General features: G+C 43.7%; 5 protein-coding genes across 10 annotated transcripts in view; 3 read left to right on the plus strand and 2 right to left on the minus strand.

Annotated features, from left to right (window-relative positions):
* The window catches only part of Slc26a8 (solute carrier family 26 member 8), a 54,154-nt gene extending 9,933 nt beyond the window's left edge, over positions 1-44,221 (plus strand). For 2 of the 5 annotated variants that reach the window (XM_090355800.1, XM_090355803.1), the window contains exons 3-20: positions 4,193-4,332; positions 7,287-7,403; positions 8,327-8,508; positions 12,438-12,602; positions 15,207-15,356; positions 18,457-18,539; positions 20,400-20,547; positions 22,841-22,954; positions 26,922-26,999; positions 33,138-33,233; positions 34,972-35,078; positions 35,168-35,237; positions 36,110-36,202; positions 36,319-36,450; positions 37,766-38,140; positions 39,942-39,996; positions 40,084-40,265; positions 43,360-44,221. In XM_090355800.1, coding sequence (XP_090211926.1) covers positions 4,193-4,332; positions 7,287-7,403; positions 8,327-8,508; positions 12,438-12,602; positions 15,207-15,356; positions 18,457-18,539; positions 20,400-20,547; positions 22,841-22,954; positions 26,922-26,999; positions 33,138-33,233; positions 34,972-35,078; positions 35,168-35,237; positions 36,110-36,202; positions 36,319-36,450; positions 37,766-38,140; positions 39,942-39,996; positions 40,084-40,265; positions 43,360-43,827 — 2,755 coding nt within the window. In that variant the 3' untranslated portion in view covers positions 43,828-44,221. Of the gene's footprint in view, positions 1-4,192; positions 4,333-7,286; positions 7,404-8,326; positions 8,509-12,437; positions 12,603-15,206; positions 15,357-18,456; positions 18,540-20,399; positions 20,548-22,840; positions 22,955-26,921; positions 27,000-33,137; positions 33,234-34,971; positions 35,079-35,167; positions 35,238-36,109; positions 36,203-36,318; positions 36,451-37,765; positions 38,141-39,335; positions 39,510-39,941; positions 39,997-40,083; positions 40,266-43,359 lie in introns of those variants that run through there. The other 3 variants (XM_090355801.1, XM_090355802.1, XM_090355805.1) reach the window with 3 other exon arrangements.
* A 10,378-nt stretch (positions 44,222-54,599) lies between these two features.
* Positions 54,600-93,306, plus strand: Srpk1 (SRSF protein kinase 1). 2 transcript variants are annotated; one of them, XM_090355807.1, is made up of 17 exons: positions 54,600-54,683; positions 55,191-55,251; positions 69,564-69,682; positions 70,812-70,920; positions 71,513-71,600; positions 72,471-72,558; positions 76,539-76,645; positions 78,137-78,302; positions 81,440-81,465; positions 82,124-82,337; positions 82,692-83,114; positions 84,058-84,158; positions 87,357-87,464; positions 89,494-89,563; positions 91,289-91,381; positions 92,781-92,961; positions 93,157-93,306. In XM_090355807.1, the coding sequence occupies exons 1-17, from the start codon at positions 54,671-54,673 to the stop codon at positions 93,170-93,172; spliced, it is 1,983 nt and encodes a 660-aa protein (XP_090211933.1). In that variant the 5' UTR covers positions 54,600-54,670; the 3' UTR covers positions 93,173-93,306. The 2 variants fall into 2 exon arrangements, with proteins under 2 accessions (XP_090211933.1, XP_090211932.1); XM_090355806.1 differs by having other exon boundaries at positions 54,671-55,251; positions 92,781-93,306.
* On the minus strand, positions 93,098-108,130 carry Lhfpl5 (LHFPL tetraspan subfamily member 5). Its single transcript, XM_090355808.1, has 4 exons — positions 107,551-108,130; positions 102,484-102,720; positions 99,836-99,866; positions 93,098-97,162 (listed from the first exon to the last, which is right to left on the minus strand). The coding sequence occupies exons 1-3, from the start codon at positions 107,960-107,962 to the stop codon at positions 99,856-99,858; spliced, it is 660 nt and encodes a 219-aa protein (XP_090211934.1). The 5' UTR covers positions 107,963-108,130; the 3' UTR covers positions 93,098-97,162; positions 99,836-99,855.
* Positions 108,131-111,619: 3,489 nt separating this feature from the next.
* On the plus strand, positions 111,620-115,615 carry Clps (colipase). The gene is made up of 5 exons (XM_090355320.1): positions 111,620-111,678; positions 113,173-113,326; positions 113,909-114,003; positions 114,881-115,003; positions 115,362-115,615. Exons 3-5 carry the CDS (start codon positions 113,920-113,922, stop codon positions 115,491-115,493), a joined length of 339 nt encoding a protein of 112 aa, XP_090211446.1. The 5' UTR covers positions 111,620-111,678; positions 113,173-113,326; positions 113,909-113,919; the 3' UTR covers positions 115,494-115,615.
* A 1,659-nt stretch (positions 115,616-117,274) lies between these two features.
* Positions 117,275-119,157, minus strand: Clpsl2 (colipase like 2). The gene is made up of 3 exons (XM_090355223.1): positions 119,031-119,157; positions 118,388-118,608; positions 117,275-117,370 (listed from the first exon to the last, which is right to left on the minus strand). Exons 1-3 carry the CDS (start codon positions 119,155-119,157, stop codon positions 117,275-117,277), a joined length of 444 nt encoding a protein of 147 aa, XP_090211349.1.
* Positions 119,158-121,654: the final 2,497 nt, after the last annotated feature.

Genomic DNA, 121,654 nt, shown 5'->3' on the forward strand with positions numbered 1-121,654 from the left:
ACCCTTTGTGATCTCTATCATGGCTCTCACCCTAATTTCTCAAGTTGTCCTCACTCACTCTGGATTCATCTCTCCCTTTGGTTTGTTACCCACAATTGGCAGATGTGTGGGTGGCAGTGGGAAAGAATGCTGTGCAGCTCTGTTCAGATAGTCCCCCTTTTGGGGGCACTCTCTGTTTATACCCTACAACCTCCAGCTTTGTCCAGATCTCTGATTTCCTCTGCGGAGAAAGGAAATACATGTCTAAGAGGCTATTTATCTACCTTGGTTTTATCTCTGCAAAATAAACTTCCCCTTCATAAGCAAATGTTACAAAAGATACTACAATATAATATTCCTCCACCTGCCTGACCATCTGGACACTTAGTTCTGAATCATTTTGCCTCCTGTGGGCTTCTACATCTGTCTTGGTCCCTACCAGGTTGTACAACACAGACGTGAAGAACATGATTCTGAATCAGGACTGTTGCATTCTTTTTTTTTTTTTTCACCAGTCCTAGGGCTTGAACTCAGGGCCTGAGCACTGTCCTTGGGCTTTTTCCTCAAGGCTAGCGCTCTGCCACTTGAACCACAGCACCACTTCTGGCTTTTCTATGTATGTGGTACCAAGGAATTGAACCCTGGTCTTCATGCATGCTAGGAAAGCACTCTACCACTAGGCCAAACTCCTGAGCCCAGGACTGCTGCATTCTAAAACCTATCACACCCCTCACAGTTGTGGAGCCTTGGGTTTTTCATCTGTAAAATGGGCATAATAATAGCACCAACTTCAGAAAGTAACTGAAGACTTAATAATGAGTATAAAGTATTAGGGTAAGGGGGGAAACAATAGATAAGCAAGCTTTGGGGCTTCCTTTTTCAGTAAAAAAATCTTTTAACTTTATCTCTTCCTTTCTGCAGACAAATGTTCTTATCTCTTTCCTTATTCTTCCTCAGACTTAGTGACTACAAATACAACCTTTCTTATCTAAAGATCCTCTGGTGCTTTCCCTTCACCTCATACATTCTTCATTCTTCAGATGCCTTCACCAAAATAAAATCTAAATGCTTATCCTTGCCAAGTGTTCATGCATGTCCTCCTAGCTAACTCAGGAGACTGAAATCTGAGGATCACAGTTCCAAACAGCCCAGGGAAGGAATGTCACGAGACCCTTATCTCCCATTAACCAGCCAAGAGCTAAAGGGAGCTGTGGTTCTAGTGGTGGAGTACCAACCATTAGCAAAATAGCTCAGTGACAGAGCCCAGATCCCGAGTTCAAGACCCTGTACACACACACACACACACACACACACCCCAAATAAATACTTATCCTTCCCCCTACTGCCCACTTTAAATTTCAAATTTATTGCTTTAACTTCCTCCTTCAGTCTTAGATGCTCATCACTTCATGTTCATTTTGTTTCTCACCATGCCAAAGAGCTTCAGTAACTCTGCACAGATCATCAGGTCTCTGGCCAAGTGGCACATGGTGAGGACGGGAGGCTGGACCAGGCAGAGGAACCAATTGTTCTGGTGCCAATCTCTCAGCTTAAGGCAGGTGCATAAAGATTTGGTCTCCAATTATGCCTCTCCATGCACCTGCTTCAAGCCAAAGTGACTCTCATAAGAATAGCAATGTGCTATTCCTTCTAAACCAATGGCTTTGCTCCTGGCTCCTGCAGAATTTCACAGCTGTCAGTAGGAAGTGTGGGGGTGGTAGAGAGGGTAGAACACTGAACCAAGAATCAGAAGACCTGGCTTCTCGCCTCAGCTCTACCCACACTGACTACTGGGACCTTGGCAAAATAATTTAGACTTATTTGGCCATACATACCTTTGAATTGCAAGAGTGAGCTTTGTATGAAATGACTTCTTTTCTGAACACACACTGAAATTATCTTTGTTGTGTAGTCAAATCCTAAGTATACAATTCATCACACAACTGAAAACATATTCTTTGCTTGCAAGCCAGGCTAACATATAAATAGCAAAAGTAATTTAAAACCAAGCAGAGCAGAGTACTGAAGGCCCATGCCTGTAAATCCTAGCCACTCAGGAAGCTGAGACTTAAAGGATCCTGGTTCAAAGCCAGCTCAGGCAGAAAAGTCCCCAAGGCTCCATCTCTAATTTACCAACAGAAAACAAAGTTGGCTGTCTGGTTCACATGGTAGGTTGCCAAATTAACAAGCACAACAAAGTATTGTCAAACAAATGAACAAACAAAAACTGGTTCTATTTTGATTGATTCATTTGTGGGGTCCTATTTTAGATATCTAAAAAGTTGAAGAAGTTTAGTACAATCTCAACAATATTAACATTTTGTTTTTAAGATGGGGGTCTCACTATGTTGTCCACACCAGTCTCAAACTCAAGGGCTGAAGTAATCTTCCTGCCTAAGCCTCCTAAGTCGCTGGGACTACAAATGCCCAACTTCCAACACTGATATTTTGGACAAGAAAGTTCTTTCTTGTGGAGAGATGTCTTTTAGAATATTTAGCAGTAGAATATTTAGCAGAATATTTAGTAGATTTGTTCCTTTCTCAGCATACAATACAAACTCAGAAGCCTTATAGGCACTACTGGCTTATGTCTGTAATTCTAGCTACTCAGGAGGCTGCATGGCCAATCTAGGCAAGAATGTCCATGACACTTTTTTTTTCTAATTATTGGACTTGAACTCAGGGCCTGGGTACTGTCCCTAAGTGTCTTTTGCTCAGGGCTAGGACTCTATCACTTGAGCCACAGCACCACTTACAGCTTTTTCTGTATATGTGGTACTGAAGAATCAAACCCAGTGCTTCATGCATGCTAGGCAAGCACTCTACCACTAGGCCACATTCCCAGGTAATCCACGAAACTCTAATTAACCACTTTTATCTCCAAAGCAAGAAGCGGAACTGTGGCTCAAGTGGTAATGCTAGACTTTAGCAAAAAAGCTCAGAGATAGTACCCATGCACACACACACACATACACACACACACACACATGCTCATAAACATGTAAAATCACAGAAACAGTGCATATTAGACACAGTAGTTTTAAGTCTTGTATGTAACACTGGTGATTTTATTCTGTACAAGGTACTTGTTTGTGTCTGGAGACCCTTCTGGTTGTCACAACTAGGGAGAGAAGGGACTACTGACATCTATTGGGTCAGCAGGATCCTGATAAATGTCCACAAAGCACAGGGCAGATCCACAACCCAAAATTATCTGGTTTAGCCAGGTACCGTAGCTCCCACGTATAATCCCAGCTACTCAGGAGACTGAGAAATGAAAATCATGGTTGGACATTAGCCCAGGCAAGAAAGTCTATAAAATTCTTATTTTCAATTAACCAGCAAAAATCTGGAAATGAGACTGGCTCAAGTGGCAGAGCACCAGCCTTAAGCAAAAAAAGTCAAGTGAGAGTACAAGGTCCTGAGTTTGAACACCAGTACCAGCACAAAATTATTTGCTTCAGCTAGGAGCGTGGGCTAATGATAGAGTGCTTGCCTAACATGCATGAAACCCTGGGTTTGATTCCTTGGTACCAGATATACAGAAAGTCTGGAAGTGGTTCTGTGGCTCAAGTGATAGAGTGTTAGCCTTGAGAAAGCCCAAGAACAGGGCCCAGGTCCTTAGTTAAAGCCCCAGGTCTGGCAAAAATAAAATTATTTACTTTAATTTGTCAAAATGTGAATAGTGGGCTGGGAAGGTGGCTTTGTGGTAGAGTGCTTGCCTCGTCGCGTGCATGAAGCCCTAGGTATAATTCCTCAATACCACATAAACAGAAAAAGCTGGAAGTAGCACTGTGGCTCAAGTGGTAGAGTACTAGCCTTGAGCAGAAAGAAGCTCAGGGACAGTGCCCAGACCCTAAGTTCAAGCCCCAGGATTGGCAAAAAAAAAAAATTAAATAGCACTAATGTGAATTTTTTTTTTTGCCAGTCCTGGGACTTGAACTCAGGGTCGGAGTATTGTCCTGAGCGTTCTCAAGGCTAGAACTCTACCACTTAAGCCACAGCACCATTTCTGGCTTTTTTGTGTGTGTATGTGGTTCTGAGGAATCAAGCCCAGGGCTTCATGCATGCTAAGCAAGCACTCTACCAGTAGGCCACACTCCCAGCCCAACTGATGTGAAATTTTGCTTAGTGGGAAGAAGAATGGCGACTGGGCTCAGCTATGTTGACATTTTCTTTGGAGAACCTAATCGACTGCTTTTCTTTCTCGAAGCTGCTCATGGCACAAGTTCCTAAGATGCATGCTTACAATCTTTCCCTTCCTGGAATGGATGTGTTTGTATCGAATCAAGGACTGGCTTCTTGGAGACTTACTTGCTGGTATAAGCGTTGGCCTTGTGCAAGTTCCCCAAGGTAAGGAAGACATGAAACCATTTCACACCAACACAACCAGTGAGACTTTATGCACAGGCAGAGTAAACATTTTTCATGTTAGATGAGCAGGAAAGAATGTGAACTGAATTCATACCATTATTTATTCCTTTCATTACCAGATTACTACCTCCTCCAGGATGGTTCCAAAAGACTTACTTTAATTTATGATTATTTTGTATATATGTATACACACCAGTATTGGTACTTGAACTCAGGCCCTCACATTCTTGGGTGGCTTTTTTCCACTTATACTCTACCACATCTACACTTTTGGCTTTTTGCTGGCTAATTGAAGATAAGACTGTCATGGACTTTCCTGCCTGAGCTGGCTTTGAACCTAGATCCTCAGGCCTCAGCCTCCTGTGTAGTTAGGATTGCAGACATTAGCTCCCAACACACAGATAAGTTCAGTTTAGATTCCTGAACACTTTGCAGAAAATGTACAGTGCCTATTCTTGGTCGTCATTTTTTTATTTGTCACACTAGTCCTCTCAGATTGGTTGACTATAATAGATCTTCAGGTAGACTTCGCCCCCACACCTCTTGGTTGTGAGGCTTGAACTCTGGGCCTGGGCGCTGTCCTGAGCATTTCAGCTCAAGACTACTGTTCTACCGCTTGACCCACAGCCCCACTTCCTGTTTTCTAGTGGTTAATTGGATACTTGAGTCCCATGGACTTCAGTGCCAGGGCGGCTTTGAATCTCTATCCTCAGATCTCAGCCTGCTGAGTAGCTAGGATTACAGGCTTGAGCCACCACACCTGGCCCAGGTAGAATTTGTTTTACGCATAAAGATGAGGGTTAGCAAACATGGCAGTGTAGTGTCTCCAGCAGATGTCCCCTCAGATGTAAGATAAAGCCACACAGATAGGATTGGAAACTATCTGGGTTTCAGAAACCTTATTTTCAAATAGGAACCAACAGCCCTGAATATGGCTTCCAGGGACAAGCCAGGCTTAACGCTAGGGTTCCCCCTAGATACGTACCCTTTATTCACAATCCTTTCTGTCCGGATGGAGGGTTCTAATTGGACTCATTTTTACCATAAGCAATGCACATACAATTGACGTTCTGCTGTTTCCAGGTCTCCTGGGAAACTGATAGAAAGCTAACCGGAGACTAAATTTGTCCACAGAGAATAGAATGGATTGAATGTTTTTTTTGTTTGTTTTTTGTTTTTTGTTTGTTTTTTTGGTTTTTTTTGCCAGTCGTGGGCCTGAGCTCAGGGCCTGAGCACTGTCCTGGGACTTTCTCAAGGCTAGAACTCTACCACTTGAGCCTCAGCACCAGTTCCGACTTTTTCTATATAGGTGGTACCAAGGAATTGAACCCAGGTCTTCGTGCATGCTAGGCAAGCACTTTAACCACTAGGCCAAACTCCCGGCCGGGTTGAATGGGTTTTATTGCTTTTTTATTCACAGGAACTTACAGTTCCCCATTTTGCTTTTTGTTTCTCTTTTCTTTTCCTCCTCCTCTTCCTCCTCCTCCTCCTCCTCATGTGTGCGTGTGTGTGTGTGTGTGTGTGTGTGTGTGTGTGTGTGTGGTTGTTGGTACTGGGGCTTGAACTCAGGGCCACCAAGTCTTGCTTAGCTTTTTCACTCAAAACCGGTGCTCTACCATTTGAACCACAGCTTCACTTCCATCCTGAGAAAGAAGAAAAGAAAGAAAGCGAGCGAGCTTGGAAACAGTGTCAGACCCTGAGTTCAAGCCCCAGGACTACCACACACACACACACACACACACACACACACAATCTCATGGACTTTTTTTGCCCAGACAAGCTTCAAACCACAATCCATAGATTTCAGCCCCCCAAGTAGCTAAGATTACAGATGTGAGCAACTAGTACCCAGCATTTCATATTCAGGTATCTTTGTTGTTTCATTTTGTTGTTTCTGTCAGTTCTGGGGCTTGAACTCAGTGCCTGGGCATTGTCCCTGAGCTTCTTTTGCTCAAAGCTAGATGTATCACTCAAGCCACAGCACCAATTCTGGCTTTTCTGTTTATGTGACATTGAAAAATTGAACCCAGAATTTCATGTATGCTAGGCAAGCTCTCTGACACTAAACCACATTCCCAGCCCACATTTAGTTACTTAATATACCAGGAATTGATTTTTGTGTGTAGAACAAGATAAGGTCTAGATAGGAATGAGGACAGAATGCTTCTGATATACTGGAATCAGAAATCTTAATGTTTTATGTTTGCTTTTCATGCTAGGGATACCACTTTTCAATGAAAGCCTTTGGTATAGAACCAGGGTTTTTTTTTGTTTTTTGTCAGTTGTGGGACTTGAACTTGGGGCCTGAGCACTGTTCCTGATCTCTTTTGCTCAAAGCTTTACCACTTTGAGCCACAGTGTAACTTCTGGTTCTCTAGTGGTTAGTTGAAAACAAGTCTCATGGACTTCACTGCCTCAAATGACTTGGAACCATGATCCTCAGATCAGCCTCTTGAGTAGCTACGATTACAGGTACGACCCACCAGCACCCTGCAAGAACCAAGATTTTTTAAAGCATAGGAAGAGCATGATTATTGCACATCTGTAATTCCAGCTTCTTGGGAGGTAAAAGCAGCCCAGAAAATTAGCAAGACTGTCTCAAAAACAAAATACAAAATAAAGTGGGGGTGGGACTGATGTCATTGTGTTCAATCCTCTCAGCATCCACAAAAAAGGAGGGAATAGGAAGTAAAGTACACGATAAATGGTATTAATGTATTAATTAATGACTGTGTGTCCAGGGACACAGTTACCACACTTAGTCAGCTACATAGATCATTTTTATTCTAAATATTCTTTACAGTTTTTTTTGAAGCTCTCTCGGTGCTGACACTTTCATTTTTTAAAAAATTTTATTGTTGGGGGTAATGTTAGTTAAAGTGGTTTTTACATGCCAAGCTACCTTACCTTACTTACCTTACCTTTCTTTTCAGGCCTGACACTTAGCTTGCTGACAAGGCAACTGATTCCTTCTCTCAATATCGCTTATGCAGCCTTTTGTAGTTCGGTAATTTATGTAATTTTTGGATCATGTCATCAAATGTCCATTGGTGAGTTCAGTTACTGAAGCCATAAGAAGTCAATGAAATTTCTACCTCGATCATTTACTGATTACTAAGGGACCTTGGTTAGTTAACAAAGCACCCAAAAAGATCAAATTAATAAAGGAAAATTTTTATTCTAGCACATGGTTTCAGAGGATTCAATCCATGGTTATTTGGTTCCCTTGTTTCTAGGCCTATAGTCAGATAGAGCCTGGTGAGAAACAAGCAAGGAAGAAGGCTGCTCACCTCCTAGCAGCCAGTGAGCAGAGAGGAGAGAGAAACATCTTTACACATATCCAAGAAGTATTGAGTATTCTTTTTTCCCCCCCTCTTATTGTTGTGGCTTTGTTTTATGATCCTTTCATCTTGCCTTTAACTTCTTCTTAGTGCAGGCACAATGGCTGAGCCTGATATCTATTTCCCATCTATTTTTCTTTGAATCCCACCTCATAGGCCCATGATGACAAAAAAAAAAAAAAAGTAAACACCTGGACCACAAGCATCTAAGTTCTGTGAGTTTGGTCATGATATTTGACTATAGGATTCTTTTCCCTGTTTTCTCGTTTGTTTTGTTTTTTCTTTTGGTGTAGGTACTGAGGCTTCAACTCAGAGGCTGGGCACTGACACTTGGCATCTTTGCTCAAGGCTGGCACTCTACCACTTGATCTACAGTTGTACTGCAGGCTTTTTGCTTGATAAGTGTCTTAGACTTTGCTGCTCAGGCTGGCTTTGAACCTTGATTCTCAGATTTCAGTTTTCTGAATAGCTAGGATAACAGGCATGAGCCATTAACCCCTGACTTCCCCTTCTCATCAACTACTTTTTGATAAGAAAGTCCTTCAGACCAAAGATGATACAAAACCAGATTATACCTTGCTCTTGCCAATATCAGCTTATGTAGACTTGAACCCTTACTTTGTGCCTAACAGGTCCCTTTTTCCTTGTGAGTGCTCTGATGATTGACACACTGAATGAGGGACCATTCAATGAAGGTCACCTGATCTTGGGAACATTCATCAAGGATGACTTTTCTTCCCCCTCCTACTATATCAACTATAACAGATCCCTAAGTGTCGTCGGAACCACCACCTTTCTGACTGGGATTATTCAGGTAGGATATGAGTCTCTACACCCCTGAAAAACAAAACCCGAATAAAGACACTAACATTTCACCCATTTTAATGCTTCTGCAATTCACTGTGATATATCGGCACTTGTATGGTTTAGTGAACTTGTCCATATCTATACCACCAGTAAGTGGCAGCAACAGGACTGAAATGGGGAAGGGGTGTTACCACGTTGTTCACCTCTTAAAAGGGAAGACTTAGGGCTGGGAATGTGGCTTAGTGGTAGAGGGCTTGCCTAGCATACATGAAATCCTGGGTTCAATTCCTCAGTACCACATAAATAGGAAAAGCCAAAATTGGTGCTGTGGCTCAAGTAGTAGAGTACAAGCCTTGAGCACAGAGATGCTCTGGGACAGTTCCCAGGCCCTGAGTTCAAACACACACACACACACACACACACACACACACACACACACATACACACACACGGGGGAGGGGGGGCGAGATTTAGTAGGATTGTGGGATGCTGGATACAGGCCCATAGAGATGGCAAAAGAATGGGGCTGTGTACATTAGCACAGAAATGGCTGCCAGCCAACCACCCAAACAATAGGAGGCAGATGGATCTGACTCAATTGCACACAAGAACATATTGAGCAATACAAGATTAAGGGAGACACAGCACAGCTGAATCAAAGCTCAGAAACAAAAGGCCCTTACAATGAAAGGATTTGTTGTTCTGTTTGTTTTCTGAGAGTTTCTGCAGCAGGATAGGGTGAAGTGGTGATAGCATTAGGCTGTAAGACTTCCGTTTTATTCTCTTTTTTTCCCCTTCCTCCGAATAAACTACTCTTCCTGAATAGTCTTGGTCAACCTATGCCAGTTTTTTTTTTCTTTCTTTCTTTTTTTTTCTTGTAGGTCATTGGGCTTGAACTTGGCCTGGGCGCTATCCCTGAGCTCTTCAGCTCAAGGCTACCACCCTACCCTTGAGATAAGCCCCTTTCCCATTTTCTAGAGGTTAATTGGAGAGTCTCAGGTCCTTTGTGCCCAGGCTGGCTTTGAACCTTGATTTTCAGATCTCAGCCTCCTGAGTAGCTAGGACTACAGTCATGAGCCACCACACCAGCTCTGTGCCAGTTTTTTTATCTTGTTTTCTTGTTCGCTTGTGGGTGGGTGAATGGGTTGGAGGATTGATTCTTTGAGATAGGGTTTTATTTTGTGGCCCTAGCTAGACTCAACTTCTTCAACCTCTGGGTGAAGTCTGAGATTATAGATGTCTACTACCATGCTCCTTGTCTCTTATGAGGAATAGTTCTCTCCATGAATTTTCTAACTGTATTTTTTTTTAATTATAAAAGATGGTATGTACAAAAATCTAAAGAATGAAGAAGTTGGGGCTGAGAGTTTGGCCTAGTGATAGAGTGCTTGTCTAGCAAGCACAAAGACCCCGATTCGATTCCTCAGTACCACATACATAGAAAAAAGCTGGAAGTGGTTCTGTGGCTCAAGTGGTAGAGTGCTATCCTTGAGCAAAAGTGTCCAAGGATGGTGCTCAGACCCTGAGTTCAAGCCCCAAGACTGGCAAAAACAAAAACAAAACAAAACAAAAAAAAGAATGAGGAAGTGTATAGATTACAAAAGGTCCCCATTGTTTAATTCCTTCTCCAAAGGTTAAAAGTTTGGTTTCTACCTTTTCAGATATTTTATTATATCTAATTGACTTTTGTTTGTTTGTTTTTGTCCAGTCCTGGGGCTTGAACTCAGGGCTTGGGCACTGTCCCAGAGCTTCTTTGTGCTCAAGGGTAGCATTCTAGGGGAGGGAAATGGGAACAAAAACATGAGAGTGTCAATGTGTGAGAAGTGATGTACCCTCTGTCTGGCGAATGTAACTGTGACCCCTCTATACATTACAATAAAAAAAAGAAAGAAAAGAAAAAGGAAGAAAAAAAAGAGTAGCACTCTACCACTTAAGCCAGAGAGCCACTTTCACTTTTTTCTGAGTAGTTTATTAGAGATGAGATTCTCACAGACTTTCCTGCCCAGGCTGGCTTTGAACTGTGATCCTCAAATCTCAGCCTGAGCCTAAGTAGTTAAGATTACAGGCATGAGCTACCTGCCCTCAGCTTATTTTATCTAATTTTATTACATATTATGTAACATACTTAAATCTTACATATTCACATATGCATTTAAAGTACAGATTGAGCAACCTTCATCTGAAATGATGGAGATCAGAAGTGATTTAGATTCTAGATTTTTTATATAGAATATATGCATATTCTATATAATTAGCTATCTTGGGCTGGGACCTAAGTCTAAACACAAAATTCATTTATGTTTGTATAATAGCAAATATTTTATATACAATCTTTAGCATATTTATTTATTTATTTATTTTTGCCAGTCTGGGGGCTTGAACGCAGGGCCTTGCCACTATCCTTCAGTTTTCTTCAAAGCTAGCATTCTACCACTTGAGCCACAGCACCAGTTTGGGCTTTTTCTGTGTATGTGGTATTGAGGAATCAAACCTAGGGCTTTGTGTATACTAGGCAGGCACTCTACCACTAGGCCACCCTCCCAGCCCACCCTTAGCATATTTATAATCCATCAAATGAGATCAGGTGTGAAAGTTTCTTGTGCTATCATGCTGATGGTCCAAAATTTTGTTTTGGCTGGGAAATGGTGGCTAGTGCCTGTAATCCTAGCTACTTGAGATGCTAAGATCTGAAGATGGAAGTTGGAAGCCAACCTGGGCAAAGTCCATGAAACCCTTATCTCTAGTTAACTAGGAAAAAAAAAAAAAAAGCCAGGGGTAGAGAATGTGGCTCAACTGTTAAAGCACCAGCTTTGAACAAAGTCAAGTTAGACAGGGGTGAGTCATCAGCACACCAGCTTATTATTCTCAAACATAAAGATGTGATCTAGACTTACCCAAACTCAAGGACAATAGGTGAATTTCAGAACTTCTGGTTTGCCAAACATGCCCTCCAGTTTTCTGTCTCTATTCCTGCAAAGGGTTTATAGCTTCCTCACAAAGGAGAAGCAAGTACAAATTGCCCCATCTGTCTCCTGTTCTTGGATTTAACTTGCAAAAGCAGCAGGTGATGGGAAAAGAGCTTGCTCCCTCCCTTTTTCTTCCCAGTGTTTTTTTGTTTCTGCTTTTATTTGCTAAGTCTGACTGTGTGTGTGTGTGTGTGTGTGTGTGTGTGTGTGTGTGTGTGTGTGTGTGTGTGTGTGTGTGTGTGTGTGTTGGTGTAGGGTTTGAACTCAGAGCCTAATTGCTGTTCCTTGGCTTGAGCCACAGTTCCACTTCTGGCTTTTTAGTGGTTAATTGGAGATAAGCGTCTCACAGATTTAACTGCCTGGGCTGGCTTTGAACTCTCTGATCTCATCCTCTTGATTAGCTAAGGTTAAAGATATGAACCATCTGTGCTTGGCTGAATCTGGGTTTTGTTTTTCATTTTATTAGAATTTGATTGTTTTAATTATTTTATTATTTACTTATTTATTTTGTCTATCATGGGGCTTAAACTCAGGGCCTGAGCACTGCCTGAGCTTTTTCACTCAAGGCCAACACTCTACCGCTTTGAGCTACAGTGCCAGTTCGGTTTTCTGGTTAATTAGAGATTATAGAGCCTGAGATACTTTCCTGCCCAGTCTTGCTTTGAACCACCATCTTCAGATCTCAGCCTCTTGATTAGCTAGGATTATAGGGTTGAGCCACTGGTGCCCCGCTAATTTTAGCTATTCATTTTTTGCTTATGTGTTAACCAAGGAATGGAACCCAGGGCTTCATGTGTGCTAGGCAGGCACTCTACCACTAAGCCACATTCCTGGCCTGAGTCTGACTCTTTTAACATTATTTTTAGCTTCCTTGTCACCTCCTCCATCTATCCTGCTTCAGTGCCCTTGCTGATGTGATGACATTCTGCCCCTTTGGCTTTCCTTTCCACCTGACCCCCTCGCCCTACAGCTGTGTATGGGCTTGCTAGGCATGGGCTTCATGGCTACGTACCTTCCGGAGGCCACCATCAATGCTTACCTGGCTGCTGTGGCGCTGCACATCATGCTGTCCCAGCTCACCTTCGTCTTCGGGATTATGATTAGTTTCCATGCTGGTCCCATCGCCTTTTTCTACGTGAGTAATTTAACCTTCCCCTAGAACAACAGTGGCTGTCCCCTGGGCTTCAAAGAGAAGGAGACCCAAATGGAGAGATTCCTGCTCTCCCAGAGGTACAGCTCGAATGCATCTCTGTCAAGGGGGACCTAGAAATAACTGCATTTCTTGTAGATTTAGGGTCTTACTGAGTGGCAGAGACCAATTTTACAATGTTCTTAGTTGCCAAAATCATTTCAGCCTGGCCTTTTTAGCTAATATAATTTACATTCTAATTTGATCTGGGCATTTCTATATGTGTGTCTTCATTCTCCTCATCACATGCCTCACAATAGCTAGGTGAGGCAACAGCTTAAAATATGTAAAATATAAAATAAATAAATAATACAGTACTCCTAAACCAAGCGCTAATGGCTTACTCATATAATCCTAGCTACTCACAAGGCTGAGATCTGAAGATCAGAGTTTGAAGCCAGCCCAAGCAGAAAACTCCATAAGACTCATTTATTTGTATGTATGTTTGTTTGTCCTGTGGCTTGAACTCAGGGCTTGGGCATTGTCCTTGAACTTTCTCAAGGCTAGCACTCTACTGCTTGAGCCATAGCACCACGTTCGTCTTTTTCTGTGTATGTGGTATCAAGGAATCGAACCTGGGTCTTCATGCATGCTAGGCAAGCACTGTACCTTTAGGCCACACTCATAGCTTTTATGAGACTCTTATCTCCAATTAATCACCAAAAAGCTGTGATAGTATGTCTCAATGTGGTAGAACATCTACTTTCTATGAAAAAGTCGTGAGAGCTCATGCTCTGAGTTCAAGTCCCAGTACTATCTTCCCTCAGAGTCTTAGATTTACCTAGATTAGTTGTTTTTTTTTAAAGTCCTTGGACAGAGTTGTTGCTGGCTTTGAACAATGATCTTCAGATCTCAGCCTCCTACATAGCTAGGATTACAGGCATGAGCACCAGCACCCAGCAGTTTTCAATATTTCTAGATCTGAGAAGGCAAGCATGGGATTGGGGACTAGACAATTTTGTTTTAAAATTGGTATATATCAGTTATACAAAGGAAGGGGATTTCTTTGTTCCATCTCTATATATGTTAATACTATATTAATGTGTATTTCCTGGGGCTTGAACTCAGGGCCTGGGCACTGTCCCTAAGCTCTTTTTTTTTTTTTTTTTTTTTTTTTTTTGCCAGTCTTGGGCTTGAGCTCAGGGCCTGACCACTGTCCTTGGACTTTCTCAAGGTTAGAGCTCTACCACTTGAGCCTCAGCACCACTTTCGGCTTTTTTCTATGTATGTGGTACCGAGGAATTGAACCCGGGTCTTCGTGCATGCTAGGCAAGCACTTTAACCACTAGGCCAAACTCCCGGCCGTGCCCTAAGCTCTTTTGTACAAAGCTAGCTCTCATACCAGTTTGAGCCACAGCGCCACTTTTGGTTTTCTAGTGGTTAATTGTATATAACAGTCTCATAGACTTTCCTGCTTGGGCTGGCATTAAATTGTAATCCTTAGATCTCTGCCTCCTGAGTAGCTAGGAGCCACCAGTGCCTGGCTTTTATTTTTTTGGAGGGGTGGGGGCTGGGTGAGGACATCTTTTTTGGTACTGAGGATCAAACCCAGGATATTGTACTTGCTAGGCAAGTACTTTGCCATAGAGCTATGTCCCAGCCCTATAATGTATATTTTTTAAGCTGACAAGAAATATTAAGAGTAATGTCCAATGAGAAGAAAACATGTATTTCTATGTAACAGAGAGGACCTAGGAAATTAACCTACTCATGATTAATTTGTTCAGATCTTATATGTCCTTTAGTGAGATTCTCTTTTATTTTTATATCGAGGAGTTAATATTTTATATTCTTTATATTCGTGTGTGTGTGTGTGTGTGTGTGAGTGAGTGTGGGTGTCAGTCTGTCAGCACTGGTTCTTGAACTCAAGGCCTGAGCACTATCTCTTAGCCTTTTTGCTCAAGGCTGGCAATCTACCATTTGAGTTATATTTCATTTCCAGCCTTGTGCTGCTTAATGGGAGATTAAAGACTTTTTTTTTTGGTCAGTCCTGGGCTTGAGCTCAGGGCCTGGGCACTGTCCTTGGACTTTCTCAAGGCTAGAGCTCGACCCACTTGAGCCTCTGCACCGCTTCTGGCTTTTTTCTATGTACTTGGTACCGAGGAATCGAACCAGGGTCTTCATGCAAGCAAGGGAAGCACTCTACCACTAACTCCCAGCCTCTCATTTTAATTTTATTGTCAGGGTGATATATAGTTACATAGGGAAATGAGTACATTTCTTCTCAAACATTGTTACCACTCCCATGTTTTTCTCCTACTTTCCCTCCCCTCAACCCCCTTCCCCAAGATTAAAGACTTAAGGGCTTTTCTGCTGGGGCTGGCTTCAAGCTGTGACCCTCAGACTCCTAAATAGCTAGGATTGTAGCAGGAGCCAGTGATATCTACTGGCTCAAAACTTTTCCTTTTTTTTTTTTTAACAAGCTTACATTGCTTATACAGAAGATTTTGTTGCTACATTTCCACACATTTAAGACTTTTTTTATATGAATCTTTAGATTTAGGCAATTATTATATCCCTTCTAAAGCTCTATATATTTTTTTCTTCCAGAACATAATTAACTACTGTATAGGTCTCCCCAAAGCAAATTCTACCAGCATCCTGTTGTTCCTAACTGCTGTTGTTGCTCTGAGAATCAACAAGTGTATCAGAATTACTTTCAACCGGTATCCCATGGAGTTTCCTATGGAATTATTTCTGGTACGTGTTTCTGATACTCTGATTTCATGGTTCAAATGTCTACTTAAAAATAAATAAATAAGTAAGTAAGTAAAGGGCCAGGAGAGTGGCCTAGTGGAAGAGTGCTTGCCTAGTATGTACCAAGCCCTGGGTTTAATTCCTCAGTACCACACAAACAGAAAAAGCCAGAAGTGGTGTTGTGGCTCAAGTGGTACAGTGCTAGCTTAGAGAAAGCCTAAGGATAGTACCCAGGCCCTGAGTACAAGCCTCAGGACTGGAAAAAAAAAAAAGGAAAATAATCCCAAGAACAAAGTAACTAGAAGATTGTAAAAGCTAAGCATTTTTTAAATTTTATTTTTATTGTTATAATAAAGGTGATATACAGTTGCAAGTAATGAGTACATCTCTTATTCTTGTAGTCATGTGGCTTGAATTAGGTAGGCCTGGGCGCTGTCCCTAAGCTCTTCAGCTCAAGGCTATCACCCTACCCTTGAGCCAAGCCCCACTTCCCATTTTCTAGAGGTTAACTGGAGATAAGAGTCTCAGGGGCCGGGAGTTTGGCCTAGTGGTTAAAGTGCTTGCCTAGCATGCATGAAGACTCGGGTTTGATTCCTCGGTACCACATACATAGAAAAAAGCCGGAAGTGGTGCTGAGGCTCAAGTGGTAGAGCTCTAGCCTTGAGAAAGTCCAAGGACAATGCTCAGGCCCTGAGCTCAAGCCCAGGACTGATGACAAAAAAAAAAAAAAAGAGTCTCAGGTCCTTTTGTGCCCGGGCTGGCATTGAACCTTGATCCTCAGATCTCAGCCTCCTAAGTAGTTAGGATTACAGGCGTGAGTCACCATGCCCAGCTTCATCTCTTTTTTAGATGTCACTCACTCTTTCCTAGTTAAAACTAAGAATATTTTAAAAATAAACATTATATTGTATGAAAGCTGACTATGTACTTAATCTAAATGTATACTTTGATTTATAAAACAGTTTGCTTAAAAAAGAAGTTTTGTTGGATGCCAGTGACGAATAACTATAATTCTAGCTGAGATTTAAGGATTGAGGTATGAAGCCAGCCCAGATAAGAAAGTTTGTAAGACTTTTATCTCCAATTAACCAGGAAAGACTGAGGTAGAACTCAAGTGGTAGAGTCTAGCTTTGAGCAAAAAAGCTCAGGGGACAGCACCCATGTTTTGAGTTAAAGCCCAAAGTATAAGATTGATTGAAATGCAGTGTAAACATTGAAAGACAGTGTAAACATATGTGGAAGTATAGCAAGAAAATTATAATATAATAATGTATACATAATGTAAACTCAGCCAGGCGTGGTGGCTTACACCTGTAATCCTAGCTATGCAGGAAGCTGAGCTCTGAGGATCAAGGTTTAAAGCCAGCCCGGGCACTAAAGGATGAGAGATTCTTATCTCCAATTAACCTCCAGAAAATGGGAAGTGGGGCTGTGGCTCCAGGGATAGGGCAGTAGCCTTGAGCTGAAGAGCTCAGGGACAGCACCCAGGCACATAGTTCGAGTCCCATGACCCACAAAAATATATAAATAAATATAAATAATGTAAACTCATAAAAAATAGTTTCATTCAAGCCGGGTGTAGTGGCTCATACCTGTAATTCTAGCTACTCAAGAGGCTGAGATCTGAGGATTGTGGTTCAAAGCCAGCCTGGCCACTAAAGTCTGTAAGACTTATCTCTAATTAGCCACCAGAAAACTGGAAGTGGTGCTGTGACTCAAGGGGTAGGGCAGTAGCCTTGAGGTGAAAAGCATAGGGATGGCACCCAGGCCCAGCGTTCAAGTCCCATGACTCACACACACACACACACAGTTTCATGCAGGTATAGGTGACAAAATTGTATATATTTACTGTGTATAATGTCATATTTTGATATATAAATTCATTTAAAAATGTATTGAGCTCATTAACATCATATATTAATGTTGTGGTTGTTGTTTGAGGCAGGGTCTTCCTGTGTACCTCAGGCTGGCTTCAAACTTCTTTCTTTCTTTTTTTCTTTCTTTCATCAGTTGAGAGACTTGAACTCAGGGCCTAGGCACTGTCCTTGAGCTCTTTTGCTTGGGACTGTTATTGCTCTACCACTTTGAGCCACAGCTTTACTTCTGGTTTTCTGGTGGTTAATTGGAGATGAGAGTATCCTGGACTTTCTTGCCTGGGCTGGCTTTGAACCATGATCCTCAGATCCCAGCCTCCTGAGTAGCTAGGATTACAAGTGTGATCCACCAGCCCCCAGCTGTCCCCAAAGTCTTACTCCTCGCACTGCAAACTTTTGAGTGCTGGGATTATGGATGTGTACCATCATGCTAACTTACCTTTTTTTATTTTGAGAATATTTAAGATCTATTGTCTTGGCTATCTTTAGAATATATAGTTCTCTGTATGTACAAGTACTAGGGCTTGAACTCAGGGCACTGAGCTCTCATCTGGCTTTTTCGCTCAAGTCTGACACTCTACTTCTTGAATTACACATGTCCCTACTTCTGGCTTATTTGGGGATGGAGTCCTATAGACTTTTCTGCCCAGGTTGATTTCAAACCATTATCCTCTGGATCTCAGTCTCCTGAGTAGTTAGGATTACAGGTGTTAGCCACTAGCTCCTGGCTTAGATTTAGATTCTAGTTGCTTGTAGCTGTTAAAAACTGAGAAATTATGGAGGCATCCACTGTGTCAGACACCTCAGCTGCACTTGTTTGGGCCTCCTTATCCATACAAGCTTAAGTGAATTAAAAAAAAAATTAGGGGCTGGAAGTTTGACCTAGTGGTAGTGTGTTTGCCCAGCATGCATGAAGACCTGGGTTTGATTCCTCGGTACCACTTACATAGAAAAAGCTGGAAGTGGTGCTGTGGCTCAAGTGGTAGAGCTCTAACTTTGAGAAAGCCCAAGGACAGTGCTTGGGCCCTGAGTTCAAGCCCCAGGACTGGCAAAAAAAAATTTTTTTAGAGGGTATCTCTGCTTTTCCTGTACCACAGAACTCTCTCAAGTTTTATGCATAGGGATGGATAGCTACAAGTCAATTCCCATCCTGCCAAAGATTTCTGGAAGCAATGCACAATATTTAAATAATCTTATGTTTGCTTGTTGGTTGGTTTAATTGCCTCTAGATTATTGGCTTCACTGTTCTTTCAAACAAGATAACCATGGCCACAGAATCCAGCAGGCACCTTATTGAGATGATCCCTTTCAGGTCAGTAAGCTTCCCTTTTATGGTACCTTCTCTTAGCCTCTCACCACACAACTCAGCTGGAGCCAAACTCATTTGTTTTTTGTTTTTTATTTTTGGCAGCACTAGGGTTTGAGCTCAAAGGGTCTTGAGCTTGCTAAGCAAATGTTCTAGCCCTTGAACTATGCCCACATACACCCTTTTTGCTTTAACTATTTTTTGGAAATAGTTTCATACTTTCAGCTTAGGGCTGGCTTCAGACAATGATCTTTCTCCTTATGCCTTCCACATAGCTGGGATTCCAGAGCTGAGCCACCACACTTGGCTTACTTTTGCAGAGATGGTAGCTCATTAACTTTTTGTCCATGATGTCCTCTAACCATAGTCCTCCTGATCTCTGCCTCCTGAGTAGCTTGGATTATAGAGCTACCTCTACTGGTCAGACCAGCTAGACAAATCCCAAAAGACTCTTTTCTCCAGGTAATCAGCAAAAATCAGAAGTTGAACTGTGGTTCAAGTGGTAGAGTGGCCAGCCCTGAGCAAAAGAGTGAGGCCCTAAATTCAAACCCCAATACCAGCACAAAACCAAAGAAACCAGTGCCTAATGTAAGACCTTAGAAGATTTGTTTCTATGCTTTCATCTGAGACTTCTGGCTTGAACTTTTACATGAACATGTTTGATCCTTTTGAATTGTCATCTCTGTATGTGGCAAGGCTCTAACTTCATTCTTATGTGTGTGAATAGTCTTGCCCTCCCAATACCATTTGGTGAAGAGATCATTTTTTTCCAGGTTGATTTTTTTTAAGTCACTTCAGGTTTATTTCTGAGCTTGAAATCCTATTCATTGATCTATGCCTGTCCTCACTACAGCAAGCCTTGCTTACTCTAGATCTGAGGCAGATTTTGAAGTCAGGAGATATGAGAACTCCTACTTTGTCCTTTTGATGATTGGTTTGGTTTTTAGGATCCCTTGCCATTCCATATGAATTTTAGGATTGTTTCTCCATTTCTGCAAAGCAGGCCAATGGGAAATTAATAGGATTGCATTGAATCAGAAGATTGCTTTGAGGCTCTTGCTGACCTAATACATCATGTATGTTTATATTTATGAATATATAAAGGTTATAAAACACCATTCTTTTTTTCACCATTAGAAATTGCTAGGGAACCAACTCATGCTTTAAAAATGAGGGCCAGGAGTTTGGCCTAGTGGTAGAGTGCTTGCCTAGCATGCATGAAGACCCGGGTTCGATTCCTCGGTACCATATATATAGAAAAAAGCCAGAAGTGGTGCTGAGGCTCAAGTGGTAGGGCTCTATCCTTGAGAAAAGTCAAAGGATTGTGCTCAGGCCCTGAGCTCAAGCCTAGGACTGGCAAAAAAAAAATTAAATCAGGTGTTTTATCATGCTTTTCCTATAAGAATTGCTCATTTTGAGATGTAAAAGCACATTTTGTGTTGCAGAAGTATTCCAGCTGACACTATGAGAAAGGATCTAGAGAAGAATGTGAGCTATTGCTCTAACACTTGAGTAACTTTAGGCTGGGAGTGTAGCTCCGTGGTAGAGCACTTGACTAGCATGCATGAAGCCCTGGGTTGAATTCCTCAGTACCCCATAAACAGTATATGCCAGAAGTGGCCCTGTGGCTCAAATGATAGAGTGATAGCTTTGAGCATAGGAAGCTTATGGACAGTGCCCAGGCCCTGAGTTCAAGCCCCAGAACTGGCAAAACAAAAACAGGAAAAAAAAAAAAAAAAGGAAGAAAGAAAGAAAAAGAAAAGCAGGAGGGGGAGGGGTGCCATGAGCATTATGAGGAGGGATGGTAGGGAGAAGCCAGCAAAGAACTCCTATTACCCAGGAATAATTCTATTATTTTTTTTCTAGCTTTATCTCTCCTATAACACCAGATTTCAGCCTTCTTTCCAAAATTATCTTCCAAGCCATATCCTTATCTTTGGTGAGCTCCTTTCTGATCATATTTACGGGCAAGAAGATTGCCAGCCTGCATAACTACAAGGTCAATTCCAACCAGGTGAGGGGAACTAATACTTCCTGACACAGAAGTTCTCTAATGTTCTGTCCACATAAAGGCAGGGGTCCCATCTGGACCATAACTGGAAGAGTAATCACAAAAATCTTTGAGAAATGAAAAGAACCTTAATATTGAAGCTACTTGCGTTGAAGAGTATTATCTCTCCTAGAAAAGATGCAGTTTAGAAAGGCAAGAAGATAATAATGTTCATGTATTGTTGAGCTAGAAGAGTTCCTCTCCTCCTAATTTTAATCTTTTTTTCCACCACATCCTAAGATAATATAATAGTGTTGGGCATTGATGGCTCACACCTGTAATTATAGCTAATGAGGAGGCTGAGATCTAAAAATGTCAGTTTGAAGCCAGCCCAGCACATACATACAAAGGTATGGAGCCAAGTGCAAGGAGCTCACATCTATAATCTTTCCTTCTCAGGAGACTGAAATAGGGGGATCAACGTTTGAAGCTGGCCTGGGTAGGAAAGTCTGCCTGCCTCTCTCTCTCTGTCTCTCTCTGTCTCTCTCTGTCTGTCTCTGTCTGTCTCTCTCTGTCTCTGTCTCTGTCTCTGTCTCTCTCTCTCTCTCTCTCTTTCTCTCTCTGTCTCTCTCTCTGTCTCTCTCTCTCTGTCTCTCTCTCTCTGTCTCTCTCTCTCTGTCTCTCTCTCTCTCTCTCTCTCTCTCTCTCTCTTGCCAGTCCTGGGCTTGGCCTTAGGACCTGAGCACTGTCCTTGGGCTTTCTCAAGGCCAGAGCTCTACCACTTGAGCCACAGCACCACTTTTGGCTTTTTTCTATGTATGTGGTACCAGGGAGTCAAACCTGGGTCTTCCTGCATGCTAGGCAAGCGTTCTACCACTAGGCCAAACTCCCGGTCCCAAGTCTCTTATCTCCAATTAACCCACACAGATGAAAGTGGTGTGGATCAAGTAATAGAGTACTAGTCTTGGGCAAAAGAGCTCAGGGACAGTGCATAGGCCCTGAATTCAAGTCCCACTGACTACTAAACAAACAAATAGCTATGGTATATCATAGACAACACCATGTTTCTAATTTATGTAATCAAGTTGGCTTCTTGGACTTTGCTTTTTTTCATTCTTCCTTTCTTTGTTGTGCCAGTAAGGGAGCTTGAACAAAAAACTTTACACTCTCACTTTGCCTTTTTGCTGAAGGCTGCCACTCTCCTGCTTGAGCCACAGCTCTACTTCTAGCTTTTTGCTGGTTAATTCAAGGTAAGAGTCTCACAGACTTTTCTGCCCAAGTTGGCTTTTAATCAGGTTCCTCAGATTTCAGTCTCCTGAGTAGCTAGGATTATAGTCATGACTCACTTTGCACTGGCTTTGCTTTTAGTTGTTTGTTTATTATTTATGTTAGTCCTTGAACACAAGAGGGGAATACGGAGGAAAAGAATGTTCTCGTTGGATCTTAGACTAGTATAGAAGGGAGAAGAACACACTGTGATTCTTCCTGTTAGTCTGAATCCAAGTGCTTGTGAAATAGAGGGGTGTAAGGCAAGAGTCTTTTCTTTTTCTTTTTTTCCTGGTTGTGGGGCTTGAACTCTGGGCCTGGATACTGTCCCTGAATTCTTCAGCTCAAGGCTAACACTCTACCACATTGAGCCACTGCACCACTTCTGGTTTTGGTGGTTAATTGGAGATAAAAGTCTCATTGACTTTCCTACCCTGACTGAATTTGAACCCTGATCCTCAGATCTCAGCCTCCTGAGTAGCTAAAATTACAGGTGGGAGCCACTGGTATGCAGCAAGAATCTTATTTTATTACCTTGAAAAAAAAAATGCTTCCTTATGACTGATAGCTAAAACAAAGATGTGACTTAATCTAGAAAATCAGACTTTCCATTTTTATATTCTTTCTAAAATTCTCTAAATCTGTCATTGAAAATGATATAAATAAAATTAACTCACACTCACAAAAAATAAACTGCATACCTTTAGTTCCAAATTCAAGTAGCTTTCTATAACAAAAAAAGAAAGAAAGAAAGTAAAGAAATGTGAGCTGGGTGGGTTGGCTCACGCCCTATAATCCTAGCTACTGAGGAGGCTGAGATATGAGAATTTTGATTCAAAGCCAGCCTGCGCTCTAAAGAATGTGAGACTCTTATCTCCAATTAACAACTAGAAAACAGGAAGTGGGGCTGTGGCTCAGGATGGTAGCCTTGAGCTGAAGAGCTCAAGGATAGCACCCAGGCCCAGAGTTTAAGACCCATGACCAGAAAAAAAAAAAGAAAAAAGAAAAAAAAAAGTGGGCTTAAAGGGTCTGCTTTTTTTTTTTTTTACAGGATTTGATAGCCATTGGCATTTGCAATGTAATGAGTTCCTTTTTCAAATCTTGTGTATTTACTGGTGCTCTTGCCAGGACTATTATCCAAGACAAGTCTGGAGGAAGACAACAGGTATGTTGAAAAAGAATTTCATCTCTAACATGTATATAGAAGCAGAGATTTGTGTTGATTTAGGTGTATGTTCACAGAAGTGAATAAATGGATTTAATTCTAACTTTAATGTTATGCTTTATGGGGAAGATCTTTATTTGGAAGAACTAGATTCTATACTTACTTTAATTTTTGCCTAGATTTCTGTCTTAAAAATTATTGGTCCCAAAGCATAAAAGTTCATGCCTATAATCTCAGTGCCTTGGGAAGCAGAAGTAGGAGGATCTTGGTCTGATGCACAAAAACATGAGACCTTAGAAGGGGTTGAGCATTTGTCTAGGAGAACCTGAGAAATTTAGGACCATTTCACCTTTGCTTAAAAAATGACTTACATAACATCCTTCAAGTATTCTGAATGAATAAATGTTTAGTAAATGGAATGAAAGAGTCCAGAGAGGAGAGTGATAGAAAAGATTCTAAAGGTAACCTAATTGCAGGCTTTCTAAGTGCAATGTTTGAGTTTTGAAGTGATTAGACAAAAATCATAACAGGTTACTCCAAGAGCATGGTATCTTGGCTGTGTTGCAATGAAATGTCAGAGTTATCAAGATTGAAACTCTGGCAGGCCCCAGGAATGAGTCAGGGTAGATTCAGATGGCAGAGAAATAGTGGTCAAGGTCAAAGGCAAACTCATGCCTCAGAAGCATGAGAGGGCATAGCACAGTCAGAGGCTGTGTCAAGAGAATGACCACTAGGTTTTAATGAAAGAAAGACAAAGTATCACAGTCCACAGACAAATATAAAGTGAAAGATAATGGAAGTCAGAAAGATTAGGCAGGGTGAGAACAAGGGCCTAGGTGAGACTACAGCCTGCAGTCTGAGTTATGCTGTTATGGAGTGTCTCCCAGGCTCACTGGCCCTGTCCTCTCCAGCCTGACAGGAAAGAGTAGTGCAGGCTATGGTGAAAGGAAGGATTTTCTGTGTAGGCATGAAAGCTTTTAGAAGCAGAACAAAAGGTTTTTATATAAAATGAAATGGAAATGGCAATTCTAGAAATTAGTTCCATTAACTTTTTTTATTAAAGAATTTATTAACATTGATTTTTACATCATATTTCAAATGATATGTTTAACAAACAAGTATTCAAGAAGGGAATCTCTATAAGTTCCATTAACTTTTAATGGCATGCTTTGTTGACTCAAGTATATAAGTGCAATACCAATTTGGGGAGACAAGATACACACATTGGAAAAGGTTAAATCACAGTGCAAGAAAAAATGAGTGCAAAATGGACACAGCAAGCATAAAGAGCCATAAGGTCTTATAAACAGGAGAATGATGGAGAAAGTGTCCCAAGATGGGGCTAGGATATGGTGCTGGTACTGGGGCTTGAACTCAGGGCCTTGTGTTCTCTCTTGGCTTTTTCCATTCAAGGTTAGCTTTCCTACCAGTGGAGACACACTTCCACTTCTGGTGGTCAGGATATGTAAGGGAGATATGTCAGCTGGGAGAGAGAAACAGGGGCTTCAGGTCATCAGCAGAGGGCCGAGATGTAGCTCAGTGGCAAAGCGCTTGCCTAGCAAGTGCAACGCCCTGGGTTCCATCCCCAGTGCCAAAAAAAAAAAAAAAAAGACATCATCAGCAGAGTTATTGTAGAAGCAGGATGCCATCCTATTTGTGGTGGTCTTGAGGAAGAATAACTTTGCTGGCCCTACTAGCTGATTTAGGGAATAGAAAGGCCAAGCTTTGGAAATACCCCAGCATATAATGGCATGTCTAAGCTCTGAACCAGCCTGTTCCTACCATTTTAGCCTTTGGACAAAAGGCCTGACCCAAAGGCAGCCTATGACCTGCTTTCTGCTTTTCTGCTGCTGCAGCACATTCTTAGCAATGACACCTGTCACTTCAGCCCAGTAGCCCTTAGTGTGGAGGCACTAGAGATGCCAGGACACTGATAGGCAATGCAAATTGTGAGCTCAAGCAGGAATGATGCTGGTTCTGGCCCCACACAGAGAGCTGTCCAAACCCACTCTTACTTTCTAACCTGCATCAGAAAAGATCTTCCAGACTTACTCAGCCTTCTTCAACCCACAACAAAGGGTGTATCCTCTCCAGCACCCTCTCTCTGTTTTTTTAAATCCACTGTGTATGAGAACAGATCCCTCTTTTTCAAAGATTCTTAGGACTCCAGGAAAGAGAAGTAGAGGGCTGGCTCTGAATCTCTCCCAAATGACCTGCCACAAAGGGTCATTTTATTTTTACTTCTTAGCTGGCCTAAATTCAAACAGAGAATATGTGTCCTGATTCCATTTTGTTATTTCTCCATCTAGGAAAAAAAACTACACCATTTCCTTCTATTGGTAATAGCAAATAACAAAACCTAACAAAAACATGGCCCTTCTAGCCTTGGCCTGGCCTGGGGTTTGACATGTCCGACCATGGCACAGAAGAGGAAAGGAGCTCAAGGCCAATGGCCAGTGCCCAGTTCTAATGTCCCCACTCCATTGCTCAGCTCCTCCAACACCTAAGCATTCCATTTTTCTGTTTCCTGCCTCCTCAGGATTGGATTTCTTACCTTGTCTTTCCTTCCTAGAACTGCTTTTTAAAATAAGTTATAAGCTGGGTGCTGGTAGCTCATGCCTGTAATCCTAGCCACTCAGGAAGCTGAAATCTGAGGATCGTGGTTTGAAGCCAGCCTAGGCAGAACAGTCCTCAGGAGACTTTTATCTCCAATTAACCACTTTAAAAAGAACCACTTAAAAACTAAGTGGAGGGGCCGGGAGTTTGGCCTAGTGGTTAAAGTGCTTGCCTAGCATGCATGAAGACCCGGGTTCGATTCCTCGGTACCACATATATAGAAAAAAGCCGGAAGTGGTGCTGAGGCTCAAGTGGTAGAGCTCTAGCCTTGAGAAAGTCCAAGGACAGTGCTCAGGCCCTGAGCTCAAGCCCAGGACTGGCAAAAAAAAAAAAAAACTAAGTGGAGCTGTGGCTCAAAGTGAGAGTGCTAGCCTTGAGGAAAAGAGCTCAGGGACAGAGCCCAGGCCCTGAGTTCAAGCCCCACAACCACACACACACACACACACACACACATACACACGCACACATTATTATGAAAGAGAGAAAAATAGGTTCAAACCCCAATACTGCCAAAATGAAATGCTTGGTGGGGATGGAATAGTGAGTAGAGAAACGTTGCTAAATGGCTGATTGGATAGATGGGAGGGACTCCCTCAGTTCTGGCCACTGTTTTGATTTGTGGTGACAGTTTAACCTTCATCACAGTGGGAAACAACATTGCTTTATATCATTTTTAACTACTGGAGGCTTTAAAAGGTAGACATTTATCAATAGAGGAGCTAATGAGCTCCAGACCATGTCCATAGAACCTTGGGATTCTAAAGTGAACTGTTTGCCTTATTTGCCAAGTGCTAATCCCTGAATACTGAGTGACACTGGCCCAGTGGTGAGCAGCTGGGCTTGAATCCAGGGTTGCTGTCTGTGTTACGCCTCAACTGAGGCAGGAAAGTGGGAAATAATCATCTTGTATTTTTAAGGATGAAACACTCGTGAAGCTATTAGATGGGTTAGAAGTTACACAAGCTCCCGGCAGAAGAGTTCCAGGAGCAGAATGCTTAGTCATATTTACTTCAGTAGAAAGGTTAGACTTTTAAGGCCATTAATAAGGAGTCAACTTAGGGATACTCTAAAAATGGTCAAGGAGAGCACAAAGCTCTAGCAATAAGGATTCAAATACTCAGGGAAGCTTGGAACTTTTCAGATCATATTTATTCAACAGATACCCTACTATGTGTTTAGCCCTTTGATAAGACCCTACAAATGTCAGTTTTTATTTTAAAAACATTCTCACATTGAACCTAGCTCCTTTTAAGAAACAGTGACATGCTTCTCACCAAGCAGAAGGCCTCAGGTACAGACAGGAACCAATACGTTCCTGATGGTTTCTCTCCAACCGGCTCTGTCTCCTCAGTTTGCATCTCTGGTAGGCGCAGGTGTGATGCTGCTTCTCATGGTGAAGGTGGGACACTTTTTCTACGAACTGCCTAATGTAAGTAGAATGCATCAAGTAACTAAAGAAAGATCCAATGTCTGTATGGCATCTTGGTGGGGAATCACATTCATTTTGTGCCCAGTGATTGCCCCAGCCCATCTCTGGTTCTCTTCCTTTAAAATGACAGATGCAGCTGGGGATTGGTTACTCCCACCTGTAGTCCTAGTTACATAGGAGGCAGAGATCTAAGGATCATGGTTCAAGGACAACCTGGGCATAAAAATCTATGAGACTCGGGCCGGGAGTTTGGCCTAGTGGTTAAAGTGCTTGCCTAGCATGCATGAAGACCCGGGTTCAATTCCTCGGTACCACATATAGATTAAAAAAAAGCCGGAAGTGGTGCTGAGGCTCAAGTGGTAGAGCTCTAGCCTTGAGAAAGTCCAAGGACAGTGGTCAGGCCCTGAGCTCAAGCCCAGGACTGGCAAAAAAAAAAATCTATGAGACTCTTATCTTCCATTACCCAGCAAAAAGCCAGATGTGGAGGTGTGGTCCAGTGGTTGAGCGACAGCCTTGGGCAAGAAAGCCAAGGGAGAACATGAGGTCCTGAGTTCAAGCCTCATTACTGGTACAAAAATAAACTACAATAAAAATCATAAAATGCTTATCATAGGGAGTTAGATAAGATGATATGTGATAATCCATGTTTATGTATAATATATGTATGAGTTGGGCTAGTAACTGCTCAAGAAACACTACTGTTATTCTCAATCTTCATTGCTTAAGCTATAGAGAAAGATTTCTAAGTAAAAACGGAGTAAGAAATGACTCCATAGATTTCAATTGCCAGACCCCCATTCCCAGCACAAGCTTGGAAACCCACTGTGCAGTCAGGCCATCTGTTTTCCCACACTGTTTCTGGAAGGTCTGATTCTGCCTTCTGTTTGAACTCAATCTCTACCTCCTACTGCTGCCACACTGCCCCTGGGTTAGTTAGCAACACTGAGTGCAGGTGTCTGTGCATTGGATTTTAACTCAGTATTAAGCTAGTCTGTCTCTCTATATAAGTGTGCCATTTCTTTCCTCTGGATGAGATATCGCCTGACACCCGATGATGTCACATGTGCTCATTACTGACCATGAACAATTTGTTCTCAGTTACAGTACAGAACCAGGACCATCACCTCCTTTTCAGCTTTCTTGATGTTGGCTATAGCTCTTTCTGTTTTGTTTTGTGCCAGTCCTGGGGTTTGAACTCAGGGCACTGTCCCTTAGGTTTTTTTTTTCCTTGAGGCTTGTGCTCCAGCACTTCAGCCATAGCTCTACTTCTGGCTTTTTGGTGTTTAATTGGAAATAAGAGTCTCACAGACTTTCTTGCCTGGGCTAGCTTTGAACCATGATCCTCAGATCTCAGCCTCCTGAGTAGCTAGGATTGTAGCCATTTTTTTTTTTTTTTGGCCAGTCCTGGGTTTAGACTCAGGGCCTGAGCACTGTCCTTGGGCTTTCTTAAGGCTAATACTCTACCACTTGAGCCACAGCACCACTTCTGGCTTTTTTTTTCCCATGTATGTGATACCAAGAAATCGAACCTAGGTCTTTATTCATACTAGGCAAGCATTCTATCACTAGGCCAAACTCCTGGTCCATGTAGTCATTTTTTAAAATGAAATATTTAGGGAGGTGAGACTGTTTCTTGTCTGATGTAATGGTTTAGTTACATGCTGAATTTGTTGTCTCTGAAGTTTTCCCAAACTCCCCTTTCACCATCAGTAGAGTTGAACTGCCGCAAAGTTGAACTGCAGGCATTTGTGATAAACACCTTGCAGAGAGAGTAGTCCTTGCTTTGAGGACTATCATGACACATTATGTCTATAGCATCTAGTCAGCCCATTTCTCATTGATAGAATGGTTATTGCAACAAGAAAGCTGACTGAGTTTTACACCACCGATAACTTCTTCCTTCCTTGAAAGACAACAGATTGCTAATGTTGCAAAATTTTTCTGTAGTCACACCTAGAACATCCTGCCAAGATTTTAACTAGTTAGCAGAACACTAACACAAATTGATATGCAAGATACAAAACAGCACACTCATTGTTAATGCCAGCTTTTTTTTTTTCTTCAGTACTGGAATTGAACTCAGGGCCCTGTGCTCGTCAGGAAGGCCCTTTACTACTGAGCCATACCTACAGCCTGTTATTCTAATTTTGGATGGGGTGGGGGAAGAATGTATAGAGCATCAGAACAGCTGGGTATGGTGGCTCAAGCCTGTAATAGTCAAGGCAGAGGGCAGGTGATTGCAATTTGAAGTGAGCCTGAATATAAAAATTGTTTTTGTTTGTTTGTTTGTTTGCCAGTTCTAGGACTTGAACTCATGGCCTAGGCATTATCTTGAGCACTTTTGCTCAAGGCTAGCACTCTGACATTTGAGGCACAGCACCACTTCCGGCTTTTTCTGTGTATGTGACACTGAGGATTGAACCTGGGGCTTCCTGCATGCTAGGCAAGCACTCTACCACTAGGCCACACTCCTGACACATTAATATAAAAATTCTTGAGGCTCCATTTCAATTAATGTCTGGATATGGTGGCATATGCCTGTCATCTCAAGCCATGGGGGAAGTACAATAATGACTGGGTACATTGGCACATGCCTGTCATTCCAGTGTAAAAATAGAAGGATGACAGTCCAGGCAGGCCAAGTCATAAAGTGGGATCCTACCTGGAAAGTAGCCAAGACAAAGAGAGATTGGCAAGCTGGACACTGGTGGCTCACGCCAAAAATCCTAGCTGCTCTGGAGGCTGAGATCTGAGGATTGCAATTTAAAGCCAGCCCATGCACTGAAGTCCATGAGACTCTTATCTCCAATTAATCACCAGAAAACCAGAAGTAGCACTCTGGCTCAAGAGTAGGGTGGTAGCCTTGAGCTGAAGAGCTTAGGGACAAGACCCAGGCCCACAGTTCAAGTCCCACAACCTTCCCCCCCCCCCAAAAAAAAAAGATTGACAGAGTGACTCAAGTGGTAGAATACTTGCCTAGCAAATGTGAGGCCCTGAGTTCAAACCACAATACCACCAGTAAAACAAATCCATATAGACTATCCCAGAGAGTTAACAATTGTTGTCTCTTTGAAGATAGAAATTTTATCAGTACAATATTTATTTATTTTGTATACAGTGAGCACACTTTGACCTTAACATTCAGAAAGGTAAAAAAAATTGTATATAGTTTTATTAAAAATTTTGCTTCCTGGGGCTAGGAGTTTGGTCTAGTGGTAGAGTGCTTGCTTAGGAAGAAGCCCACGGACCAGTGCTCAGGCCCTGAATTCAAGCCCCAGGACTGGCAAAAGCAAAAATAAAACAACAAAAAAACTTTCTCTCCATACTCCCTGAATCAAGTAAAAAAAAAAAAATCCCACAGAAACCCTGTGAAGTTGAATTTCTTTTCCTTTTTTTTGGGGGGGGAGAGGGTGGTCATGGGGCTTGAACTCTGGCCTAGGCACTGTCCCTGAGCTCTTTACCTCAAGACTACTTGCCCTACCCTTGAGCCACAGATTCACTTCTCATTTTCCAGTGATTAATTGGAGATAAGAGTCTCTAGGCTTTGTATAGCCCAGGCTGGCTTTGAACCAAGATCCTCATCTCAGTCTCCTGAGTAGCTAGGATTATAGGCATGAGCCACCACGCCCAGCTTCTTTTCCTTCTTGCCATACATATCTGTAAATTGTTAAAAGTTTGGAGATTCCTGGCTGGAAAGGTGATGGTGTAGTGGGGAAGGAGACATTTCCTCTAGTGACCCACTGAATTCCCTTCACCCTTGGGCATGTTCCAGAAAAGCCAGAGCTTTTTTGTGGGTGCTTGGAGCTCGCACTGGTAATCCTAGCTACTCAGGAGGCTGAGATCTGAAGATCACAGTTGAAAGTCATTCCTAAGATGGGTGTGGGTGGCTCATGCTTGTAATCCTAGCTACTCAGGAGGCTGAGATCTTAGGATCAAGATTCAAAGCTAGCCCTGGCACAAAAGGACTTGAGGGACTCTCTTATGTCCAATTAACCTCTAGAAAACAGGAAGTGGGGCTTGATCCAAGGGTAGGGTGGTAGCCTGGGGCTGAAGAGCTCAGGGACAATACCCAGGCCGAGTTCAGGCCCCATGACTCCCCCCCCCCCAAAAAAAAGGTAGAGCTCTAGGAATGACTTTCTTTCTTTTTCTTTCTTTCTTTCTTTCTCTCTCTCTCTCTCTCTCTCTCTCTCTCTCTCTCTCTCTCTCTCTCTCTCTCTCTTTCTTTCTTTCTTTCTTTTTTTGTGGGCTACCTCCCTACCCTTGAGCCAAGCCCCACGTCCTGTTTTCTGGAGGTTAATTGAAGATAAGAGTCTCAGCTTCTTTTGTGCCCTGGCTGGCATTGAACCTTGATCCTCAGATCTCAGCCTCTTGAGTAGCTAGGATTACAGGCGTAAGCCACCACACCCTGCTGAGCTCTACCATTTGAGCCACAGCACCACTTCCAGCTTTTTTTTCTTTTTTTTTTTTTGCCAGTCCTGGGCTTGAGCTCAGGGCCTGAGCACTGTCCTTGGACTTTCTCAAGGCTAGAGCTCTACCACTTGAGCCTCAGTACCACTTCCGGCTTTTTGCTATGTATGTGGTACCGAGGAATTGAACCCGGGTCTTCGTGCATGCTAGGCAAGCACTCTACCACTAGGCCAAACTCCTGGCCCCACTTCCAGCTTTTTCTATGTATTTGGTACTGAGGAATGGAACCTGGGTCTTCATGCATGCTAGGCAAGCAATCTACCTCTAGGCCATGCTCCCAGTCTTAAAAATGTTTCTTCAAGTAGGATAGATCTTAAGGCAAGCACAGTAGTATATGCTTGTTAACCCAGCATGCAGAAAACTGAAGCAGGAGAGTCTCAAGTTCTAGGACAGTCTGCTCTATCTTGTTTATTTGTTTGTTTTTGGTCATTGTGAGGCTTGAACTCAGGGCCTGAGTGCTGTTACTAAGCTCTTTTGCTTAAGGCTAGTGCTGTACCACTTTGAGCCACAGCTTCACTTCCAGGTTTTTAGTAGTTAATTGAGGTTAAAGAGTCTCATGAGGACTTTTCTGCCTATGCTGGCTTCGAACTGTGATCCTCAGATCTTAGCTTCCTGATACCTAGGATTATAGGTATGAGCCACCAGTACCCAGATGGTCTACATTAAAAAAAAAAAAAATGAAAACAGAAAGAAAAAGAGGTTACATTTGAATTTGAGTCCCTGAAGAGTGTTCTACTAATCTTTTATTAAGTATAGATTTTATTTCCTGAACTTAGAAAAGTAGACAGATTCATTTTTTAAACTTCAGAAAATTCATAATTGCAAATAAACCACCACTATTCATTTGAGCATATTGTCTAAACATTATTTTCTATGAATGGATATCACTTTGAATAGTTGTAACTTAACTGTACAAAGCATTAGTCTGTAATATGAGACACCAATATTTCTATGTGAAAGCATGGCAGTATTTCCTGATATGTGGCCAAATGATTTTCCAAAAGAGCAGCACCAGCTTGTACTCAAGAATCATGTATATGATGCTTTTAATTTGCTTAATTTGATGGATTAAAAATGATATCTCATTAGTAAAATAATTACAGCTCTATATCATGACTGAACTTGATTAAAAGCCCAATTGAGATAATTTTAGAGTTTTCTTTGAGCAGAATCTCTCTTACTTTATCAGCCCATCTTCGAATAGGCAATACAAATAATACATTTGCCAAACAGATTCAATAAGGTCAGGTAGCCAGAGGTGCCAGTTCCCCAAGGATCATGTCCTACACACCCCAGTAACAGCACTGAAACAGAATGGGCCTAAGACGGCTGGGCTATTTGGTCACTATCTGTGTGAATGATAAAGTGGATCTACAAGGGTCTGCTTGAATAATACGTTGCAGTATGAGTGGATGAATCAATCAGGCCTTGGCCTTGACCTTAGCTTTAGCCTTGGTCTCATGTATTTAACAGAGTTAAAGAAAAAGAGTAAAGAAAACATGTGGAGAATTATTTGATTGAACCATGAATCTGAGCTTGGCCATGGTTTTTAAGTGAAAACAGCAACACAAAGGGACAAGGCTGACTAACTTTTTGTGATTCCTTTGTGGGGATTTGGAAGTTTTGCCTCCCTGGAAAGGAAAATGAAGCAGGGCTTACCTTTTCCCACAGGCTGTGCTGGCTGGTATTATCCTGAGCAACGTCTTGCCCTACCTTGAAACCATTTACAACCTACCCAGTCTGTGGAGGCAGGACCAGTATGACTGTGTGAGTGCAGAAGCCCGGGTGAGGAAGGGAAGGACAGAGTGGGAAGGCCACAGAGAGAAAGAGAACAGACAAGAGAGATCTGCCATGGATGTGAAGAACACTAGCAACTCTTCAAAGCCCTGTACTCTTGTGCTTTAAAAGTGTAGGTGGGACCTGGAGCAGTGGCTCACGTCTGTAATCCTAGCTACTCAGAAGGCTGAGATCTGAGGATCTTGGTTCAAAGCCAGCCCGGGCACTAAAGTCCATGAGACTCTTATCTCCAATTAACCACTAGAAAACCAGAAGTGGCGCGGTGGCTCCAGGGGTAGGGTGGTAGCCTTGAGCTGAAGAGCTCAGGGACAGAGCCCAGGCCCAGAGTTCAGGCCCCACAACTGAACAACAACAAAAAAGTGTAGGTAGGTAGGGGCTGGGAGGTGGCTCAGTGGCAAAGTACTTGCCTAGAAAGTGCAATGTCCAATACCAGAAAAGATCATAAATAAATGTGTAGGTGAGGAAGTGTTAAGGTTGTTGAACAGGAATGGAGCCCTCATTCCAATTGTGCAAAGTATAACAAAAAAACACTGGGAGAACTGATGGCTCATGCCTGTGATCCTAGCTATTCAGGAGGCTGAGATCTGAGGACCAAAGTTCTAAGTCAGACAGCAGGAAAGTCAGTGTAATTCTTACCTCCAATTAACCACCAGAAAACTGATAGTGGACCATGGCTCAAGTGGTAGAGTGCTGGCCTTGAGCTGAAAAGCTCACAGAGACAGCACCCAAGCCCGAGTTTGAGCTCAAGCTCCACAACCAAGATTTAAAAAAAAAGAATAAGAAAAAAGAAAGTCATTCAGTGCATATACGAGGGAGTTTTAATCTTTTAATCTAATAAAGTAACTAGCTTCTGGGATAAGGGACACCAATCTTGATAATACGAGGCAGAATCTGGGCTGGAATGTCCTGCTTCTCTGAGAGGCACAAATGCAAGAATACAGAATAGAAAAAGGGCAAGAAATAAAAGATGGGGGGGATCTAATAAGATGAGAGAAGGACCCACTAGAGGCAGAGAATTATGAAAAGGAGTATGAAGGACTTAGAGGCCCCATGATCCAGTGCCCAGAAAGTTTCTAGTCCAGGAGTAAAATGGCTCAGGCCTACTGGACTGCAGAGAATAAGCGAATATTATGTTTAGATAGTGAGAAGTGGCAGTGGGGAGAGAAAGTAAATATGTAAGAGAGTTTCATCCTGTTTTGTTTTGTTTTTCTGCTGTAAACATTCTGGTTCAGATCACCTGTTGATAGTAATAACTACAATAGGCTTTAAAATAAATACTACCCTTTGTTGAGTGTCTTAGGTTGCTTTATAAGTGGGATTTATACAAAGTTTTGTGTGTGTGTGTGTGTGTGTGTGTGTGTGTGTGAGTGTGTGTGTGAAGCAGTAGAGTGCCATTCCTCCAAATGAGCTTTCTACTACTAACACAGCCTTTACACCAGCTAACATTATCTCTTGCATATAAAGAAACCAAAGCTTCCAGAGAGGGGTGGTAGTGGTGGTGGTGATGGTGAGAATTCTATGAAAGAATCGCTAGGCAGCTTGGCTTGAAGATCTAACTAATGATTGCTATAGAATGTTTTCTGTAAAGGCCAGCTGTACAGGGGGGAAAGGTGGGGGTAAATTCAGAGCTAGGCCTGATGTGTTCTCTATTTTGCTGAATTGTTGATTTCCCGGTCTTCCTCTTTCTCCACAATGCCTTTTTCACAAGGTTATTTGGATGGTGACATTCTCGTGTGTGATTTTTCTGGGACTGGATGTTGGACTCCTTGTTTCCCTAATATTCACCTTCTTCATCATCACGGTTCGTTCACACAGGTACTTTGTCTCCAGTAATAGGAGGTTAACCATGGCAAGGGAAGGCCTGGCTTCCCTAAAGTCTTACAGTTAAGTGTGTTTCCTTCCAGAACTAAGATTCTGCTCCTGGGTCAGATTCCTAACACCAACATTTACAGAAGCATCAATGACTATCGGGAGGTAAGGAGCCAAATCAGAGCCACACCTTGGTCCATGGGATGGGGTTGGACAAAGCCCATGGCTTAGTTTCATGTTTTAGGCCACACTGAAGTTCCACTCACAAAGACCAGGAGGGGATGCTGGAGGAAGGGGGCCAGTTCTTAAGAGGCTCAGTCTGGATAGTTCTGCAGTCTGCTGAGGAGCCTCTATAAGTGGACTTCCAAAAGAGGAAGGCTAAGAATAAAGAGAAGAGTGTGAAATGGGGTAGAAAAGAGAAAGAGCAGAGAATAAAAAAAAAAAGAGAGAGAGGAAAAAACCAGTGCTGTAGATCATGCCTGTAACCTTTACTATTCAGAAGGAAGAGATGGGAGGGTAGTGGGAGACTGAGTGGACCCTGTGTGCAAGCCCAAGGACCATGGCATAAATAAATTAATTAATTAAATAAGGAAAATGTTTCTGGCTTTTGTAACAGGGAAGGGGTGGAGGGAGGATGGATTCTGTAATAGGCTTGAAAGTTTCCTCCCTAAAAGAATGTAGATAGTTGGAGTGATCCTAATACAGGAAGGCTGAAGCAGGAAGATTACAAGTTTGAGGACAGCCTGAGTTAGCAAAATACTTTCTCAAAACAGAAAGAAAAAGAGGGCTGGGAATGTGGCTTAGTGGCAGAGTCTTGCCTAGCATGCATGAAGCCCTGGATTCAATTCCTCAGTACCACATAAACAGACAAAGCTATAAGTGGTACTGTGGCTCAAGTGGTAAAGTGCTAACCTTGAGCAAAAGAAGCTCAGGGAGAGTGCACAAGCCCTGAGTTCAAGTCACAGGACTGGCAAAAACAGAAAGAACAACCAAAAAGCCCTGTAAAATTTCCTTCAATTTCTCTTTTTGTCTTACAGGTTATACTCATCCCTGGGGTAAAAATCTTCCAGTTCTGTAACTCCATCACATATGTAAATGTATACCACATAAAACAAAAGCTGTTGAATGAGGTAGCCACTCCCCTCCCTCCCCTCTTCACATGCTCTCCTGTGGGCCAAACCTTCTTCTGCCTCTTGGTCCTCCTTACATTCTATTACTCCCCCGTCCCTTCCCTTCTGTCTTTCAGCTCGATATGGTACGAGTGCCTCTTAAAGAAGAAGAGATTTTCATGCTGTTTAATGACAGTCATGCCGATCTACAGGATAACCACCTTTGCAGATGCTTCTGTGACTGTGAAGAACTTCAGCCACAGCCCAGGGTAAGAAATACCTCTTGGTTCCTACATTTGTCTCTTTCAACAACAACAACAAGAACAAAAATCACGGGGCACCAGTAGCTCATGTCTGTAATCCTAGTTACTCAGGAGATGGAGACCTGAGAACTGCAGTTTGAGGCCAGCCTAAACAGAAAAGTCCATGAGACTTATCACCAAAGTAGGAAGTGCAGTGGTGGCTCCAGTGGTAGAGTGCTAGTCTTGAGGGAAAAAGCTAAGAGACAATGCATAGGCTCTGAGTTCAAGCCCTAGTATTGGCATGCATACACACAAATAAAAACCCCAAAGGGATTTTGACTTATAGACCAACCACAGAGAAAACTGGAACTGGGAAGTCTCTACTCAGGAATAAAGTCTCCTGTTTCTTTTTTGAGGTTGAGGTTCAGGCATGAATCAGTAGAAGTCCTGACTACTTTCAGGGAGGAGATCATGGCTGGCTATTGAGACTGTCAGGAATTCCTTGGTTTCCGCTGCCCAGATTTCTGCATGACTTAATGTTTGTGTTTTGAGCGGGGAGCCAATGGCTCCTACCCGTAATCGTACCTGCTCAAAAGGCTGAGATCTCAGGATCATGGTTTGAAGCCAGCTTGTGAAGACAAATCCAAGAGACTCTTGTCCCCACTTAACTACCAAATAGCTGGAAGTGGAGGTGTGGTTTAAGTTGTAGAGCACCAGCCTCGAGCAGAAAGCCAAACAAACAAGAATGCAAAGACAGTTCAAGCTCTAGTACCAGCACACACACACACACACACACACACACACACACACACGCTGAGAGAAGGGCCTCACAAGAAATCACTTCAGACAAGACATTATTAGGCATTGGAGATCATTAGCACTCAGGCATGGAGGAAGGGAATAAATCAAAGAATGATTTTAAGTCTGGTCCATGAGGACCATAACAATGGCATTGATGGATACAGGAGGTTGGGAAAGTGAGGATAAGAAAACAATCAATGGGGCCAGGAGTTTGGCCTAGTGGTTAAAGTGCTTGCCTAGCATGCATGAAGACCCGGGTTCGATTCCTCGGTACCACATACGTAGAAAAAAGCCGGAAGTGGTGCTGAGGCTCAAGTGGTAGAGTGCTAGCCTTGAGAAAGTCCAAGGACAGTGCTCAGGCCTTGAGCTCAAGCCCAGGACTGGCAAAAAAAAAAAAAAGAAAACAATCAATGTAGCTCAGTTTAGGGAGAAGTTGTATAAGAGAGGGAAGTGAGCTAGGAGGCAGATACAGCAGAGTTGCAAATACTTCTAGTTCTTCTTGGTGTCTAACCACAGTTTTCCTCTATCTCTCCTGTCCCAGATTGTCTACTTAGAACGATTTGAAAATAAACTGGACACTGATACATCATCTGTTAACCTAGTCCGCTGCTCCTATTTTGAGAACATGATTTCGAGCGAAAGTTCTTCTGAGGACCAAGTACCCTACACAATATCTTCTACATCTCAGAGATATCCAGAGCAAAACTATGAGGAGGTGGACAAAACCTGGCTATCTGCATACCCCTCAAGACAAAGCTCTATACCACTGTCGGACAATAATAATGAAAGTATGGAGAGGAGCAGATCCATCATACCTTACTCAGAATCCTCCCTTCAGCCCAGCACCCACACCATCATCCTGGACTTCTCCATGGTTCATTATGTGGATTCTCAAGCTTCAGTTGTCTTAAGACAGGTAAGTACCCACACTCACTCCCCTTACCCAGTGGCTCTGGGACCAACAGGAGATTTCTAGGCTACCAGAGATCTGGACCCTGCAGGTAGCTTAAGATCAATCAGCAATGAAAGAAAACTCCAATTTATGGAGCTGGGCTTGGTCCAGGAAGCATGAAACATTATGTCTCAAAGAATGGAAAAAAAAAAAAAAAGGAAAGTCTTATCACCCTGGAAGCTGTAATCTGGGCCAAGCCCTAGGCACCCTGAGTTACCTATAATGCTACTGAAAAACAAACAAAACCCCAAACCTCACCATGATTCCTGTTAGGTTTAACTTCTCCAAGCCAAGTACTAAGGCATCCTCTGTTCAGGTTGGGAGAAGTTGGGGTAAAATGATACCACAAGGTAGGGCCATTCGTCTAGTACCTGTACCAACTTTCCTTTTCATTGCCTTCATCCTCAGGGGGGAAAAAAGATGGATGATTGTTTTCCTTCGAAACAGTGTCCCTCCAGATGCTGTTGCTCATACTTGAAATCCTGTCTAGGATTGAAATTTGAAGCCAGTCCAGGCAGAAAAATCCATGAGATTCAAATCTCTAATTAACCAACAAAACACCAGAAAGTGGAGCTCTACTTCTGGCTCTTTGGTGGTTTATTGGAGATAAGAATTTCAAGGACTTTCCTGCCAAGGCTGGCTTCAAACCAGCATTGTCAAATCTCAGCCTCCTGAGTAGCTAGGATTATAGGCATGAGCCACCAGCACCAGCCACTCTTCCTTTTAATTCTTATAAGAACTCTTGTTTTGGGCTTGGAATGTGGCTTAGTGGTAGAGTGGTTGCCTAGTATGCATGAAGCTCTGGGTCTAATTCTTCAGAACCACATAAACAAAAAAAGCCAGAAGTGGGGTAGAGTACTAGCCTTGAGCAAAAGAAGCTCAGTGACAGTGTCTATGCCCTGAGTTCAAGTCCCAGGACTGGCAAAACAAACAAAAAGAACTCATTTTCCTTTAAGTGACTGAGGCTCAAAGCTTTGTAAGTAGCCTGTCCAGCACTTGAAATTTTAGCATCCGACATAATGTACTTTTCCTGAGTCCCATAGAATTACTGAACCATCTTTCCTTCTTCTGCCTCTCTTTGTAAAGGCATCTTATTTTCTTGTCCTTGATACCATCCATCTGATCTATGCAGATGACTTTCTTTCTGCTCTATTCCAAGGGGACACATGGTATTCTTCCACTTTACAGCCCCAAGACATTTGTGGTGAAAATTTTATTTGTTTATTTCTGTGCCAAAGCTCATGTATGGACTGGAATAAACTTGAGGTCAGTATCTGATATTTGCTCACCTGATACCAAGCATGTGACTTTCTACTGAAATCAAATGTAAATTGGCAGAGCAGCGCAGGATGTGACCCTCTGGGTTTCTGAGTTCTGTTCCTTAGTCCCACACAAACACTAAGCAATAACACTAAAGAGAGGGCCGTCTGAGATGACTCTCCCAAGGGTCTGTGCCTGTCTCCATCCAGAGCCTCCTCTTATAACCATCCTCTCTTTTGTGAACTGCCCCCACTTGAGACTGTGAGTGGCTATCCCTCTCACACACCCTCCAACCCCACCTGAGATGGTCTTGTCTTCATTTCCAGCATGTCAGACATTTCCTGATCCATAGAACCCCATGCCAGGGAAGTTCACTGAGAAGACTGAGAGGACAAAGACACATATATCCTCGACAATCAAAAAGGCTTCCCATTCAGCTATTTAGAAGGCATTTCCTTGCACATATAAAGTGCTCCCACCACTCCCTCTCTCTCTCTCTCTGCAGATGTGCAATGCTTTCCGAAATGCCAACATCTTGGTGCTCATTGCAGGATGCCACTGTGAGTACCCTTCACCCAAGGAGAGGGTCGCATCTTGCTCCCCTCCCAGGTGTTGACAACTGTGTATGTTCTGGGTTTTCCTTGTAGCTTCTGTGGTCAGGGCATTTGAGAGGAATGATTTCTTTGATGATGGTATCACCAAAGCCCAGTTCTTCCTCAGCCTTCATGATGCGGTGCTGTCTGCTGTGACAAGGAAGTTGATGGAGTCAGAGTTAAGTGTGGATGAATCTGAGACAGTGATCCAAGAAACCTTCTCAGAATCAGACAAGGTGGGATGATGGGAAACACTGGAGTTGAGGGAGAATGGCGGGTTTAGAGAAGATAAACAATGTTCAGAAAAGCAGGGGGTGGTGGGGAGGGGGTGTCGGGTCTTTGTGTTTTGTTTTCTATGGCTATGTCAGAATTTGAGAGGTTGAAAATTTCTGGCCAGAGAGGACCAGAGGCTCCATGTACCTCTACTGTCAGTACTTTTCTGCTGCATCATAACACTGGCCCCACCCAGGAGAGGCCCTCCCCAGACTTTTATAACAGTCATGTTTACTGCCATGCCAATTGCTCATACTCTTGGGGCTGGGAAGGTGGCTTACTGGTAGAGTGCTTGTCTTGCATGAATGAAACCCTGAGTTCAATTCCTCAGTACCACATAAACAACAAAAGCCAGAAGTGGCAATCTGGCTTAAGTGGTGGAGTGCTAGCCTTGAACAAAAGAAGCTCAGGGAAAGTGTCCAGGCTCTGAGTTCAAGCCCCAGGACTGGCACAAAAAGCAAAGGAAGAAAAGAAGGAAGATTGTTTAACTGGTGCCAGTGGCTCACTCCTGTAATCCCAGCTACTCCAGGGGCTGAATCCATGGATCGCAGTTCAAAGCTAACCTGAACAGGAAATGTCCGTGAGACCTTCATCTCCAATTAACCAATAACTGACTGGAAGTTGAGATATGGCTAAAGTGGTAGAGTACTACCCATGAGTGGAAAAAGCTAAGCAAAAGCATGAGGTCTTGAATTCACACTTTAGTACTGGCACAAAAACACACACACAAAAATACATTTGTTTGTTTCCTAATTTTCTCCCAAGCCTACCGGGGGTCTGAACTCAAGACCTTGAAATTAAACCACACATCCATCCCTTTTTGCTTTAGTTCTTTTTTTCAGATAGTGTCTCATGTTTTGTTTTTTAGGTTTTTTTTTGTTGTTGTTGTTGTTTTTTTGCCAGTCCTAGGCTTGAGCTCAGGGCCTGAGCACTGTCCTTGGACTTTCTCAAGGATAGAGCTCTACCACTTGAGCCTCAGCACCACTTACGGCTTTTCCCTATGTATGTGGTACCAAGGAATTGAACCCGGGTCTTCATGCATGCTAGGCAAGCACTCTACCACTAGGCCAAACTCCTGGCACTGTGTCTCACGTTTTTTAAAAAAATTTGGCCAACTTTGAACTACCATGTTCTTCCATGAGCCACATTTTGTTTTTTAGTTGTATTTTCTTGTCAGGATAATGTATAGAGGGGTTTTGTCAGGTAGTGGGTACATTACTTCTCAAACCTTGATACCCCTTCTCTTGTTTTTGTTCTCCTTTATTTCCCCCCTCCCCATAGACATTTTTTTAAAATCCACCACACCCAAACTTTTGGAATAAATAAACCTGATAAATAAAAGAGTACAGGTGATATAATCCAGACTAATGTTTTGACTATTAATTATATTGTGAGTAAGATGAGATGTATTCAATATAAACAAATACAAAAGAGAAAGATGGATGTCAGAAGTTTTAAATCTTTTATTAATACCAAGTAAAGACCTATTTGCTTCAGTGTTTCCAAATCAGTATCTATGTAGGTCAAAAGTTTTTCTTCCTCATCCTCAAAAAAAAATGGAAAGAAAAAATGAAAAATGTAGACTGGTATCAAATACAATCTAATAATAATAGGAATTCTTTTGTGCTTTTTCTTACTAAGGTTTTTAATAATGTTTAGATTTATGTAACAAGAAAAGTCTTGGGGTTGGGAATGTGGCTTAGTGGTAAAGTACTTGCCTAGCATGCACAAAGCCCTAGGTTAGGCAGAAGAGGCACTATGACTCAAGTGGTAGTATTCTACCACTTGAAGAAGCTCAGGGACAGTGCCAAGGCCCTCAGTTCAAGCACTAGGACTGGTAAGAAAGAAAGAAAAGAGAAAAGTGTTGCCATTGTGATATGATTTTTAAATTTTCCAAGAATAAAAGATATTCTCAGCTAGGTGCCAGTGGCTCACACCTGTGATCCTAATACTCAGGAAGCTGAGATGCAAAGATCACAGTTCAAAGCTAGCCCAGGCGGAAAAGTCCATGAGATTTAATTAACCACCAAAAAGCCATTAGTGGAGCTGTGGTTTAAGTGGAAAAAGTACTAGCTATGAGTAAAAAGAGCTCAGAGACAGTGGCCAGACTGAGTTCACGCTGCAGGATTGGTGCTGGGGACATGGAAAACTAGATACTGCTCTACTACAAAGAGCTAGTATAGGACAGATGTATAAATAAACAAGGAAATACATTAAAAGTCCAATCATGGAAATGTGAGTGAGGTACAGCAGGAACACAGAGGAGGCCCGGAAGCCGGCTGATCATCTTGGTTGTGATCCGGAAAGATGAGTACGATGAATGTGTGAGAATGTGCTAGAGATGGACAGGGCAAGCCAAAGGAAGGGCATGAGCAAAGATAAGAAATAAGAAAAGAGCCAGAGGCCAGGTCACTAACAGCCCCCTCCTATTCCCCACCTTCCCCCCTTTAAGGATAACTGGGGGTTAACAAGGTAAGTAAGATCAAAAAGATAAGGATGGGCTTGGGTAACTCACATCGGTAATCTTAAGTACTAAGGAGGCTGAGATGTGAAGCCAGCCTTGTCAGGAAAGCCTTGGAGACTTCCACATACAATTAAACCAACAAAAAGCCAAAGTAGAATTGTGGTGCTTGTGGTAGATTACCAGCCTTGGGTGTGGAAGAGGGGAAAGCTAAGGTATAGCACCCAGGCCTTGAATTCAAGCAGTAGTACTGGTACACACACACACACACACACACACACATACACACACACACGCACGCGAGCGTGTGTGCACACACACCCACACAAGATGTTTCAGAATGCTGTAAGACTACTGCTTTTAAATGGTCAGACATGAAGTCCAATCTCAGCTAACTAAACTAGAGAGGCCAAGGCTAAAGAACAGTGAATGACTAAGAAAATTGAGATGAAAAGCAGATTTAGGTAAGAATGTTTTCTACATTGCCAAGAATTCATGATTCTAGTATGTTAAGTCCTGTTGCATTGTGAAGAGCCTTTCCTGCTCCAAGTTAAATCAATTGGCAACTTCAATTCATCTTATTGCATGTATTTCAGAATGACAAATCAAGATATAGAATGAGTGCTAGTAGTCTTCCAGAAGTCCCCAGAACTGGAACCCAGAGCTTCACCAAGGCCCAGGAGCCAATAGAAGAGGAGTTTGATTTGGATTTGGAGCCCATATTGGAGTCAGAACAGAATGGGCTAGATATGACTTTAAATATGGATCAGGATCTTGAATCAGATCTGGCCCCTGAATCAGAGCCAGAGGCTGAAACAGAACTTGAGAACCAAGCCGAGATGGAGCCTGAGCTGGAGCCTGAGCCCGAGCACCCAGAGGAGATACATCTGGACTTGGTGAGAGAAAGGAGACCTGACCCCAAAGCCAAACCAAGATCTCCCACTTACTCTCAGTGGCAATACTGGTCTGACTATCAGCCTGCAGGTCCCAGGTCCTCTTCTCAGATGCAGCCTCGGACACAACCTGTGGACAGGAAACGGCAAAATACAGGCTTTTATTCATGAGAGAGCACTGACAGTGAGAATGCCTAGGAGTTGAAGTGGGAATAAGGGCTCAGAAAATCTCAGCAAGTCCTTCCTATCCAGAAAGGATCACTTGTCTGGAGACATTGACAGGGTATGACCCAGCTATGCTCTCTTTGTTACTCCACTTTCCAACTTCTTTTTTCCTTGCTGGGTTCACACTCACAGATCACATCATTAAGTGACAAGTCATCTCTAGATTCCTTACCTCATTTCACCTTCTGCAAATGGTCCCTTGCATTTCTCTCTACATATAACCCACAGCAGTGGGTTAGTGCCACACCATCTCTGCCTTACTTGTAACTTTCATTTCTGTCCCTTTTTCTCCAGAGATGAGGCTTAAATAAAATATACAACTCTGCTTTTTTTTTTTAAATCCTTCCTGCCCCCTTCTCCCTTCTCTGCATTCCCAAAGGAATGTCAAATGGGAAGGGATCCAGAAGAGACTTGGATGTAGTGGGTAAACATGATAAAGGAAAAGAAAATGGGGCACTGGGTGCTGGTGGCTCACACCTGTAATCCTAGCGACTCATGAGGCTGAGATCTGAGGATCACAGTTCAAAGCCAGCCCTGTTGTGAAACTCTTACCTCCAATTAATCATCAGAAAAGAGGACTCATAGTAATAGAGCGCTAGCCTAGAGTAAAAATATTCTAGAGTAAAAATACAGTGCCCAAACCCTAAGTTTAAGCCCCACAACTGAGAAAACAAACAAAAACATAGGTAGCATTTGGAGTTTATGTATAAGATATTTTCATATGAGAGTATCACACTTTGCTGTCCGAGTTGGCTTTGAACTGTGATCCTCAGATCTCAACCTTCTGAGTAACTGGAATTACACATGTGAGCCACTAGTGGTTAGCAAGATTTTAATTTTTTAATGTAGGAAGAAAATCTGGCTGCCTATGCCTGGCTCCAGCCCTGTAGTCAACAGATGTTTTTCTATCATCTTTCCTTACTCTGAGTAACTCTGGGGGGGCTGCCAGAGAGTCAGCAGAAACTAAGACTATTTTGGCACCCTCTGCAGTTTTTGTTTGTTTCTTGGTTGACAATGGCTTTCCAGTTAGTTCCGGGGCAGTCTGCCTTGGTCAAGTAGTGATATCGGTAGTTTACCTCCATATTTTAAAAATATATTTTTATTGTTGTTATAATTAAGGTATGGTACAGAGGAGTTACTGTTCCATAAATTAGGTCATATTTCTTTATTTAAAGCATATTCAAGTGTTGGTCATGTGCTGGGTCTTACGCTTGTCTGGGGTTTTGCAATATGAGCTCCAGATCTGAAGACAAGCATGAAGCTAGGAAAGGGAGAGAAGGTAACCTGGAGACTGGACTGGGAGCACTGGTGGGGTAGGGTCAGAGATGACAGCTGTGGAGGGGGGGACCAGGGAGGCAGGAAAGGACTGGCTCTTACCCTCTGCTATGGGTCCTGGGGAAGACCTGTGGCCAGACAGAGGCTCACCCACAGATTTCCATTTCCCCCTAGGACCTTGGTCTGTGTGACAGCTCCATACACCTGTCATAACAGGTAGGTGTGAGTGTGAGGCAGTGTCTGCAGAGATCTCCATGCTCCCACCCCACTATTACACTGGGCTGCCCCTTCTCTCCCAGTTCAGACACATACTTTCAGCCAACAGGCAGGCCAAAATAACAGCCCTTGTGTATTTACTCTTTGTTGTGTGGCACTTCTAAGCACTTCATTAAAGTTAACACATGAACCTGCACAAAAATCCTGTGAGGTAGAGCATTTACTACCCTGTCATCTAACTGAGGAAATGAGCTTGGATTCCACCTAAGGGCCCCACTATAACACTCTGTTCACTGCTTAGATTCTATAGCAGCAGGAACTTAAACCCAATAATGCAAATTTCTGAGCTGGCATGAATGAAGGGTAGTGTCACCAAAGGAGATGAGGCAGGGTTGGGACAAAGAATAGTCCATATTTACTAGGTGTTGCAGGAATTGTGTTTGTCACTTCCTCCACTGCCTGTCCTTCCTTTTTATCAATATGAAGAACTAAGATTAAGAATTTGCCCAGAGATACAAGCTATTTAATATCTCTGTCAAAAGGTGTCTGTGGCTCACCCCTGTAATCCTAGCTACTCAGAAGGCTGAGATCTAAGGATCCAGGTTCAAGACTCAGACCTCCAATTAATCACCAAAAAAAAAAAAAAAAAAAGCTGAAAGTGGAGCTATGACTCAAGTGATAGAGCATTAGTTTTGAACAAAAAAAAGCTCAGAGATAGCACCCTGGCTCTGAGTTCAAGCCCCAGGACTGGCAAACATATACACAAGTCAAACTCAGGTAGAATTCCAAAGATCAGACCCTTGTTCAGTGTTGCCTCTTCAGTTGTGGAAGGATGACCATTTGGTTCCTTTAGACCAATTTGGAGGATAAGATCTGGGGATCATGGTTCAAAGCCAGCACAGACTGGAAAGGCTGTGAGTCTCTTTTTTTTTTTTTTTTTTTGCCAGTCCTGAGCGTGAGCTCAGGGCCTGAGCACTGTCCCTGGATTTTTTCTCAAGGATAGGGCTCTACCACTTGAGCCACAGCACCACTTCTGGCTTTTTGCTATATATGTGGTACCGAGGAATTGAACCCGGGTCTTCGTGCATGCTAGGCAAGCACTCTACCACTAGGCCAAACTCCCGGCCCACGGCCGTGAGTCTCTTAACTCCAGTTAACCACCAGAAAACTGGAAATGGCACTGTGGCTCAAGGGGTAGAAAGCTAGCCTTGAACTGAAATTGTGTAGTGAGTGCCTTTCCTCTGTCTCTGCTCCTGTTCCTGTTCCCAGTGCCCATACCCCAACACTGAAAATTTTACATTCTTTATAATATACCACATATACTCATTGCGTACCTCCTAAGTTGATATCTTTCAGATATCTTGCCTTTCAGACTCCTTTGCAAGGAGTGGTGGATAAAAGATAAAGCGAGCAAGAAAGGAAAAAGGAAAAAAGAAAGACCTTGGATCCAATAGCTCATGCCTAAAATACTAGATATTCAGAAGGCTGAAGTCCAAGGATCACAGTTTGAAGTCAGGGCAGGAAAGTCCATGAAATGCTTAGCTCCAATTAACTACCAAAATGTAGGAAGTACAGCTGTGGCTCAAGTGGTACAGTGCTAGTCTTGAACAAAAAAGTTTGGAGGAGTCAGGAGGAGCATGGCCTAGTGGTAGAGTGCTTACCTAGCATGCATGAAGCCCTAGATTCCATTTCTAGGTAACCACACCCACAGAGAAAGTAAGAAGTAGTGCTGTGGCTCACTGGCCTTGAGAAAGCTCAAGGATAGTGTCCAGGCCCTGAGTTCAAGCCCAGGGACTGAACACGTACAAAACAAAACTTACTCCATAAGGAATCTCAGGTGTATTGCTAAGGGATGAAAATCTCCCAGAAGTCCAAATGACGTGCTGAACACTAGTCTAGATTAAGAAAGTGACTAATAGTTAAATTAATGACTGTGTAACACATATTTTTGCAAATGTAATGGTTTCCAATCATTTGTGTTGAATAAAATTTAAAATCTCCTGGAATTGTCATCTAGCTGATCATTAAAGTGAGTTTTGGCCATGATTGTGTGACTTTTGGCGCACAAAAGAGTTTAAAAAAGAGTTAAAGAGTTTAAAGAGTTTGAAAAAGAAAAACCCTGCTATTTATCAAAACCCTTTTCATTCCCCTATACTTATTTCATGTTGAATAAGTTTTCTTAATAGAATGATGCAGAACTTCAAGAAAATTCATCTACCATCACACTGAGATACATTTGTAATAAAAGCTCACTTTATTAAGGATAAGAAAATTAAGCCAAGGGGCAGGGAGTTTGGCCTAGTGGTTAAAGTGCTTGCCTAGCATGCATGAAGACCCGGGTTCGATTCCTCGGTACCACATACATAGAAAAAAGCTGGAAGTGGTGCTGAGGCTCAAGTGGTAGAGCTTTAGCCTTGAGAAAGTCCAAGGACAGTGCTCAGGCCCTGAGCTCAAGCCCAGGACTGGCAAAAAAAAAAAAAAATTAAGCCAAGTATCAGTGGCTCACATCTATAATTCTACCTACTTGGCTACTTGAGAGGCTGAAATCTGGAAGATTGTGGTTCGAGTCCAGGCAAAAAGTTTGTGAGACCATTGTCAACTGATAGCTGGGCACGGTGACGTACTCCTGTTATTCCAGCTATGATAGAAAGTCTAGATTAGGCATGTCATGGTCTAGCAGGATATGAAGCCCTATCTCAAAAATAGCAGCAAGAAAAGGTTAGAAGGATGGCACAGCAGTAGTGTGTTTACCAAGTGAGCATAGAATCCTGACTTCAAACCTGGGACTGCCCAAAATATAAAGGTAATGATAAGCCAGGTGTCGGTGGCTCACGCCTGTAATCCTAGCTACTCAGGAGGCTGAGATCTCTGAGGATCATGGTTCAAACGCAGCCCAGGCTGGAAAGGCCGTGAGTCTCTAAATTCTAATTAACCACCAGAAAACTGGAAGTGGCCCTGTGGCTCAAGGGGTAGGATGCTAGCCTTGAACTGAAGAGCTCAGGGACAGCACTCAGGCCCAGAAATCAAGCCCACGACTGACAAAAATTTTTTTAAGGGCCGGGAGTTTGGCCTAGTGGTAGAGTGCTTGCCTAGAATGCACGAAGACCCAGGTTCGATTCCTCGGTACCCCACATACATAGCAAAAAGCCGGAAGTGGTGCTGAGGCTCAAGTGGTAGAGTTCTAGCCTTGAGAAAGTCCAAGGACAGTGCTCAAGCCCTGAGCTCAAGCCTAGGACTGGCAAAAGATTTTTTTTGAAATATATAGTAATGATACTACATGTTAATCTGATTAGTTATAGAGAAATAATAATGCTCATAAATATAGATAAGAAATTTCTTGGGGATCACAATCCCAGACAATTAAATTTCTATAAAAGGCACATTTCTATAGCAGAGGAGTACAAGACATTCTAGAATTACTTTATGTTACCTGTAGATTGACTTCTGCATGGAGAAATAGAAATAGAAATTTCATGTTCAAGGAGAAAATAAAGTTGTGTTAAATTTATCATCATATAAAAAGGGTGCTTTGGGGCTGGGAATTTGGCCAACTGGTAGAGTGCCTGCCTAGCAAAGACTGGGGTTCAGTTCCTCGTTGCCACATACATAGAAAAAGCCAGAAGTGGTGCAGTGGCTGAAGTGGTAGAACTCCAGCCTTGAGAAAACCAAAGAACAGTGCTCAGGCCCTGAGTTCAAGCCCCAAGACTGGCAAAAAAAAAAAAACAACCTTTTTTTCAAATGCAATATATAAGAGGATGCTGATAGAATAGAGCTGTATCTCAGTGTTAGAGTATGTGTTTAACACGTCCTGTGTACAAGAAAAAAGATGGGTTAGGAACGTGCCTTAGTGGTCGAGTGCTTGCCTAGCATGCATGAAGCCCTGGGTTTGATTTCTGAGTATCACATAAATAGGAAAGGCTGCAAGTAGTGCTATGACTCGAGTACACGCCTTGAGAAAAAAAAAATAATAAAAGAGGCTCAGGGACAGTGCTCAACCCCTGAGTTCAAGCCTCAGGACTGGCAAGAGAAAAAAAAAAAGAGTCTCATGGGTTTTGTAGAGCCTGGGCTGGCTTTGAACCACAATCCTCAGATCTCAGCCTCCTAAATAGCTAGGATTACAGGCATGAGCCACCATGCCCGGAACTTCCAGCCTTTTCTGTATATGTAGTACCAAGGAATCAAACTCAGGCCTTCATGTATGCTAGGCAAGCACTCTAACACTAGGCCATGCTCCCAGCCCTTTATTTTTTATTATATAAGCCTACTTGGCCCCTAGACATTCTAAGCCTGGTAGAGCATCTTTGCCTAGCTTGGGAGCCCCCTAGGGGTACCAATGTCTTGATTTATGAGTATATAGCTCAAGTGGTAGAGTTCCTGAGGATCAAACCCCAGTACCACCAAAAACATCAAAGCAAACCAACAAAACCAACAAACATAAACCTTTTGCATTCATTCTTGGAGTCAAGGCAAGGAAAATGTTTAAGAAGCCTGTCTGGCACTTCCAGAACCTTCAACAAGATCCAATATGTTCCTGTTTTGGCAATTCACATGGAGGGATGTGATGTCAAAATGTTTAAGTGTTTCCCTAGTTCTAGATTCTCATATAGCTACTGCTTAAAAAAATGGCATTTTAAAGAAGTATATCTACTTTTTTTCCAAACAAATACTTGGGGTCTGAAAGGATATTTCCAGAGTGCTGGGTTAGCATGAACAAGTCCTTGGTTTTGATTCTCAGCACTGAGAATCAAAAATACATTAGAGTTGGGTGCCGATGGTTCACACATATAATCCTAGCTACTCAGAAGGCTGAAATCTAAGATCACACAGTTCAAAGACAGCCCAGGCAGGAAAATCCTTGAGACTCTTATATCCAATTAGCCAGCAAAAAGCCAAAGTAAAGCTATGGCTCCAGTGGTAAAATGCTAGCCTTTGGCAAATAAGTCAAGTGAGAGTGTAGGGCCCTGGGTTCAAGTCCCCAGTACCAACACACACATATGATGTTAAGATATTATATATTATATGATATATAGTTATAATGTATTATATATAACATATATAATACTATAATATGTTATATAACATATGTAACAAATATATGTATATATATGAGGCAAATTGATTTTAGTCTTGAGCTTATCTTCTTTATATCTTTAAATGAGGTTGTTAGGGAAGCAAATCTTCATCATGTTACACATTTCTGACAGGCTGCATCTTAAACCACAAGATCTCAGAGCAGGGCACAATCACCTCAGGCCACTGCAACACATTGCTACCTCTCCTAAGCATTTCCAAGAAGAGAAGCAGGGCTCTGCCTGTCTCAGGAATCATCAGTCCCTGCAACTTCTTCATTCTTTACACCTTCTCCATTTGGACTCCACACTACTGGCTCCACTCTCACCCCACCAAGCTAAGACCTTCACTTAGGAGCAATTTCCTGGTGAAGCTTAAACTGTTAGAGAACAAAGCCAGGAAGGATTCTCAAGCAACTTGGGTTCTCAATTCTCTCCAGAGATCAGAGACTCAATAGGTGGACATACCTGCTAGCTGCTTTGGGTGTACCCACTGCCCAGACTGGCTGTGCTGGATAGTTCCTGTTTGGCCATTCAAATCCAACTCTCCACCCTCCTCTGCTCTGCTGGGGCTCACGAGGCCAGCTTGTTTGCTCCCCTCTCCCCAAGATCCCTGCTCTTCCACTTTCAGTGAGGTTTGTTAGTGGGAGCCACTAGCCTGAGGGAATGAGAAAACAAAGTTAAATATTTATTTCCCTGCTCTTTCCTTGCTGGATTTACCAATGACACAGCTGCTGTCAGCAGCCTTATTGTGGATTGAATTCTGTCCCTAAAAAAAAGATATGTTGGAGTCCTAGTCACCAGGACCGTAGGGTGAGTTCTTATTTGGAAAGTCTTCACAGAAGTAATAAAGTTGAGATGAGGTAATCAGAGTGAGCTCTAATTCAGTGTGATTGGTGAGAGACACACACTGGGAAGATGGGAAGAGAGGAAGCAGAGACGCAGGTAGGAGACAGCCAGACATCAATAAAACAAGGGAAGAGACCCAAAGAGATTCTCTTTTACAGCTCTTAGGAGGAGTCAACCCTGCCAATACCTTGATCTTGGGACATGCACCCAGGCAGGGAATATCTCAAACAAACAAAAATCAACTAGCACAAAAAGGGCTAGAGGTATGGTTCAATGGTAGAGTGCCTGACTAGCAAGCATAAGATCCTGAGTTCAAATCCCAGTACCCCCAAATTCCAAGAATTTTGAACGATGTAATAGTTTGTCATAATGAAGACAAAGATGGATGTAAGGATATATGTGTAAGAATATACATGCAATGAAACTCTAAAATGCCAACAATGAAGTGTCTGGGAAGATCTCAAGGGCTAGATCAAAATTTAAATTAGCACAACAGGAATCAGATTTTCCAGAAATGGTGACTATTTAGAGAGATCTCAGAAAAAGTGGAGAACTGAAACATGATGCTCATTATGGCCAAGAGAGTAGCCTAGTGGTACAGTGCTTGCCTAGCATGCTCAAAGCCCAGGGTTCGATTCCTCCATACTACATACACTGAAAAAGCTGGAAGTGGCACTGTGGCTCAAGTGGCAGAGCTCTAGCCTTGAGCAAAACGTGTCCAAGGACAGTGCCCAGGACCTGAATTCAAGCCCCAGGACTGGAAAAAAAAAAAAGAAAGAAAGAGACAGAAAAATGATTACTTCTAGTATATTAGTCCAGTGAACTTCACACTGACTTTGAAAAGTTTCTCAGATGAATTATTTAAACATTGTTAGTACTTGGGGAGCAAAACAATAATCAGAATAGTTATGACAGAAGCACAGCAAGCGAAATACATTTCTGTTTATATTTGTAGTAACCATTTTGTATTTTAACATAACTCACTCTCATATTGTATTTCTCAGCCTCTCTCTCATCCCATTGTTTCTTATAAACTATAGATTATTATTTCAATTAAATATTTTAGCTACTTCTAAGAGCCAGACACTGAAAACCTGGACGAGCTCCCTATTCTCATAAAGTTGCTTTTTCTGGTGGGTAGTTCTTTCCTAATTCTAATTCCACCCCACCCACCCCACCCATCCCCAGCCACCAGCTCTTTCTTGTCTTTGCTAAAACACTTCTACAGAGCTCCTGACCTAGTACAGTCATTGAACTCCTGGGCTGTGCTTTCTGTACTCAGTTCTCCTTTGGTTCTCAAGTTTCAAGTAGAGCTAGGCTGCAGTTTTCCTTGGCCAACAGGTGCTGTCATCTTTCACAATATATCAGAAATGTTATCATTCCAGTTCTGTGCAACAAATATTAATTATCTAAATTTTAAATTTGGCAAACCTACCTTACCAGCCTTCACTCATCATTAGTCTCAGCCCCCACCCACCAGTTTCCAGTCACACCTTTTCGTTGAATCTTTTTTTTCCATGCAGGAATTCCAAATATCTCCTCCACCTATAGAGATACTAATTATTTCCCAATTCCAGCTCAAAAGCTTCCTCTTCTCTGAATGGATTTAATTACTTAGCTTGCTCAGTAAGTCCTGCCGGCACCTCCATGTTTGGTTTAGGCTGTACAATTATACTGTCTCCTTGTTGTTCCAGTCAATGGACTACTTGTGTGGCTGGCCCACTGGAGTCTCAGTTGTTTTAGAATAAGGGTCTGCAGAATTTCCACTTTATCCAGATGCAGTAAAGCAACAACACAAGTTTACAGCCAATAGTTTATTAATCTATGATAGTAGCCCATGGGCTATAGGGCCTGGTAATTGTGTAGCCATATTCTGTTCTTCCAAGTATACGCTGATGTTTGAAAGATAAACACACACACACACCTTTTTCAAAACACATCCTTGTCTTTAAACTATTCACAACTGAGCTTTCAACAGTGTTTGACAAGCTCAGGTTTAAGCTAAGAATGCTTGAAATAATTGAAAAAAAAGATAAAAAGAAGAGTATTTCATCATAACGTGAAAAGTATATAAAATTCAAATTTCAGTGCCTGGAAATAAAATCTCTATAGGAAAACAAGCCATGTTTTCTGACTGCTTTTGAGTTCTAGTAGCAGAGAGTAGCTAGGAAGGAAATCTTGGGGGTGATAAAGCCTACATATTGATTATATGGCCCATTTCGGAAACACTCTACTGATCTTGTTTTACAATATAAGGGTCTGATCACTGAGTTAACTGGCTTGGTAAATCAAGTATTCTAAGTATACATCCCTTCCAAGTTTAATTTCTTTCTGTAATGGATATAGTAACTATCTTACTTTTAAGTGGTCATAAACATCACACAAGATAATACACTTATGAAACCACAAAAACATCCTATAACCTTTATCATGCACTAAAACAATGTAATAAAATGAGAAAAAATATTAAAACATTTTTATGTCCCTTCTTCCCTTACAGTTCTCATTTAAACTTGAAATTTTAAGAGAAAATTCACTTGTGAGGTTTTTAACGTTTTTGTCGTTTGGTGTGTGTGTGTCCCTCCTTCGTACTCAGCCCTCTGAGGAGCTGGGATTACAGGCGTGAGCCACCTGGCTTCTTCCTTCCTTCGTTTTTGCCGGCTCTGGAGATTGAACTCAGGGGCCTGAACTCTGTCCCTGGCTTCTCTGTGCTCACGGCTAGTGCTCTACCACTGGAGCCACAGCACCACTTCTGGGTTTTTCTGAAGAATGGAACCCAGGGTTTCATGCATGCTAAGCAGCACTCCACCACTCAGCCACATGCCCTTTCTCGCTTGCATGTTGCGGGTCCTGGGGCTTGAACTCAGGGATCTCTGCGCTCAAGGATGGCGCTCGTCCTCTGGAGCCACCTTGGCTTCTTTAGTGTTAATTGGGTCTCACAATAAGCTCAGGGGAGGAACTGGGGCAAGGTGGTTGGTCAATCCATGGGCCAGGAACACCGAGGCCCATCCCAATTGTCTGCAGAGCTGCTGCGCCTGACTCAGCACATACCGAGTCCTCGGGGACCCACCGCGCGCTCTTCCCAGAGGACTTCAGGGTCAACAGAACCAAACTCATCCAGCCGGGCTTCGGAGCCTGGGGTTCCTCCCTCCGCCCCGCCCCTCCCAGTGCTCCACGACCCGTCTCTCCCTCGCTCCCCCCTCCCCCCCGGCCCAGGAGCAGGTGGTAGGCTCCGCGCTCCGGCGCAGGCGCGCGGCGCCGTGGGGCGGGGCGGGGCGGAGCCTGGGGCGGGGCGTGCGCGGGCTCGGATTTGGGCCGCGGCGGGAGCTGGAGTCGCAGCCACTCGAGTGCGCAGGCGCCTGGCGGTTACCGGTCTAGCCATGGAGCGGAAAGGTGAGCGGTGGAGCGGCCTGCGCCACGAGGGGCAACGGCCTCCGGGGCGAGGCCCGAGTCAGAGCCCGGAGCTTCGCCTCACCGCCGCCGTCCGGTCCCCGGGCGTGCGGCGCTCCTCCTCGGAGGTGGCGCCGCCCCTCACCCCCCGCCTGTGGTCGGTGTCGGTGGGTCGGCGCCCCTCAGCCCGGGCGTCCTCCGCAGTCGGCCGTCACCGCCCCTTGTTGTCCGCCAAGTCGGCTCGCGCCGCGGGGCCGCTCCTGCGCCCGGCCGTCGGCGGGCGAGGCCGACTCCGGGCCGGGCCCGAGCTCCCTCGGGCGCACCCTGCCTGGGCGCTGCTCTGCGCCCCGTGGGCCGCTGGCCTCCCGGCCCCAGCCGCGGCACTGGCCTCGCAGCCGCCCCCAAGGCCGGCCCCACCGCTCGGCCTGGCGCCCCTGCTGGGTCTCCACCCTCGGCTAGGTCGCTTCCTTTCCTCTACATTTGCCCTTCATCCATCCCTCTCTCCTGCAGTGCTTGCGCTCCAGGCCCGAAAGAAAAGGACCAAGGCCAAGAAGGACAAAGCCCAAAGAAAGTGAGTCTTGTACCCCGACATCGCGTACCTCGGATTTCTCCCGGCGTCTCCGGGGCCCTCGCTCGGCTTCTCGGACGGGCCCTGAGTTTGGCGCGGCCTCCTCCTCCCTCGCCGCCACATGGCCTCCTAGCCGCTTGGGTCGCCTTGCGGGGACCATGTGTAAGGGTGCTGCAGCTGCATGCAAAGACCTGCTAGGTAGAAAGCGCCTCCCGGCCTTTCTGCTCCCCCAACCCGCCGAGACACAGCTCCCCAAGTGTTCCGCCCTCACCGGGAGCTGGTAGACGATTGATGACCAGTCGCTCAACTCTGGTCTCCCTTCCTTCCTTGCTTCCCTGCGTCTTAACCAGATATGCATGTCAGGCCATCAGGATATTCTTGAATGCGTTTTCCGTGTTTACGCTTAATGGTGCCAAGCTCACGCTTGCTGGCACCACCAGAGCGCACCTCTGGCAGCCCACTTCCTGAGTCTGCAGCAGGCCGACCCCGGGTGTGCACCGTCGATCCGCTTCCTAAAACCCAAGTTCTCGCGTCGAGTGTAGGTAGATGGCCTTCTGGAGAGAGAGGTGACTTCCTCACTGAGCGTTTAGGCGATTCTGGTTGGATATATTAAGTGCCCGCTTTGAAAGATGCCTAGCCGTGTGTTAGCGCTATTGTGGGAAACACAAAAAGTTCTTCCCAGCCTGGTAAAAACGCCCCCGGTGGAGGGCTTCTGCAAGTGACGCTCTGCTTTAATTTAGATCCGGTACCAGCGTTTTTGCAAAAGCTCTTCGTAGTCATCTTAAGACCAATTGTATCCAGAAGGGGTTGGGGGGGGATTATTGGGTGTTTTGTGGTGTTGTATGCCATCCAGTCCTTTCGGAACTGATGTGACACATTTCAGAGATCTTCCTAGGTCACCCTACCGGGTGACAAAATCAGGTAGTGGCCAGTGGGTGTGTTATTTTTGGAAGCTACCTAATGTTTGGAGAGAGCACCTAATGACTTCTTTGAAAAGGACCAGAGTGGTAGGTGAGCTAGATACGCTTTGAATTCCGCCTCCATTTTCTGTGATCTCTTCTGAAATTTTTTATTTTGTTAAGTACTTGGTGATCAAAATGTGTGTGCGTTTTTAACAGCAGGTACTCATTACTTTGAGTTATCTATGTAGGCCATATACTTGATTTCTAATGCCAGACATACTTAGTTTTATGTTACTCTTCATTACTAATAGATAGCTAAAAGTTAAATGTTCTTAATTATTTCCATACTTACCCTTTTGTGCAGGTAGATTATAGATAGCCTACCTGTGGCAATTTTAGTCTTTCATTCTGCACAACTTAACACGTGAGTGAACTACCCCTACTTCTAACCTAAAAGATGCTTTTATTTTTAGTTATTTCTTTAGTTTTACCTCCTTCTTCTTATTTGTCCAGACTTTTAAATATCTAGTGTCTAATTAATTATGTTGGTTAGAATAGTATGTCAGAAGTTCATGCTCCATCTGACTCAAGTAACTTGATTCTGTTCCATGACTCTTGACTAGACACCTGACAAATTCCAGTTAATTTACAAAGGCAAGCTTATCAGATTCATAGGTTTGAGGAAAAAGCCTGGCATAAAATTGGATTTTTGGAGTAAAAAGGTGGTTTTGCTACTGATTTTCAGACATCTAATCATGGACAAGTTAGCTAGGAGAATAAGCCTATGTAGTTTCATGACCGATAGCTCAATCATACTGATAAATGACTTAGGACTCAACAATACATCTAGCATAGAATTTTTAATTTTTATTTTGCCACTCCTGGGGCTTGAACTCAGGGCCTGAGGACTGTCCTTGGGCTTTCTCAAGGCTAGCACTCTACCACTTGAGCGAGAGCACCATTTCTGGCTTTTTCTACATATATGTGGTACTGAGGAATCGAACCCGGGTCTTTGTGCATGCTAGGCAAGCACTCTTCCCACTAGGCCAAACTCCCGTCCCTCTAGCATACAATATGTAAAAACTTTAGAAATACTTGAAAGGATATACAGTTAGTGTCGAACGTATTTTCATTCCCTAGTATGTAGAGCTAGAACCCATGAATTGGAAGTCTGGTACTGGAGGTCATCATGCTGTTTACCTTAGAGTCTGCATTCTTTTTCCAGCAGTGTTGTTTGGAATGTTCCCTTTAGGTTCTGTCACTGTGCTGAAAGATTTAACCTTAGCTGAGCATGGTAGCTCACACCTGTAATCCTAACTACTCAGGATGAGGATCATGGTTCAAAGCCAGCCTGGGCACTAAAGTCCGAGAGACTTATCTCCAATTAACCACTAGGAAATGGGAAGTGGTGCTGTGGCTCCAGGGTTAGGAGCGGTGGCCTTGAGCTGAAGAGCTCAGGGACAGTGCCCAGACCCAGAGTTCAAGCCCCACAACTGAAAAAAAAAAATGGATTTCAATATGTATACTGGTAACTATGCGCCTTTGTCTATCATAAGCTTCAAAAATTAATTTCAGTAGGAGGTTACTGTAGACAGTAACACTTTATTTACTGTTAAGTAGCTTTATGGTTATAGTATAAATTGGTAGTAAAATTATTCACGAACTGGGAAAATACTTTTACTCATTCTAGCATTCACTGATTTGTGGAATCAGGGAGCTGGTTTCTTAACTTCCTTTTTCATTTTTTTGTCTGTTGTGGGACTTGAACTCTGGGCCCAGGTATTGTTCCCAAGCTCTTCAGCTCAAGGCTACTGCCCTACCCCTTGAGCCACAGTGCCATTTCCTGTTATCTGGTGATTAATTGGAGATAAGAGTCTCATGTACTTTTTAGTGCCTGGGCTGGCTTTGAACCATGATCCTCAGATCTCAGCCTCCTGAGTAGCTAGGATTACAGGAGTGAGCCATCACACCTGGCTTTTTTTTTTTTTCCTTTCTTTCTTTTTTGCCAGTCCTGGGGCTTGCATTCAGGGCCTGGGTACTGTCCTTGGGCTTTCTCAAGGCTATTACTCTACCACTTGAGCCACAGCGCCACTTGTTGCTTTTTCTGTGTATGTGGTACCAAGGAATTGAACCCAGGTCTTCGTGCATGCTAGGCAAGCCCTCTACTACTAGGGAGATTCCCAGCCCAACTTTTCTTTTCTTTTCTTTTCTTTCCCTCCCTCCCTCCTTTCTTTCTTTCCTTCTTTCTTTCTTTCTTTCTTTCTTTCTTTCTTTCTTCCTTTCTTTCTTTCTTTCTTTCTTTCTTTGCCATTCCTAGAGCTGAACACAGCGTCTGGACACTGTCCCTGAGCTGGTTTTTGTTCAAGGCTAGCACTCCACCACTTAAGCCACAGCATCAGTTTCAGTTTTTTCTGTTTATGTGATAATGAGGAATTGAATCCCAGGGTTTCATGCATGCTAGGTAAGCACTCTACAACTAAGTCACATTCCCAACCCCTAGTTCTTAACTTTCCAAAAACATAAATTGTTACATTAAAAACTTAGAAGTGTCCAGGCACTGGTGGTTCAAGCTTGTAATTGTAGCTACTCAGAAGACTAAGGTCTGAGGATTGTGGTTCAAAGCCAGCCTGTGCATTCATGTCCAGGAGACAGAAAATCAAAAGTGGTCCTGGTGGCTCTAAGTGGTAGAGCACTACCCATGATCTGAAGAGCTCAGGGACAGCCCCAGGCTAGTGCGTTCAAGCCCCACAACCAACAAAACAAAACTTAACACTTTTGTATGGTAGGAAGTAGAGACAGTACACTTTTAAATAATTCTAAAAGGGCCTACAGCGTAGCGTAGTGGTAGAATGCTCACCAAGCATACATGAAGCCCTGTATTCAATTCCTCAGTACCACATACCCAGAAAAAGCCAGAAGTAGTGCTATGGCTCAAGTGGCAGAGCACTAGCCTTGAACAAAAAGTGTCCAAGGACAGTGCCCAGGCCCTGAGTTCAAGCCCAGGACTGGCAAAAAAGAAATAATTCTAAAATAGATTACTTAGGTATGTTTTATCCTTTTGTTGGTGTTGTTGTTGTTTTGGGCCTGGCACTTGAACTCAGGACCTGGGGACTATTCTCAGCTTTGTTTTACTCAGTACTGAATACAACTTGAGCCACACCTCCACTTCTGACTTTTTTTTTTGCCAGACCTGGGCTTGAACTTAGGGCCTAAGGGTTTTGTCAAGGCTAAAACCCTACCACTTGAGCCACAGCACCACTTCCAACTTTTTCTATGTTTGTGGTGCCAAGAAATCGAACTCAGGTCTTCTTGCATGCTAGGTAGTACTCTACCACTAAACCGAACTCCTCCCCACTCCTCCTTTTTTAATGATGATAGAAAGTCAGAATTTCATGGACTTTCCTGCCCAGGCTCACTTTGAACCACAATTCTTAGATCTCAGCGTTCTGTATAGCTAGGATTATAAGGCATCAGCCAGTGGTTCCCAGTGGTGTTTTTCTTCTTAACAGTGCACCTTGAATATTGGTTGTGTATCAATGTGTATTCTTACTGCCTTTTTTTTTTTTTTTTTTTTGCCAGTCCTGGGGCTTGTACTCAGGGCCTGAGCACTGTCCTTGGGCTTTTTCCTCAATGCTAGTGCTCTGCCACTTGAGCCACAGCATCGTTTCTGGCCTTTTCTATGTATGTGGTACTGAGGAATTGAACCCGGGTCTTCATGCATGCTAGGCAAGCACTCTACCACTAGGCCAAACTCCCAGCCCTGTCCATTTTTTTTTTTAAAGGTGTTTTTAAAGTTTTCCAAGCAGTTCCATATCCAGGTATAGTCAATAACCTCATCTAATATTCTCTCATCTAGCATTCCATTGAGTGAATAAATTATACTTTATTTCCTATTAGTAAATATGTATGCACTCTCTTCCTCCCACCCTCTTGCTGGTCCTAGGGCTAAAACTCAGGGCCCGGCACCGTCCCTAAGTTTTTTGTGCTCAAAACTAGTGCTTTACTGCTTGATCCACAGCTCTACTTAAAGCTTTTTTTTGGTGATTATTTGGAGAGGGAAGCCTCATGGACTTTCCTCCTTGGGATGGCTTTGAACCAAGATCCTTAGATCTCAGCTTCCAGTTTAGCTAGGATTATAAGCATAAGTCACTGTCATCTGGCTACATGTACATTTTAAGAAAAAAAAATGGAATCACTAGGCATATTTTTACCCTTTTCTAGTTATTAATTGGAGATAAGAGTCTCTTGTTCTTTAGTGCTGGCTTTGAACAGTCATTCTCAGATCTCAGCCTCCTGAATAGCCAGGATTACATGTGTGAGCCACCATGCTCAGCTCTTTTTCTTTTTTTCTTTCTTTCTTTCTTTTTTTTTTTTTACCCATCCTGGGGCTTGAACTCAGGGTCTGAACACTGTCGTGGGGCTTTCTAAAGGCTAGAGCCCTACCACTTGATCCATAGCACCACTTCTGTATGCTAGGCAGGTACTTTACCACTAGGCCAAACTTCCAGCCCCTCACTTTTATATTGGCTAAAGTGTTTTATTGTTTTCTCTTGCTATAATCAAATTAGTCCAAGAAGAAAATTCATGTAACTTACTGAGCTTTTTAGAACTCATCCCTTTTTTTGTTATACAAATAATAATTTAAGGGGATAGATGTGTGTACACACACACATACATATTTAGACACATTTGTAATCTTACAGCTTTTCATGTAGTTTCAAATGCTATAAGGTTCTATTTTGCAGGACAATTTTTTTTAATGGTACTGGGGGTTTTGACCTCAGGGCCTAAGCTTGCTAGACAAGCTCTCTACTATTCTTCTTCCCCTTCTTTTTTTTTTTTTTTTTTTTTTTTTGGTTGGTTATGGGGCTTGAATTCTGGGGCACTGTCCCTGAACTCTTCAGCTCAAGGATAGTGAGCTCTACCACTTGAGCTGCAGTGCCACTTCCCGTTTTCTGGTGGTAAATTGGAGATAAAGAGTCTGGCTTTGAACCATCATCCTCAGATATTAGGCCCCTGAGTAGCCAGGATTACAGGCATGAGTCACCAGTACAAGCACCAACAATTGCACCAGCAAAAGCTTTACTGTTTAAGCAGCTTTTAACCCTTTTTACTTGAGCTATTTTTTTCAGATGAGGTCTCAGGATTTTGTCTAGAACAGCTTTAGACTGTAGTTCTCCTATGCATCTCTCATGTAGCTGGAATTTCAGTCGTAATGCCGCACACCTGGCCCAAGGATAGTATCAGGTTTTTTTGTTTTTGTCTTTTTTGCCAGTCCTGGGCCTTGAGCACCATCCTTGGATTTTCTCAAGGCTAGAACTCTACCACTTGAACTTCAGTACCACTTCTGGCTTTTTTCTATGTATGTGGTATCCAGGAATCAAATCTGGGTCTTCGTGCATGCTAGGCAAGCACTCTACCACTAAGCTAAACTTCTGGCCCCAAGATACTGTTGGTTGTGTTTTTTGTTTTTGAAAAAGCCAAACAGCATTTATGTGCCACTTTCAGTTAAACTGACACTTAATTGACTTAAGATATGGCTTAATTTTATGAAATAGTATAAACAAGTATAGTAATTAAGTAATGTGCAGAATTGGCAGGATTGTTGTATTCTAAAAGCCATTATGATATTAAAAGTATTAAAAGAAAATAGCAAGGTAAAAATGTGTATTCATTTCAGTCTCAACATTTCAACTATATAGCCTATGTCATTTTATTCATTTATTTTGTGCCTGCCCTGGATCAAGGCCTAATGGTCTTTGGCTTTTTTTTTTTTTTTGCCAGTCTGAGGCTTGAACTCAGGGCCTAGGCACTGTCCTTGGGCTATCTCAAAGGTTAGAGCTACTACTTGAGGGACTATATTTGTGGTACTGACAAATCAAACCTGGGTCTTTGTGCATGCTTATTCAGCACTCTACCACTAGACCAAACTCCCAGCCCTGGGCTTTTTTTGTTTTTCGCTCAAGGCTATGGCTCTGTCACTTGAGCCACAGCTCCATGTTCATTTTTTCTTTGTATACACATATGTGCCAGATCTGAGGTTTGAACTCAGGGCTTGGGCACTGTCTCTGAGTTCTTTTGCTGAAGACTTGTGCTCTGTCACTTGAACCACAGTGCTGCTTCTGAGTAATGAGTCCCACAGACTTCCTTTCCCCACTAGCTTTAAACTACAATCTTCAAATCTCAGCCTCTTGCATCGCTAGGAATATAGACATGAACCATCAGATCCTGGAAGGTTGTTTTTTTTTTTTTTTTTTTTTAGCCATTATATAAGTTTTGTTTAACAGTGGGTTTCATTATATCATTTTCATGCCTGCTTATTATGTACTTTGAGCCTATTTACATCCCTCATTGTTCTATAAATAGGCTCCCTTCTTTCATGGGTTTTGTTTTTTTGATCTTGGGGCTTAAATTCAGGGTCTGTGCACTGTTCCCAAGCTTTTTTGCTCAAGACTAGCACTCTACCACTTTGAGCCACAGCGCCACTTTTGATGGTTAGAGATGAGTCTCACAGACTTTCCCTTCCATGCTTGTTTCTAACAACTATCCTCTGATCCTAGAGCTACCATGCTTAGCTTATTTTTTGCCAGTCCTGGGGCTTGAACTCAGGGCCTGAGCACTGTCCTTGGGCTTTCCTCAAGGGTAGAGCTCTACCACTTGAGCCTGAGCACCACTTCTAGCTTTTTTTTTTTCTTTGTATGTGGTACCAAGGAATCGAACCCGGGTCTAGGCAAGCATGCTACCACTAGGCCAAACTCCCAGCCCTAATAAAGATACAATCCACAGGGGTTACAGTTATGTAAGTCAGGGAAAGAGTATATTTCTTTTTTCTTTTCTTTTCTTTTTTTTTTTTTTTTTTGATGGGTCATGGGACTTGAATTCTAGCCTTGGGTGCTGTCCTTCAGCTCTTCAGCTCAAGGCTACCACTCTACCCCTGGAGCCACAGCCCCACTTGCAATTTTTTAGTGATTAATTGGAGGTAAGAGTCTCATCTTTAGTGCCTAGACTGGCTTTGAACTGTGATCCTCAGATCTCAGCCTTCTGAGTAGCTAGAATTACATCTGGCTTACATTTCTTTTTTGGGCAATGTCATTCTTTCCCTTGCTCTCTCCCAGTTTTCCCCTCATCCTCACCTATAAGTTGTATAGTTCATTTTTAATAGTGTCCAGTGAGAACCATTGTTTCATTTATTTACCCTTCATCCCTCCATTTCTTTTTACTTTTTTTTTTCCCATTCTAGGGCTTGAATTCAGGCCAGAGCACTGACCTTGCGTTGAGCCACAGCACCACTTCTGTCCTTTCTATGTATGTGGCACCGAGGAATCAAACTCGCATCTTTGCATGCTAAGCAAGCATTCTACCACTAGGCCAAACACCTGGCCCCTCATCCCTCCATTTTTGTGCTTTCCCTTACACTCCAATGACATATACATAAATAGAAACAAACAAAAAGGAAAGAAAAAAAAATTTCATTTCCTGGAGTTGATTTCTTTTTTTTTTTTTTTTTGGGGGGGTGGGTCAGGGGGCTTTGAACTAGGCCTGGGCACTATCCCTGAGCTCTTGAGCTCAAGGCTACTCCCCTGCCCTGGACCAAGCCCCACTTCTGGTTTTCTAGAGGTTAATTGGAGATAAGAGTCTAAGGTCCTTTTGTGCCCAGTCTGGCTTTGAACCTTAATCCTTAGATCTCAGCCTCTTGAGTACCTAGGGTTACAGGCGTGAGCCATCATGCCCGGCTTGACAGGAAGCATTTGTTATACAATTTTATCTTGTTAACATTTATGATATTAGTGCCCATCTAATGAATATTACTGTTTTAAAGCATTCATTTATTTAGGTTTTGAAAATGATAACATCCTATCCTTTAAATTTATCAGTTGTAATATACTTTATGAAGAGGAATCTTACCTGATTTCTGATTACCCAGAAAGACAGTTCATACTTGGATTTCTTAGTATCCTAACACTAACCAACAGATTTATTTGATTGTTAACTCAGATTTAAATTTACTTGTGGCTTAATTCATGAAATTGAGAATTTTTCTTAAAGTATTTTGGAGATATAATTTACACATCATAAAACTCTCCCACTTAAAATGTAGTTTTGAGTTGGTTGCCAGTGACTCATGTCTGTAATCCTAACTTCTTGGGAAGCTGAGATAAAGAGGATCACAACACCAAGTCAGTACAGGTAGAAAAGTCAATGAGACTCTATCTCCACCCATGGGATGCGTAAGTAGGGACTTCTGATTCCGACATAGACCAATGTGGGGAAAAAAGAACCTATTTCATAAATAATCAGGAAAGCCCAGCACTGGCGTTTCATGCCTATAAATACTAGCTACTCAGAGCTGGGCCTTGGTGGCTCACATCCGTAATCCTAGCTACTTAGGAGGCTGAGATCTGAAGATTGCAGTTTAAAGGCAGCCCAGGCAGGAAAATCTATGAGACTCATATCTTTCTACTTAACTATCAAAAAGCTAGAAGCGGAGCTATGGCTCAAAGTGGTATGATGCTAACCTTGAGCAAAAAAGCCCAGGAACAATACCCATTCCCTGAGTCCGTGCCTAGCATACACACAAAAAGAAGTTATATTCTCTGTTCATCCTAGTAAATTAATTGTGCATAAATCAGAAACTTAAACATTAATCAAGGAAAATGAAGGCATGAACATTCAAGGTAAAAATGTAAAAGATAAAATAATTTTGGAGTGGGGATTACTTCCTAAGTATGACCAATCACTATAAATATAAAGGTAGATATATTTTATCCTGTGGATTCTAATCTATGGCAAGAGAAAGAGAGAGAGAGAGCAGGAGCGCCTTAAAGTCAAAGTCAAAACCCAAAATCTTGTAAAATTATACTGAGAGGGTCTTGAGCTATTATAATTAGATTCATTTTGATGTTTACATTCCCTTTTGAGTTTTTGGGTCCTGGTTGGTTTTACTTAATTTGAAAGCTATAGTTCACATTACTAGGATTCTAAACCATTAGAGAGACAGCCACATATACACCGAAACACACAGTTTGAATGTTTAGGAGTCCAGGAATGTAGCCTAGTGGTAGAATGCTCGTCTAGCATGCAGGAACGAAGCCCTGGGTTCAATTCCTCAGTACCATATACACAGAGGGTTGAAAAAGCCTGAAGTGGTGCTATGGCTCAAAGAGATAGAGCTCTACCCTTGAGAAAGCCCATGGACAGTCTCCAGACCCTGAGTTCAAGCCCCAGGACTGGCAAATAATAATAATAATAATAGTAATAAAAAATAACTTTTGGAGCTAAGAAGATGACTTAGTGGTAGAGTACTTGCCTAGTATGCATGAAACCCTGGGTTTGATTCCTCAGTATTAGGTTAATAGAAAAGTGGTGCTGTGGTTCAGGTGATGGAGTGCTATCCTTGAGCAAAAGAAGCTCAGCTACAGTGCCTAAGCCCTGAGTTCAAGTCCCAGGACTGACAAAATAATAACCTTTAGCTGGCCACTGGTGGCTCACATGTTTAGTGTTAGCTACTCAGGAGTCTTAAGATCTGGGGATCATGGTTTGAAGCTAGCTCAGTTAGGAAAGTATGAAATGCTTTTTCTTGATCAATTGTGGGGCTTGAACTCTGCTTGGGTGCTGTCCTGAGTTCCTCACTTGAGCCATATTACCACTTCCATTTTCTGGTGGTTAATTGAAGATAAGAGTCTCACAGACTTCCGTGCCCAGGCTGGCATGATCAGAGATCCTCATGTCTCAGCCTTCTGAGTAGCTAGGATTAGAGACGTGAGCCACCAGAGATTCTTTTTTTTTTTTTTTTTTTTTTTTTTTTTGCCAGTCCTGGGCTTGAGCTCAGGGCCTGAGCACTGTCCTTGGACTTTCTCAAGGCTAGAGCTCTACCACTTGAGCCTCAGCACCACTTCTGGCTTTTTTCTATGTATGTGGTACCGAGGAATCGAACCTGGGTCTTCGTGCATGCTAGGCAAGCACTTTAACCACTAGGCCAAACTCCCGGCCCCCCACCAGAGATTCTCATGTCTAATAACTACCAAAAAGCCAGAAGTGGAACCATGACTCAAGTGATAGAATGATACCCTTCAGGGAAAAAAAAAAATCATGGGCAGTGTATAGGCAGGCCTTGAGTTCAAGTCTCAGAATCATTACTAGATGAATAAATAAATTTTAATGTTGTTTATTCCCATGATGCCTGGGTGATTCTAAATGTTCTAACCTAAGAACCTAGTTTTTACTATTCATAGGATACTAGTTTTCCAATATTTCATAATTTTTCTTCTTGGTATCAAAAATGTAAAAGATGACTGGGAATTTGGCCTAATGGTAGAATGCTTGCCTAACATGCACTAAGACCCAAGTTCGATTCTTCAGTACCACATGCATAGAAAAAGCCAGAACTGGTTTTGTGGCTCAAGTGGCAGAGTGCTAGTCTTGAAAAAGCCCAAGGACAGTGCGCAGGCCCCAAGTTCAAGGCCCAGGACTGGCAAATAAATAAAAATAAAAAACAACATAGTTAGGTCTGAATCTGAAAATTTGTTCTAGTAGTCCTTGCAAATTTCAAGTTTGAGAATGTTTTCAGTTTTTTTTTTTTTTTACTTGCCGATAGGAAAGGACATTAGTTCATTACTAAAAAGTTTTCTAAAGACATGCTTTGTTTTGTCTTTTTCACTAAAAACAATTTTTTTTTTTTTAATTTTTATGGGTTATGGGGCTTGAACTTGGACTGAGTGCTGTCCCTGAGCTCTTCAGCTTAAGGCTACCGCCCTACCCTTGAGCCAAGCCTCATTTCTTCTTCTTCTTCTTTTTTTTTTTTTTTTTTTGCCAGTCCTGGGGCTTGTACTCAGGGCCTGAGCACTGTCCGTGAGCATTCTCAAGGCTAGAGCTCTACCACTCGAGCCACAGCATCACTTCTGGCTTTTTTTCTATGTATGTGGTACCAAGGAATTGGTACCTGCTAGGCAAGCACTCTACCACTAGGCCAAACTCCTGGCCCCACTTCCCGTTTTTTAGAGGTTAATTGAAGATAAGAGACAGGTCCTTTTGTGCCGGGGCTGGCTTTGAACCTTGATCCTCAGATCTCAGCCTCCTGAGTAGCTAGGATTACAGGCATGCCTGGTTTAAAAAAAATTTAATTGTGAAGTTTTATAGGTACTTCTGTGTGTGTGAGGCTAACAATTGAGGAGAATTGAATTGTCACCAATTACACTTCTAAGGTATTGTCTCAGTAGCTCATGTAAGTGGTTTTCTGTTTTGTTTTGTTTTGTTTTTTGTCAAAGTGAATCTTTAAAAAAATAAAAGATGATGATGAAGCAGGCTGTTGATTTTTATTTTTTTTTTTAATAAGAACTAAAATTTTTCCTGAAACTATTGCAAGAAATGCTAAGCCAGATTCAGAGGCTTGGGCCTATAGAAGCTTCTCACAAGGTTGAGACAAGAGAAGGACAAGTTAGGGAATAGCCAACATAATATCCCATTTCAAGGGGAAAATAGTTATGGAGCTTACTCTTTTGCTTAAAGACCTTATGGCAGATAAGTAGTAAGTGCAAGAACCTGAATGTATGATAAAATGAGGTCTCATTTTTAGCCTGTCACAGTAAACATTTTCAACCAAGTGTCTGATAGGAATGGAACTTGGTACAACTTTTCTGAAGATAGGTATACTGTGTAACAATACTTATGACCACAGATTTGAAGGCATTTATCCCCCTCCCCCCAGTACAAGTAGATGTTATATTAGGGAATCTCAAAACGAGTATTTTCCAAATTTTCAACATTTCATGTTATTAATACAAATAGGAGGAATGTTTTACCTACTCAGTAGTCTGAGATCTGAGTAGTCAAATATTAGGAATTCTAAATGCAGAATACTCAGTAGCTTTACTTGTAGTAATTAAAATGAAAGCTAGTTAAATTTCTTAACTAATTAGAAGGTGCCAAAGTAAATTGTGATACTTTCAAGGGAAACAAGATTAAGAGGTTGCATGGAAACAAAGAAAGGTTAGGAAAAGCAGGAGACAAATTTGTGTATTATGTAATTATAAATAATTAAGTTTGTGAAGATTCAAAATGCTAGAAATCCATATACTTAGTGATTATATGTGATTCAATTTACCTATACTTTTCCCCAACTTTTATTTAGTTATATATTGCTAACTTTTTCAAAAGTGGTAATTTCCTAATGCAAGGTAAAACTGGGAAAATATATATATATGTATATATATACATATATATATATATATTTTTTTTTTTTTTTTTTTTGGTGAGTCATGGGGCTTGAACTCACTTGGGTGCTGTCCTTGAGCTCTTCAGCTCAAGAGTGGTTATCACCCTACCCTTGAGCCAAGGACCACTTCCTGTTTTTTAGTGGTTAATTGGAGATGAATCTTGATCCTCAAATCTCAGCCTCCTGAGTAGCTAGGATTGCAGGCATGAGCCACTGCACTGCCTCTTTTTTTTTTCCCCCAGTCCTGGGGCTTGAACTCAGGGCACTGTCCTTGGGGTTTTTTTTCCCCCTCAAGGCTAGAGCTCTGCCACTTGAACCATAGCACCACTTCCAGCTTTTTTATTTTCTATGTATGTCGTTCCAAGGAATCGAACCAAGGTCTTCATGCATGCTAGGCCACTCACTCTACCACGAGGCCAAACGCCCTGCCCCATGGGATAATATTTTCTAAAGGTCCCTCCCCCCCCCCTCTTGAATAGGGCTTGAATTTGGGGTCTGGGTGCTATCCCTAAGCTGTTTTGCTCAAGGCTAGTACTCTACCACTTGGAGCCACAGCCCACTTCCAGTTTTTTTTTGTTTTTTTTTGTTTTTTTTTTTTTTTGCCAGTCCTGGGCTTGAGCTCAGGGCCTGAGTACTGTCCTTGGACTTTCTCAAGGTTAGAGCTCTACCACTTGAGCCTCAGCACCATTTCTGGCTTTTTTCTATGTATGTGGTACCGAGGAATCAAACCCGGGTCTTTGTGCATGCTAGGCAAGCACTCTACCACTAGGCCAAACTCCCGGCCCCCACTTCCAGTTTTCTGGTGATTAATTGGAGATAAGAGTCTCAGGGTGCCAGTCTTGCACCTGTAACCCTCGCTACTCAGGAGGCTGAGATCCAAGGATCGTGGTTCAAAGCCAGCTGGGGCACAAAAAGCTATGTGACTTTTTTTTTTTCTGTTGGTCATGGGCCTTGAACTCGGCCTAGGCGCTGTCCCTGAGCTCTTTAGCTTAAGGCTACCGCCCTACCCGTAGAGCCACAGTGCCACTTCTGGTTTTCTGGTGGTTAACTGGCTATAAGAGTCTCAGGACTTTAGTGGCCAGGCTGGCTTTGAACCTCGATCCTCAGATCTCAGCCTTGTGAGGAGCTAGGATAACAGGTGTGAGCCACCAGCACCAAGCTTTTTGTTCATATTTAATAAGTATGGTTGTATCTTTTCTTAGATCTGAAACTCAGCATCGAGGCTCTGCTCCACACTCTGAAAGCGATTTCCCAGAACAGGAAGAAGAAATTCTAGGATCTGATGATGATGAGCAAGAAGACCCCAATGATTATTGCAAAGGTAAGTTTATAAGAGATACATGACCTCTCCAATTGGAGTTTCTCGTTTGAATGTTTGCTCTGTCTGGTAAGCTTTTTTTTTTTTTTTGAGATACCGGGATTAATTATGAATGATACTAAGCATACTAGTGCTGAGCTATACACCAGCTCTTTTTTTTTTGGTCATGGGACTTGAACTCTGGGGCCTGCACATTGTCCCTGAGCTCTTCAGCTCAAGGGCATCACCCTACCCCTGGAACCACAGCGACACTTCCAGTTTTCTAGTGGTTAATTGGAGATAAGAATCTCACATCTTTAGTGCCCAGGCTGACTTTAAACTGTGATCCTCAGATCTCAGCATCGTAAGGAGCTAGGATTACAGGAGTGAGCCTCCTTGGCCCAGTCCCAGCTCTTTTTTTAGCTCATTTTTTTTGTCTAAAAATTATATTACATATTTATCTTTGCAAATTTCAAAAGTAGGTAAAGCAGAAAAGAAAAATAAAAGAAGTGACTGTTGGTTACATCTTATATAAGTTTTGTTTGCGAACTCTATTGCAGTTTTAACTCAGTCTCAACACTTACATGGCTTCATTGTTTTGCTAGTACTCTACCACTTGAGCAGTGCTCTTCTCTCTGTCTCCTGACTACCTAGAATTATAGACATGAGCCACTAGCAACTAGGTTGTTATTGTTTGGTTGGTTGGTTGGGGGTTTTTGTTTGGTCTTGTTATATAGCCTAATGACCTCATACTCATCTTCCTACTTCAGTACTGGGATTGTGTCACATGTCTGGTTGGAAATTAAAGAAAGCCTTTTCTCATGAGATAGTTGCTAAGGCCAACACTCTACCACACTAGGCCAAACTCCCAGCCCCTTAGATTTTTTAAATGGGAAAGAATATTATGATATATTTCTAATTGAGGATGAGGTGATTTTATGGATTATAATTGTTACTGATTTGCTCAGTTTAAAATCTAAGATTAGTTTTGCACCATGAACTCAGTAATACCGTGTGCCTTAATTTGACTGGTAAAAAATATATATATATATGTGTGTGTGTTATAAATGATAGGTAACATAACTTGCCTAACTATTTCTGTGATTATTTCTCCTGCTTCTTTTTATTATATTCTGCCAATTATTTCTTGTAGGAGGTTATCACCTTGTGAAAATTGGAGATCTATTCAATGGGAGATACCATGTGATCCGAAAGTTGGGTTGGGGGCACTTTTCAACAGTGTGGTTATCATGGGATATTCAGTAAGTTCTTTTGCTCTGCAGATATATAGGATACTTTCTGATTTGGGTGGGAGGGGGTCTCCTTATCAATTTCTGTTTCTCACTTTTACTTGGGATTCAAAGAGATATTCAGAACATGTATTTTAATCTTAGAGATTTGGTTTTTTTTTTGATTGGTCGTGGGGCTTGAACTCTGGGCCTGAGCATTGTCCCTGAGCTCTTCAACTCAACTTCAACTACCACTTGAGCCACAGTGTTATTTCTGGTTTTCTGGTGATTAATAAGAGTCTCACGGACGTTAGTGCCTGGGCTGGCTAATGCCCTGCCTGGCTTTGAACCTCTGTCCTCAGATCTCAGTCTCCTGAGTTAGTAGCATGAGCCACCAACATCCAGCTGAGAATAATTTTTGATAACTATGAGAACAACTTATCTTCCTATAATTGAAATCTAGCCAGTTAGTGCCATGAAAAAGTATGCATGATCCTGTAGGAGTAGCTTATATCTGGCTACAGGAAATGTGACCTTGGTGTTTATATTTGTTCTTTCCTAACAGTAACTAAGAGTAGCTTCCAGAAGTAAAATATGTAGTCTTAATTGCCTGTTTATCTCTTAGGGGCAAGAAGTTTGTGGCAATGAAAGTAGTTAAAAGTGCTGAACATTATACTGAAACAGCACTAGATGAGATCCGGTTGCTAAAATCAGTGAGTATTTTATGTGTGGACTATAGAACATTATGCAAATATAACATTGTATTGAAATGAGACATACTAGTGGTGGTAGACTGACTTTCTGACTTTCTTTCTTTCTTTCTTTCTTTCTTTCTTTCTTTCTTTCTTTCTTTCTTTCTTTCTTTTCTTTCTGTCAGCTGCGGAGCTTGAACTCAGGGCCTGGGCGCTGTTCCTGAGCTCTTTTGCTCAAGTAGGACTCTGCCAGTTTGAGCCACAGCTCTACTTCGGGGGTTTTAAGTGGCTAATTGGAGCTAAGAGTCTCAAAAGAGCTTTTCTACCTGGGCTGGCTTCAAATTACAACCCTCAGATCTCTGCCTCTTGAATTGCTAGGATTATAGGCATGAGCCACTAGCACCTGGCAAGACTGAGTTAAGATAAATCTTGTTTCCATTAGTAAATATGCCACTTCTTTCTTCATTGAGATAGTTTTTCTTTTTTCTTTCTTTCTTTTTTTAAAAGTGGGGTCAGGGGCATAGCCTAGCGGTAGAGTGCTTGTATAGTGTGCATGAAGCCCTGGGTTCAATTCCTCAGTACCACATAGCTCAAGTTTCAGAACACTAGCTTTGAGCAAAACTCATTCAAGAACAGTGCCCAGGCCCTGAGTTCAAATTCCATGACTGCTCCCCTCCCCCCCAAAAAAAGCCTGTAGTCGACTTGCAGCCTGCAAAGTTCCTTAATTCCTCATTAGTTGGTAACTAGCAGTTAATAAGTCTATAACTAGCAATATGGTTGATTTAAGAAGACAGCGTATCTATTTCAGAAGCTCTTTCTTGGAATTTGTTTGTGCAGGTATTCCTTTCACCTCATTACCCTTTGCTAAAAGCTGTCTCTTTCCCAAAACAGGTTCGTAATTCAGACCCTAATGATCCGAATAGAGAAATGGTTGTACAACTACTTGATGACTTTAAAATATCAGGAGTTAATGGAACACGTATCCTTTTTTAAACTCTTATAAATCATGAATTAACTATTGCTATAATAAATAAAATTGCTTCATTAATCCAGAAATAACTTGATCCCAAAGATAAAGTGGTGGCTCACACCTGTAGTCCTAGCTACTCAGGAGGCTGAGATCTGAGGATAGAAGTTCAAAGGCAGCCTAGGCACTGAAGTCCTGAGACTGTCATCTCCAGTTAACTACCAGAAAACCAAAAGTGGCGCTGTGGCTCACGGGGTAGAGTGCTGTCATTGAGTTGAAGAGCTCAGGGACAGCAGCCAAGCCCAGAGTTCAAGTGCCATGCCTGACCAAGGAGGGAGAAGGAAAGAAAGAAACAAACGGTTTGTACAAATACCATTGGTGTCTTTTCTGAAAGTAAAGATTGTCTCCATGTGCATGCCTGGATATTCATGTGTGTTTGCGTTCTCCTAATCTGGGGCTTGAACTTAAGGCGTGGGTGTTGTCCCAGAACTTTTTTGCTTAAAGCTAGTAGTACTACTCTACCACCTAGCAACAGCTCTATTTCCAGCTGTTTCCAGTACATGAGATGAGTCTCATGTTCTTCCTTGGTGGGCTGGCTTTGAACCATCATATGCAGATTGCATCCTCCTGAATAGTTATAATTTATAGGCTTGAGCCTCCAGCACCCAGCTTAACATTATTTATATATATATGTATTTAGATCTGAATTATATCTCCTTTGTGAAGTATGCTTTTTCTGGAAACTACTTTAAGGTAATCTTCCCAAGAAAATTAAAGGAAAAGCAAAAGAAATTTTTGTAGAAATAGCTTTATAACCAGATACCAGTGACTGACGCTTATAATCCTAGCTACTCAGGAGGTTGAGATCTGAGGGTCATGGCTCAAAGCCAACCCAGACAGGAAAGTCCATGGGACTTTTTTGGTCGGTTGTGAAGCTTGAATTCTAGGCTTGGGCACTATCCCTGAGCTCTTCAGCTCAAGGCTAATGGTCTGCCCTTGAGCCAAAGCACCACTTCCTGTTTTCTGGTGGTTAATTGGAGATAAGAGTCTCATGGACTTTTGTGCCAGGCTGGCTTTTAACTGTGATCCTCAGACCTCCTGAGTAGCCAGGATTGTAGGTGTGAACCACAGGAGCCCAACGGCTAGTCTATGAGATGCAGCCAGTCTATGAGATGCAGGGACTCGTATCCAGGTATCTACTTCCGGTGACACTGTGGCTCAAGTAATAGAGTGCTAGCCTTGAGGGAAAAAGCTCAGTGACAGTACCCAGCCCCTGAGTTCAAGTCCCTGGACTGACAAAAAAGAAATGATTTTTTTTGTTGTTGTTTTGTTTTGGTTTGCCAGTCCTGGGATTTGAACTTAGGGCCCGAGCACTGCCAAGGCTAACGCTCTTCCACTTGAGCCACAGCACCAGTTCCGGCTTTTTTTCTGTGTACATATAGTACTGAGGAATCGATCCCAGGGGTTCATGTATGCTCCGTGGATACTCTATCACTAGGCCACGATCCCCCTGGAAACAATTTCTTTTTTTTTTTTTTTTTTTTTTGTGGGTCATGGGGCTTGAACTTGGTCTGGGCGCTGTTCCTAAGCTCTTCAGTTCAATACTAATGCCCTACCCTTGAGTCAAGTCCCACTTCCTATTTTCTAGAGGTTAATTGGAGATGAGTCTCAGGTCTTTTTGTGTCGGGGCTGGCTTTGAACCTTAATCCTCATATCTCAGCCTCCTGAGAAGCTAGGATTACAGGTAATAGTGGATAAGCCATATAAGTCACACACTGGTGGCTCGAACTTTTAATCTTACCTGCTGAGGAGACTGAGGTCTGAGGATCTTGGTATGAAGTCAGTCAGAACAGGAAAATCATGAGATTTTCACCTTCAGTTAATCACCAAAGAGCTAGAAGTAAACCTGTAGTTCTGTATGTAGTTTAAGTGGCATAGAGCTAGCCTTGAGCAAAAAAGCTAAGGAATGTTACCCAGGCACTGTGTTCAAACCCCAGAACATGCACCAGAAAGGAAAAAAAAGCAAGCATTTAAGGCATGATTTTATTCATAATCTACCAGCACTGGAGAAGCTGTGAACAGGTTATGTTTAGATTCTGAATAAAATGATTGTTCATTAAAAAAATGATTGTTCATGTCCTAAGATAATGAATTTTATAGAGTTGGAACGTTGAATTTTCTTCTGAAGTTATCATTGTAACATTTAATCAGCAAAAAGCTAGCAGCATGCCAATTGTCCATGCTGCATACCTGTAATCCTACCTGCTCAGGAGGCTGAGATCTAGGAATCACGGTTTAAAGCCAGCTCAAGTAGAGAGTAGAATTAGAAAAGTCCAATTAAGCACCCAAAAAAAGCTGGAAGTACAGCTATGGCTCTTGTGTTGAATGCTTAGGGTCAGTGCCTAGGCCTGAGTACAAGCCCCAGGATAGGCTCCAAAAAAATAAATAAAAACAGATGTGGCTGGGCACAGTGGCTCATGCCTGTAATCCTAGCCACACAGGAGGCTGTGTATATAGTTCCAGTCCTCAACATTTAATTTTCCTCACTTTTGGTAGTACTGGGGTTTGAATTCGAGGCTTTCCTAGGGAAGTGCTCTACCTTGTTTGCCTCAGGCCTTTCCTTGCACTGGCTGTTTTTGAGATAGAATCTCAAGTATTACTTGGGTGTGCACCTTCACTGCCTATTCTAGACTTCAAACTGTAGATGGGATGACAGGCACTGACTGCCATGCCCAGGTATATATAAAACAAGAGAAGCAGTCCCGCACTGGGCTTACTCCTGTAATCTTAGCTATTCAGGAGGCTGAGATCTGAGGATCGGGGTTCAACGTCAACCCAGAAATGAAAGTCCACGAGACTCTTATCTCTCTCTCTCTCTCTCTCTCTCTCTCTCTCTCTCTCTCTCTCTCTCTCTCTCTCTCTCTCTCTCTCTCTTTCCTTCCTTCCTTCCTTCCTTCCTTCCTTCCTTCCTTCCTTCTTTCTTTTTTTGCCAGTGCTGGGGCTTGAACTCAAGGTCTTTGCTCTGAGGCTAAACGACCACCGTCTCTGAGGCTGGTAACGTAATTGTAGTACACGGATCGAGATCATTTTCTCTTGTGTGTGGTACAAGGATCTGAGCTAGGGGCATCACATGTGTTGCTAGGTCTAAGCACTCTACTACTAAGCCATATTCCCATTCTGTAAAAGGGAGTTTCTGTGTTGAACCCCTTTGGACAATATAGTTGAACAAAATGAGTGTTAGGAAGCTGAAATATGTCTTGAATAGAGAAGTGAGAATGAGTGACAGATGGCTAAATGGAAAAGGAATGGTGGTGGAAGAATATACTTTTTTTGTTGGTCGTGAACTCTGGGTCTGGCACTGTCCCTGAGCTCTTCAGCTCAAGGCTACTGCTCTACCACTTGAGCCACAGCACCACTTACGGTTTTCTGGTGGTTAATGAGAAGTAAGCGTCTCATGGACTTTAGTGTTAGGGGCTGGCCTTGAACTCTGAACTTTAAATCTCAGCCTTCTGAGTAGTTAGGATTACAGGCATGAGCCAGTGCACCCAGCTGGAGCTATATTGAGAACTCAGTGCCCCTGCTTGCCAGAGTCCCGATTGATTCCTTTTCCTCCCTCCCTCCCTCTCCCTCTCTCTCTCTCTCTCTCACACACACACACACACCACACACACACGGAGCCTGTGTGTGCATGTGTGTGTCTTGGGGCTTAAACTCAAGGGTAGCACCTTTCTACTTGAGCCACAGCTCCATTTCTGGATGAATGAATGGATTGGTTGATTGATTGTAGTTTAGTGGAGATACAAGTCTCAGACTTTCCAGGCTTTGAAATGTGATTCTCAAATCTCAGCATCCTAAGTAATTAGGATTACAGCCATGAGACACTGGCACTTGTCTTTTTATATTGAAAGAAATGCATTTTCACTGGGGTGAACTCTACATAACTCTACATATGTAGTCTTGTGCTCTTTTTTTCCTTCTTAACCAAGTCCTAGATATCTGCATGGTGTTTGAAGTACTGGGGCATCATCTGCTCAAGTGGATCATCAAATCTAACTATCAGGGGCTTCCCCTCCCTTGTGTCAAAAAAATTATTCAGCAAGTATGTATCTTTATCTTTGCTATGGTAAATTTTTTGTGTGGTGAATTTTTATATGAAAGCATCTGGACTTTTCTATTTATAACAGTTTTTAAAACTTGGAATTTTTGTCACTGCGAATGTTAAATGCCAATGTTCAATCTATTTTGTTTGTTCAGTATCAAAATAGTTTAGCATATAAATTTTCTTTCAGGCTAAAGATTATAATTATTAAAGAGGACAGTGTTGTGTAAGGCACATGACTTGAAAATTGGAGATATTACAGTTGTGGGTACTAAGTATATATATATATATATATTAATACAGAATTGTTTTGTCAAATTAGTGCCATCTCTTATACGGTATTATCCATGAATATTTTCTAAATAGTCTTAGGTAGAATTTCACCCTCAAGAAAATGTTCTTCATCAGTGACGTAATTTATATTGACACTATGGCACATAGCATTTCTGAGGACAGATGAGAGAATGATGTTTGATTCTAGCTCTGGCAAACAGCCTTCTCAAAACAAGCATGCCTATAATCCCAGCTATTCAGGAAGCACAGGCAAGAGTATTAACTGTTTGAAGTAGCTCTGGGCAAAATATAAGATACTCCTTTAAAAGTAGCTGGGTAACTCACGCCTGTAATCCTAACTACTTAGGAGGCTGAGATCTGAGGATCAAGATTCAAAGCCAGCCCGGGCACAAAAGGACTTGAGACTCTTTATCTCCAGTTAACCTCTAGAAAACAGGAAGTGGGGCTTGGCTCAAGGGCTGAAAAACTCAGGGACAGCACCCAGGACAAATTGTTTTCCTGCCCCATGACATTCCCCCCCCCAAAAAAAAAAAGTAGCAAATGGACTGGTAGGAAAACAAACAAAAAATCCTCCAAATAGAATTAGCTTTGTAGGGCCGGGAGTTTGGCCTAGTGGTAGAATGCCTGCCTAGCATGCACGAAGACCTGGGTTCGATTCCTCGGTACCATATACATAGAAAAAAAGCCGGAAGTGGTGCTGAGGCTCAAGTGGTAGAGCTCTAGCCTTGAGAAATCCCAAGGACAGAGCTCAGTCCCTGAGCTCAAGCCCAGGACTGGCCAAAAATAAAACAAAACAAAAACAAAGAATCAGCTTTGTAAAATTTAGACATTTACAATGAATCTGGGGATTTTTTTTTTCTTTTTGTTAGTAATAGGGCTTGAATTTAGGGCCTTGATGTTGTCCCTGAGCTCTTTCACTCAACCAGGAATCTATCACTCTGAGCCACAATGCCACTTTCCATTTTCTGGTGGTCAATTGGAGAAAAGTCTCATAGACTGCTGGGTCTGACTTTGAACCATGATCCTCAGATATCAGCCTCCAGAGTAGCTAGGATTACAGGTATGAGCCACCAGTGCTGTGATCTTTTCTGGAGAATTTCCTTGTGTTTATTATTTTTACAATTTTATGTTGAGATATCCTTTTCAAGAAAGACTTGTATTTTGTTTTTACAAGTCTACTGTCCCATTCTCATTCAGGTGTTACAGGGTCTGGATTATTTACACACCAAGTGCCGAATCATCCACACTGACATTAAACCAGAAAACATCTTGTTATCAGTGAATGAACAGTATATACGAAGGCTAGCTGCAGAGGCAACAGAATGGCAGCGATCTGGAGCTCCTCCACCTTCTGGGTCTGCAGGTATGAGGGGAAGAGGGAGTTACGGGTGATTACTACTCAGTCATTTAACAAAAATATTTAAGAAGTAGTGTCGGCCTTCACAAGATTTTATTCTCTTGGGACTGGGAGTGTGGCTTAGTGGTAGCATGCTTGCCTAGTATGCATGAAGACCTGGGTTTGATTCCCTGGTACCATATACACAGAAAAGACCAAAACTGGTGCTATATGTAGCTCAAGGGGTAGAGCGCTAGCCTTGAGAAAGCGCAAGGGCAGTACTCAGACCCTGAGTTCAATGCCTAGAACTGGCAACAACAACAACAAAGATTTTCTCATTATTTGTCCCAACATGAGAATAGAGATTTTTGCCAAGTGCGGTGGCTCACACCTGTAATCTTACCGACTCAGGAGGCTGAGGATCTAGGTTCAAAGCCAGCCAGGGGACTAGTCTGCGAGACTCTTATTTCCAATTAACCACCAGAAAATGGGAAGTGGCGCTGTGGCTCCAGGGGTAGGGCTGTAGCCTTGAGCTGAAGAGCTCAGAGACAGAGCCCAGGCCCAAAGCAAGCCCCACATGTGACCAAAAAAAAAAAAAAATAGAGGGTTTTTTTTTTGATGTGTCTTTCAACTAAAGACATGTTAAATATTAAAGTAGCTAACTTACTTTGTTTAAGATTGTTTTTTCCTTTGATGGATTTAGGATGGGAGGCTGATGGTCCTTTTTTTTTTTTTTTTTTTTCTTTTTCTTTTTTGCCAGTTCTGGGCATGAGCTCAGGGTCTGAGCACTGTCCTTGGATTTTTCTCAAGGCTAGAACTCTGCCACTTGAGCCTCAGCACCATTTCTGGCTTTTCCTAAGTATGTGGTACCAAGGAATCGAACCCGGGTCTTCGTGCATACTAGGCAAGCACTCTAGATGGTCCTTTTTTTAAGACAAGGTTTGTGAGGCTAGCCTCACACTTGAAATCATTATGGTTCTTGAGGAGCATTTTGTTTATGTTTATTTTGACTGCTCATATTTATGAATTAATACATAGGAGCTTGATGAAATTGCTGTTGAAACCTTGGGGTAGGCAAGTACTGTGCTTCCTACCTGTAATTTCAGCTATTCATGAGGCAAAGGTTAAATCACAGTTAGAGGTCACCTTTGGCAAAAGTACTGAGACTTCAGCTCAATCTGTAACCCAACATAGGAAATCACAGACCCAGGCAAAACTGCTAAACTCTATCCAAAATGACAAAAGCAAATGGAAATGTGGCCTGAATAATAATCATTTTGAGCTAGTAAGCCAAGTGCACCCCCTTGTTTAAGACCTGGTACCAACAAAAAAAAAAAGTGGCGGGCAGGGGCTGGGACATGGCTTTGGTGATAGAGCAAGTACCTACCAAATGTGAGGAGGCTCAGTCCCCAGTACTATTAAAAACAAAACAATCTGATTTGAATAGTCAGACCTAGTTTGTTATTGATAGGGAAGCCTTTTCCAAGTTGATTTAGCTTCCTTTTCCCACACACTGGGGTTACTGGAATTAAAATTCACTTTGATGCAGTTCACTTGTATACTATGTTTCAAATAAATTCTGAATATTATAATTTTTATTGATTTATTTATTTTTGCCAGTCCTGGCTTCACTGTCCTTGGGCTTTCTCAAGGCTAGATCTCTACCACTCGAGCTACAGAATCACTTCTGGCTTTTTTCTATGTATGTGGTACCGAGGAATTGAACCTGGGTCTTCATGCATGCTAGGCAAGCACTCTACTAATAGGCCAAACTCCCGGCCTGATGATTTATTTTTTCAACTTGATACACAGATTTTAATTTTCTTTTGTTTATTTATTTTTATTTATTATTATTTATTTATTTTATTTTGCTTGTCCTGGGGCTTGAACTCAGGGCCTTAGTACTGTCCTGAGTTTCTTTTGCTCAAGGCTAGCACTCTACCACTTGAGCCATTTCTAGCTTTTCTGTTTATGTGGTACTGAGGAGTCAAACCCAGGGCTTTATGCATACTATGTAGGCACTGTAGCACTAAGATACTCTCCTGGTCCTAAACTAATGTCTTTTTTTTTTTTTTTTTGCCAGTCCTGGGCTTGAGCTCAGGGCCTGAGCACTGTCCTTGGACTTTCTCAAGGCTAGAGCTCTACCACTTGAGCCTCAGCACCACTTCCAGCTTTTTTCTATGTATGTGGTACCAAGGAATCGAACCCGGGTCTTCATGCATGCTAGGCAAGCACTTTAACCACTAGGCCAAACTCCCGGCCCCTAAACTAATGTTTTTAACATGTAACATAGCAAATTACTTAAGCTCATGGTGTAAGATAGAGTGACTGTCCTGCAGAAGGATAACTAGGGGATTGTGGCTCACTTTCTGATTGGGGCCATGCTTGGGAAGGGGAAGTGGGAGCTGTTAGCATGCTGGTACTGGAAACCCAATGTGGGAACTTGGCTCTCTATGCATCAGTGTTACTTGTGGTAGGACATAACTTACTTTAATCTTGGGAAATTTTTTTTTTTTTTGGCCAGTCCTGGGTCTTGAACTCAGTGTCTGGGCACTATCCTTGGACTTTCTCAATGCTAGTGCTCTACCCTTGAGCCACAACACCACTTCTGGCCTCTTTTGTTTATGTGCTTCCAAGGAATCAAACCCAGGGCTTTATGCATGCTAGACAAGCAAGCACTCTAACATTAGGCCACACTCTAAGCCCCATTAGGGAGATTTTTATTATTATTATTTTTTTATTATTATTATTATTATTGGTCAGTCATGGGGCTTAGGGCTTGGACTCTGGACCTGGGCTCTATCCCTGAGCTCTTCAGCTCAAGGCTACTGCCCTACTCCTGAAGCCACAGCACCACTTCTGGTTTTCTAGCTGTTAAGTGGAGATAAGAGTGTCATGAACATTAGTGCCCGGGCTGACTTTGAAAGGAGATTTTCAGATCTTAGCCGCCTGAGTAGCTAGGATTACAGGCATGAGCCACAGCACCTAGCTTTGGGAACTTTTAAATGGGTTATTTTCTTTAAAATAAAGGTAATATAGCTTCTACCAATGCAATAAAAAAAGTGAGTTATAGAGGAAAATTCTAAAAATACGATTTTTCTAAGCCTACATTTATGTTGCTTGCTGAATGTCAGAATTCTTACTTGGTTTTCTTTTCTTTTCAGTCAGTACTGCTCCTCAACCTAAACCAGTAAGTATAAGGTGTTTCTATACCTATTTCTATCTTTAATTGTAATCTGTGGGATATGGGTATGGATTCTTCTGATATGGTTGGTTACAGTTTGTTTTGTTTGGAAACCAAGGAAAAATATTTGTAAATTTCTATAATTTTCTCCAGTAAATTCCCACTGATCTTCACATTTGTACTGGTGAAATATCTGCAAATAAACCAACCCTACAGATTGCTCAGTAGAACAAACTTTACTGTTAGCTTTTTAAAATTTTTTTGTTTCATAAGAATATCTGCATATTTTTACTTAATGAAAAACCTAGAAAATGAGTAAAATTTAAGCCAGGTGGCTCATATCTACAATCCTAGCTACTCAGGAAACTGAGATCTGAGGATTGTGGTTCTAAGCCAGCCCAGGCAGGAAAGTCTGTGAGACACTGGTCTCCAATTAACCACCATAAAACCAGAAGTGGAACTGTGGCTCAAGTGGTAGAGCACTAGCCTTGAGCATAAAAGCTCAGGGACAGTGCCCAGGCCCTGAGTTCAAGCTCTAGAACTGGAGCACACACACAAAAAGAGTGCAATTTAATTAGGAAATATTTAAAATTAATAGTTATCTCCAATTAGGGGTACTGGATTAGCCACCTGAAGGCTTTATCTGTTTGTAATCTCCGCCCAGGCTGACAAAATGTCAAAGAATAAGAAGAAGAAATTGAAGAAGAAGCAGAAGCGCCAGGCAGAATTACTAGAGAAGCGAATGCAGGAAATTGAGGAAATGGAGAAAGAGTCGGGCCCTGGGCAAAAAAGACCTAACAAGCAAGAAGAATCAGAGAGTCCTGTTGAAAGACCCTTGAAAGAGAACCCACCTAATAAAATGACCCAAGAAAAACTTGGTATAAATAGAGCATCACAAAAATTACTTTATGGCACAGTTTAGCATTAATTTGTCATTGTTATATATTATAGTGGTTTCATGCATACAACACATCTCTGGGGGTATTCTTACAAGAAGTCAGATCTTGGCGTAAATGTTAGGCAGGTAATACTAAAATGTGATTTCTTATTTTTCTCAGAAAGTAGAAAAAAACAGACCTCTAGCTATTGGGTAAGGATAAAAAGGTCTTGGTCAGTCTTGTTTTTATTTTACTCAGTATAAGTTTTAGAAAATGTTTTAATCTTGTAATTTTTTTCTGTTCTTTCATTTATACACATACAGATATATGCTTTTTTGTTTGTTTATTCCTTAGAAGAGTCAAGTTCCATTGGCCAGGATCAAACACTTATGGAACCTGGTGTAGAGGGTGGTGCAGCAGAAGTTAATTGCAATGGAGTAATTGAAATCATTAATTATACTGAGGACAGTAATAAAGAATCATTGAGGCTTAAAGAGGATCTACATAATGCTAATGACTCTGATGTCCAAAATGTTCAAAATTTGAACCAGGAACCTAATTTTCTAAGTTCCCCAAATGGAGACAGTCACCCAGCTCAAGAAGCAAACTCTTATACAGCCGTACCCTCTGAGGTGTCAGATACTATGGTATGCCAATCCTCATCTGTAGACCAGATATTGAGTGACCAGAACATCAGCCAGCTTCAAGAAAGAATTCGGGCAGAGATACCATGTGAAGATCAAGAGCAGGAACGTAATGGACCACTGGGAAATAAAGGTACCATTCAGAAATACTTCCTCAATATCCCTTCCTTATACAACACATTATTGAATATCTACATTAAAAGCTAAGTAACATAGTTTTTGTAACTATAGTTTTGCAGCAAGTATCTATGGTATATTCTTTTTTAGGTAATTGAGGTGTTTTTCCTTTTGTTTGTGCTGCTTGGGATCAAATCCAAGAGTTTTGCACATACTAAGTGCTATATTCCCAGCCAGCATACATGCACGTTGCATTCAGTGTATATAACTATAGCTAACTTTATAGTTGTGCATATGGGGTGCATAAAAATTTTATTTGTTGCTATGAGCTACAGATTTTTTTTTTTTTTTTTTTTGCTAGTCCTGGCCTTGAGCTCAGGGCCTGACCATTGTCCTTGGACTTTCTCACGGCTAGAGCTCTACTACTTGGGTCTCAGCACCATTTCCAGCTTTTTTCTATGTATGTAGTACCAAGGATTTGATCCTGGGTGTTCGTGCATGCTAGACAGTCACTCCCGGCCCCGAGCAACAGATTTTTAATTGTAGAAACTGGGGTACTTCTGTCCTTTTTTTTCTTTTTTGTCAGTTGTGGTACTTGAACTGTGGGCCTGGACATTGTCCCTGAGCACTTCAGCTCAAGGCTACCACCCTACCCCTGGAGCCACGGCACCACTTCCGGTTTTCTGGTGGTTAATTGAAGATAAGAGTCTCACGGACTTTAGTGTCCTGGCTGGCTTTGAACCTAGATCCTCAGATCTCAGCCTCTTGAGCAGCTAAGATTACAGGCATGAGCCACTGCACTCGGCCCTGTTCTCTTTTTTTTTTTTTTTTTAAACCATAGAAAATTTATTGTAGTTGCCGTTTGAGGAGCCTAACTTATCTTGTAGAGAGTTTCCTGACCCTGTAAGTGTCCCAAAAGATGTTTATTGAACAGTTTTATTGGTGGTACTCGTCTATAGGAAAATCCACTGCTGGAAATTTTCTTGTCAATCCTCTTGAGCCATTAAATGCAGAAAAACTCAAAGTGAAGATTGCTGATCTTGGAAATGCTTGTTGGGTGGTAAGTTAAAACTTAAATTATTTTGAAATAACAAGGATTGAATGATATTACTTGATGCTAAAATTTAGCTTATAATTCTTCATTTTATTAAATTTACTAATTTATTCAATTTAGTAAATAATAATTTACTTTTACCTTGGGAGTGATTTGGGGGGGGTCATTCCTGGGGCTTGAACTCAGGGCCTAGGTGCTCCTCTGAACTCTGCCTCAAAAGATAGCACTCTGCCACTTTGAGACACAGTACCACTTCTGGCTTTCTGGTGGTTAATTGGAGATAAGTATCTTACAAACTTTCCTTCCCCACCTAACTTTGTTGTTGTTCTTGTTTAACCAGTCTTGGGGCTTGAACTCAGGGTCTGGGCACTGTCCCAGAGCTTCTTTTGTTCAAGGCTAGCATTCCACCGCTTGAGCTACAGTGCCACGTCCATCTTTTTCTGTTTATGTGGTTCTAAAGAATTGAATCCCAGGGCCCGGGAGTTTGGCCTAGTGGTTAAAGTGCTTGCCTTGCATGCCCAAAGACCCGGGTTCGAGTCCTCGGTACCACATATAGAAAAATAAAAAAAGCCGGAAGTGGTGCTGAGGCTCAAGTGGTAGAGCTCTAGCCTTGAGAAAGTCCAAGGACAGTGCTCAGGCCCTGAGCTCAAGCCCAGGACTGGCAAAAAAAAAAAAAAAAAGAATTGAATCCCAGGCTTTATGAATGCTAGGCAAGTACTCTATCATGAAGCCACATTCCTAGCCCTACCCGGGCTAACTTTGAACTGGGATCCTCAGTCTCAGCCTCCTGAGTAGCTAAGATTACAGGCATGAGCCACCAGAGCCTGGCTAAAGAGATTTTTAATTTAAAATATAGTGCCACATTACTTATTTTTTAAATGTACAATTATATGTAATTATACTTATTTATGAGTAATATTTATTTTTGTATTCTAAAAGGAGACACATCAGTTTTCCACATTCAAATCCTGTTAACATGACATCTTGTTGGAAAGTTCTCTGCCCATATACTTAACATAGCAAACTGCCACTCTGTGTGTGGTTCATTTGTTTGTTGTTGTTGTTCAGTCTTTCCCTCTCCTTTTTTTTCACCCAAGTATGGGGATTAAATTCAGGGCCTCACATTTAGGTTCTACCTTTTGATATCTCACTGTCCTTTTAGTTTTGAATTCATTTTTTTCAGGTAAGATCTGTGTTTTGGAGGGGCTCGGAACATGGTCTGGTGGTATAGAGTGCTTCCCTAGCATGCATGAAGTCCTGAGTTTGATTCCTCGGTGCCACATACACAGAAAAAGCCAAAAGTGGCACTGTCGATGAAGTGGTAGAGCTCTAGCCTTGAGAAAGCCCAAGGACAAAAAGTTCTGTGCTTTCATATGGCAGCCTCAAACTAGGATCCTCTCCTTCCCAAGCAGCTGAACCTGTAAACATGGTCCACAACTAGTTTTGGGGTGTTTTTTTTGTTGTTGTTTTTTGTTTTGTTTTGTTTTGTTTTTTTGAGATAAGGTCACTTTTGCTGGGGTTGTCCTCAAACCATGATCTTCTTATCTGTGTCTCTTGAGTAGCTAGGATTACAGAATACTAATTGTTCTAAATTTTTTTTCATCCACAATATTTAGCACCTTCTGATTATATTTGTTTTATATGCCCTTCCTGAACATATCTTTTCTTTCCACCAGTCCTAGCAGAGCCCAGGCACTATCACTGAGCATCTCTGTGGTCAAGGCCTAGTGCTCTTATCACTTGAGCTACAGTGTCACTTCTGGCTTTTTCTGTGTATGTGGTACTCAGGAATCAACCCCAGGCCTTCATGCATGCTAGGCAAACACTCTACCATTGAGACACCTTCCCAGCCCCACAGTAAAGTTTTTTTGTTGATTCACTGCCATATCTGATATAGTAGGTACTTAATATTTAATTAATTGCAGAGAATTGACACTGAGGCAAATATAAGGAGGGCAGCCATCATATGCTTGTTGGCTTTCTGTCTGGTTTATGTTTCAAGTTTCTGTGTTTTTGTGTTTGCAACACTTTCTGGATACTTTCTTACCATATGGTACCTTTTTTTTTTTTTTCAACTCTGATACAATTGTTTCTTTCCCTTTTACTCCCACAAAATTAATCTTTTTTTTTTTTTTGGTCCTCCTGGGACTTAAACTCTGGGCCTGGGCCCTGTCCCTGAGCTCTTCAGCTCAAGGCTACTGCCCTACCCCTTAAGCCACAGCACCACTTCTAGTTTTCTGATGGTTAATTGGAGATGAGTCCCACAGACTTTAGTGCCCAGGCTGGCTTTGAACCTCCATCCTCAGATCTCAATCTCCTGAGTAGGTAGGATTCCAGGCATGAGCCACCAGCATTCAGCTGTTGAATATTCTTTTAATACAAGTTCCAGGGTTCATGACTGCAAAATTGAATCCCGTGTCTCTTAAATTGCTTCGGTGTAGAGGTTTCTTCCCATTGTTTATACATTTTACTTATTCAGTAAATTCCAGTTTTGCTACTGCATACCTAATATATTTAACGTGCTTTGTTTATCCAAGATTCCCTTTGTTGTTGTTTGTCATGGGGCTTGAATTCTGGACCTGAGCACTATCCCTGAGCTCTTTAGCTCATGGCTATGGATCTACTATTTGAACCACTTCTGGTTTTCTGGTGGTTAATTGGAGATAAGTGTCTCGCAGATTTCGTGCCCGGGCCAGCTTTGAGCTGTGATCCTCAGATCTTAGCCTCCTGAGTAGCTAGGATTACATACATGAGCCACGGGTGCCCAGCAAGATCCACATTTGATAAGCAAGGATTCTTCATAAGTGGTTATATATTCGAAAGTTCCACCTTTTATTTCAATATAATTAGCACATAGCAAAGAAATTTTTTAATTGGGTCTAAATTAAGGTCATTTATTTATTGAAGTTAAATTTTAGGTAAATGAGCAAACAATTTTGTTTGGAGTACTCTTTCTTTTTTTTTTTATAAAGCTATTACTATTAATCTGTATACCTATATTCAGGTTAGACTTACCGTTTACAGAACTAATTTGAAGTAGCAGTTTGTAGGGCAGCAGAGCATCAAAATGATATTTGAAGTGACCTAAAAGTAACCTTGGTTTGGGAAATTTTTCAGGTAGTATATTTTTATCTGTTATTAATCTTGATTTTTTTTTAACTTTTTTAAACAAATATTAAAATACTTTCTTTTTCATGAACTCAGCACAAACATTTCACTGAAGATATTCAAACAAGGCAGTACCGCTCTCTGGAGGTTCTGATAGGATCTGGCTATAATACCCCTGCTGACATTTGGAGTACAGCGTGCATGGTAATATTCTTTCCCTCATGTCCTTCACTCATTCTGTATTAGTGACATACCTTGTTGAAACAGAAAAAGAATTTGACATAGGTGACTTATCATATAAACTTTGTCCTATAGCTGGAGAGATCTAAATTGAGAACAGCTGCTATAAGGCATTGTTGGTTTGGATTAGGAGATTACTAGTGTCTTTATCCTTTTAGTATTTATTTGCTGACCAGTGACACACAACTGGGGACTTCATTGTGTATAATTCAGCAACTCCTTTCATCTTTGCAACTCACCTAGATGTGAAGTCCAATCACCCACGGATCCATTCCTTACTGCTTTGTCTCTGGCATGCAGCCACTCAAATAGTCAAATTTAATAGATAGAAAATGACTTCCTGCAAACAGCTTTATATGGCAAAAACCTCAAGATCTTATCATCATTTCCCTTTTATTTGTTTACTTGTGTCTCTTCCACAAGGATATATATCTTGTTACATATAATTACATGTTTACGTTTTGTTTTTTTGCGGGTCCTGGGGCTTGGGGTTTGGGTATTATCCCTGAGCTCCTTTGCTCAATACTAACAAGCACTCTATACCACTTGAGCCACAGCTCAACTACCTCTGGTTTTCTGGTGATTAATTGTAAATAAGAGTCTCACAGAGCCTGGCACCCTTGTTTCACACCTGTAATCCTACCTACTCAGGAGGCTAAGATCTGAGGATCATGGTTCAAAGCTATCCCTGTGTGTGTAAGACTCTTATCTCAAATTAACTGCCAGAAAACTGGAAGTGGAGCTGTGGCTCAATGTAGTAGAGCTCTAGCTTTAAGCTGAAGAGCTCAGGGACAGCGCCCCAGGCCAAGTTCAAGCCCCACGACCAACCAAAAATAAAAAGTCTCACAGACTTTCTTATCTGGACTGGCTTTGAACCATGATTCTCAGATCTCAGCTTCCTCACTAGCTAGAATTACAGGTGTGAGCCACCAGCATCTGGCTGATTGCATGTTGTAAGTGGGTTCTTTCTGTATACTTACAATGCTAACTACTTGAGGGTCTTTGAAGATTTGATAGGGCATAATTACAAGTTGTCCATGTTGGAGAGTAGAGTCCTGATGTGTTGAAGTATATTGTTTCCAGATGAATAATAAGCATCTCTTAGAATACTCAAACACTGATTATCTGTTTGCAAGAGGTTTTCTTATTGTAGGAAGCATGTACCCTTTTCATCCTAGTTGGCGAGTGCTAACCTATTGGTCACATAAGTTGGTTCCTAGATCCATTGCCATTTTTTTCCTAATTTTCTATAGGCTAGATGTGTTCGCTTCATCTTGGACAGTTTAAGCTGTGCTTTCTGTTGCAATTATTAGATGTTTTTACCAAACATTAAAGAGATATAGATATTTGAGTATTTGCTTTGTAGTGTAGAATTCATTGTCTAGCAATATGAAATTATAATGAAAATCTATTCTTCTAACAAACAGCTTAGTAATCCAGCATCACCTTAATATCTAAGTATGCCCTTTTTTGACCCAAAAGAACAATTCCAAAGAGCTTTAATGCTAGTTTTGTTTTTCTAAGTGCACATATTTATAACTATAGTTACTACACTGGCCTGTAAAATACTACAGCTTTTACTGTATGTGACTTTGTACCCATTGTCCAACCTCTCCTCATTCCTTGCTGAATGGTTTGGGTTTTTTGTTTGATTTGTTATTATTTCTTTGATCTTCCTCTATGGAATAACTTACATATTTGGTACAAATTCAATCTCTTTTTTTTTTTTTTTGCCAGACCTGGGCTTGAGCTCAGGGCCTGAGCACTGTTCTTGGACTTTCTCAAGGTTAGAGCTCTACCACTTCAGCTTTTTTCTATGCATGTGGTACCAATGAATCGAGCCCAGGTCTTCATGCATGCTAGGCAGGCACTCCACCACTAGGCTAAACTCCCAACCACTTCAATCTCTTTTTTTATGCTTCACTAAGATACTAATGTAGGCTGGGCATGGGTGGCTCACTGGTGTTTTCATGTGCCATCTTCTTTTGCATAGGCTTTTGAACTAGCCACAGGTGACTATTTGTTCGAACCTCATTCAGGAGAAGAGTATACTCGAGATGAAGGTAAGTCCACTTAATCAAAGTGGTTCGTTATACTTGCTATATATGGGTAAAATCATTTGTTCTAACTAAGAACCTTGGTAACCTTGTCAGTTTATTAATGACAGCACTATAAAAAATTAAACCAGGTGCCAATGGCTTGTGTCTGTAATCCTAGCTACTCAGAAGGCTGAGATCTGAGGATTGCACTTTGGTACACTGTTGTTTTCTTTTGTTCTGTGCTGGTCTTGGCCTGAACTTGGGGACTGACACTGGCCCTGAGTTCTTTAGCTCAGAGCCAATGCTCTTAACATTTGAGCACAGTTCCACTTCCAGAACTGTGGTTTGAAGCCAGCCTAGGCAGGAAAATCCATGAAACTCTTCTTGTTTTTAAGCACGGGGCTTGAACTCAGAGCCTAGGCTCTGTCCCTAAGCTTTTTCCCTCCAGGGCAGCACTCTGCCACTTAGAGCCACAGCACTACTGCCATTTTTCTGGTAATTGTAGGTAAGAGTCTCACAGAATTTTTTTTTCCCACTTCTGTTGATACTGCAATTTTAAACTCTGTTTTAGAGATGAGGGAAGTCCATGTGAATGAGTTAATCATTTGAATTAAAAATGATTAGAGAAATATCTCACCTTCTTTCCTAATACGTAGGCAGCACTAGTAGTATAACCTCCTATTGTGAAGAATATATTCTTTAGTGACTTTGCTTTGCTCTAGGCTTTGGGTCTTTTAGTTGCTAGGATTTTCTTTGTTGTTGTTTTTGTTTTTGTTTCAGGCGGTTAGTATTGGGACTTAAACTCGGGATCTTGCACTCTCTCTGGCTTTTTCTCTCAAGGCTTATATTCTCCACTAACCTTGAGCTGAAGAGCTCAGGGACAGTGCCAAAGCCCAGAGTTCAAGCCCCATAACCAACCAAAAAAAATAGATGTCTATTATATAGTATTTTCTCCAGAAGATGTGCACTTGAAAGTTTCTTAATGTTTCAATAAATATATGTTTAAAGTCATTTATAAAAGCCCTTTTCTCCCTGGCTCGGTGGTCACGCCTGTAATCCTAGCTACTCAGAAGGCTTAATAGTTACTTGTAAATAGCGAGTTCTTGAAACAGTTATTGATAGTAAATCTTTAATAACCAGCCTTTGAGTCTACTCCTTTTACCCATCTTTTTTTTTTTTTTAAATCACATTGAACATATTATAGAACTGATAGGAAAAATTCCAAGACATAGTCTTAAAAATATTTATGGGCTTTAGTCTCAGAGATACTATTGTTAAATGAGGTTTCATCTAGGTGGTCCCAAGAAGCAGAGCACTTAACACTAAGATTCGTTTTTAGTGATCACTTAAGTCCCACTGCGAGTTGAGTGATTGGTATTTACATAATTTTATAAATTCTCCATTGTGGGGCCTGAAGTTTTGTCTAGTGGTAGAGTGCTTGCTTAGCATGCACAAAGACCCAGGTTTGATTCCTCCGTACCACATACACATAGAAAAAGCCAGAAATGGTGCTCTCACTCAAATGGTAGAGTGCTAGCCTTGAAAGCCCAAGTTAAGTGCTCAGGCCCTGAGTTCAATGCCCAGAACTGGCAAAAAACAAAAAAATCTCCATTGGATGGATTCCATTTCTTATTTAGGACATAGGGTAAGCCTGAAAGCCTGTGTGTGGGACTCTTGCTGCCAGTGTCTAGAGCTACATTTGTTACTCGGGTTATGTACATCTCTCTTTTTCTCCCTTTTAACATACAGATCACATTGCATTGATCATAGAACTTCTGGGAAAGGTGCCTCGCAAGCTCATTGTGGCAGGGAAATATTCCAAGGAGTTCTTCACTAAAAAAGGTAAAAAGCAAATAAATTTTAAGTCCCTCTGTCCAGTGTTCCAATACCCTTGTTTGGCTTAATGGAGAAAAACGTCAACTCGCAGCTGCTTTACTGTGCACCAAGCTAATCATTTCTAAATAGAAAAAGACTATATCCTTATATGAAGTTAATATGTATATAGTGCCTTAGGTATAATTAGTGATTCCTGTAACACTTCCAGAAAGTGGATGGCTTACGCTGTGTAACGTATTAAAAGAAGAAACAAAGATGAAACTCTTTGAATTTTTTATTTACCTATATCTTGTGCATTCCAAATAAAATTAAATGTGAAAACCTAACCTCTAAGGATCTAGAAAATGGTCTGGCCTTTGTAGACAAAATCAGATTAAGTTTGTGTATATATCATGTAGTTAAGAAAAGTCATGCACTATCTGCAGAAAAGATGCCAAATAAATGTCAAAAAAATTTGAGGCTGGGCACAATGGCTCACACCTATAATCCTAGCTACTCAGGAGGATGAGATCTGAGAATCAAAGTTCAAACCAGCTTGGGCACAAAAGTGTGTGAGACTTTTATCTCCAATTAACCACCAGAAAACCAGAAGTGGCGCTGTGGCTCAAGGGGTAGGGCAGTAACCTTGAGTTGAAGAGCTCAAGGACAGCGTCCAGGCCCAGAGTTCAAAGTTCCATGATCGACAGGGGGAAAAAAAGCGGGGGGGAGGGAGGGATTTTAAGCATTTAGGGGTTTTTTGTTTTTTGGTTTTTTTTTGCTAGTTTTCCTGGGCACTGTTCCTGAGCTTCTTTTTGCTCAAGGCTAGCACTCTGTCACTTGAGCCAGAGTGCCACTTCTGGCTTTTTCTGTTTATGTGGTACTGAGGAATCGATCCCAGGACTTTATGCATGCTAGACAAGCACTCTACCACTTAGCCACATTCCCAGCCTAAGCTCTTAATAATACAAATATCTTTAAAATTGTCTCCCAATGATGCATTTCTAGTTAAGGCTATAGCTCAATAGATTACTTGTTTAGCATGTGCATCCCCAGCGTAGTAAGGAATAAATTTGATTGAAATTTCCAAGTAATGCTGCTATATCTGAAATCTAAGGCTGGGGATTGTTCAGATGGTGTAATACGCCCACCTAGCAAGCAGAAGGTCCTGAGTTCAAACCTCAGTACTGCCCCTGTCCCCCATAAAATGTTTTTTTATCTGAAATGTTACATAGATTTATATTTGTATGCTGTTGGCTATTTTGAGTCAATATTTGCTAGACTATTGAGCTAGAAAATATACTAGTATGTTCCTATATAATGATAGGCTGGGCTGCCTGATTGCACATTTGAGGTCTACATTGATAGATTGATTACTGGATCTTGCTTCTTGTACTAATCAGTTTGTTTTGTACTGTCTTCACAACAGGTGACCTGAAGCACATTACGAAGCTGAAACCCTGGGGGCTTTTTGAGGTCCTAGTAGAGAAGTACGAGTGGTCTCAAGAAGAGGCGGCCGGCTTCACAGATTTCTTACTGCCCATGTTGGAGCTCATCCCTGAGAAGAGAGCCACTGCTGCCGAGTGTCTCCAGCATCCCTGGCTGAACTCGTAAGCCCCTAACCAGCCCTGCAGCAGAGATCACACGCTGATCTTCAGCCCTCCTCGCCAAGCATTCCCCCCTGCCCTTTTTCAGGGTGAAGCTCTTTCTTCAAGGGTTTCTAAATGTTTCTTTTTTTCTTCCCTCCCCCCCCCAATGCAACATCATTTGGGTTTGCTGACTTGACCTTGTGGAAATCCACACAGCCATTGGACATCCTAGGTGACTTCAGCTTTGGTTGGACTCTGCCAAAGACTACCAAACTAAAAATATAGAACAGCCCTTCGTGCTGTACCCCTGCCTTTCCATCAGGACGTGTATAAATTATTAGCACCCTTTTTTTTTTTTTTTTTTTTTTAAAAGAAAGGTTTGAAGATGTGTGAGTCCATCCTTTTATTCTCTGACTCTAAGAGTCAAATTTTTAGTGCGTATTCTATTGCCAGCACGAGGATGAGGAGAGGGGAAGGGTGTCATTCTGTGTCCAGCAGAAACATTAAACATGCTGTATCCAGGCTGCATCATCTTCCTGGATTGTTTCTGTTATTTTCTATGTTCACACTTGCCTTGCGACCTTCATGCTACTTCCTTTTTAAATGAATTGTAAAAATTTGGGTACTATTTTATCACTGTTAAGCCTGTCATAATCCTGTTATTCTTTAATAACAAGATCCTGAAGTCTTCAGTCTGATATTAATGTATACAAAAACAGAACCATTGAATAAGTTCTTAAGACCCTAAGCTGTTCTGCAAACTCTCCTTTTCCCGTGTATCTTCTGTACCCTAAGAGCAGTTATTTTGACTTTTCTTTAATGCCTGGCTGGCACTTTACTCATCCAACTTGAGTTATTCCCTATAACAAAAAATCAGGGTTACTCTAGAAAAGAAACCTGGATTTTGGAGGGGGAAATTTTTTTCCCCATTAAAGGGGAAATATGTCCTAGAGTTCTGATTGGTTTCCAAATAGTTATCTGCTTTTATTTACAGCTTTTTCCTTACTTGCTCAAATTTCTAGTCTTGAACCAGTTTCTATTTATGGTGGTGATGTTCTCATTTTCTAAGAATGTGAAACCCTAGATAAAAGAACCAAAGGCGGGGTAGGATGGCACATTTTTGGGGTTGGCTTTTTTTGGGGGGTGAGGGGTGCCTGTTACTTTTTTTTTTTTTTAAGATTAGACATTCTCTGCTGCTATTTCTTTGTATAATGTAAATTTTAAAGTGATTAAGTATACTTGAGGCTTTGTTGTTCTTAATGCAAAAAGCATTAAGAAGATTGACCTCTCATAACTTGTCCTAAAGATTACATATTCTTCGAGTAATATTGAGCAGTAGAGGGACAGGATTGGGGTCATAGCTGCTAATTCACCATGGACCAGTGGGGCGTGGGGGTTGCAGCATTCTCTGGAAGCAGTTCTAGAACTCTTAATTTACAGAAAGACAAGGAGGTGTAACCCGAGGTTCTACTGGAAAATTACCAATGAAGCTGTTAACTAGCCACCTTTCTGTATAGAAGACTGGAATCACTTTTGGTCATTTATCCACAACAGTGACACAGGAAAGTAGTGTCATTATGCAATCCATGAAACATAAATATAGTATGAGGAATTGGCCAACCATTCATCAGATCTGATTGGTTACTCCTGAATTCAGACATGTTCCCGTAGAAAGAATAAGTCTGGTGTTGAGTGACGATCTGAAGTGAAATAACAGAAAATCCCATGAGCTAATAGGTCTCGTTTTTAAAATTGACATGACAGGAAATTTTAATGAGGTGAGATCCTATGACTTCATTTTGGAAATGATTTTCACTATATAGAAGGGCTTTTGTCCCCATCATTAAGGCAGATGAGTCAGAAAATCTGACAAGAGCAGCCGTAGGGCTCGACCTTCCTGGTCCTCTGTGTACCTTTATTGAGCTTAGTCAGAATACTGTCCAGTTGCCATGATCTCACTAAAAGGATTTCTTTTTGCTCTTAGTTAAAAATAAAGCCCTGATAATTTTTTAAAAATTCTTTCTACTGGGTACATTGTCTGTTTTCTTTTCTTTATAAATTCAGTATAATAAACAACTTATTTAATAACTGTTTCCAGAAATTTTATTCACTTGTTGCCCAAGTTGGTCTGGCCCAAGCAGCTAGAGAAAAGGTCTGATAATGCCTTTGAACTTAAATATACAATGAAACTGCAACTTGAATACTTGACATTTTTGTGATTTGAATTTCATTTTTTTTCTAGCTCTTTTTGCTTTCATTTATTGTGAGATTAGCAAAATACATTTTAAGGAATTATGAGAATTTTTTCACATTTTCCCATAACATTTTTTACAGTTTTCTTAAATTACTAGCATGAAAAAATGCCAAATACTTTTCTAACACTGAAGTTCTAGCATAGTGAACACATATACACAGGTTTTCATGCACTCAAGAATAAATGTTATTAACTTCATTTGTTCTAGTATCTGTTCCCCCCCACACCTCCCCCCAAAAAGGTATATTGTTTGAATCTGCATACTGGATTACTGGTGAAGGAAAAAAAAAGTTAGGTTATTTGACTAAATCACCTTTTGGTGTACTTCTTTATTTGAATACTTGGTGAGAACTTACAAGGTTTTTGGGGTTTTTTGCTTTATATGCCTGTCCAGGTATTAATATGATCTATATGTAGTAAGAGATTGAACTCAGGTGCTTTACCATTTACTTGCACAACACCCCCGCTGCCTAAGTTTTTCAAGGTTGAAGTTAACCGCATGCATACTATGCATTCATGTGCAACTAATCCAGGTGACCTTGTTTAAAAACAGGACTTCTGAGATTATATTCAGACATTTTAACCAAGGGATAAGTGTCTCTGATAACTGTGCATAGAGATCCAATTTGATATATACCCACTACCAAGTTAGGCTTTATCATAATCTGTCCATGCATTCTTTGCTTTAGATTTACTTGGGATAAAGAATGATTGGTCTTGGAATTAACTTTATGTTTTTCTTGTACTTCGTTATCTGTTTGCCTGGAGTCTGGGCTGGCTGGCTTTGAGGTTCTTGGAGAATAGTGAATGTGGTAGAATAGCACTCATGGATTCAATTAGGAAGGGGCTGGAGGCTGTTTGAATCCTCTGTCTTGCACTTCCAAGGAACCTTTCTGGGGAGGCAAGCTGCCGCATGAGGGGCCCCTTAAGAGGCCTACAGTCAGTAAATGGATCCCAGTCCCAACCACTTACGCAAAACAATGCTGCAAATAGCCACCACAACATAATTGGAACCCAGAGGCAAAGATTCTTGGCTAAATGTTGCTAGGATTCTCAATGTATGGAAATTTTTTGATGAGTGTTCTGTGGATCCACTGAGTTCTATACCAGTACTAGGACTTGAACTTGGAACCTGGGCAGTACTCCTTAGGGTTGTTGTTTTTACTAAAGGCTGGTGTGCTACCACTTGAGCCACAGTTCCAGCTTTTTGCTAGTTAAGTGGAGATAAGGGTCTTAGACTTTTCTGTCTGGGCTGGCTTCAAATCAAGATACTCAAAACTCAGTGATTCTCCTAAATGACTAGGATTACTTATCTTGGTTATGGCATTTGTGACCTGGAAGTACTACCAAAGCTGTGTTTTGAATGCAGAGCTGACAAATGCCATCTATTCCTATAAAGACTTGCCTATCAGCATACAGTTTCTGAAGCTGATAGCCATTTCTTTGTGGGTTAACCTGGGCACTATGAAGAAATGTGATTTTCCGATCCCAAAGAGAATGGAGTCAGATCAGTCTTGGAGTTTTTAGATCCCTTGTTTTGTCTTCATTCCTATGGCAGCATTTGGAAATCAAAAATGAGGACTGGGGGTGTGGCTCAAGTGGCAGAGGTTTTACTGTAACTAGTGCAGCTCTGATTTCAATCCCCAATGTGTTTTTGTTGACTAAGCGGTTGGAGATGGACTCACCAGGTCTTTTCATTTGTTGGTGTGAAGGAGTAAGCCTGGCATCCCCCGTGGGTGAGCACCCCCACACATCACTTGGCTTCTGTTTTTCTCTGAAGGTCGCTCCATTCCAAATCACCTTCAGAATGTTCTGTGCCAGGAGGAGGTCTTGTCTCAGGACTGTTAGCTTCTAATCCTAGAGTGAAAAGCTTTGGGCCTTAGGCCTGTATTTGCCAGGGAAAGGAATGAGCTTCTCTCTCTCAGAAATTGGATTCCCTCATTTTCTGTTGTCAGGGAAATGGATGGCCTATGATAAAAGAAAAAGGATGATTATAAAAGTTGACATTTTTTAAAAGCTAGTTTATAAGAATGCTACCATTTTACTATCAGCTCTCCTGACAGACTAACTTACCAGTGATCTGGAATATGAGACTTAAAGCGGGGAGGGGCAGGAGTGATGCCTGTAACTTCAGTTACTCCAAAGGCAGAGATAAGAGGATCATAGTTCCAGGCCAACCCTATTGGGGTGGAGGGGAGGGCAGTTTAGATCCTGATCCTATCTTTAAAAAAGCTAGGTAAGGTGATGGGTGCCTGTGGCTCCAGCTACTTAGGTGGTAGAAGTAGGATTGTGGTCCCTGGCCAGTCAGTGCAAAAGCATGACACCCTGTCTGAGACTAAAACAGAAAACATCAAGGAATAGGAGTAGGATGTGGAGTGGGAAGCTGGCGGCTCACACCTACAATCCTAGCTGCTCAGGTGGCTGAGATCTGAGGAACAGTTCTACGCCAGCTAAAGCAGTAAAGGCCTTGAAATTCATCTCCAGTTAGCCACACAAAAAGGCTACAAGCAGCTAAGTGCAGTGGCTCGTGCCTGTAATCCTAGCTATTCAGGAGGCTGAGATCTGAGGATCACAGTTCAAAGCCGTCCTGGGCACTACAATTAACCACTAGAAAACCAGAAGTGGCACTGTGGCTCAAGGAGTAGGGCGGTAGCCTTGAGCTGAAGAGCTCAAGGACAGTACCCAGACCCTGAGTTCAAGTTCCATGGTCAACCAAAAGAAAAAGGATTAGAGGCAGAACTGTGGTTCATAGTGGTGGAGCTGCAAGCCTTGAGCACAAAAGCTCAAAGAGCACCTAGCCCAGAGTTCAGGCCTCAGGGCCTATACAGAAAAAGAGTAGGGTGTATATCAGGTGATAGTGTTTCCCTAGCAAGCTAGAGTCTCTTGAGTTTAAATGGGGGGTGGGAGGGGAGATTAACACTAGGAAAAATAAGTATTTTGATTTTAAAAGTACAAGCCTTGTTCAAGGAAGCTTGTTAGGAATACAGTGTCTGTAGTCTCCCTTCACCACTGAACCACAACTTATATTTGAGCAAGACCCCCCCCCCCCCTGCTGGCCAAGCACACACAAGCTAGGGAATCCTGGAGTGCTGTTTATACAAAAATACAAGGTACTTCAAAGATAAAAGGATAGCCTCTTGTCCATATAAAGTACCTCACTAAATGGCATATTCTTCACACCTGTAATCCTAGCTAATAGTCCCGGTCTCTCTGGAAACAGATCTGAAAATAGTGGTTCAGAGCCAACATGGGTAGACAAATCTGATTTTTTTTTTTGGGGGGGGGGGTCAGTCATGGGGCTTGAACTCAGGGCCTGGACATTGTCCCTGAGCTCTTCAGCTTAAGGCTAGTGCTCTACCACTTTAGCCATAGCATCACTTCCACATCTAAGGGATTCCTATTTCCATTTAACCAGCAAACAGCCAGAAGTAGGGGTGTGGCTCAAGTGATGGGGGGAGAAGAGACTCAGCTAGAGAGAAGGCCCTAAATTCAAGCCCCAGTACCAGCACACAATAGGCATCTATTGAGCTGTGAATGTGGCGTAGTGGTAAAGTGCTTGCCTTTTTTTGTCAGTCATGGGGCTTGAGTTTAGAACTTGGGTGATGTCTCTGAGTTCTCACTCAAGGCTAGCACTCTACCACTTAGACCCACAGCACCACTTCTGATTACAGACTTTCCTGCTGGGCTGGCTTTGAACTGCAATCCTCAGATTCCTGAGTAGCTAGGATTATAGGCATGAGCTACCGACAACCAGTTCTTTTAATTCTTGATGTTCTTTTAAAATCACATTTTGGTAACTAAAACAAAGTTAATAGGCTGGGCTTCCTTTCCAGTCAGACATTAAAGCTATTTGATTCAGTCTGGGAATGTGGCTTAGGGGTAGAGTGCTTGCCTAGCGTGTATGAAGCACTGGGTTTGATTCCTCTGTACCACATAAATAGAACAATCCGGAAACAGCACTGTGGCTCCAGTGATAGAGTGCGATCCTTGAGAGAGAATAAAAAGGTGGCACCTTGAGGACAGTGCCCAGGCCCTGAATTCAAGCTCCAGGACTGGCCAAAAAAAAAAAAAAAAATGATTCATCTTTGCCTCAGCTATCAAGAGAGCATAGATCTGAACTTAGTACTCATGCAATAATTCTCTTAGCCTCACTTTTTTGCATTTGTTTCCAGTCTTTATAACTTATTTTACGAGTTTTAGTATGCTTCTTACAAATTAATTAAAATGCTTTGTAAAAGTGACAGCCCAAATGACAACAACAATCTGTCCTCATTTTCCAGGGGCTTTAGAAAAGTTAGTTTATTTAAAATGTTTTTTTGTTCTTTTTTTCCCACGTTGTAAAATGTGCTTTCTTGCCCCTCCCCCTCCCATACCCCTATAGGACTCAACCTCCAACTCGCTATCTAACACACTTGCTCCTCCTGAATCACTACTCCAACTCCCAAATCTTCCTGTTTTCCCCCTAGAGAAGGTACGAAATGGCACTTTCCAATAGGTGGGTTTCTTCTCTCCCCCCACCCCAGGCCCCATGGCTGCTTTGGGGCCCTGTGGAATCATTCCTCCTGAGGATCTAACAAAGGAAGCAGAAAGACCAACATTTCCCAAAGCATGAAACACACACCCCCTAAAGAAATGACTCACCAACCCTACAGCAGCTCCATTCAGACTTCCTCTGTAAAGGGAGAGAAAGAACACTTTGTTAGCAGCCTAGTTTATTGTTGTAGTAATTCCCTGCATAATAGTCCATCTCCAAACTAGATCAGACTCTTCTAATTCACTCTCAAAAAATCTTAAACTTTTCATTCATAACATTGATCAGCTTGTGATTCTGAAGAAAAAAAAAAAAAGACTTGGCCACTTCCGGCCTTTTCTCTTTATGTGGTCCTGAGGAATCGAGCCCAGGGCTTCATGCATGCTAGGCAAGCATTTTACCACTGAGCCACATTCCCAGCCCATGTGAAGTTACTTCTGAACTCTCAAATCTATTTCACTGAATGTCTGTCTTATGCTGGTACCACTCTACCTTGATCACTATAGTTGTGTAGTGAGTTTCGAAACTGGAACCTGTGAATCCTCCAGTGTTGTCATTTTGCCTATTCTGAGTCCCTTGCATTTCCATATGACTTTTAGGATGAGCTTGTCAGTTGCTGCAAAAAGTCAGAGGAGATTTCAGTGAGGATTACCACAAGTCTGTAGATAAATTTGGGACATATTTCCATTGCAACAATATTAAGTCTAACCTGTAATAACCTGTCAAGCTTAGCCAACAAATTCTGTTTTTGTAAAATTACTTAACCTGCTCGACCACCTGCATGTGGTTTCATCCTTGTGGTAATTGACTTAAGATGATGTCATACAGTAACGACCACCTGCGTGTGGTTATGACCACCTGTGTGTGTGTGTGTTTACCTTTAAAAACTCAGCCCTGCTGACGCTTGGGGCTGTTCTCTACTAGCCCAAAGGTGGAGAGTAGTCGCTGCGCAGCTATTAAAATGACTCTTAGCTCAATTCACTGAGTGCTGGTGACTTTCTTGTGGCAAGTTCGAATCCCACCTGAGTGACCAGGATACTACATTCCCATCCATGAATGAGATGTCCTTCCATTTATGTAGATATTTAATGTTCTCAGCATATTTACAAAACATTTTGAACTTTTGAACATTTTCAGTAGACAGTGCTGGCTTTGCAGAATGTCCCCAGAATTTTCAATTCCTGACTAAAAATGATCCCTATGGACAAACTTCAGCCTTGCACATAGAAATGGCTTCACAAACACTAGCTGTTTCCCTTCCTTTATGGAACCCTCAAAGTTGCAAATCCTAGAAACCCCTCTGAGCCTGGAGCTATAGCTAGCTACAGAGGAAAGAAATCTTCCTGTCTCCTCCTTTCCAGTAATTTGCGTTTCTGCCATTACCAAATGGCAGGTGTGTGGGTTTCTTCATCCACCCTGAAAGAAAGGCAAATGTGTGAGATTCCCTCTAGTGAAGTGGCCATAGGCTCAGCTACAGAAAAACTTGACTTTCTGGTTTCTCCTTTTTTTAATTTTGTAAATTGTGGGGCTTGAACTCAGTACCTGAGTGTTGTCCTTGAGCTTTTTTGCTCAAAGCTAGCATTCTACCACTTTGAGCCACAGTGCCACTTCTAGTTTTCTGGTAGTTAATTGGAGATAAGACTCTCACAGACGTTCCTGCTCAAACTGACTTTGAACCACAGTCCTCAGATCTCACTCTCCTGAGTAACTAGGATTACAGGAATAAGCCACCGGTGTCTGGCTCTAGACTCTCTGGGTAAGTTTTCTCTCTTTTACATGGACCGTGTCTTTGGGCATAAGGACATACATGGGAGTTTGGCTACTTCTTCTGGCTTAGATTCAAGGTCTGATGTGAAAAAGGGGAAAGGAGACTGGAGTGCAACAGACCCTAAATGGTGATCACCTGCCACCACTTAGGGACTTTTCAGGAATGAGACCAGCTTTGTTCCCTGATCAGGAAAAGACACTTAAATTTGAAAAAAAAAAAAAAAAAATCCCTCAAGACAAACCAGAGAGAAGTTTTATGGGAGACAGGAGCACAGCACCGGATAGGAAAGAGATCATGACAAGCATCAGGGAAGGTTCTAGAAAGTTCTGGACCTTGCCAGGCACAGTGGCTCTCGCCTGTAATCTCCTCAGGAGGCTAGGATCTGAGGATCAAGGTTCAAAGCCAGCCCAGCACAAAAGGACTTGAGACTCTCATCTCCAATTAACCCCTAGAAAATGGGAAGTGAGACTTGGCTCAATGGGTAGGGCAGTATCCTTGAGTTGAAGAGCTCAGGGACAGTGCCTAGGCCAAGTTCAAGCCCTGTGACCCACAAAATAAAATTTCAGGACCTTGAGGATCAACTAGAAACAACTGGCAGATGGGATCTGGATGAGAGCACACAGAAGCAGGGAGGACACCAGGCTTCCAGCAATGGCTCCTTTTCAAAGTATTTCAAGCATTAGCCCGCCCTCCTCTTTCCTCTCCTCCACCTAGCAAGACCCAGCATCTCTTGGCTAGATTAGACTTTCTTCCCTGTAGATTCTGAGGAACACTCTCGTGTCACAGCCAGTCTCAGCCATGCGGGTCTCCCATCACTGCACCACCTGCCATCTCCTCTACTGGCCTTTATCTAAAGGGAGGGCCAAGGGTGTGTCTGACGGTGGCAGGTGGTGTCTCTTGCTCAGGGGATCCACTTCACAGGAATGGCTGAACACAGTCCCCAACCCTCCTCCCGCAGACCCCGGAGGGAAGCCGCCCAGGAGAATTCACCTTTCCCATCAGCGGTGTAGTCGTCAGGAAGAAGCTTGTCCTGCCGGTAGCCCAGCACAAAAGCCAAGAAGGAAAGGATGAGGGCATCCCCGATGCTGAGGATGGCCAGCATGAAGGCCCAGCGGATGGTGCAGTGGCCCAGCGTGTACTTGCCCGTCTGCTCCCCACACATGCGCCGTACCTCACTTGAGTCCCAGCCATCTGGGTAGACCAGGCAGCCAATCATCAGGCCCGTGGCTGAAGCAGGAGAAAGAGGGAGTGTAGATTTTCTGTGGAGGGATAGGGGACCTCCTACCTTAACTTCTGTCATCCTCTTCCTTGACTCTGGGTTAGCCTCAACAGGCAAAGAGGCAGCTCTACCACCGTTCTTGCAGAATTTAAGTGAAAAAGTTCAGGCTCCAAAAGCTTGAGCATCTAGCTGCCAGGAGCCAGGGGCAGAGGAAGAGACTGAGCTCTTTAACTAGCAGCACCTGCCCATACCAGGTGATCCTCATCTGGTCCTCACCTAGACTCCTCGCCCACAACTCAACAAGGCTCTGCTTCCGAAGCCAGATCTTATCCCAGAGACTTCATACTAAGATGAGCCTTTGTTCACATTTCAACCTCCCTGGAGTGAGTAGAAGACAGTCCCAGTACAGAACTTAACCACAGGATCTACAACTCAGGTAGGTTTGATTTAGTGACTACAGGAAGGCTTTCATGTCCCCTCCCAGCTTTGTCCATAAAACTTCCATACAAGCAAAACAAGTTTCCTCCTCCTCTAGCAACCCAATACAGTGTGGTGTGGTGCTTTTTTTTTTCCGTCCTAAGGCTTAATCTCAAGGCCTGGGCACTACACGTGAGCACTTTTGCTCAAGGCTAGCACTCTGCCACGTGAGCCACAGCACCACTTCTGGCTTTTTCTTTGGAATTGAATCCAGGGCTTTGTGCATTCTAGGCAAGCACTCTACCACTAGGCCACACTCCTGGCCTGCCTATATATATTTGTCTTTAAGAATCCTCTGAAAGGGGCTGGGAGTTTGGCCTAGTGGTTAAAGTGCTTGCCTAGCATGCACGAAGACCCGGGTTCAATTCCTTGGTACCACATACATACAGAAAAGCCGGAAGTGGTGCTGAGGCTCAAGTGGTAGAGCTCTAGCCTTGAGAAAGTCCAAGGACAGTGCTCAAGCCCTGAGCCCAAGCCCAGGACTGGCAAAAAAAAAAAAAACAAGAATCCTCTGAAATATTCATGTTAGGAAACCCTAGAAATGCTGCATTGTCAGTTTAACGAGTGATTCTGGTGGGAGCTCAGCCTGAAATGCCAATAGGAATTAGACTGCCTGGCTCGTGAGGTTTTAAGTAAGGCTGAGGACTACTCAGAATGAGACTAGAGGCCTCTTGGATTGTACTGGGATTGAGCTAGTGGCAAGGAATGTTGTACCACAGAATTTGTCAGCCGGGTGCGATGGCTCATGCCTGTAATCCTAACTACTCAGGAGGCTGAGATCTGAGGATCATGGTTCAAAGCCAGCCCGGGCACTAAAATGCCTGTGAGACTCTTGCCTCCAATTAACCACCTGAAAACTGGAAGTGACACTGTGGCTCAAGCGGTATGGCAGTAGCCTTAAGCTGAAGAGCTCAGGGACAGTGCCCAGGCCCAAAATTCAAGTCCTATGGCCAAAAACAAAACAAAAAAGAATTAGTCCCTGTCCCATGTCCTGAGACTTGAGGGAGGATGATCTGGTGGAGGAAATTTCAAGGCAGTCCAGCATTCAGGGCATGACCTGAATAAATCTACTCTTAGCAAGATTTACAGTTAGAATAGGAATCAAGAAAACTGAGAAGAAAGATTTGGAAAAAGTTTGATCTGAAAAGCCTATGTAAAGTTGATACTAAAGAAGACATGATTTCTGAAGGGATTAAGTGCCCCTGAAAAGAAGCCAGGGGTGTGGGGGGTGTGGGGAGGGAGGGAAATGGATACCAAAACATGTGAAAGGGTATCAATGTATGTGAATTAATGCACCTTCTATCTGGCAAATATCATGTAACCCTTTTACTAATTACAATAAAAAAAATCAAAAAAAGAAAAGAAAAGAAAAGAAGCCAGGGCTGGGAATATAGCTTAGTGATAGAGTGCTTGCCTAACATGCGTGAAGCCCTGGGTTCGATTCCTCAGTACCATGTAAACAGAAAGATGAAAGAGATGCACTCAGTGGCTCATACCTATAATCCTAACTACTCAGGAGGCTGAGATCTGAGGATCAAGGCCAGTGCAGGCACTACAAAGCCCATGAGACTCTAAGCGCCAATTAGTCACTAGAAAACTGGAAGTAGCTCTGTGGCTCCAGGTATAGAGTGGTAGCCTTGAGCTGAGGAGCTCAGGGACAATGCCCAGGCCAAAGGATGGGGCAGTAGCTTTGAGCTGAAGAGGTCAGGGACAACACCCAGGCCCAGAGTTCAAGTCCCATGACCACAAAAAGAAAGAAAGTCAAAGGCCAGGAATCAGTGGCTCACACCTATAATCCTAGCTGCTCAGGAGGCTGAGATCTGAGGATCAAGGTGCAAAGTCAGCCCAGGCAGAAAAGTCCCTGAGACTCTTATCTTCAATTAACTACCAGAATACCAGAAGTGCCACTGTAGCTCAAAGTGGTAGATTGCTAGCTTTGAGTGGAAAAGTTCAGAGACAGTGCCCAGGCCCCATGACTGACCAAAAAAAAAAAAGTCAAAGATCTTGGAAAGAATAGCAGCTCTTAAGTTCAAGGCCCAGTACTGAAAAAATGAAAGAAGGAAGGAAATTAAAAACTTGCCAGGGACAGGTGGCTACCACCTGTAATCCTAGCTACTCATAAATTGTTCATGGATGGCACCTGGCCCTCTCTGCTATCCATGTCTCCAGCGCTGACCTAGATAAGATCCGGTATCAAGGGCTAGGCTTTCCTGGCTCTGCCTGCTCAGCAAAGGACACATGTTGCAGGATACTGGAGTGTGTGTGTATGTAGAAGGAGACATTGAGAATGAGAGGAGAAGGAAGGTGTCCCCAAGGACCCCATAGCCCTGACATGGAGGACCAACTGGTGAACATAGCCACCCATCCTACTGTTCTTTAGCACCAAGTGGCTAGATTTTCTTTTTCTCCCCCTCCTCCTCCTCCTCCTCCACTACTTCTTCTTCTTCTTCTTCTTCTTCTTCTTCTTCTTCTTCTTCTTCTTCTTCTTCTTCTTCTCCTCCTCCTCCTCCTCCTCCTCCTCCTCCTCCTCCTCCTCCTCCTCCTCCTTCTCCTCCTTCTTCTTCTTCCTCTTCTTCTCGTCCTCCTCCTCCTCCTTCTTCTTCCTCCTCTTGTCATGGAGCTTGAACTCTTGGCCCTGGCGCTGTCCCTGAGCTCTTCAGCTCAAGGCTACTGCTTAATCCCTGAGCCTCAGCCCCACTTCCCATTTTCTAGTGATTAATTGGAGAAAAGAGTCTCACGTTCTTTAGTGCCCAGGCTGGCTTTGAACCACATCCTTAGATCTCAGCCTCCTGAGTAGCTAGAATTACAGGCGTGAGCCACCCCACCCAGTTAAATTACTGGATTGTCATTCCTTATTCTTTCCTGATGTACCTACCTCCCTCCTACCTTTCTCCCCACTGCACACCCATATTTACATATGCTTTCCTGCCCCAGATTCCCCCTTATCAGATGAATAGATGTCAGAGGAAATAGAGATTGCTGGGAACTTTGGGCTTCTCTGGAGAGTAAGCACAGAAGCATTTTATAAATCATTATACTATGTAAAGATGGGCCTCAATACAATGTCTCTGGAATTCATCTATTCTTGGGATCTACCATCTTCATTCTCATTGGGCCTCACTTGCCAGCAGACTGCCATAATCTTGGCCAACTTGACCATCTCTCTCAGCCCCAAATTTCACATCTGTGGCTGAGGGCAGGGTTAATTAACTGGGTCTCCTCCAACTGCAGTCTTGAGTCTACGTGGTTGATATTTAGATTCCTGTTTTATTCCTCGTAAGGAACAGCACCTTTCGTTTTTTGTATGTGTTGCCAGTCCTAGAGCTTGAACTCAGGGCCTTGTCACTGTCCTCTAGCACTTGAACCACAGTACCATTTCCAGCTTTTTCTGTGTATGTGGTACCGAGGAATTGAACCCAGGGCTTCATGCATGCGAGGCAAGCACTACTACTAGGCCTTGCTCTCGGCCCCACCTTGCGTTCTAATCAGAGTTCCAGTCTTCTGAACTGTTCCTGAAAATCTCACAAGCACAGTGTGTATGCAGTCCTTGGCATGGACAGGGACCCAGGAAAGGCTGCAGGCAAGGTCTTATGCTGTCTCCTAGGCCCCAGAGAAGAGCAGGACTGACTCTCCCAGGGACCAAGACAGAGAACACCTTGCCTCCAGGCCCTACAAGTGGCTAGCTACCTGAAATATTAATGGGCCCTAGACAGCCTCCTTTCCCTCCCAAAATAGCACTTTATTTGCTGTCCCAAATACAGAACTTAATCAGGTAACCAAGACTTCTACTTCTCTGGAGAAAAAGGGGGGGGGGGGAATTAGACACAAATTTCTAAGGAAGATCCAGCAGAACACAAACACTCCAAATCAAAGGCAGACCTAGAATCTTCAAGGAGAGCAGTTTTTGGGAGGGAGGGAGAGCAGAAGGAAGGAAGGAAGGAAGAGAGGGAGGGAGGAAGGGAGGGAAGGGAAAAAAGAAAGGCTAGGGATCTGGGCACTGCTAAAGGAGAAAGAACAAATGCGGGGAAGTGGGAGCCTCTAGAATGTTCTGTCCATCACTATTCAGCCCTAGGCTTGGATCCTATTCCCAGACACCCAGAGTTGCAACAATGTCTGGTGTGGCGGCCTGGGTGGTGTTAGGACACCAGGTTTCTTTCTGCCTCCAGAAGCCATGTGCCCCTGGGCAAGTCGCCTCTCTGGCTCAGTAACTGTAACATCAGTGGGCTGCAACAGTTCCATGTCAGCTTTTCTACGATTCTGCTCTCAGTGTTCTTCAGAGCTTCCACAGAGGACGGGATGGGTAGCCACAGCCATGGCCCGGAGCTAGGCCGTGGCCTGCCCTCCAAACCGAGCCCGCTCACCTGCAGCCAGCTGCATCCACGCGCAGATCTTGTAGACGGTGGCGGTGTTGCAGATGAAGAACAGGCTGAAGCAGATGATGGAGCCGATGATGAGGAACATGGCCAAGGCTATGAAGAACATGGCTGTCTTGAAGGCTCTGGAGGGGATGGAGGAGAAGTCCAGCGGGCCGCCCTTGCAGATGAGCTCGGAGGACAGCACGTTGCCCACGCAGTAGGAGAAGAGGCCGAAGTAGCCAGCCTGCGGCGTGCTCACGCTGTCCCCGATCCAGTAGGGCTGGATGAAGAGGGCCATGACCAGCACGGAGAAGCAGATGGTGAGCGTGCCCCACATCACCCCCACGGCGCGCGCGTTCCGCACGTAGTTGGTGTGGTAGATCTTGGCGGCCTCCTGGGCAGGCAGCAGCTTCACCATGGTGGGGACGGCGGGGCCCTGACTGCAAGTCTGTGGCTCTGGGGATGGAGGCCCACGCGTGGGTCACTCCTCCGGGGGGGCGTGGGAGGAGCTCCTCCGAGGCCAAGGGACAACCGAGCCCAGCCCGTGTGCCAGGCTGGTCTTTCCGGTCCCCCTGCTCCTTTCAAGCCGGCCAGGGCCTCGGCCGGCCGTCTGGAGCCGCCCTGACCCCCCTCCCCTGGCAGCTCAGAGCTGGAGCCCCGCCCCTGGCCTCCCGCCCCGCCCCTCCGTACTTTCAGCACCGCGGCCAGCGCCCTGGGTGGTGGGCGTGGCTTGGCGAGGGGCGTGGCTTCTAGAGGGGCGGGACGTCCGCCAGGAAGCGGGGCTCCGGGGTGGCGATGGGGCAGGGGGCGGGACTAAGAAAGCGGGCTGGCCGCCAGGATCGGGATTGGGGGAAAGGGCGGGACCTAGTAAAGGGCGGGGCTTATGGAGGGCGGGACGGCCGCCGGAGTCTCCGGAGTCGGAGTGGAGGTCGGCAGGGGTGGCCTCGGGAGAAGGGGAGACGCGCCCGCTCGTTGTTTTTTTATTTTGATTATCTCTCCGCTGCCCCCTCTCCCCGGCTCCCCGAGCCCAGCGGAGGGTCTCCTGACTGGTGTCTGGTCTCTATCCGTAACCCCGCGGGTGCTAAGAGCCTTCCAGGGGTAGGAAGCAAGAGATTTGAAAGATCCAGACCCACAGTCCGCCAGTGGCTCACGCCGGTAATCCCAGCTGCTCAGGAGGGTGAGACCTGAGGAGCGCGGTTCACAGCCCGCCTGGGATGCCAGCAAGTCCGGGAGACTCTCAACCTCCAAGGAACCACAGGGAACCGGACGTGGCCCTGTGACTCCAGTGGTAGAGCGCCAGCCTTGAGCTGAAGAGCTGAGGGACAGAGCCGGGGCCAGGAGTTCGAGACGCACCCACGCCGCAAACATTTCGCTTTACCTATTCCGCTTCAATATTGAAATAGATCATTGTGGGCAGAGCGTCCGGCCATGGCCACCAGGGGGCGGTGGAATGCTGCTCTACAGAGGGCAGGTTAGCGCGTGGGAGACTGGTGACTGCTACCTCCAAAACGGGGAGAAATGATTGGGAAGAACACCTCATGCAAGGCTTCAGTCACTCAACACAGGAGACGGAACCATGGAGAGCCCGGGTGTCTCAAGAACAGATGGAGTAGCCGGAGTAGCCGGGCGCAGTCGCTCCCGCCTGCAATCCTAGCTACTCAGGAGGCTGAGATCTGAGGATCAAGGTTCAAAGCCAGCCCGGGCCCTAAAGGACCTGAGACTTTTACCTCCAATTAACCTCTAGAAAATGAGAAGTGGGGCTTGGCTCAAGGGTAGGGCAGTAGCCTTGAGATGAAGAGCTCTGGGACAGTGCCCAGACGCATCAAGCCCCATGATGCTACCCCCCCCCCCCCCAAAAAAAAAGAAAGAATAGATGGAGTGACTTTTCAAAATAAGTAATCCCAGAGGGCAGAGTCTAGCTTGGCTTTTTCACTTAAGAAAGACACTGTACCACTTGACCAATGCTTCTTTTTTTGTTTTTTGTTTTTTGCCAGTCCTGGGCTTGAGCTCAGGGCCTGAGCACTGTCCTTGGCCTTTCTCAAGGCTAGAGCTCTACCACTTGAGCCTCAGCACCACTTCCAGCTTTTTTGTATATATGTGGTACCAAGGAATCGAACCCGGGTCTTCGCTCATGCTAGGCAAGCACTTTAACCACTAGGCCAAACTCCCAGCCCTTGACCAATGCTTCTACTTCTGAGTTTTTGGTAGCTAACTGGAGATAAGAGTCTCACTGGCCTGATTTTGAACAGTGATTCTGGAATCTCAGCCTCCTGAAGAGCAAGGATTAGAGGTGTGAACCAACCGCACACTGCTGTTTTGGTTTTGAGACCAAGTCTTGCTGTGTTGCTCAAGCTGGCCCAAACTCGGGCTCAAGTGATCTTCCTGCTTCAACTTCCTACATCCTACATGTTTAGAAAAAAAAAAAAAACATGGGGCTGGGAGTTTGGCCTAGTGGTAGAGTGCTTGCCTAGCATGCACAAACACCAGGTTCCATTCCTCAGTATTACATACACAGAAAAAGCCAGAAGTGGTGTTGCGGCTCAAATGGGAGAGCTCTAGCCTTGAGAAAGCCCAAGGTCAGTGCTCAAGTGCTGAGTTTAAGCCCCAGGAGTGGCAAAAAAAAAAAAAATACACTGCCATGGCCAGCCTGCCCACAGGGAATTTGAATCTTTTTTTTTGGGGGGGGGGGAATTTGAATCTTGAGTGTATTTCCTGATGACTCTCTGAGCTCGTGCTTTTCACACATCTAAGAAGAGTCTTGGTTCTTCCTTTCTTTCTTTCTTCCTTCTTTCCTTCCTTCCCCCCATCTTTCCTTTTTTTTTTTTTGCTTCTTTTTTCTTTGTTCCTTTCTCTATTTCTTTATTTGCTGGTCCTAGAGCTTGAACTCAGGGCCTAGCCTCTGGCCCTGAGCCTGTCAATGCTCAAGGCTAGCACTTTACTACTTGAGCCACAACACCACCTCCAGCTTTTTCCTGCTTAGGATGGCTTCAAACTGTGGTCCTCAGGTCTCAGCCTCCTGCGTTTCTAGGATTATAGATGTGAGACACCAATGTCTAGCTCACAGCCACATTTTTACATACATTATCATGCCATACCAAGATTTGGGACCATTCCAGCAACTGAGGCACTCCCAGGTCCCACTCTCCCAGCTATGATGTCTGCCCTGGTCCCTGCAGCCAGGCAGACCTGTTTGTGTTTCTTGCTCCCTACCATAACTGTGAAGCTGAGGCACAGGAGTGCATGCAGTTTAATTTTTAGTGGAAAACCCCAACACAAAGCCCTCCTTAGAAATTGGAGGAGAGGTGGTTAAACCTTGTGAGGTTTTGGTACAGAAAGTATAGAACTTCTTGCTTCCATTTGGAAGTACATGAAACTCTGCCACCCTCTGTGTTTGCGATGGAAACCCTCCAGTCTCTCCTGTGGGAAGTTGGCTGTGACGAGTTGGGGACAGAAGTTGAGTCCTTCTTGCAGCTGGGAGTGGGAGGCTCCTTTGCCAGCCTCCAGTCTTGACATGGAAGACGGATCCTAACTGGCTTCTCGGTGGCTCAGGTCCCAAGGACATGGAAGCCTGAGGTGCAGACGGGATCCAGATCTGTGTATCCACATCTCTGCAGCCCACTGGGCTTCTTTGGTTTGGGCTGGTTCCCTCTGCTCCATTCCCCAGGACAGTGGCTGCGTGCAGGGCACTTCAGTGGCACCTTGTTCACTTTATCCTATTCAATCCTGATCCTAGGAAGCAGGTGCCACCACCCACCTTCGTAAGACAAGAAACTGGAGGCCCAGGAATTTGCAAAGTTTACACAACATATCTAAGTCAAGAAACTAGGACTTGCTGAGTTTTGGAGCCACGCTGGCCTGGCCCCAATCTGCTCCACCAATCCAATCAGAGGCAGTGCTCCCTGTGAGTAGTTTTCTGCCTCCTGGCATGAAGGCCAGAAGAAACAGGGGAGGCAGCAGTGGCCAGCTCTCAGGGAAACTGCTTTGTTTGCACACCTGAGCACACTCAGGCAGCTGTGCCCTTCCCAGTCTCCAGGCCCTGGTCCATCTGCTAACACAAAACCTTCTTATTCTCAGTGGGACCAATGACTGCTCCTGCTCACACATGGCTTTGAGCAGTGTAGGGTAAAGTTCAGGGTAAGTGGAAGCCTTAACTGAAAGGTGAGTGAGTCAAGGGCTGGGAAGGTGGCTTCCTGGTAGAGTGCTTGCCTAGCATGCATGAAGCCCTCGGTCCTATTCCTCAGTACCACACAAACAGAAAAAGCAGGAAGTGGGGCTGTGACCCAAGTGGTAGAGTGCTAGCTTTGAGCAAAAGAAGCTCAGGGACAGTGCCCAGGCCGTGAGTTCAAGCCCCAGGACTTGGGGCCGTGTGGAGCTGGATGGGGAGGGGGAGGGAGCGTAAGTCTTTCTTCTCTGAAGCAAGACCTTGCTATGTAGCCCTGCCAGGTAATCTAGACCTTCAAATTCTTCTTCCTCAAGCCTCTGATCGCTGGGATTCCAGGCCTGTGCCAGCATATCCAACAGGGCTGAGTCTTCCCTCGTGATAAGTGGGGTAGGAAGGATAGGGCGAAGATCATTGGAAGAAGGACCCCTGAAAGGCCTTGAGGACAAGGGCAGAGGGTTGTGTACCACAGTGAGAATACACACACCATGCCTGTCCTGAGACCTGCACCTGCCCTGGAATCCCCTTCAGTCCGTGGAAAGGCGGTAGAGGGATGGGAAAACTCACCTGAGCCTCTCACTGCCTGGCCTGGGGTTTCCGTGAAGTCAAAGGCTGTTGGAGGCATGAGAAGTGCCTGGGCCACTTAAATGTAAGCAGCTTTCCACCACAGGTGACTCTCACTTGAATAATCAGGTAATTGTGTTGATATGTGCAATATTCATATGATATATAATATGCATATTAACTTGGCATACATATTTTACAGACACTTGAATAATCAGGTAATTGTGTTGATATGTGTAATATTCATATAATATATAATATGCATATTAACTTGATCCTGACACGTTTTTTGTTTTTGTTTTTTTTTTTGCCAGTCCTGGGGCTTCCACTCAGGGCCTGGGCACTGCCCTTAGACACTTTGTGCTCAAGGCTGGCACTCTGCCATCTGAGCCACAGTGCTACTTCCAGCTTTTTCTGTGTATGTGATAACCAAGGAATCAAACTCGGGGCTTTGTGCTTGCTAGACAAGCGCTCTACCACTAGGCCACACTCCCAGTCCCTCACAGTTCTTGAAATTATCTGCAGTTGACAGATCAGAAGACTGAGCCAAAATATTTAGATAATTTGTTTAGCCAATAACGTACAGCTATTGTACAAGTTGTACAGGATTTTCCTTCCTTCCTTCCTTCCTTTTTCTTTCTTTCCTTCCCTTTATTATTATTATTTTTTGCAGTGCTTTGGATTGGACAGATTGGGCCCAGGCCCTTGTACACAGCCAGGCAATTGCTCTGCCTCTGAGCTACCCCAGAGTTTACACTCTGAACCGTAATCTAGTATTACTTGTGTGCACATGAACAATCATATGCTTGTGCATGTGCAAACATACACACACACCCCCACACACACCCACATGGCTCCCAGGTGCCTGCCCAGGCATCTTATCAAGACCTCCTCTCCCCCAGCAGATAGCCGTATCTGTGCCTCTGCTCATAGCACACCCTGTGGGGTGAGGGTACAAGGTGAACCACGTGGACAAAACCCTTTTTAAGGCACTCCAGCATCTCAACTAGCTGTCTTCTTCCATCTGACCTGCCAGCTCTACCGTCACCAGGGACCAAGGTGGGCTGAGGAAGTCCCCAGAGGGAGGGAGCTTCAATTTGGGGTACTGGGTCCTTGACTTGACTTTATAATGTCATAGACAAGAATTTTAGGACAGATCAAGGGAGAGACGATGTAGGCGCATTAGGATGTTGGGGTGGGGGGAGACAGGCATATCTGAGGAGAGTCCCCGAAGACTGGGACAATGGGATCTTGATGCTGGAAAGCAGGCTGCTTGGAAGTTGGGGTGCTTTAAGATTTGCTCACTTGATTCCTAAGACACAGTCATTTGGGGGGGCAGGGCAAAGGAAGGGAGCTGTGTTCTCTGTCAGGCCACAGTGGAGTAAAAGAAAAGAGTGGTGTGATGTGTGCACAGGCCTACAATAACTAACCGCTAAGTCCTCACACACTCACGTTTGCTAAGGGAGGGAGGCGATGCAAATGTAAAAGAATAGCAAATGCTTCCTGCTCTTGAGGTTAGGCCCTAGAGAATGTTTTGCGCTGAATAGTAAATATATTTTGCTCCAATAATGCTGACCTTCGCAAGACTAAGCATGATGACCACGTTTTATTCCTCCAAACACTCTGTCCTGACCCACCCAGCGCCATTCGTCATGGAGAAGATCCTCGTTGTCTTGCTGGTCACCCTCGCCGTGGTCTGTGCGGCTCCTGGTCCACGGGGAATCATCATCAACCTGGTGAGGGGGTCTCCGGGGGGAGGCGAAGTCCCCAGAGAGGGTTTTCTAAGTGGGAGGGGAGAGGACTCTTGCAGGGAGATTGGTTTTCAATGTTTACAAGTTCCTCAAAGGTGTGCAGGAAGACAGGCAAGGTGACACACACCTGTCATCCCAGCACTTGAGACACTGAGACAGGAAGATGGAGAGTTCAAGAGCAGCTTAAGTCTAAAAACAGCCAGCACCGGGCCAGGAGTTTGGCCTAGTGGTAGAGTGCTTGCCTAGCATGCACGAAGACCCGGGTTTGATTCCTTGGTACCACATACATAGAAAAAAGCCAGAAGTGGTGCTGAGGCTCAAGTGGTAGAGCTCTAGCCTTGAGAAAGTCCAAGGACAGTGCTCAGGCCCTGAGCTCAAGCCCAGGACTGGCCAAAAACAAACAAAAAAACAAAAAAGCCAGCACCAGTGGCTCATACCTGAAATCCTAGCTACTCAGGAGGCTAAGGTCTGAGGACTGCAGTTCAAAGCCAACCCAGGCGAGAAACTCTATCCCCAAACTGGAAATGGAGCTGTGACTCAAAATGGTAGAGAAGGCCGACCTTGAGAGGGAGAGTTCAAGCCCTATGACCTGACCCCCCTCAAAAAAAAGTGGGGTGTGTGTGGGAGCTGGAGCTATTCGGGTTTGGAGCCCCTGTTTTGGTGCCATCTGTGACTTATCAGATGGGAACAGGAAGGCCAGCGGGCAATGACTGGCTGGTCCTGGGGTCACATGGATCTGGTGCGGTGCAGAGGGACTGCCGGGGGCAGGACTCCATCTCACGGCTGTCGCTGAGGACTGTGCTGTCCATGGCAGCGGGGAGGGAGACTGGGAAAGATCCTGGGATGGCCCCTCTCCCCTCAGGATGAAGGCGAACTCTGCCTCAACAGCCTCCAGTGCAAGAGCGGCTGCTGTCAACATGACACCATCCTGGGCCTGCCCCGATGCACGCAGAAGGCCAGAGAGAACAGCGGGTGCTCTCCTAAAGTAGGTACCAGGACCGGGACTGAGGGACATGGGGGAAGGGAGGGGGAGCCCTGGAGGACTGGGGATGGCGACACTGAGCGTGGACATCACCAGTACCTCAGCATCTGCCCTGGCATCACCCCAGCCGTGGGGCTGGGCCCAGCAGGCTGACAGTCTCCACTTCACGGCTGGGTAAATGGAGGCTCCCCCAGGCAGAGCTAGAAATAGAAGTAGAACCGCCCAGGCAGTTGGGAGACGCATGCCCTGTGTGGAGTCACCTGCTGGATCTCTAGCCAGGAGAGAGGGCAAGAGAGGGCATGAGCAATGCCCCCCCCCACTCCACCCCCAAACTGAAACTCCACCACCTGTGCCTCTGCAGAACATCCAGGGGGTTTACTACCAGTGTCCCTGCGAGCGGGGCCTGTCCTGTGAAGGGGACAAGAGCATCCTTGGTGCCCTCACCAACACCAACTATGGCATCTGCCTTGATACCTCACGCTCCAATAAGTGAGAACACCCACACACCCCAGACTACCTCTCCTCCCCTCTACTGCCCCCTCCCAGGCTGGCCTTCTCCTCCAGCCCCTCTGAGATCTGATTGGGCTCTTGGCAATTAAAGCCCACCTGCAACCCTCCCCGCCTCCTGTGCATTCTTGCTAGGATGTGAGAGAAAACCTGTGCCTGCCACGGCAGGCATCCGAAGGGCCAAAAGAACCAGAGACAAGGGCAAGGGCAGGGAGGGCGGGGCTGGACAGACTGGGGATTGGAGACGATGCTGTGAAGCAGGCTATGGGCTTACTTAGTCCTAGCAAGTTCACAGGGAAATCATGGGAAAAATGATCATCTCTACGCATATATACATATATATACACATACATATATACAATCTGATATGCAGATGTGCTTTGATATATAATCACACACATGTATAAATATATACATATGCACATACCTTAGTATACACACACACACGTATATCGGGAATGAAGGATCTAGAGATAGGAAGTGCTGGATTTGTGTGGCGGCTGGCAGCTCTGCAATTCTCTTGGCCTTCGGGTCACAGTTTTGGCTTAGCAGCAGTTCCTACCACCATCCTACTTTCTCACCATGTTCTGAGGCAGGAAGCGAGGGAGGGAGGGTGGGGTGGGCTACGGAGGAGCCGAGTAGCCCAAAGCTTTCGGGTAGGCTTCTCTTCATATCACCATGGTCAGAACGGGGCCACCTGCTCACCTCTAGCTGCAAGGGAGGACGGAAACCTGAAAGGACTGAGGAATGAAGATCCCTCTCCTAGGGCTGGCCACATTGCTGCCCAAAGAACACTGGGACTCCATTTGAAATGCTGCTGGGGAAGGAGTAACAGTGGCTGCTACACAAGCACTGGTGTGGAGTAAGAGAGGCTGTCCGCACTTGACTCCAGGGGAAGTCTCGGGCCTGGGGCAGGGCTGGGGATCCATTCTTGGTGTCCAGACTCAGTCCTGGGAAAGAACTGTAGTCATGCTTCTTCTGTATCTACAGAGTGACCACCTTGATGAACCCCTGCAATGAAGGAAACCCTGCAATCATAGACCTTTTGGACTGGGGGAAATAGACAAGCTCCCATGGCAGCACAATGTTAAGTGCTATAGCTCAGACTCCCTGGTCACTGGTCCTGACCCCTCCTGGAGCCTCTACGCTTCTAGTGGACAGAGAGGGGAATTGCAGGGGTTGTGTGATCCATTTAGACAACGTGGTAACCAACTCTGGGCTTCTCTGCATCCCAGCTGCTAGCCTGGGGCAGGAGCTGGGGTAGGGGGGTCTGGTCTGGACTCAGGCTCAGTTAACAGGAAGAGAGAGCTTGAAGTTCTGGCTCCCAGCTTAAAGGAACAGAATGACAGATAATCCTGGGTGTGGAGTTGCCATTTCCCATCCAGAGGACTGAGTTTCTCACAGCCTCCTGGCACCTTTGCATGGGGGCAGACGTGCTCAAGCATTCAGCCTTCTGCACACACTCTCACAGCACTCTGGGGGAGACCTCCACTCTTCTGAGTCAGATGCTCTCACTGATGGCATCCCGCTGCCTTCCCACCCATGGCTACCTCCAGCCCTGCCTGGCCTGTCAGCTTTCTGACCCAAACTACTCTCCTAGGTACCCGCCCCCACCCATGGTGCCCTTCCTGCAGGCACCAGGCTCTAGATAGGACAGGAGCCCTGCAGAAGGTGCCCCTCCCTCAGGAAGTGCAGGGACCAGAGCCAGAAAGAGACTTTAATACTCCACTCAGGGGAAATGGCTGTCACCAGCCCCGGGGTCCTCCTCTACATCAGATAGCACCGGTGGGGACACATCAGGTCCCGGGTGGAGCAGGTCAAGCCTGCACGGCAGGGGCATATGATATTGACGGCTCCGCTCGTCTGTGGAGAGGAAAGAGGGTGTGAGAAGAAAGAGGCTCGCCAGGGTCTAGGAAAGGAAGGAGCCCCATTTCTTGTGGGGTGGTAGGTAAGGGCCAAAAGCACAAGTTCTAGAAAGATATAAACTCAGAGTCAGTAGCTGTCTACAGCTTATGAGTGTGAGGCTAAGGCAGGTGAGACCTTATGTGACTCGGTTTCCCCATCTGTTACGTGGGCAAGATAATAGTAAGCAGTCATCCAAGTTGTCAGTGGTGAAATAAAACAGATGAAGTTCTCCTAATTAAAAAAATAATAATAAAACAGCCAGGCAATGGAATCCTAGCTACTCAGGAGGCTGAGATCTGAGGACGGTGGTTCAGAGCCAGCTCAGGTAGGAAAGTCTGCAAGACGCTTATCTCCAATAAACAACTCAAAAAAAGTGAGAAGTGGTGCTGGGGCTCAAGTGGCAGAGTACTAGTCTTGAGCAAAAGAAGTTCTTTCACACACACACATACACCTGCCACCTGGGCTGCAGGATCTGTTGTCATGGGAAGGGCCAGCACTGGGATATTAGGCCAGGCTTTTCCTCCCTGCAAAAGTTGGAAGGTTGGTGCCAGAGCCAATGAGCAAGAACAAGCCTAAACTTGGGGTCCTGGCCCTCTTAGGAAACTGGGGCACAGTGATGTGGAGAGATCTTTTCCTACCTATCTTGCCTCAGTGAAGAAATAATGATTCAACTAACATTTGTTGAATGCCTACCACATGCGGGCCCTAAGCTAGGACTCCCATTATAGTGTGTGTGTGGGGGGGGGGATGTAAACGGAGGAATAGCAAATCTAAGGCATGTGCTCTGCCCAGGGTTCAAACCCAGAGCATAGGAAATCCAAGGAGGGGAAGGTGGTTAGGGTATTACAGGATGAGTAGGAGTTTGCCAGGTAAAGAAGGAACAAGGAAAGGCGCTCTGGGAGGAGGAAATGAAAGTCCTGTGTTTCGTTGCATTCCCTTCCCACCCCTTCCCAGCTGCCCCAGGCAGAGGCTCACCTGGGGCAAGCACACTGTGGCCATGTTGCCCTTGGCCGAGCAGAAGGCGCCCCCGAAGTCCCAGTCCACGAGGCAGCAGTCACTGCTGCACTCCGAGTGGTGGTAGCACCTGTCCCCGTTTCTCTGTGGGGACAGGCAGCATCTGCCAGGCTGGGACATTCTCTTAGTCACCAGTGTTCTTTGGCTAGGTGAGAGGATGGCAGTGTTCCTGGCATTGCCAGCTGAGCCAGGGGTCCAGGAGGAAAAGCCATGAGATTGTCACTCCAGGCCCTACCCTCCATTGCTCTTCTCCAAGGACTGGGGCACTGCCCCTCTCCCCCACTTCTCCTGGGTTCTGGGGACCCCAGGACTGGCTACTAAACGCTCCCAGCTCACCTTAAACAAGGTAAGTGGGAAGGGAAGGAAAGCCACTGCAGCTGGAGAGGCCCCCTGCACATGGTGAGGGTGGGGGGGGGGCTCTTGTGGGGAGGAGCAGCGAGTCTGGGGGCTAGACAGCTGGGGAGGGTTGCTAGCTGGGGTCCAGGCCCCCTGGGATGGCAGGAAAGGAGTTTTGAAGTGTGTCTGAGACCAAATCCCAGCTGGGCCTCCATCCCTGAGTCAGACTGGCTCTTGGCCCCCCCCCCCCGGCAGGGCTGGGGGACACCTGGGCCCCCTCTGCAGCTTGGGGAAGCATTGTGGCTCACCAGCTTGGACCGCGTGTTCTTCCCTGCAGTGGGCAGCAGGGCTCCCGAGAGCAGCAGGACCGTGGTGGCCAGGGCCGCAGCAGCCATGGCAGGGGTGGAGGTGGTGGAGTCTAGGAGCCCCCGAGGGGGTTGGGATAAACCCCTCCAGCCGGCCATGTGACCCGTGCAAGAGACAGAGTACTAATGGTCACAGACTGCCCTGCCCACGGCCACCTCCCCGCTCAGCCTTTTCTGGCTCAGGGGGAATGGGGGAGGGAGGGGGAGGAGGGGGGGAGGAGGGATGCAATTTCCAAACAAAGAAATTTGAACCATATAACAAAACTAGAAAAGAAAGGAAGGGGCTGGAGTTTGGCCTAGTGGTAGAGTGCTTGCCTTAGCAAGACCCAGGTTCGAGTCTTCAGTACCACATACATAGAAAAAGCCAGAAGTGGTGCTGAGGCTCAAGTGGTAGAGCTCTAGCCTTGAGAAAGTTCAAGGACAGTGCTCAGGCCCTGAGCTCAATCCCAGGACTGGCAAAAGAAAGACAGAGAGAGAGAGAGAGAGAGAGAGAGAGAGAGAGAGAGAGAGAGAGAGAGAGAGAGAGAGAGAGAGAGAGATAGAGGGAGGGAAGGAGGGAGGGAGGGAGGGAGAGAGAGAGAGAGAGAGAGAGAGAGAGAGAGAGAGAGAGAAAGAGAGAGAGAGAGAGAGAGAGAGAGACCAGCAGTAGCCTGGCACAACGATGACTTATTTACCAGCTGTAGAAAGTGTGATTGGGCTCAGCAGAGACCCCTACACCCACCCCTTCTTATAGCCAGGCCACCTGAGAGTGGGCCTCTACTGTCCCTAAAGAACATTCTAGACACATCACCACCTCCAGCAGGTATGATGCAGGCCTCGTCCCCTGAAGTAGCCACTGGCCAGAATAGGTCATATCACCTCTACTTTCTGCTGGAGATGGAGGCTGGGAATTTCAAAGGATCCTTGAGATATCTGCTGTCTACCATTTTCTCCTGTGTCGTTCATCCCCATTCTACAGAAGAGAAACCTGAAGGCTGGTAGAAAAGTAGTTAAGTGGCTTAAAAGGACCAAACAGTCATATCAGAAGCTGAGGTGACTTTTAGTGACTGAAGCCAAACTCCTCTCACTGCTGTACTACCAGGGCTGTCAGAGGTGTGGTCTGTGCACAGAAGTGTCTGTGCACTTAATTTTCTTTAAAATTTTGTTTGTGGATCACAGGGCTTGAACTCTGGGCCTGGGCGCTGTCCCTGAGCTCTTCTGTTCAAGGCAACCACCCCTGGAATCACAGCACCACTTCCTATTTGCTAGTGATTAACTAGAGATAAGAGTCTCATGGTCTTGAGTGGCCGGGTCTGGCTTTGATCTCAGCCTCCTGAGTAGCTAGGATTACAGGTGTGAGCTACCCCACCCAGGCCCCCACAAAGCACTTCTGTCCTGTGTCCCCTGCCTCTATCCTGACCCAAACCTACATGTGTGCATGTGTGCATGTGTGCCTGCGTTTGTGTGTGGGTGCACATGTGTAAGATAAATGTCAGGAGCCTGTCTGGTGGCGCCCACCTGTAATCCTAGCTCCTTAGGAGGCTGAGATCTGAGGATCATAGTTCGAAGTCAGTCTGAGAAGGAAAGTCCATGAGACTCTTACCTCCAATAAACCACCAAAACTCCAGAAGTGGTGCTATGGCTCAAAGTGGTAGAGTGCTCCAGGACTTGCACCAAAAGTACACACACACACACACACACACACACACACACACACACACACAGTCCACTTGATATGGCTTCTCAAGGGAAAGTTGGTGGCTGTCTGCTGGTCAGGATGAAGGGATATAGTTTAGGGACAGGTGTACAGGGTGAAGATGGGGTTGCCCTACTCGGTGCATGTTGGGAAGACCTGATGCCGAGAGAGGCCATGTCCTGTCACACAGGGAGTGATCCAGGCCCCATGTCCTCTCACCCCTCTCCACCATATACCCACAGACCCAGCACACGCTGTCCCCAGCTCATCTCCTCCTAGGACAGGATGGCCTTGGCTTGGCAGGAAGTGGCAGGAAGGACAAGTGGGAGTGACCACAGCCCCGGCCCACACCTGGCTGCTTTTAGATGCCTGGGTTTGGAGGGAAGGAGTGTGGTTACAGCTGGCAGCTGGGTATGCTGCTCACTGCCCTCAGGCACTGCCCACATGCAGGACGCACACACAGGCGCAGCGATGCCATGATCAAGGCTCTTCCGTAGCCCCCCTCAAAGAGTCTGAGCCACATTTGCATCCGGTCACTTTGGCAATAGAGGTTTCCTGTTCACTTTCAGGAATCAACGCCTGCAGCTGCACGTAAAAGAAACCTCAACCCAACTGACTTACTTGAAAAATAAAACACCTAAAAACCAGAGCTGGGACTGAAGTTAAGTGCGTCTCCCCTTAGTTACAGTGTCTTTTAATCTGTGTGTGTGTGTGTGTGTGTGTGCTGGGCCTGGGGCTTAAACTCAGGGCCTGGGCACCCTCCCTTAGCATTTTCACTCAAGGCTGGTGTTCTGCCACTTGAGCCAGAGCTCCATGTCTAGCTCCAATTAACACTGGAGATAAGTCTCACAG

This window comes from Megascapheus bottae, chromosome 22 (genome assembly GCF_031878675.1).
Source record: "Megascapheus bottae isolate mThoBot1 chromosome 22, mThoBot2.hap1, whole genome shotgun sequence".
NCBI lineage: Eukaryota > Metazoa > Chordata > Mammalia > Rodentia > Geomyidae > Megascapheus > Megascapheus bottae.

Coding starts and splice junctions, on each gene's coding strand:
- Srpk1 (XM_090355806.1), top strand. CDS start 54,671: ATGGAGCGGAAAGGTGAGCGGTGGAGCGGCCTGCGCCACGAGGGGCAA. Junction 81,466..82,123: donor CTGCTCCTCAACCTAAACCA/GTAAGTATAAGG, acceptor ATCTCCGCCCAG/GCTGACAAAATGTCAAAGAA. Junction 91,382..92,780: donor GGAGTTCTTCACTAAAAAAG/GTAAAAAGCAAA, acceptor TCTTCACAACAG/GTGACCTGAAGCACATTACG.
- Clpsl2 (XM_090355223.1), bottom strand. CDS start 119,157: ATGGCTGCTGCGGCCCTGGCCACCACGGTCCTGCTGCTCTCGGGAGCC. Junction 118,609..119,030: donor AAGCTGCAGAGGGGGCCCAG/GTGTCCCCCAGC, acceptor CCCCTGGCTCAG/CTGGCAATGCCAGGAACACT. Junction 117,371..118,387: donor CCACAGTGTGCTTGCCCCAG/GTGAGCCTCTGC, acceptor TCCTCTCCACAG/ACGAGCGGAGCCGTCAATAT.
- Lhfpl5 (XM_090355808.1), bottom strand. CDS start 107,962: ATGGTGAAGCTGCTGCCTGCCCAGGAGGCCGCCAAGATCTACCACACC. Junction 102,721..107,550: donor GTGGATGCAGCTGGCTGCAG/GTGAGCGGGCTC, acceptor CTCCTGCTTCAG/CCACGGGCCTGATGATTGGC.
- Clps (XM_090355320.1), top strand. CDS start 113,920: ATGGAGAAGATCCTCGTTGTCTTGCTGGTCACCCTCGCCGTGGTCTGT. Junction 114,004..114,880: donor GGGGAATCATCATCAACCTG/GTGAGGGGGTCT, acceptor CTCTCCCCTCAG/GATGAAGGCGAACTCTGCCT. Junction 115,004..115,361: donor ACAGCGGGTGCTCTCCTAAA/GTAGGTACCAGG, acceptor GTGCCTCTGCAG/AACATCCAGGGGGTTTACTA.